Here is a 138,450-nt window from a genome sequence, read left to right as displayed (position 1 = left end):
TAAAATTAACCGGTTTAACTAATGGGTGCCAAAACTTGATAATTAAAGCTGAGCAAATAATTTGCAACAAATAATTTACCCAGTGGGTTTGGCAGGGTCCGTGGTGGGTCTGTGGCTGATGGTGAGGGGCTGGGAGCCACTGGTGATACCCAAACCCACACAGGGCACCCCGGGGAACCTCCTTTTCCTTACAATGATCATTATTAAAATGAAAATACTTCAATTTTTTTCTTTCTTTCTTTCTAAGGAAAGAGGTTCCCTCCACGGGGTTTCGCTCACACCTGGAGCACGAGGCAGGTGGTTCACCAGTGTAAGCTCACCTGTGGATGAAATCCCAAAGGAAACAGCAGCTGCTCTCAGGAAAATCCCAGCCAGGATGTGGAGGTGGCCAAAAAAAGGGCAATTCCTGGGGAGGAGAGGAATTAAAATAATGAGCCAACAAAAGAAGTTTGATCAGACACAATCTTCTAACAAGAATGGACTTTGAAATGATGGTTATTAGCCAGGTTTCATTCCGGCAGCAGCTAAAGAATCTTTCTAAGGTATGGCAATTAATTTGTAAGTTTATATTACACATTTTAACGTGAGGGGCCATTAGCGAGGCGGTGACATTAAATTTAATGTACTTGGTGAGTGGGACAGTTTGTCTCTCCCTCCTGGGCACATTCCCTGCATGTTTGGGGTCTGGCACTGCCAGATTTCTCCGTGGGAGCTGCTGGAGAGGCCGGGGAGCACCGGGGGTCGTCACTGTGGAGCCACACGGGGGACACTGGGGACACAAAGCTTTGTCCCCACCTCCCTGGCACAGCCAGCAAGGCTGGGAGGAACACGAGGAGAATATGGAGCGTCTCATACCTATAACTTTAAATTAAAAAAGCAATGTGCTGTTTATTGGCGCTGCTGAGTGTCTCCGGAGCGGGAGGCTCATAAAGATCATATTACAGTACAAGCCATTATGCAAAGAGTTTACTATATATACATTTCTAAATGCTTCAGCAAACAGCAGCCTCCTTATGAGCAGAGCAGGATAACTGGTTCGTTTGGGGTAACAAATGATCCTTGATTTGATTTTAAATGCAATGACAGCAAAATTTATTTCTTATTTAATCACTTGCCAGAGCTGTTGAGGATGGGATGGTATTAAACTGCACAATGCAGCATATGACTACTGAATCAGTTGAAATAGGCATAAGAATATATTATGTTTATAGGATAGAAGAAGATTGTACAGCAATGCATATAACTAGAATGGGTATTTTTGTCATTTATACAGTAGCTTATATCATTATTCCTTCTCGCTTCCAATTTTTCAGTAATAAAAATACAGGGGATGTGATTCTCCTTGCATAAACCAACTTGATTCTTTATTAAATATTTTTATTAATCTGAAGTACTACAAAGCATTTGAGCAGATAAATCAGGCTCCGAATAGTCATTTCCTCTCTGCTATGGCTCTATAAAGTGGATTCATTTATGAGCGTGCACTACCCGAAAAGAAGGTTTCCATATTCATTAACATTCTCCCTCATGGTTCTGGCTTTTTATCCCACTGGACCATGCGGAAGGGTGTCCAAGAGAGGCAGGTTTTGGAAATCTGCTCTGTGATCCCTGCCTGGTTTTGTGTCCAATTTAATGAGGAATCACCGCTTGGGTATCTCAGGATGCTCAGGGTCTCTTTGGCTCTGGCCCCCCTCGCACCCAGTTTGGAGACATCAGCACTTTTGGGATGGATCCAGCCCTAGAACTGCCCCACATCACCCCAGCCTCTCTCCCACAGGATTTGGGGATCCCATTAAGCAGGAGAGTGGGATCTGTGAACCAGCCCCTCTTAGGAGGACACCCAACACCCCGGGACCCCACCGGCTGCTTTTTGACCCTCTGAAGTGTCCCTGTCCCCCTGCTGCCTCTCCACTCCCATCACCCCATCCTCTGACACCCCCCAGAACGCAGCATTTTGGGTGCAGCACCTCCGTGCCCGGCCAGCTCCCGATTTTCCCCGGGGATGCTCCCGGTGGGAGCGGCTGCGGGAGCAGCTCGGAGCCGGCACGTTCAGCTCCAGCTGACGAATCCTTGAGTCACCGAGGGCAGCTTCGGCGAGGCACAAAGGAATTAAACCCATTTAAAACCCAGCCGGGTGTTCAAACAAGTTTATCCTCTTTGTGACGGCTCGAGGGGAATGCGGAGGGCTCCGCAAAGGTTCCGGCAGCCAGGCGGGTGTTCGGGGCTCCTGGGCAGAGGTGACATTCAGTGCCTGCATTTGGGACCCCAGGAGCTGCTGCCTTCAGCCAGCCCAGCCCAAGGCTGCAATTCCCTGCCCTGTGCCGGGATCAGCCTCATCCCGCCCTTCTCCCCTCCCGCCTGCTGCACCTCGGGGCTTTGGCTGGGATTTCTGATTTTCCTGCAGCAGCTGTCGAACATTTGGTCGCTGTTTGGGAACAGGAATGAAGGCACTCCGCAAAAAGCAGGGACCCTCCGGAGCTGCTGCTGGCACAGCCCCACAGCCTGGCATCCCAAAATATTCCTGCTGCTCCAGGTGCCGTCTTCAGGGGGATTCAGCCATCCATCTGCTGCTTGTGCCTGCCCTGGAGCATTTCTGTATCCCAGCAGGGCTGTGGATGCCCGACGGCTCCAGGAATGAGCCCAGCAGCAGCACCAGGACATGGATTTGCCTTTCCTCACTCCTTGTCCCACTGACCGCGCTGGAATAAGGTGAAGCAGGGGTTTGTCCCCACAGGAACAGCTGATTTCACGACTGGAGTCAATCCAGGGGTGTTTCGCCTCTCTGTGTGCGCCGGGGTGTTTTCCTTGCTGGGAGCTGCTGGGACTGCCCATAAATCCACCCTCAGCAGCAACTGTGTCACAGATGTCCCAGGACATGAATTTTTTCTCCGGTTTTAGTGCTGGTGTAAAGCTAAATTATGGTCGTTGTCAGCATTAGCAAAAACCACCATCCCCATCCTGCCTGTAAAGCACAGCAGCGGTGCCTGGGGGCTGGCAGAGATGGAGGAGAGCTGAGGCAGCTCCTGTTTTCTGGGAATTGCAGGTTTTTGTGGAGCTGGGACTGCTGCTGGTGATTTTGCCGTGGTCAAAGCCACTCCAGAATGATGGCAGGAGTGGCAGTGCAGGCACCCCAAACTCTTCCCCATCCCTCCACCTCCCTCTGGAATGAGGGCTGCACACTCAGATCCCGCTCAGGGCCCATGGAGAGGAAGGTGAGGATGCCTTTGAGCTCAATGCAACCCAAAAAACCACCTGGCACTGCCCAGGTTTTCCAGGGACACCTTGGGAGGCACCAGAACTTGGCACCTGAGTGGATGCAGAGCTCCAGCCCTTCCCAGGACACCGCTCAGCACCGACTCTGGAGAAGCAGGAAAGTTTCACACCTTTGTAAAACGCCATTCAAAAAGGAAATGAGCAGCCAGCAGCTGTAATTGAGATGGATGAAAGGGTGGCTGCATCCCCCAAAGCGTTCCAGGCACCAGACTCGAGAGGAATATGAAGTGCTGCTGCTCTCCAAAGATCGCCACGCTGCCGCTGAATTATTAATGAGCAGGGATGATTTCATATTTAATCTAAAGACTATTAATTACACTGCGGAAGAGCAACACACCATCCTGAGAGCCCCTCTCGCCAACTGAATAATTTAGTGGTGCCCCATATTTTACCTCAATGTCAGGGCGAGCGAGGAGACCCCTCCTGCCTGAGCAGACAGTGGTGGCCCAAGGGATGGTGTTGGGGGCCCACCCCAACCTGTGAGCCCCCCCAGCTTGGGCACAGAGGGATTATTTAGGGTCCCTTGGGGCTCGGGGCACTGCTGCCCCTCTGTCCCAGCCTCACTCAGAGCCCAGCAGCAGCCCCAGCTGTGGGAACACTGAAGACAGATGTTTATTTGTCCAGGATTATTTGCTGATCACTGCTACAGTGATCCAAGATGATCATTAAAAAGTGAAATGGGCTGTTTAATAATGATGCTGGGAGAACGCAGTGTGCCTCGCATTACGAGGGTGTTTAAGCATGAGCCCAATTAAGTCCCTCACATCCCTGCAGAATTACCCCAGTTGTGCAAACTATTAGGCAAACTCCAGGCTCCTCGTACTCACAGGCAATCCTGGAGCCTGGCACCCTGCTAGAGACCCATTTCTGTCCTGAAGCTAAATTAAAATCCTATTGTGCCAGCACTGCTAATATTTCCTGCTCTTGTTTCCAACAATTAAATTGTGACATTCTGCCAAAACATACAAGGGAACGAGAAAATGCTCTTGATCAGCTGGAAAGAGAAGGAAATTCCTCCCAGCTGCCTCCTGCCACCCAGATGCCACGGTGACAGTCTCAGGTTAAGCAGCACCTGATGGATGAGGGAGTGGCTGGTGGAGGTGGGGATCCATCGTTCTCTGTGGGAAGTGGGGCTTTGGGATTTCAGATACGAAACTAAAAGGTTTTTCCTCTCATTTCAAGGGAGAAATGTGGGAACTGTATCAACGCAGCGCCAAAAAGGAGAACGCTGATGTACTGGGTTTGTGTGGCAAGGGTTTGGGGAGGGAGAGTTACAAGGGTGGCAGTGATGGAGCAGCTTTGGTGGCACCTGGAGCCCAGCTGGGGTCACCCCACCACAGCTGCTGCTGAGGAAGGACTTGAGGGACAATTCCCAGCCCTGCTGTGTCCCCAGCACCACCAGTGGCCTGATCCTGCCACCCTTCTCGCACAGACACCGCACATCCTTTTAAATATCCTCCTGAATTCTAATCCTCTTTTCCCCCTTGATCTGCTCTCCCCAGGGCTCCTCGGGGAGGGCACAGCTTTTTCCCTGCCCCACAGCACCTGCAGACCCCTCGAGTGACCCCACAGTGCCCTCAGAGTGATGTCCCTCTGCTTGGGGTGGGCAGGAAAGAGCTGGTGGGGACCCCAAGGGTGTTGGGGACGCTACTTTGGGACAAGGAGGGACTGCAGAGCTGTGGCGAGATCAAGTTAACTGGCAGAGGAGAAAGAGGAGGAGAAAAAAGAAAAGCTGTTTAAGAAAGAAATGACTGTTTGGTCATGGCTTACGAGTTGATACTTAGAAATTCCATGAATTTTAAAATAAAGACATCGTGAGATTTGAACTTTCTTTTGAATACTCACAAACTGCAGTGCCTAATACCTTCCCTGGCCATTAAGGAGCTGTGCTGGGAAGCAGAGAGAGCTAAGTACTACACTGATAGAGCAGTTAAACACCGTAATGGAATTGTGTTTGGAGAGGCTGCAAAGCCAGGTAGAGAGCCCATACATAAACAAGGCCATTACCAGCCAGGGTAAGTGGTGATAGAATTTCATGAATATCCCCACAAAAAGCTTTGTATATTTATAACAACCTGCAGAGTCGTTTTGAACACAGTCGGGGGCCTTTCAGAGTGACTCTGGAGTTAAATTGTACAATAGATCTGTGTCCCTGCTTGGGGATAGCAGCTCCAGGAAAAGCTGGATGGGCAGAGGGATCCCTGACCCTGACTGGGAACCCTCCTGGGGTGCTGCAGTTCCTGAAGCAGTGCTGGTAATTTGGTAGTTTCCACCCACAAAATCCTCCAGTTTCCAGCTTGAAACACCCTTTTCACAAGGGTTTTTAGGATGATTTTCTGTTTGCAGGGCAAGGGAAAGAGAAGGGTGCTGCTTTCTCAGCAGCAGGGATGGAAAAGGGAGCAGGAGGAGTGGCTGCTTCTCTGCTGGATGATTGGAGAAGTCGCCAAAGGGCAAGAGACAGAAGTTTCCACGTCTCAGGAAAAGGAGAAATAAATGTGGGAGCCATCAGACCCAAAAGATCAGGACAGGGCTCTGAAAGAGCTGCACAGAGAAGACTCAGAGCTCAGTGGGGAGCAGGGGCACAGCTGAGACCCCAAACTGGGGCTGTGGGGCACAGACTGGTCCTGCTGCTGCTTTGCTGATGATCCTACATCAATCCCACAACATCCCTGGAACAGCCTGTCCAACACAAGCAGATGACATGTGTGCTGCCAGAGCCCCAAAACCTCTCCACAGGAAACCCACACTCTCTGCAGCTGGAGAACAGCAAAGCAAACTCGTGAGCGTGCTCATTACTTTAATTCAAATAAATAGGTGCTTTCAACTCCGGAAAAAAACTTTGCTCTGCAACTCTTGCAAAACCTGAACCCAAGTGATAGGCACAGCTCGGGCACGAGCAGTAATAAAATGCTAATTGCGATTCATAAATTACTTTGGGATGCCTGGGAATGTTGAAGCTCCTGGATGAAGTGTAGCGTTCAATTTATCCTGTGCACGCTGCCGACAGTGCTGCCAGCCTCCTTCTTGTCCCCCTGTGTTGTTTTGTCATCTCTGTACTATCACCAATTCATCACAAAGGCAACTGAACTCGCCGATGTCCACCCACCGGGTGACTTTGTCTTCGCTACTCTATGACTTCTAAATTAAATTGTCAAAACACATTACTGAGAAAAATATCGTGAAGGGGAAGTTCTTCACCCTTTTCTCCCAGCTGAAGAGAGAATGGGTTTGATTTGGAGAAAACATGTCTGCTTCATTATCCCTCCCGTTATCATATTTCTTCCCTCGGCAGCAGCAGAAGAGTCGATACACAAGTCTTGGATGACATGATGGAGCATCCCACAGGAGTTGTCTTGATAAATTCTGAGATTGCCCAGGAAAAGCTGGGGTGGGTGTGTGTGTGTGTGGGGGGGGGGGGGGGTGTGCGTGTGATTTTCACTCTCTTTTATTCCTCCCACTCTCAGACAATTTAAAAGAGATTACGGGGTTTGCTGGTGTGGATTCCCCTGAGCTGGATGTTCCCACTCTGCCAGCACTGGTTGGTTTGGAATCAGCTCCTTGGAGTCTTTGCAAGAGAAGAAATGAACCCAGGAATGGGACTGGGGAGGCACAGGGCTCCCACACCTCTGCTCCTTCAATCCCAGAATGGGTTGGGTAGGGAGGGACCTTAAAACTCACCCCATCCCACCCCTGCCGTGGGCAGAGACACCTCCCACTGCCCCAGGGTGCTCCAAGCCCCATCCAACCTGGCCTTGGACACTTCCAGGGGTTGGACAACTTGTGCCAGGGTCTCCCCACCCTCACAGAGAAGGATTCCTTCCTCAAATCCCATCTAACCCTGGTCTGTCTGAAGCCATTCCCCCTTGTCCTGGCACTCCACCCCAGTGAAAAGTCTCTTTTTGTGTTCCTTGTCCCCTGGTATTTTGTTTACTGCAGGAATCAACACTAGTATTGAGATGCTCCCTACTATTTCCCTGCACTGCAGGGGGTGTTTGAGTGCTGTGGGTTCTGTCCCTTCTCCCCTGGCTCTGCTGTCCCCCCAAAACTGGAGTAGAACCCAGGCCAAGGTTGGGTAGCAGGGATGGATCCTGCTGCTGGATGCAGCCACAGGAAATCATTGCCCTGGGGATGTGAAACAGCAGGAGCCTTTCCTCGAAGGGCTGCTCCTCAATTCCCCTGTTCTCATTCCCACGTTGGTCTCTGGGCATAATGGATCAGCCATAAAAATCAAGTTACACATTGTGCACTCATTCTTTTGGCTTTGGACAATATCAACCTAATAGACACATATTGTTTATTTATTCTTCTGTAGAGCAAGGCAAGGAGGCAGTGCCCAATGTTTAGATGGGGTATTTTTAAATGCTCCCATTCCCTGGGCCCTTATGATGTATTAGCCATCAGTAGTCAAATTGCCTCGTATTTGCAATTTTATGGGTTCATTTTATCAAGCACACAGGAGCTGCATTCAAAGCACGGAAATAAAGTATTCCACTTTTGTTAGGCAAGCGCTGCTTCAATGCAAGAGATGGCCAGAAAGCAGAAATCTCTTTTTATTTCCTTGCCTCTGCTCCAGATTCATCTCCAGATATTGCTTCTCCTTTGCAGCAGCAACTGCTGAGAGTCCCTTTATGGCTGTGGGAGGTCCTGTGCACACCAAGAGCTCCACACCACTGGATTTATCCTGCTGGGAGATCACTCCCTGCTCCCTGGCTGGTTTAAAATAATTCCCAGCAAAGCCTTATCCTGGTTGTCCCCAACTCCAGTGGCACCTTCCTGAGCCAGTCCCAGACTTCAGCTCCCTTTGTGGAGCAGGGAAAAGTTGCAGGGAACAAAACCACCGGGGATCAGAAGGAAAGAGAAGATTTCAGAGTGGATTTGGTGGATAGGATGTGCTCAGCCTATCACAAGGACTTGGGGTCACCCCATTGCCACCCTGGGGACCTGCACTGTCCCCTCCTGCCAGCCCAGGAGCTCCAGGACTGAGTTTTTGGCAGGGAGACTGGCGTGGTTATTCCCAAAGGGAGCTGCTGCTGGAGGAAGAGAGTTTGCAGAGCAGGAATTTGCTCCCTCTCGTGGGCTCTGGGGCTGGAGGCTGAGCTCGGCACAGCAGAAAGGGATGGGATTGCTTGGCACGTTGGAAAATGGGATGGGGAATGTCCTGTTTGAGCTCTGGGAGCTCCTGGTCCAGCACTGCCCTGGCTTGAGGCTTCATGCAACAGCACTTGACAGCACCAAATTAACTCTGCTTTTTAATAGGGTCGAGTTTTGGCTCTGCAGAGCTCTCAGCTCCTCCTCACACAACACTTTATTGCCTTTATTGTCTCCGGGCCTGATTCCATCAGGATTTATTTCTGCTTTCAGCTGCTGTTTAAGCAGCTCCATACCCCGTGTGCAGCACGGGCGTTGCAGGGCTCAGTCTCAGGGATGAATATACCACAGATTCCTCTTCTTTTCAGAACAAGAACAGCTCCATTTCATAAAACCATAAAACCCCAGCAGCTGCAGCGCCCTTTTTCTTGCATTTCAAGGTGCATTTAACACTTAAAAAAAAACCCCTACAGCATGTCAGGCTGCAGGGAAGAGTGGGAAAACAGTCAGAGCATGTGTGGTGTGCAAAGGGAGCACGGCCAGCTCTTTCCAGTGGGCTTTACTGGGATTTTTGTTGTTGCTGGGCACAGACAGATCCTGGTGCTCCCTGTAGATGCTTTGCAGAATTCCCAGTGCAGCACAACTGGGACAGATGTGACACAACTGGGACAGATGTGTTTTGGGGCTCTCAGAACCCCAAAATGCCTCCACCAGAAGAGCCACTTCTGGAGGGGATTTATGGTTTTTAATTTAAATAAACAGGTACTTTAAACTCGCGAAAATTTTGTTCTGCAACGCTTGCTAAACCCGAACCCAAGAGATCGGCGCAGCTCGGGCACGAGCCGTAGGAAATAACACGGCGAAAGTTTTAATAATTAAAAAAAAAAAAAAAAAAAAAAGAAAGAAATCACTGTCCCTCCCGCTGGCCGGGAATCGAACCCCACTGGGAAGGACGGGAGCGGGCGGGGAAGCGGCGGCCCGCGGGCTCCCTCTAAAGGCCCGCGGGGGAACGCCCGCTGTCCCCGGCCTCTCCATCCCGGCCCGCTGGGGACAGCAGCGCCGCCCCGGTGTCTCCCGGTGTCCCCGGAGTGTCCGCGACCCCTCAGCCCTGCCCGGGCCGCCACAGGGACCCCCCGAGCCCCCCCCCCCCCGGGACGGAACTACAACTCCCGGCATGCACCGGGCAGCGCCGCAGTCCCGGCGCGCACCGAGAGCCCGCGATCCCACAATGCATCGGTGCAATTCCTTGTTAACTGCGGCGCAGAGGAGCCGTTGGTAAACTGTCTTAAACGTCGTTAAACGTCACTAAGTGTCATTAATCGTTTATTGAAGGTTTATTAAAGATTCATTAAAGATTGAAAGCCTCAACTGCCCGCCTAGGGGCGCGAAGGGGGGGGGGTGTTCTACGCCTTCACTTCCGGAGGAACCCACGGTGGTAAGAACTACATCTCCCACCATGCACCCGCCAATGCTCAGCACTTCCGTTTCCGGCCGCGGCGGGAGCGCCGCCGTGTCCCCAGAGGGACGGCGGGGCCGGGCTGGTGACACCGGCGGTGACATCGGGCAGGGCCGGGCCGGGTACAGCCAGCGCCGCGCTCCCCGCGCCGCCCGGGCCGGCCCGCCGCTCCCCCGGGCCGGGCGGGGTCACCTTCATGGGCGGGCGGGAGCGCGCGGCGCTGCCCGCGGCCTGGTGAGGCGGAGGCGGAGCGGCGGCACCGGCACCGGGGGCGATGTTCGTGCAGGAGGAGAAGATCTTTGCGGGGAAGGTGCTGAGGCTCCATGTGTGCACCATGGAGGGCGCCGAGTGGCTGGAGGAGGTGCCCGAGGACACCACGGTGGAGAAGCTCAAAGAGCGGTGCCTGAAGCACGTAAGGAGCGGGGACCGGGCTGAGCCCAAAACTCTGCGGGGCTGGGGCTGGAAATCAACAGGGACCGAGGGAACGACTGGAATTAACAGTCCGGGAGAAAGGAAAGCTGTCCCGTGAGGAAAAACTGGTTTTCCAACGCCCTGTAGATGGCTTTAAGTAGAGGGAGAAAAAAATCAGCTCGGGTGAACAGGTGGCTTTGTGTCCTGGTTTGCTTCCCCCCCCGAATGACGTGACACTGTTCCATATGGAAATAAAACCCCCTTTTGGAGATTTTTTTGTACGTTGATCAAGGAGGATTTGGGCAGACATCACTTGGTAATGTTTTGGTTCTGGAGTTTGGCGTGTGTTTTGCGGCGGTGTCAGAGATCCCCAGCTCCTGCCCGTGCTGTGTGAAGTGCTGGGTGTGAGCTGGATTCTAGCATGGCTTGTTTCTGTGTCTGAGCAAAGAAGGAACGTGGGAACTGAGGAGGAGAAATTACCTGTTACGTTAAAATCTTACTGCAGCCTCACCCTGCGCTGGCACTGGAACCACCGAGGTATTTTTTGGGGGGAGGGAGATCAAAGCCTTTCTAACGCTTTCCCTGTGCTATAAGCAACAAGATCTTGATGGAGGTGGCCAAGGAATCATTCACTTGTCCCTGTGTGGAAGGGAGAAGGTGCCTAGGCTGTGGGGGCAGAGCAGAGGCTCTCTGGTGTGGCAGAGCTGGTTCTTTCAGAGCCCCTGGGCTGAGTTTGGAAGCTCAGCCACAGCTGGGTTTTGCTGTCGTGATTGACAACAGCAGCGTGTGACATGGTGACCCGTGGCCAGGAGCCTGGGGCCAGCACAGCCTGGCCTGGCAGCTGCACTCCTGACCTGCTGCATTTCTTCCTGAGGGACGTGGAACTCTGGAGCTGGGAAAAGCTGGAGCCTCAGCTCCTCTCTCTGGGAGCACAATTCACTAAATCGCATTTAATGTGTCGGGGTTTGTCTTTAAAGTCTTGCAAAGACTTTTACATAAAACCTCTGCAACAGGAGAGCCCTGTAATTTGTAACTGCTTAACTCACGTTTGAAGGGTTAAAGGTTTTATTTCCTGGTTGAAATAAAATTGCCCAGGAACCATTCCAGTACCTGAAGGGAGCTGATAGGAAACAGATAAAGAGATGGAGTTTTACAGGACGAGGGGGAGTGGCTTCACACTGACAGACAGCAGGTTTGGAGACAATTTGATAAATCAGGATGATATTTGATTTCAATCTCTGCTGCTTTGTACAAAAGTCCATCCTGGGGTGGATTTCCACAACCACATGGACAATAAATAGTTTTGTGGAGGGGGAAACTAGACTGGAAAAATCGTGGCTCCTCCTCGTGGACTAAATCTTGATAAGACCTTGAGATAATTTTTGCAGCCACCACTTCCAAGAGACTGATGATTACATTCTTGAATGTCTCTGAAATCATTCTTTTGGGAAGCAGAGGGAGATGTTTGTAACAGGTTGCATCTGGGGAAGTGGCCACTTTTCCTCCACAACCTTCTTGTTGTCTTTATTTCCTCCAAATTTGATGTTTTGGGGTCTTTTGTTAGGCAGAGAAATAAACCTCTCCCACTGTTTTTTCCCCTTACTGTAACATTTGTTTAATGGTCAGATAGTTTAAGCCACCCAAGTTCAATAGGAGGGAGTGTCAGGACTATTTTCAAATGTTTCTGTTATTAAAAGCAAACAAAAAAAAAGTTTTTGTATTTTAAAACAAACAAAGCCTTGTGGTTTACCAGGATTCAGAGCTTTGCAAGAGGTGTTTGGCTTAGGATTTCAGCAGTTGCTCAGGTACCTGTGACCAATGTTTGTCCCTTGCCAGGCAGAGCAGCCTTCTGGGAACTCCAGAATTAAAAAGAAAAGGTGAGAATGAGTAAAGGCATTGCTGATCAGGTGCTTTTTCTATTTCCAGGGCATTTAAAATGTGAAGATAAGCCAAGTGTTTCACTCAGCAGCCTCTTTGGTGTCTGTAGTGCCCCTGTCTGCCCTGTTATTCTCTGCAGTTGTTACTAAAGTGGTTGGAAGAACAAGAAATAAGAATTGGTGTCCATATAACTTTAATTTTTATTTTTTGCTTAAGCTTTTAACCAATCAGTTTCATGATTAATTACTGCTCACGTTAATTATGTGATTATAATTGCATACTCTGGGGGAGATGGAAATAGGTCTGTGTGTCCACCCCAAACACAGCTCCCAGCTGCCCTTTTCAGCTTCTCTTACCCTCAGGATCTGTAACAGGAATATTGTGAGCTTGTTTGCAGAGATGTTCCCCTGATGTACCCAGGCATTTTGGACACTTTATCAGATCCATTACAGGAGGTGCTCCCAGCTGTTAATGTGTTCTTTGGCCTTGGTTCAGCACTTCATGAGCTGCAGGCTCCCTGAGAAGCTCCTGTTAGACAAAGCAGGACTCAGATATTCTCACCTCAATCTCAGTGAGGCATCAGAACCAAGCCCAGGTTCAGCTGAGGGGCTGGAATCAGTGTTGGGAACAAGAGTGTTTTGTTTGGAGGAACAGCAGAGAGCTGAGCTTTCCATCAGCTGCAGGAAAGGTGATGATGGATTCAAAAGGCTCCTTTGCAGGAGGCTGGTGTTGAACAGCACTAAATGCTTCACTAAAATCAGGGAAATCACTGGGATTTCTGGGAATGGCTCTTGCACAAAAGGTGAACACTCTCTTCTGCAGACATGGTGGAAGTGGCTTGGTAGAAACATTTAGAAGTGCCATTGAAAGCTGTTTGCTGTGAGCAGAGCAGGCAAGGTCAGCATGAAGTGTCCTGTTTTGTGGTGAGAAGAGCAGCAGCAATTTCAGGTTGTTATTTCTAATCTTGCCTTTCTGGAATTGCAAGCACTTTGCTTTCTTTTTTGCACTCAAACAAATTGGAAGCCTCTAGATGCACTGATGGAATAATATCCCTGAAATCTCTCACTGTGCATCAGAAGCCACTCTGGTGTAAGGAGGAGGCAGCTCAAGGCCTGTGTGAGCACTCTTTTTAAGGATTTGAGCTGATTTCCAGGTGAATTTACTGACATGCAATTTAGAATTGCAATAAGGGAATGAGCACCAAAAAAAAAATCCATTGTATTCTGATTATTTATGGTTGGGAGGAAGAGCTGTGAATGGAACTTTAGTTCAGCCCTTTTAGCAGGGGAGCCCTTACCCAGGTTAGGGCTCCAGCAGCCAAATCTGGTGGTTTCAGCTTGAAACAAGGTGCAGAAACTGCCCAGTTTAAGGTCAGATAAACCAGAATCACTGCTGGCAGTGCCTTGTTTACTCTGAGAGTAAATAATAGTTATGAGGTGAGGCAGGGAGTCTGTCCTGTTTGGACACTCCAAATGAGAACGTGCAGCATTCCAGCCTTCCCTCCTGTAAAACACTGCTGCTCTTGGTGGATTTGCATTTTTATTTTGTGAAACCAGTTTCTGAGGGACCTCACTGATTGGATTTAACACAGCAGAGCGCCCTGGAGCATCCTTGCTTTGCTCCACATCTCCAACACTTCCAGAATTTAGTGTGAGAGAGATGTCCTGAGAAAATCCACTCACACAGGCACGAATCCAGCTTCATTTTCTTTAATAAAATGCTTTATGTGCACTAACCTCTGGCTTAAGCTCTTGAGAAGCCAGGAAATGATGCACAGTTTGTATGTGGAGAGCCCTGAGTGCCAAGTGGTTCACGAGGAGCCTCATTTCTGTGTTCTGATCTGCAGTATTTATTGTGTCCTGCAGTGTGTTCCTGGGAGCCTGGAGGATCCCAAAACTGTGACACATCATAAGCTGATCCATGCTACTTCTGAGAAGGTGCTGACAGACACAAAAACAGTGTTGGAGGAGAACATTCAGGACAGAGGTGAGATTGTCTGGGTTTGAATCCTGTCAGTCTGGAAGGAGAAGCTTGGGTTTATCTGGCAAATTCTGAACATTTTTAGGATGTTCTCTCTGCTTCGACATAGGAAGCTAAATAAATGGAACTAATCCAAAATCCATCCCCAGGAACAGTTGAATTTGAGGGGTGTCTTGCAGGAGCTGCTCTCCCAGACTCTCTAACCTGTGGCAGTGTCCTTCTCTCACAGATGTGTTGCTGCTGGTCAAGAAGCGTGCACCAGCTCTGCTCCCCAAGATGGCAGATGTGGTTGCAGAGGAGAAGGTGAGCCTGAAACACTTTGGATTAACTGCTCCACTGATGATGTGTGGAAGGGTGATGTACTCTCCTTGGAGAGGCAGATGCTGCCAGTTAAATTCTACAGGAATTGCTTCCTATTTCTTCCAAACTTAGAGGAAGCTGATTTTGCATTTTTTAACTGTCATTCTGAGAACATCTGCCTTAAAATAAAGCACACGGATACGCTCTGTGGAAATGTTATAGATTTCATCTTTGAACAAATGTCTAATAGCTAAAATAAAGTTCAGCAAGTGCCTTAGTTTGTTTGAAAACCCAAAAAAATATGTTGGCTTGCTGTCAGGTTGTCTTCTTCCTTTAGCTCTGTGTGGCTATCACCCTCTAACCAGCCTCAAGAGCTGGAATGTTGCCCCTCACTGTTTTATTTTATTTTATTGGAGTTGTTCCTGAGGGTCAGGATGGTGCTTATGTACATTGATGTATCACATAAACTCAGAGGCCTCCCAAGTTCTCTGGGATACATCGCTGTCCCTCTTTATGCTGGAATTTCCCTGCATGTTTAGGTGTAAGGACTGAGAGTGGGGCAGCCCAACAGGCCCAGTTGAGCTCCAGGACAACCCTGGAGCTGTCAATCCATGGCAGTGACAGAGCCCTGCTTGGTGTCTCGGGGAGGAATATGAAACTCTGTGCTGTGTTCTCTGTTCTGTGGCTCATGGGTTATGAAAGCTGCTCCTGTTGCCTTCCCTGCAGAGGAAGCAGGAGCAGAAAGCTCCTGACAAGGATGCCATCCTCAAAGCCACTGCCAACCTGCCTGCCCGCAGCGTGGACCGCACCGTGAGCCACCACAACATGAGGGATGTAAGTGCTGCATTTGTTTTAGCTCACACACCTATATCCAAACTGCCTGGTTTGTATTTATGCATTAATTGTTCTTTATGCAGTTCTCTTTTCTCTGTAGAGAAATTCGGGTGTCTGTAATGTGTATTAAATAGGTTAAGGTTTAGACACAGCTCATGGTAGTTAGTGAGAATAAAATACCATCTTAAATGACGATTTAAAATGTTTTGTTTGTGCTTAGAAAAAGCCTCAGAGCTTATTCAAGATCTGGCAAATGTGAAGTTATGGGGTTTTATTTCTTCAGTCTTAAATACTTCAGGGGCTTCCTGTGGTTTACTTCCTTTCCTTGACCACTGCCCATGGGGTGTGGTAGAAATGAAAGGACCTTTCTGCTCAGGAGCTTTTGCTTCCATGTAACACTTCACAGGAAGGTCCCAGGCCTCCTGAGAGACTAAACAATGAAAATAAAGCCCTAATAAAGCAACTTTGTGAACAGAGGGCCAGGCTGCTGCTGTGTTACTAACAATAGATACATTAAGATTCTCTGATGACTGGTAACTTCCTGTCTAAATGCTTTGACAGTTTCCTTTCTTGCAGTTCCAGACAGAACTCCGGAAGATTTTGGTGTCTCTCATAGAAGTTGCACAAAAATTGCTAGCACTGAACCCTGATGCAGTTGAACTATTTAAGAAGGCGAATGGTATGAACATATCTTTAGAGCTGCTAGTTCAATCTGGGAATTTGTTTTTGGAGCATAAGAATGGGCTCAGAGTGAAGTTCAGATACGGATGTGGCAGCAAAGCTGCTGAAAACTTTGTGGCAAAAAAAAAAAAGTGGATAAAAGTCATGGATATGGAAGGTCCCTTTGTGATGGGTGAGAAGTTCCATTTAAAAATTGTTAGTAGGGATGGTAAAGAATAGTTGAAAATTCACAAGGATGTAGTAAAATGAGGAGAAATGGTGGCTCTTGATCGGGTTGGTGGGAAATGTTCATCCCTGAGATCTGCTGTGGCCAGATCCAACTTAATTTCTAGAGAAACGCTTAATAGATCTTCAATGAGTCTCATATATTTAACTGTGTGGAAGTCCCATGGTCATGTGAGAGTTAGTGGCCTTTTGTTTGAGATCTTGAACACATCTGGACAAAGTCTTTGTCCTGGAAGAATCAATCTGAGCCAGAGCAAGCTGAGTGCAGCAAATTACATGATGAGGTGGCAAACTGGGGGGGGGCAGAAACAAAAGAAAGGATGGGAGAGAGAATGGGGGTTGAACTTAACACATGCCATTCCATTGACACAGGGGTTTATGTGAGCCTAGGGTGAGTCTGAGCTCTGTTTTGTTTGTGTGTGTGCAGCCATGCTGGATGAGGATGAGGAGGACAGGGTGGACGAGATCGCGCTGCGCCAGCTCACCGAGATGGGCTTCCCAGAGAGCAGAGCTGTCAAAGCCCTCAGGCTGAACCAGTGAGTGTTCCAGCCCCTTACTGCTCGTGCTTTAACACACATTTGCATCTTTTTTGTCTCCTTATATGGGTCAGTTCAGTCGAGGTTGGAGAAGGCATTGACTCCAAGAAGTGCTGCCAGTGGCACAGGCAAGGGTGATCAGGGCTTACAGAGGAAAGGGTAAACTTAGCCCATCCACATTAGCCTTTCAGCTGTAGAAATATACTTTGTGCTGATCTTTAAAAAATTCCAAGAATATTGTGAAGTCCAGAGAGCAACTGCAGTAAAATAGGAGGTTATGTAGTTCTTCTCATGCCCCAGGAAAAGCCAGCTGTACTACCTCACTCCTCAGAGGGCTTTGTTAAGCCATTCTTGAAAAATTTTGGTGATAGAGTCCACAACATAGTCCAGTCACAACTTTTCCAGTACCTCAGGAAGACTGTCCCCTGCTGTCCTGCAACTTCCATGTTGTAACAGAAAAGCCAAATAGGCAAAGGCTTTCCCTTCCATGAATATGCAATAATTCCTGTGTGTCAAATGGAATTACACATTCCTTGCACTAGCGTTATCTTTGCTTTTTCCTTTCTGTTGGGAGAGGTGACTGGGAGCTCTGAGGATCCCTTAGCTGGAGCAGTTGCACTGCACAGCAAGTGATGGTGTCACACCAGGGTGTTGCACTCCCTCTCCCTGAGGAACAGAGCTGTTGGCACCTGAGATGTGGCTCCAGTGCAAATTTAGATTGTGCTTTGTTGGCAGTTCTGTCCACAGTTGCAAACAGCCACAAAGCAGGTGCTGCAGAGAGTGAGGCGACTCCCTCAGAAATCCCTTTCAAAATCTTGAGTTACAGGTCCAAACTGGACTTGGAGCCTCTCTTTTCCCACATTCAGAGACGATTGTGAATGCTCAGAGAACTGAGGTGCTCTTGAGATCTGCTCCAACACTTTATTTATGAGTTTTCAGGTACTAATTAAGCTGCAGGTGCACCCACCATGGGAATTAATGAGTGCAGGTGTGGAGCACTGCTCTCCCATCTCACCGTGCTGTTCCCCTGTCTTTTCCAGCATGTCAGTGACCCAGGCCATGGAGTGGTTGATAGAACATGCTGATGACCCTGCTGTGGATGCTCCTCTGCCAGGTCAGGCTCCTGCAGAAGCCCCAGCTGAAGGTGCTGCCTCCTCTGCTGAGGCAGCTGCAGGTCCCAGCTCGGAGGAGGGCAGGGAAGAGGCCAAGGATGAGCTGACAGAAATCTTCAAGAAGATCCGGAGGAAAAGAGAGTTTCGTCCAGACCCAAGGGTGGGTGCTGCTTATCCCCTGTGGAATTGATGGGATTGGGAGGGATTTCATGGGAACCATGACATCCAAATAAATGTTTAGTTAGTAAATGAGATGGGACCTCTGGGTAGTTGGGTGTTGTGCTGGCTTGGCAGTATTTCAGTGGAGGTGTTGAGAGAGTGTTTAAATTCAGGGATTTTACTTCAGGAGTGTGTTAATGTCTGGAATAGCAGGATCTGTATGAAAGGCATTGTTACTTCTGCACCTGGAAACTCTCTGAGGGGACTGAAGGGAGCTCCAGAGCCCTGGCATTGCTGTTTTCTCTGCAGCCTGGGAAGGAAGGGTGGCAGGACAGGAGTAGATCCTTTGGCTGTAGAAAAGGCTGGATGGGGCTCAGAAAACCCTGGGCTAGTGCAAAGTGTCCCTGCTCCTGACAGGGAGTTGGAACTGGATGATATCTAAGGTCCCTTCCAACCCAAACCATTCCATGATTCTGTGGAAAGGACAGAAGAACATTGGTTTAGGGAGCAAGGAAAAGTACCACCAGCAGATTGAAGTCTTGCAGCAAGGACAGAAGTTGCCCCTTTTTCAGAACATAGCATTACCTGCAGTGGGAATGTGTTGCTCTCCCACTGGGGACACACCAGGAGGGGCTCTGTGACATCTGGCGCCTTGGGTTTACAACTGGCTGTTCTGAGATTTGGGTTGAGAGCTGCAAATGGATTTGGTGCATTTTCGAACCAGTGGAACATTTTTGTACCATTATCTGGGTGTGTTTAAGTACATCACACTCACCAGCAGTGTCGTGAATCTGGGAAGTGAAATTAAATGGGTTGAGTAGAGCCACAAATGCTCATGAAGGCTGATCCATCAGTGAGATGTGAGCAAGAGCTTTGTGACAGGAGAGGAGTTCCAAAATGAGGGTTTTATCCTCATTTTCCTTCTCTTTTCTACCCCAGGTACACTTGTTCTTTGCCTTGCATTCAGCTTCCAGTGTTGAGAGTTCACTCCTAAGATTTTTTTTCTTCTTCCATGATAAAGACACTTCTGATAGAGAATATTTGATAACTTTGCTGATAAAATTACTGAGTGCTCTGCCTAAGGAAATAATGAGAGGGTTTTATTTCACATAAAGCTGCACACAGAAGGTGAAGGGATATGATTACTTTCATTTCTGTTCTAAATGTGACATTAATTAAGCTGTGGGGCTCTGCTCTAGGCTGTCATTGCCCTGATGGAGATGGGATTTGATGAAAAGGAAGTGGTGGATGCACTCAGAGTGAACAACAACCAGCAAAACGCAGCCGTGAGTACAAAGTCCTTGCTGCTCCAAGGGTCTGTCCCACTGATGCTTCTCATCCTTCAGCTGGATCATGTTTTGATCTGTCATAAAGTCAACTCCTCCTGAAGATTCAGGAGCACAAATTCTGTGAATTCCAGTTCCTTGAAATTGGATACACAGCTGGAGTGACTACAAAGGGCTTGGACTCCTCAGAGGAGCTCGGGGTCTGTGAGGCTGAGGCTGGGTTTTCAAAAAGCTTTTGAGAAACTCCCTCACCACAGTCTGCAAAAGAGATTGTGCTGTCATGAGAAAGGAGAAGGTATTCCCAAGAATAACTGGAATAAATGATCAGGATAGATTCAAGCCATGCGTGGTGTAAATTAACATTCAACAGCAATGCTTCCACAGTTTCTGGAATCAGAAAACAGGATTTTTTCCCAAGATTGATTAGTCCCCTGCTATATGTTAAGGAAAATTTTGTGGACATACATATTAAGGAAAATTTCATGGACACAGCTGACAGGGAATTCTCTCTTCAGTGTCCAGTGCTGGCTACTGTTGGAGAGAGGATGTTGGGTTGGATGGTACAAATGGATGTGCGAAAAGAAATGTTCAGCTCAGGCTTTAACTGGGAGAGAGAAATTTTTAAAATGCCACATTAGCAAAACTTTTGAGTGGAGACACTTTGGTTCTAATGAAATCTGATGTGCCTGCTGATTTCTTTCAGTGTGAGTGGCTGCTGGGAGACAGAAAACCTTCTCCAGAGGACTTAGATAAGGGCATTGATACCAACAGCCCTCTCTTCCAAGCCATCTTAGAAAACCCAGTGGTACAATTAGGGCTCACCAACCCTAAAACTCTACTAGGTAAGTCCTGTGTGGGTTCCTGCTGGATTTGCCAGGAAATCAAAGCAGAGGTGATGATGACAGCCCCCCTTGGGGGATAGGGACAGCTCTGGAGCCTTTTCCTGCTGTTTGTTTGCTTCATCCTGCAGCTCAGCTGAGCCCAGAGCAGGCCTTGAAATTATTATCATTCCCCAGGATTGCACTTGGTGAACTCAGAGTTTTAATAGCTGCTGGCTGCAATGCTTTTGTGGATTTAGGAGACCTTTTGTGTCCTCCCTTTGGCCACGAGGAGAAAAATCAGGAATGTCTGTCTAGAACTCTGATTATTTCACAGAAAAAACAAGGCTGTCTCCTGCTGTGCAGCTCCCTGTGTGTGAGGGCTGATCACTGAGACAGAAGGGAACTTGTGGAAAAATACCCAAACAAGAATATTGAGCTAAGGCTTTGCCTATCAAAATGGAGATAAAATAGGAAAACACCCTTCCCCTTGCTTGGATTTGAGCTCTGTGGTAAAGTCTGTGTGCTCAGGGTCAGAAAGGCTGTGGGCACAGTGTGTGCCCAGCTGAGGAGCCTGACAGAGCCTCAAATCCCTGAGGAATTGCTCTTTTGGACAACACAGAACAATGGCTGGCTCTGTCATGAAGATATAAAAAGTTTTGCATTTAATCTTTGGCTTTGAAACTTATTTGAAGCAATGCTTTTTAAATAAAGGCTGTGTGCACAGCTCATTCAAGAGAGCCTTTAAAAATACTACTTTAAATGTAATTAGGAGAGTTTGCAAGCCTTTAAATAATTCAAGAGCAGAACCTTCCCACTCTTGATTTCTGAACAAATGGTCTCTTCATTTCCAACAGGGGTTCCACACTGCAGCTCAGAATATAAATAGAAAATGAAATGCCATTACAGGGGCTTGTGGAGCTCGGGTGAACATCAGAGAATGTATTCCTAATGATACATCTGCAAATTGCTTATGTAACGGGTTTTAATAATGAGGGATTGCTTTTAATGAGTTCCTTACAGAATATCAATAAATCTTTAGTTTTGAGCTTATGAATCTGTGTAAAAGAAAATAGTTCAAGTGCTGAAAGGGGAGATCTGGGTTTTATTTTGGGCTTTCCTGGAGGCAAGTTGCATGACCTTGAGCAAGGTATTAATGAGGAGCTTTTTAGAGGTGCTGGGCACTTCCAGCTCCCACTAATGGCACTTGAGCTTTGTGCACTGACACTCCTGGGAAAATTAACCCTGACCTTGGGCCAGGCTGTTACAACACTGACATTTTGGTGACTGTGCAGCTGCTTTTTTTGTCCCATTCTGTGATGACTGGCTCCAAATGTCCAGGAGCCCAGCTCAGTGCCTGTCAAAGGGCTTAAATCAGTGCCTGGCCCAGATCTGCAGCTCAGCTCTTGCAGTGGCTCTGTGGTTCCTTCACCACGAGTAGAAGAGTCAAAACTAGAAGCAGTAAAAGAAAACAACAAAAAGGCAAACAAGCAGCAAAGCTTATTGTAAAGACAGAATATTCATTAAATATTTGTACCACTGTCCCTGTTCAGAAATTGAGGTAATTTTTCTGCACACCCAACCTTTCCCCTTCTGCCTCCCTGACATCCCTGACTCTCCAGACACCAGGAAGGAGGAACAAGATGCTGCTTCCCTGGTGGCTTCAGGAGCCTCTATTAGAATACAAAGTGCTGAGATTTGGAGGCTTAAGGGGCTGCACTTGTGCTGGCTCTGTGCAGCCTTTGGCACATCTGCTGCTGCTTCTGCTGGCTTGATTTCCTCTCCAGAGGATCCCTGGGGCAGCCAAAGGACAGCACAGGGAACAGGCAAGGGGTGACTGTGCTTTCCATGAGCTGTCTTGGTTAAGTACCAGGGAGGAAAAGGATATTGGTGCAAGAAATCCAGTCTGGGATGTGGAAAAAGCTTTGATCAGAGGAGTGGAGCTGCAGGAGAGTGTTCAGGAATGGATAAATTTCATGGCACCATGCTGGAGACTGAGGCCTGGATACATTTGTTAAGGTTTTACCTTTTCAGCCTCATGTCCTTGAGGTTTTGTGGGCTGGCCTGTAATCCAGGCTGAGTATTTAATCACTGTCTGCAGTGAATTCAGTGCTGAGAAGGGAGGAAAGCACAAAGCCTGCAGCACCATCCAAGGCTGTGGACCCTTGGGAATGCACAGCTTGTATCCCCACCATTTCTGGGCACTGCCTTTGACCTGTAGCTATTTCTCATTGTCCTGCTGTTGAAACCTCCCAAACACTGAAGGACTAACTGTTGCAATCCCTATTTCTTGGCAGCCTTCGAGGACATGCTTGAAAACCCCTTGAACAGCACTCAGTGGATGAACGATCCCGAAACGGGGCCGGTGATGTTACAGATCTCCCGAATCTTCCAGACACTGAATCGCACGTAGAGGGAGCTGCCAGTGCACTGTGCCACTTCCCCCTGGCCCTCACCCCCCCTCCACCACCTCGGGAGGGTGCCTGGATGGTTGGGAAGGAGTGGATGGAAGGGAGGGAGGGAGGGAAGGGAGGAGATCCTGGCTGGAGGGGTCTCTCGCACGAGAGCTTTCATAGTTACGGCCAACAGGAGTGAGCTGCCTTGTGGATTTAGTGTTAGTGGAAGAGGTTTGAGGATTTCTTTATGTTTTCAGGTATTAGATTTAAAATAAAGTATATATATTAAAAAAAAAATAGGAAAAAGGTTTTGTGAAAACACTTCAGAATCTGGTTGTTGGAAAGAAATACTGCTCGTTCAAAAGGCCTGTGACAGTTTTCTGGCCAGTTTTGCTAGGATCTGGCTGGTGTTTACAAAAGGTCACTGACCACTAGCATAGGATATTAATCATCTCCATACAGTATTAATTTATGGCTCTTATCAAATTGCAAAACTGCTTTTTAAAAAATAAATAAATTGATTCTTACAAAATGTTTTTTGAAAAGCCCAGATCTTGGGAGAGCAAGCACATTTCTATCCAAGCTTGTTTATCTGGCATTCTAATTTAAGCAGAATCATTCAGAGGTGAAATTCTAATAAATAGCATTACTTTTTCCTATTTATTTGCTGCGTTAGTGTTGTTGCAGTCCCACTGGGGTTGTACTTGCAGGGTGTTCTCTGTCAGGTACCATAAAGGTGCAGGATCTCTTTAACCACAGAATTCACCACATCAAGACTTGGATTCCCAAGTGGCTGCAATTCCTAAGCTCACACTGCCATATCCCATTGCAAGGAGGGATATGTTCACACAGTGTTGTTTTTGGGGTTTTTTTCCCATTTTTATGTGCACAGTTTTGGCAAGGGGCTTGTGGGGTGGGGGTTTATTCTGTTTACAAAAAAAAAAAAGCTGAATTGCATGGATTGCTGGTGTTCTGTGAAGCAGCAGAACCACACAGTTTTTTATCTTGTTTAAGGTATTTAAAGCACGCTTGAAAATTGCTATTTTTTGAGTTAGAAGTGGGTTTTCTTTATACTTATTTTTACCATGGTCATACCAAGAATGTCAGGCTGGGTCTTTCCTATTTTGCCAGAAGACTGACTTGAGATTTCAGAGAGGAATTCTGAGCTATTAAGAATAGAACTCACTGTGAATATCCAGCTGGTGTTTATGACTGGGCTCTGCAGGTGTTGCTTTTTTAGCAGTCTGCTGAAAAAAAAAAAAATTTGGGGGGGGGGGGTTATTTTCAACTTAATGAAACATGATTGACATCTGTCATCATCCCTGCCATGCCTTGTGCTTCACAGCCCTGCAGGAAAGGCAGAAGAGGTAAATCTTGCAGAGAAACCAGGTGGACACCCTGTCCTTAAAGAGCACAAAGGTGTCCTGTCCAACAGGGAGATCCTGAGCAGCTCTGCAAGTCACCTCTGAGGTGTGGGAGGGATTTATGTGCACGTGGAGATTTTTTTGAACAAAAATGCAGCAAGATGCAACCCGAAACCCTACAACAAGTTTTGGCCTGAACTTGGCATCTGCTCTGTGCTGTTATGCAGCTGAGGCACTGAAGTTGCCAATTTCTCATAATTAATATGAAGGGTGGAGAAATCAAAACAGCCTGAGATTTTATCTTGTCTTACTATCCCAGGATTCTTTTATTATTTTTTTTTAATTTTGTAATTTCATATTAAGCTTTACAGTTGACGACTGCTGAAATATTTACTTCTACGTTTAGAAATTCCAAGCTTTATAGAGATGCTTCTTCTGTTCAAATTGGACAGTAAAACCATTTTTGTGGACTCTTGCTAAGAATAAACTGACAACATGACATGAAATTATAACCTTGTCCTGTAACTGAAGCCAGGAGTTTGATCCTGCACCCCAGTGAGCTCAGCACAGCTACTCATGAGTAGCTGTGACTGAATATTGTGGTCTTATGAAAAGTTTTGATTATTTAATCCATTTTTTTTTGCTTACTCCTGGAGCTTTTTGCCTATAATGATACCAGAAGACTCTTTTACTTGAAGCTCTTAATGTTAGAGAGAAATGTCCTACTCTACAGTCAGGATTCTGGTTAATATTCCTTTTAATGAGTGTTTTTAGAGAACAAAGTTGGGAAAAACTGCCCTGTAGTTTGGTGAGAGTTTTTTTGGCTTCAGAATGGATAAGGAGAGGTTCAGACTTAGCAAACAGATCCTTTGGTGCATTTCTGGGCCTTAAAGAATGTAAAGGCTTGGGAAATGCTGGGTTTGGTTTCAGGAGTCCTTGGTTGGACTGTGGAGCTCAGAGCTGCCTCCCTTGGAATGCCAGCACCCCTCAGTGCCACTGAACTGGTTATAAAGTGTGGGGAAAAGCATCTGTGAAACAAATTATCCTTATGTGAGTGAAGGTGAGAGTGCCAGGTTCAGCAGCAGCAGCTGGGAGACCGCAGGGATAAAGGAATTCTGCATTTTAGGATGCTGGGAGGCTTGAGAAGATGTGGCTGTTTCTGGATTTTGTTATTCCAGAGCTCAGCACTTCCACAGCTGAGGTGTTGTTTGGGATGGCTTTAACAAAGCCCTACTTGGCTTGTGAGAACTGAAGTTTGCAGTGGCCAAAAGTTGAAGGAGACCAGAATTTAGGAGGTGTGTTTGCAGCAAGGCACAGGAGTTGATTTAAACCCACCACAACCTCCTCTGAGGAATTGGAATTGATCAGGACATCAGTGGTGCTGGGCTGTGAATTACACCAGGGGCTGTGTCCCATCACCCCAGGGGTGGGATTGCTGCTTCATCCCAGAAGATGCAGTGGGGAGTTGAGTCCACTGTGCTTGAAAAGGCACAGATTGGCCCAGTTTTTAGAAAACCTGCAAAAACTGGGATGTCACCACTCTAGAGCCAGACCATGCAGCCATGGGGCACAAGGAATGTGTGTGGCTTTGCCTGGGGAGGAGCTGTCCTGTCCCTGCGTGCAGGACTGGGGGATCTGTGAGACATCCCTGAACACATGGGATAGATTTTTGTTAACTAAAACCAGCAGGTTTTGTGAGGAAGAACTGCTCCCAGCAGTGAGGATTTACAGGCTCAGGTCCTGTGCTTGCACCTCGGTTGTTCAAGTTCAAACTAGCACAGACATGTCAGAGTTAATTTTCTCTTAACGTGGTCAAGGGAATATTTGGAAGCCTGTGAGATGGAGCAGGGAGGAGATGGGGTGGTAGGTGACTAATTGTGTGATTCTTACAGTTCCTGCTTTTTGCCCCATTGGTAGCCAGACAATCTTGTACCTTTTGATGTTGCAGGTCTCTTGCAAGTAGCCAGCTATTTATTTAAATATATCTAGCTTATAATTGTATCATCAAAACACTGACATTTTTAATGGCAATGTATTATATGGAAGTTTGTTCTCAGGGCAGTATTTATACTCTCTTTTTAGGGAGATGCATTTAAAGGGATGTATTTGGGAAAAAAAAAAAAAAAAGGCCAGTGGCTACTTTACAGCTTGGTTGTTGTGACCTGTGAACCTGAGCTAGTGTAACTCTCCTGCTGAGCCTCTCTCCCTGGTCCAGTCCAAAGAATCTGCCATTCCTTCTCTCCTGGTGAGCAGGAACACAAGTCTTCCTTTAGGATTGCTGCATCCCTCCGTGGGAATGATCACACGGGATGACCCCGCTGAGTTTTGCACCATTTCAAGGACATTTGTGTTCTCCATGCAGCTGGAAAATTGACTTGCACAGTTCCCAAAGCAGCTATCAGGGCATTCCTCCTCTGGGAAGGTGTGAGGTTCTCTCCTGCACGAGTTCCAACACCTCCAGCTCGTGGCTGCTTCTTGGCAGCCCCTGTCGCAGACCTGACCCAAACCTTGACCCCCCCCACCTTTTCCTTCCTCCTCTCCTGGAACCAAACTTGCATTTCAGAGATTGATTTTCATATCCAAGCAGTTCTTTAGTGGTTTTTGAAATCCTTTTTTAGTTAGGACTGTTACAATTACATTATTTTTAGGTGTTCACACCAAAATGAGCATTGCACCAAACGAATGTATGGCAACGCTGTCAGCAAACATTGCCTGTGGGAGAGGCACAGGTTGCTGTGATCTCTGCTCCAGTGGCAAATTTCCCAAAGGCACAGGACAGCCAGTGTTTCATCCAAAGTAACCACCCCGGTTTTCTACTTTTAATAATAAATACCATTTTTATTAAAGAACAGAACAGCGGCGCTTTCAGCTGATGTTTCCATCCAGCTGAGAGTCCTGGAGCTTTGGGGCTGGAGATCCTTCCTGGATCCCCCTCTCTGGGACAGCTCCTGCTCAGAAGGATTTGTGCTGGCTGTGGCAGGGCAGTGGGAGGCAATCCCCACCTCCCTGCACGGGGTGTTAACGTCCACGTGAATGTTCTCATGGTGGTTTTCACCTCCATCCCAACATCCAGGTGTAGCAAAAGGGGTTTTTTTAAGGACTTCTTGCCCTAGATTTGAAGATTTTCAATGCAGATCCCGTTTGCAGCATGTGAACTTCAGTAAATGTAAATGCATTAAATTCTTACTGAATTTGGGTATAGTTTTATATCGTGCTCTGGGGAGAGGGAGGAAATTGGATCACGTTTTAAACGAAGCCCCACAAACCTAAGTTTCTCTGTTGCAGCAGGTAACAGAGGCCTGTAGAGATTTTTAATTTGCATATTTTTATCATGGCTTAATGAACTGTACACGAATGTGATTTGCTACCCAGCACTTCCCACGAGGCAGCACCAGTCAAATTACATTGCAAGGTACTGACTTCCCATTTTTTTCATTTCACCTGTGTATACAACAATTAGGTACCGCATAGATAACTTTGATCTGGCTCTGATGCCAGTGTGTGGCATGCACAGCTCTTCCTAAGGTGTAACATTACTTTTTCTGAAGCTTAAACTAGGGCAGACATCCCTGAGCCTGTGGAATTCAGGATTCATTCTGGCCATGCTCGTGTGGGTCACCGACCTCTCCCTGAGCAGGAAAACCAGCAGGATTTGCTCCCTGTAGAAATCCTCCAGGCCAAAAGCAAGGAATGCTGATAATTTGTGATCATTTTAAGCAGTTGCTGTTGTGTTCTGAAATATATTCCTGGAAGTCAGGGAGATGTTGGCAAAGCCAGACCTGTTCAGGCTGGAATTGTTTTGTGTGGAGATGTGGAACCCACAGCCAGGGCTGGAATGAATGCTGAGGCTTTAAACCTGCTCACACATAACCCCAGACACTGATGTTGTGTGTGCTGTACATTTATAATATATCTTCAAAATAAAGTTTTTTGATTTATTACAATGTGTTTGGAACCATCATTTGCAGGAGCAGCAAAGGTTTATGGATCCACGTTGTTCAGTGTTCCTTGTACCTGCAGGTTGCTGGAATTGTTTCTCAGAAATTGGGGTATGAGTGCTGGTCATACAGAGTTTGTGCAGGAAATCCTGCTTCAGCAGCTCGTTTTGCACCTGAAAGTAATTTGTCTGTTTTTCAGGAAAAGTTGCACTTGGGGAGATTCATTGCAAGGGCTTTGTGAAACACAATCTGGTGATCCCCTGGGATGTTCTGATGCTATTGAAGATGGATTTATCTTGACAGCTGTTGACTGACAAATGGAAGTCTTTTCTTTGCCAACAAGGGAACCCTCATTAAGGAAAACAGTTCCAGCAAGCAGCAGCTGGTGGGATGCAGCAACTTGCACCTGACGTAACCAAAATTCCCATCTGGCTGCCGTGGGAGACCTGGGAAGCACTTCCAAGCCTTGGCCCCCTCTGTGGATGCCTTGGAGGTGTAAATCTGGTTATCTTGATGGTGTAAATGTGTCAGATTATTTTTGTAAAGGAGAGGGAATCTCTGGAGTTCATTTGGGGTTTTTTGGCGGTTGGTTTTTTTAATTAATTAGCATTTTCTTCCATGTTCAGGGCAAGAAACCTGCCAGCAGCCTGTTTATTTAGCAGTTACAGCGACTGCTGAGGAGTTCAGAGGGATTTTCACTGTGTCCCATGAGAGATGGAGGATTAGAATGTGAGACATCAAAATGCTGCTTGCTCAGATCACACTGGTAAATGTGGTGGTGTTAAATGCAGGTGGTTTCGGTGTCAGGCCCTAACTCAGATTTGCTGTAATGCACAGCTCAGCAGCAGGACAATTCAAAGGTCCAGCTCTCCACTAATTTGAAATTAAAACAACAAAAAAATTACCTTTAAGCAGCTTGGGATGTATCATTAGATAATGACACTTCTGAACCTAGACTGGTACAGCAGGTCTGGGCAGAAATCCACACCTTAAAAATGAAGAAGTGCTGCTGTGTGAGTGACAGGAGGGGCAGTAATTGGTGTGTGTTTGGCAGCTCCTGGTGTGCCCTCGGCACAGCAACGTGTGCTGGGGTGCTCCAGCAGGGATGAGCAGCAGCTCTGGCCCTGGGGCCGCCTCCAGCAGGGCCCAGATCCATCACAAAGGGCAGGGAAGGGAAGCACAGGTTGCACTTGGCTGTGGAAAAGCAGCCTGGCAATGCTGCCAGTGCTGACAGCACAGTGGTGTGGCAAGAGGCTTTCCCACCTCCACCATGGGTGCCATCCCAGGGGTTTCTCCTTCCCTGTGTTTGCTCTTTCCCATGAATTGGTGGTCATGGTCACGCTGCCCCTCAGAAAGAAGCAGGATATTGTCCAATTACCCATCAGCTCCTCAGGATCTCCTCCTGGAGAGGGTTTCAAAAAAGCTGTGGCTGCCCCATCCCTGGAAGTGTTCAAGGCTAGATTGGAAAGGTTTTGGAGCACTCTGGTCTGGTGGCAGGGAGTGAAAGAAGATGGTCTGTAAGGTCCCTTCTAATCCAAAGCGTTCTGTGATTCTGTGAAACAGATGGAAGCAGCAGATGCTTCCCCGGGGAACTCCTGTGCCCTGACAGCCCAGTGAGCTCAGACCAGGCTGCTGTCCCCCTGGTGACAATCCTGTCATGTGCTCTCTGCTTGATCATGCCTTTTTTTTTTTTTTCCATTGATTTTATTAGAAGAGGAATTGGCCAAAGGAAGCAGCACCTCTGGAAGCTGCTGGGGATGGTTTGGTAGAAGGAAATGGAGTTTGGAGCAGAATTAAGGGAGAAATTACTTTCTCTTGTAATTCAAAAGCTTTCACTTCAACTACAGGACTTGTGAGCTGGATGTTGGTCCTGGAAAGAGGGCAGGGCTGCAGTGTACGTGTGTGAGCTTGGTCTGAGTGCCAGTGAGTGTGACCTGAGCTGGGACACAGCCTGAGCCCTGCAGATCCAGTGTCACCAGGAATCCGAGCACTGGTGGAGCTGGGGGAGGGACTCCAGTAACTCGAGATGTTCTGGACCAGACCACCACACTGGACTGAAATAAACCTGGAGAGGTGACCTGCTCTGTAAGCCAGGGCTGTGATTCAGATGCCTGGCAGAGGAGCTGGTGCTCAAATAAAAGGCCTGAGCTCAGAGCTGTGATGCCAAGGGGTCACTGGTGGCTCTGGGTGCTGGACTCCAGCAGCACATCCAGCTGTGAGCTGCAGGTGGGATGCAAACCTTGCATGGAGGGGTCCTGCACTGACCCTGCACCCCAGGATGCAGCAGTGCAGCTCCCTCAGTGTCACAGGGAGAGTCCCAGCTCTCCCAACAGGTTTTGTTACCCATCCATCAGCAGTTGCATAATGAGCTCTCCCACTCTGGGAAGCAGCATGTGGAGCAGGAGCTGGTTCCAGCCAGGGCTCTGGGTGCAGGATGGGAGCAGTGACCCTGGAGGCCTCACTCCAAATCCCTGGTGAGGGCTGCCAGAGCCTCTTGGGGCTGTGTAGGTTTGTGGCTGCTGCTGCACCCCAAGACTGAATTATTCATGGTAGACTTGCTGTGCTTATGCCTGATGTGGTTTCTTGGATTTATGAGTTGTAGCTTGAACATAAACCACATTTATGTAGCTGTGAACCTCTGTTTGTCCTTTGATGAGGGCTGCTCCCCAGGGAATCTGTGCCTGGGAGTCCTGTACCCACAGAAGCTCCCACGTGTCCCACGTTTGGCTGAATTTTTTATTGAGCTCCTCCTCGATCTGGCTGTGCAGGACAACCCCAGGCCTGTGCTGACCCTGCTGCTTCAGCCATGCACAACCTCAGCCCCTTCCCACTGGGCAAGGGCTGGAGAGGAGTTTTGAACAACTCTCTGGATTTCATGGCACATGGGATTAGATTTTTCCCTCTGTCCCCATGGCCTCAGTTGGGGTGAGGTCCTGCGAGCTGCAGGACCCCCAGGAGCCCCACACAGCTCCTCCATGAAGTGTGCAAGGGAAGGGAATAGCTCAGACATCCAGAATCATCCTTCAGAGGACACCAGCTGGCTGTTGCCAAGCTGTTGGATCGGTGTTGCAGCATCTCTGTTCTGTCTGTGTTTTCCCCTACACAGGAGCTGGTTGCCAGGCTGCCTGGGATGAATCACAGGGTGCTCTCTGCCTGTACCCCCTACTCCTGGTTTCCTCACAGACAGGCACTTTCCTCTTCTGCTCCCACATGGGAACATTCACCAAAAAAAGAAAAAAATGCACAATCCCCCCTGCAATCTGTGCTTTGGCCTCCAGTGAACCTTCCCCCTCCCTCCTGTCCCCTTTCCTGTCAGCGACAAGGAGCAGCCCACTCCTCCTGCCAGCCTCCTCTCTCCACTGCTGCAGCAGCCCCGTGCCTGGTGCAGCCCAATCCGTGAGTGATTTGAAGTTTTTCCACCCAGCCCAGGCATCTGGAAGTAGGACAGAGCCTTTCCCCTTGGAGCCCTGGTGGTGCAGCTCTGGCAGCCTGGGCTTTCCTGGGCTGAGCAGTCACTCAGATTCCCGTGGGTTACCATGGGCTGTATTTTTAGTTTGCTGGGCTAAAAATAAAAGCCCCAAGTGTTTGGTTCCCTGATCCTAGCCTCATGGAAGGTGGGATGCCCAGGAGCCCTAGGGAGGGGTATGGTAGGGGGTGTTGCCTGGGGCTGTGATACCTTGTGGGTTGCTCCCTTGGAGAGTTGATAAAAGTTTATTTTTTGGAGATGGTGTAGCTGCTGCATCACTGGCTGCTCTCGCTCAGCACAGAGCCTCGTGCAGGACTCTCATCCTACTAAAAATACTTCATCTGTCTCATCAGGCTCAGTCTAAGGAGCCTGTGAGTGGAGGGGATGGAGCCACCGGTGCTCCTGGCTGTGGCTACCAGATGGCTCGTGAGGAAGCCACTCACGGCCCAGCTCTGAGAAAATGTGCTGCCAAATCCCTCTGAAAAATGTCTGTATGTGGAGCATTCGTTTGTGCTGGTCCTGAACCCCCTGTATGTGTGCCCAGCAAACATTCCTGCCTGCTCCTGACTGGTTTCCAAGCAAGGTCCCTTTTCATGCCAGACACAAGCACTGGACACTGCAGGGCATTGTTCCAGAGGGAGGATGTGCACGAGAAATGTGCCTGAACGTGAGGGACCCAGTGCAGCCCCCTAAGGAGACCTTCACCCATTCCTGGTACCAAGGGAAGCCAAAGTAAGTGATTTCTCAACTGGTTTCCTTAATCTGGAAATTAATTTGAACATAACTGAAGTCCAAGGGCAGTATGGGGGAGTGAGATCCCATCTGTCCCTCTGGCTCTGTCCCAGTCCCACCGTGCCACCAGCCAGCACTGGGCAGCTTTCAGAGCCGATGGGCTCCAGCATCTTCTCCCCTCTGACTCCGTGGCTCTCCTGAAAACAAAAGGGAAAAAAAAAAAAAAAAAGAAAGAAAGAAAAAGGAAAACCAAGATCCCGACGTGGCACTGCGTCTGTAAGCTTTCCCTACACAAAACCTGCCATCTTTAACCAAAATCAAAGCGGGAATATCCGCTCTCCCGGCATCGCCTCGCAGCCCCCGGCCCCCTCCTCCGCATCTCTGATGTCACCCGGGAGGAGCGTGATTCAGCCGGCAGTTGCCGTGGTGATGCCAGGGATGCCGGGGAGCGCAGCTCTGCCCCGCTGCCCCCAGCCCTTCCCGGGGAGCACAGGGCACCGAGCCCCCCGGCGCTGAGCCCCGGGACGTGCCATGGGCTCTCATGCCACGGGGAGCTGCCCAGAGCCCCCGGCGACCACCGAGACTGAGAGGATGTCGACGGCGGCCAGCGGTGAGTCGGTGTTGTCGGGGATTCACGCGGTCAGGGGCGTCTTTGAGGGATTTAGGGGCTCAGAGCAGCCGTGTGTCTGCCCAGCAGGACAGACGGACGGCGGCACCCAGCGCCCCGGCCCCACGGATATGGGCGTCCCCTTCTCCGAGTGCTCCGCAGGAGCATCACCCCAGGTCCCAGGGCTAGAGGAGGGGTTCGGGCAGCTCTGAGCCGGTTCTGAGCCGCAGGGAGGGAACGGAGCCCGAGGCAGGATGGTGCTGGGCAGGCAGCGGCTTTGGCACGCGTGGGGAGCGGGCTGGGACGGCACAGCACGGGGGCAACCAGGGCCGCACAGCTCCACACCCCATGGCCCAAGCGAGCAGCACCGCGAGCGGGGACAGCGGGGTCCCGGCTGTCACAGCGGGGCGGGACCATCACGAGCCGTGTTGTTGTGTGTCATCCCCGGCTGTCACGGTCGCTCTCCTCGCTCTCAGCCCCGTCCTGCGGTGGGGCTGTGCCCTGCCCGCATCTCTGCCCCCCTCGGCAGGTGACAGTGCACTGGAAGGGTTTTGGGGGGTACCTGTCCTGGTGATGGGCACCCCGGGGCGTGCAGGACCCGCTCTGTGCCCAGCTCTGCAGCAGGGATGGACACACCCTGTGCCCCCGGGCTTTGGCATCCCTGCCAGGAGTGTGGGGACCAGGCTGGCCACTGCCCACCCCTTGTCCCGGGACTCTGCTCTGAGGTCCGTCAGCCAGAGCTCGCTGCTGGTGGATCTGAGGCTCTGGCATGGTTTGATTTCCTGCTCCGTGTCTCAGTTTTACAGCCGACAAGTTCTTGCTGTAAATAAGACCCGGATGAGCAGGACGGAGATGTTTCAATTCCTGTGACTAATTTGTGCATTCCCATATTTCTCTGGCTGCAGGTTTAAGAGGGTTGGAGCATGTGCAAGCTGGCTGGGGCCCAAGCGGGTGAGGAGGGCAGTGTTTGCTTTGGCACCTCTCTGCAGGCAGGGCAGGACAGGACAGGGCTGCCAGGTGAAGGCTTTGCCTGTGGCACAGAGCTGGCAGCAAGGGGAACCGGGAGCTGCATCCCACCTGAAGAGCAGGAGCTAAAAATACTGAATGGGAATGAGGCAAAATGCAGTGGGAAGCCACTGCCCACTCCCACCAGACCCTGCTCTGGGGGAATTAGAGGATCTTTAATTTGCTTTTGAGGCAGTTTTTGCTGGACTGAAGCACATCAAAATCACCCAGAGCAAGTTTCTGTGCTGGCCCCTCAGCCCAGCACTGAAGGTTTATATTAATGGAGGAAAAGCCTTAAAATCCAGCAACGACAGTCCTGTCCTCAAAATATCCCCTGAATTACAAGCCCATAGCTCAAATTTTCTGCAGGGAATGAGAAACACTGGGTCAGGTACATCCCTCCTGTGGCTGGCGTGGATTTTCCAGGACCTGGCAGGCAGCATTTGCCTTTGTGCATCCCCTGGGGGGCCTGGAACAAGGCGGTCCCAGATCTGTTCCCTTGTGCACACCCCCTCTGTGTGATGGATGTAGAACAATTTGGTGAAATCACCATGTTGTAACAGCTTTTTGGAAAGGGTTGGCTGAGTTGGCTGTGAATTCCCAAAGGTTAGCAGGGGATCAGGATGTTGTTTTTGAGGATAACCACGTGCCAGCTCATGGCAAGTGGAGGGCTCTGTGCCATGCTGATGGATGCCAGGCTGTTCCTGTGCCAGGGGTTTGTACTGTTCCACAATCCCAACAGCATTTATTGGGATGATGATGCTGAGTGTGCTCCATCTTGCTCTGGGCTCTTGCACCTTGCACAGCCAGAAGCAGAGGGAAGCTGTTGCGTTTTGGAATCCAATTAGATTTTTTTTTCTTGTTTGTTTCTCCTGTTTTTCACTTATTCATTGATTTTCTGCAATGTTTAAGTGGTGAAAAAGTTGGGAGTATGTCATTCTGTCTTTACATAGTTGCACAATTGTGGTAAATATAGTTATACTCAAAGTGTCCTTAGGGAAAAAAAGCATTTTAGAAAGAAATCATCAGGGAAAAAAAATCAACAGTCCCCACTGAACTGATTTGTTTGAGCACTACCCAGTTGTGGTTGCTAAAAATGGTTTAATGCATAAAAAGATACATGGAAAGATAGAAACATCTCATTTGCTCATTAATTTTGACAACATTCAAAACCCTTTGAGCTCTCACCCAGCTCGTCCCTGGGGTCTGTCTGCTTGGGGTTGCCTGAGGAATGACAAGGCATGGTGGGATGAGACTCCCGGGAAAACCTGCTGGGCTGTAAATGCTATTGACCTGTTATCCTCCTAAACATAGTCCAGGGACTTTAAAAATGAATAAACTTATGGATAAAAATATCTTACAGGCCAAAGCCCCTCCTATTATTGATGCAGGCACTTAGAACCCACCAGCAGCACTTCCAGAGCTGTAATTGCTGGAGATAACCAGAGCTTGGGGATGGAGCATCCTGCTCCTCGCAGTAGGGAAGGAAGCTCTGGCTCCCAGCAAGGAAGGCAGGCAGGGTGAGCTGTCCCCCCTCCCTCTGCCAGCTCTTCCCCCCGGCAGTAACAGAGTCATTAATTAATGTTTGCACAGCACTTTGAAGATAAGAGTATCCTTTTAAATGGGGCTTGTCCTTGGCTGGGGGGGAAGCCCCTCTCTGTGAGGAGCAGAGCTGTCAGTGCTCCCTGCCCATCCCATTTCTTGGGTTTGGTACACATCAAACCCTCCAAGCAACGGAAAAAGAAATAAATCTGAATAACTTGTTGCACTCATCAGCATAACAGCTGAGTTGCATATGCATTACCTTTGAAATAACACAAAAGCATGAATGAAATAGAGTCCTACTGCCTGCACTTCATTTGTTTTCTTTATTTACATGAAAAATGCTGCTCGCTGCCTGTGGTTCCCTGATGCACAAGGCCTTGCCACTGCATATTCTTGCCGAGCCACAGACCTGGAGATAAGGAATTGCTGACAGCGGCGCTGTGCCTTAGAAACTGTTCCTGTGCTGTTGGGAATGGCACCGAAGTGATGGTTCCATTACCAAGAATTATATCCTGCTCTCTCCTCCTTGAGGCTGGCTCTGTGACGGACTGTCACAGGAAACTATTTTGTGCAAGCAAGGAAAAGACATTTGGAGCTGTCAGAGCAGCAAGAGCATGAGGAGGCTGCCAGCTCCCCCATTCCCCCTCGTGTGATGGGGACCCAGGCTCCAGTCAGTCAGGAGATTTTTAAAGTGTCTTCTTGACCACATCCCCTTTTCCTTATGGAGTTTCTAGTAGGATGCAACTTTTCTTTTGATCTCTGTAGTATGGGCATATGTTTAGGATGCCAAATCTGATGGGCACAGAGGGGACAGACCCCCTCTGTCCCCCAGAGGGCCAGCACTGGCCCCACGCTGTGACCTCGGGGTGTGCCCAGGCTTTAAGTCAATCCTGGCTCGGGATATTAAGTGCTCAGCACCAGGGCAAACGAGGCCCTGCAGAACTAAGCACAGGGAAGCAGCTACAGCAGGGTTCAAAATTAGTCCAGGGCTGAAAATAGAGCCCTAAGGAGAGAGCTGCAAGCAGCCAGGACTCTGAGTGTGCATGAGCTGCTCGCTGCTCTGCTGGGGCCGTCTCCAGCACTCATGGCTGTCTTGGAAATTTTGCAAGGATGAGAGATAAAAATGTTCATTCATTTGAATGTTTTCTCCCACTGCTCCGCAGAGCACAGGCAGCAGCTGTTGGGCAAGACTGAAAGCAAAAAATCTCTTCCCAGAGAGAGCCACCTGCCTTTATTGGCTGCTGTGGCTGCCCATCCTTGGAAATGTTCCAGGCCAGGTTGGATGGGGCGTGGAGAAACCTGGGATAGTGGAAAGTGTCCCTGCCCGCTGCCGGGGGTTGGAACAAAATGATCTTTAAGGTCCTTTCCAACCCAAACCATTCTGGGAATGGAAGCTCTTCCTCTACGTACCCAAGAGCTATCTTCACCCCGTAAGTGCCAGGCCACAGCACATTTATATTTTTACAGAAGTTACATTTTTTTTACAACAATAATTTAGATCTGCCGGCCTTGGGGACATCAGGTGTTCTGGGAAGTGATGCTCTTATTCTATTCCTAGTCTCCCAATATTGATAGCTGAAACACAGTGGAATAAACCAAAATCCCAGGCTTTTATCCAGTATGGCAGAAAACAAGCACGAGGATCCAACTTTGCTACCTGCAAGGGGTGTGAATATGGTGATTTCTCAAAGGAATTGCCTGCTAGGAATTAACCTCAGAGCTCTGCTGGAAGACAAGTTGTGTCAGTTCACGTGTACACCCACTCTCAGTGCGTGAGGAATCCAGGAAACTAATAGGAAAATTATTTCATGTAGAAAAGCAATGTATTACCATTTTCCAGAAGAAAAGCTTTGGAGTGTGTTTAGTAGTGGAGCACAGAAAGAAATAAACAGCACGCGAATTACAGATGAATTTGTTGCTGCTGAACACGGGAGAGTCATTTATTTTCTCCTGGAAAAAGCAAACACACTTAGCAATCCGCTGGTGACCCTCCCACTTTAAATGCAGGCTTTTTATCTCCAGGACAAGTTTGAGGGCGCTGGTGTGGGATGATGCCGAGTTCTTGACAAACCACTTCATCATCACCTACAAAGTTTCCCAAAACATCAATTTCAGCTTCCACTTAAGGACATGCAAATGCCCTCAATAGCAGAGTTTCAGGGAATTACCACAGAGGAAGAAGTGGCAGCACATTCCACACCAGACTGGAAGAGGTGCAGAGAGGAGAAAAGGGGAAGAGCAAGAGGTAATTCCAAGGATCCCGCGTGCAGCAGAGGCCTGGGAAAGGAGAGTGCTCCCCTTTCTGCTTTTTCCATATTTTTATTCCAAGAGTTTCAGGAGTAGAGGTGATACTGGCTTGGTTTTGTGGGGGTTGTCTGCCACCTTTTTAGGGCATTTTTGCTCCTGATGAGTTTAACAACTGGATCCATTCCTTACCTCAAGGTAAAATATGTCAGAGGAAGAAGTAGGCCAGTTTTCTCCCAGTTACACCTTCACCCTCAACACAGGCCACCTGCTCCAGGAGTCCAGGGGCTGTTCTGTTCCTGCCGTGGGTCAATCCACCATGAAAATGAAAACATTCTTCTCAAATATTAGGGGATTTGGATTGGGCCTTAATGCTTAATCTAAAAACAAGAGCAGCTTGTTCTGGTGATAACGCCACAAATCGACAGCCTGTAACCACTGTGTTGAAAACTGAACCTTTCAAACAGAGATTATAAAACAAACCAGCAAGTTGTTTGCAGAGACACTTTAATTGCACACAGTCCTGCAATATGGAGGAGTGATGGAGGCTGGAATAACCTTTGGACACTAGGTCATATTTCCTGGTGACACAAACAAAGAATGCCCTCCCCTTGCACTTTGAGAAGACACAGTGAAATAAACGTTGAATCTTAAGGCAGACCCAAATGAATCTTTAATGATTCTGAAATATTCATATAATCTACCAGTTACATGCAGCAGGAAAATAATTCATGAGAATCATAACAAAATTAAGTAGAATAAGGTCAGTCTGCTCTTGCCGTTGTGCAGCTAAACTTTGAAATCATGGTGTCAGGAGATGGATATGAAGATAAATTCATCTGGCCAGCACAGGCATTAAAGGCTCCAAGCTCAATCATGCAGCTTCACTTTTCAGACGAGCCCTAAAACTCACTTGTCAAGTGAGCTAATCTGCAGGATCCGGTTTTGATCACGAGCCTGGTACGCAGTGGTGGCCAAAACTGCACAAAGTTTTGGGCACCACAGGATAATCGAGATCTAGAGCTGTTAGAGAGCATCCAAAGGAGGCTATGAAGAGGGTTGGGGTGTCTGTGGAGGGACACGGGTTGCACTCAGTGATGCCTGTGGGTTCCTTCCAGCTCAGGATATGCCATGATTCTACTCCAGGACTCTGTGACCCCTGCTTGCCCTGTGGACTAGCAGGACAGCGGCCTCTAGGCAGGGCTGGGATTCAAGAGTGTGTCTAACAGCAAAAAAACCCCCACATCTTGAATCTGTCACACATTTCTTGCTGTTGTTACAGATCATGACATAAAGCAGGGAAAGAAATTCTCTTTTTGCCAGGAAACATAAGATGCTTCAGCCTGAAAACCGTCTTTGACATCCTTTGATGGTGAGCAGGGAGCAACTCAGCAAATCTTAAAGGACATTATTTGTAATACCTTGAAGAAAAGTATTGCTGATACTTTTTGATACAAACCTAATGTTTCATTGAGCTCTGCTGACAGCAGAGAGAAATTTCAATCCTTCCCGCACTTAAGAAAACAGCGTTTTGGTACAGAGGAAATCTATGGTGAACCTAAAGGTTCCCACAGCTGGTGATTTTTGTGGAGACACAGTTTCTCTGGCATTTCTGTGCTTCCCTGCATCCAAAGGGAAGGCTGTGTGAAGATGCCAAGGGGCGAGGAAGGGGTCGGGATGGGATGGGAGCTCAGCAGCCCCAATTCCACCTCCTGTCCAGGAGCTGATTCCCCAAACCCCTACAGACCCCACACTTCCCCCAGGCTGTGGGTTAGGAGGGCCAGACCTGCCTGACAGGTCACTGGAGTGGGACACAGCTCAAGTCATTCTCGTTCACCCCATTTTTAACCAAAGACGCTCTTTTCTCCATCATGACTCCCACAGGCTGGACCCCGCTGCTGCCCCAGTCACCACCTGTCCCTCAAGATGGGCTAGGGGGTGCGGGTGGCAGGGCTGTAAGGTCGGGAGGACCGTGAGGGCTGTGGGTCCATGAGGGGCCGTGCGGTGTGTCCGAGCCCTGGGTCCGTGAGGGGCCGTGCGGTGTGTCCGAGCCCTGGGTCCGTGAGGGGCCGTGCGGTGTGTCCGAGCCCTGGGTCCGTGAGGGGCCGTGCGGTGTGTCCGAGCCCTGTGTCCGTGAGGGGCCGTGCGGTGTGTCCGAGCCCTGTGTCCGTGAGGGGCCGTGCGGTGTGTCCGAGCCCTGGGTCCGTGCGGTGTGTCCGAGCCCTGTGTCCGTGAGGGGCCGTGCGGTGTGTCCGAGCCCTGTGTCCGTGCGGGGCCGTGCGGTGTGTCCGAGCGCTGTGTCCGTGATGGCTGTGGGTCCATGAGGGGCGGGTCCGCCCTCCCCGCCCGCGCGCGCGCGGGGCCGTGGAGCGGTCGCCATGGCAACGGTTGCCCGGCGCGCGCGGGCGGCGGGAGGCCGCGCGCCGAGGGCGCGCACGCGCTCCCGCCTCCCCCTCCCCGCTCCCTCCCGCCTCTCCCTTTTCCCGCCGAGAGCGCGCGCGCCCCGGGCCGGGCGAGGCGGGAAGGGCGGGAGGGGGCGGGGTGGGGGGGGGGCAGGGGAGAGGGCGCGGGCGCGCGCGGGGCGGGAGGCGGGCGCATGCGCGCGCGCGCGCGCGCGCGGCCCCGAGCGCTGTGGCAGCCGCGGCCCCTCGGCGGCGGCGGCTCCGTCCGTGCCTCTCGCACCGGCACCGCCACCGGGCCAGCCGAGCCTCCCCATCCCCATCCCCGCCAGGGCTCACCGGCACCGCCGTGCCCACTTTCCGCGCCGGGGATGAGACGGCGGTAGCGCGGCAAGGTGAGGCGGCGGGGCCTGCAGGCCGCGGCGGGCGGGGGGGAGCGGCGGCGGTGGCGGCGGGGGCTCCGCGGGGGCCTGCGCGGAGCCGGCGCCGGGTGGGCTGCGCCCCCCGCCTCCCCCGCCTTCGCCACCGCCGCCTCCTCCTCCTCCTCCTCCTCTTCTTCTTCCTCCGCCCGGGTGGGGCGGGGATGCGAGGAGGGGGCACCGCCGGCCCCCGGCGCTGCTCGGCCCGGCCCGGCCCGGCCCGGCCATGGGCGTGCGGGCGCGGAGCCTCTGCTGCTTCTCGGGCGCGAGGCGGGGCAAGGAGCCGCAGGTGCTGCCCCGGCTCTGCCCCTGCCCCGGCGCGGCCCCGCGGGCGGCGAGGGGGCGGCGGCGGTACCTGCCCGCATTGTTCGGGAGAGCCCCATCCTTCCTTTATCCCATCGGCAGGTGACGGGGCTGCGCCTTTCTCCGCTGCCTTGGCCGAGGGCTCGCCGAGCCGGGCCCTGCCCTTGACAAAAAGGGATGCTCGCCCCGGGCTCCGATGCTTTATTATTTCCCTGTGGGTTTGGAATCGCTACATCAGCCCTCCCGATGGAAATCCCGAAGGATGTCGGGCCTGTTGTGTGCCGCCTGGCCAGCCCCTCTCCTGTGTGGCTTTAGAATCGTCGGCTCGTGTAAAAGTCTCTGCCTTTTGTTTTGTTTTAGATGGTGGATGTTGATGTTTGTGCGGGTGGAGATAGTACCAGAAGAAAAATGGATGCTCTGACAGATAGTGCAGTTGAGATTGTCCCTTTGGAGCTCTATGATTCAGCCAGAGCAAAAATAGCTGCTAATCTACAATGGATCTGTGCTAAAGCCTACGGAATAGGTAAGATCACCTCTATCGAGAAGTCATTCTTGATTTTGTTCTTGCTTTTTCTGTCTCCCCTGCTGTTTCAGGAGTAATTAAATTTGGCTTTGTTTTAAATATCAACGATATGGCAGCCTGTTCTCTCGTAGCACTGTATCTTTGCTGGTACCTTAAACAGGAATAACGGGACTGTATGAGATGCCCTGAATCAGCAAACCTAATGGTGAACGCTCCCAGATGGTGCTTGGCAAGAACTGCCTGCCTCAAAATGTTTAAATCCTTGCTTTAGCTAAGCAGACTTTGTTCCACAGAGCTTTATGTCACTGCTTGCAGGCCCCAAGTCCCTTCAGGCTTTAGGTTCTTCCTTGTCCAACAGATGCTGGGACCTTGACACCCTTTGTATGTTCAGTTAGGACTTGTTTTGTTTGTTTTTTTTTTTTTTTCTTTCACATTGTGGTCTTACATTCAAAATGTTCTGAAAAATAATCCGTTTATGTTCAGCAGCATTTTTCTTTTATGGAAAGAAACGTTGAATGAGCAGATGTCATTTGGGCACTGTGACATTAAAGAGCAGGTTGTAGGGGATGGAAGAGTTCTTCCTAACCTCACATTATCATAAACTTTTACTGTCAAACGTGGCAAAATAAATATTCTCGGAATATATTTGTACAGTGTTTTCCTGATGCTTTTTTGTTTTGAGCTAGATCTGTCTCAATTTACAAGATACATCTCGAGTTTAAGTAGCTTCATTATGAAGAAATAGGATGCAATACTAGCAGGTCTGTTTTATCTAGAACAAAAGATATCATAAAAACATGTATAGAGTCTTGTTTTGGAAAATGAGGTGGCCCTGTTAATCTAAGTCTAATTCTCCAAACTCATAATATGCTTAATGGATTAGCACTGGCTTACTTGGTGGCAAGGCTGAAGAAAAGTGGTCCATTCCTGCCATTAAATATTAATCCTTGCTGGAATATTTTTTTATAAATTATTTTTTTTCTTAAAAATTTCCAGCCTTGCCAGTGTCCCCCTCATCTTGGTGACTGTGGGGAAAATAAAAAAAAAGTCGTGGGGTTTGCAGTGTTTAATGTATTCTGTTACAAGCAACAAGAGACAGAAAAACCCCACGGATCAGATGATGTCTGAAAATGTGGGAATTTGGGGAGGGCGTCAGTGGAACATTGATAACTTCAAAGAACAGAACAGGCACTTCCTGAGGTAAATATTTCTCAGTTACTGGAATTGTTTGGAACGTTTCCTGAAACTTTTTAGCAATCCATGATAAAACAGCTATTCCAGACCTGGGGATGCACTATTTATGTTGTGACTTGGTTTGGAAGGAAAGCTGATCCTGAATGGGAAGGGACTGGCACGGATCCTACGCTGCAGAGAGAGCTCGGTGGCCTCGTGCTGCTGGGTGGTGTCTGCTCCAGCACTCAGGGTTGTGTCTGAACCTCTTGGACCAGTTAATTGCTTAATGGCAAGTCTGTTTATGCTCCTGACAGCACAAGTTGGAAAAGTATTTGGCTTTCCTGTGACTGAAAGCTAAAAAGAAAACAGCTTTTTCCCGTGGCAGAGCTGGGATCTCTGGCTGCAGCAGTCTCTGCCAGTTGTTCTCCTTGCATTTAGGCTTGTTCAGATTACAAATACCAACATTTAAATGCCACAAACAATAGGAAAAGGTATTTTTTTTCTCCAGCGAGTGAGGATTGTTGTCCATGTGTGTCTTTGTGGCCTGTGGAAATGTAGTTTGATTTTTGAAATGGCTCCTGCAAGTTGCTGTCACATGTTAGCCATTACTGCTGGAATAGCATTGCACAATCCCTGGAAATTTATAAGCCTCTTTAATTCATAGAGAGATGGGTTTAAGAAGGTTTCCTGTGTAATTATAATTTTTAATAATACTTGAATTTAATACATTACTTGTCATCCCTCAGGGTTGTGTTTTAGTTTTAAGACATTGGATGTTGTTCAGTGAGTCTTGGGCAGCTACAATCAATTGTGATTTTATTATTGAAAATCTCACTATGCAGATTAAAGGGTTTGAGGACTTTTTATTATTTTAGACTTATTTCTGGTTAATTTGGTAATAAAAAAAAAAAACTTATCTGTTTGTAACATTAAAACACTTCTGTTCTGAAGTAAATCTTACCAGGTTTCCATAACTGCCTTCAAATGAATGAATATTTTTCTGAAATGTTAGATTTGGATTTGATTTCTGAATTGACATAATTTTGTGCCTTAATCCTTCAAATTCTGGTGCATTTCATTTTCATCTGGGTAAGGCTGAGCTCGTGGTGAAGAGTGGAAGGGGTCAAGAACAGGAATTTGATGCTGGTGTAGACTGTTACTGAAAGTCATTCATCACTGCAGGTTCTACCTGCAACTGTATTTTCTCTCTGCTGTTAAAGGATATTTGAATTCTCAACTTCTAAGATGTCATTTTAATAGGAAAACTCTTCATCCTTTGTTTTTTTTTTTTTTTTCCTCAAGGACAAATCACTGGGAGCATTCATGACAAATAATTTGAATTCCTAGTTTGGGCTTTGTTTTATTTGATGATGCAAGATGATGCAGTCCTCTTTTTATTTTTTTTTCCTACCTTCTGGCCGTGAAAGGAGAATTTTGGTAGCCAAACAACTGAGCAGCTACACAAACACTGCAAAACAAGTCCTCTTCTTGCACAGGAGTTGGGCTGGAGGGTTTGTTCCTGGAAACCTGCAGCTCCTGGCTGTGGTGGATGCCTGGCTGGCACAGATGGGCTCCAGAGGGAGGTCCTGCAACTGTTTGTCTGAATTCCAGGAAGCAGGGGGGAAGGATGGCATGAAGGAAGGTGTCATCCATCTCCCCAAATAAATCTGGGAGTACTGACATGGATCACGATCACTCTGAGCACATCTGGAAATCTTCTGTACCCTGGAAAGATTCTAAGTCCCATTAGCTCTAGTGGTTGGAGGAAATGGAGTTTAATTAGACCAGAATTAGCTGTTTCATCCTCAAACTTTGATGAGAACCAAACAGCCACTTCAGGGAATTCTAATTCCTAAGGTTTAAAGGGTTGAGGAGCAAAGCTGCCACTGGGTGTGGGGAACTTCAGCTCACAGAGAGTGAGCCTGGGAGGGCTGGGGAGGCTTGGCAAGCCCTCCATGGGGAGATCCCTTTTCCACAGTGGTGGCAATGATCCTGATTGCCAAGCAGGAATGAGGCCATGCAGAGCAGTGGGAAGTGGACCTGGCCCTTCAGCTCCTCAAGCTCTGAGCAGCAGCAGTTGGAAAGAACAAACTCAGGATGGATTTATTTGGTACCACTTGGGGAACTAGTCAAGGACGAGGAAAAATCCTGATTTCTCAGCAGATTTAATGTGGCACTGATTTATGTTTCATCATTTCCATCATCATGGCTATAATATTAACCTTTAGGTATTGAAGGATATGGAAGTGTCTCAGTGTTGCAGCTTGCTGTGAGCAGTGGGTTCTTTCCAACCCTTTCCATAGCAAATATTGTTGGTTCTGTGAAACACTGTGCAAAATTCAGATTTTTCAAAAGGGACCTGAAGGGCTTTATTTATTTATCAGGGCTGGGAGCTTTACATAGTTTCCAGACTTAATGCTGAGAGTGGCCTGAAACCTTTGGCAAGATGCAGGCAGGAAAGCCAAGGATTAATGGAATGTATTGGAGGGGAAATGCAAGTTTGAGGTTTTTTTGGTCTTTAAATACTTAGAGCTCAGTTGCTAAATAAGGTTTTACAGTGCTGTAATAGCTCCCCACAGTTACCAGTTGGTAGAGGCAGTGTGAGGATGTTTCCTGGGCTAAATTCCCTAAATCCCTGGATTCCCTGCTTGTCTTTGTCAGCTTCCTTCTCAGGTTAACAGTAAAAATCCTTTTAAGAAAGCTGTTGTGTTTAGCAAATATTAACAGTTAGACATTGGTTTCTTTAATAGCACCTGTTTCATAAACAGAGTATTATTGTGTGAAGTTTACAGTGGTGAAGGATTCCATAATTATTATTTTGTCTCTTCTGCTTTATCCAGGATTGTGGCTTTATCCTTGATCAAAAGATATGGTAATAAGTGCAGTCACTCTCCCAGCAGTTTGCAAAGCCTTTAGCTTGGGGTTTTCCTGCCTGTTGTATGTAAATTTTTATGTGTCCTATTACAGATCACTTACAGGTTTTAGGATACAGTGCTGTTAGGAGAACCAACACAAAATGTTTATATTTTGGTGGTCTTAATGCTGAGAAGGTGGAGTTTGTGCTCAGCTTGAGGGACATTCACTCAGTGCTGAATAATTCTGGGAGCAGATACTGATACTAAAGAAATCCTACTCAGAATCTGAATAAGCTTGGTGCTGTTTACCAGGGCACCTTGGCTCCCTTTCCATGTGAAACCAGTTCTTCATGCTTCTGGGAGATAAAATAACATCTGGGGTGGATCCACCCCATCAGTTCAAGGGATAAGTCAAATTTGTTCAGATTGCTGTATTTTTTTCTTTATCGAGTCATAATCAGGTGCTTGTCTTTGAACAGGTTTTTGTGAGTGAGATGATAAAGAAATGCTCCCTCCCCCTAAAGCAAGGGGAGTCTGGCAATAATTGTCTCTCTGACAGTTGTTGCAAGTTAAGTTATTTTTGTAATCCTGTGTAAGGATTTTGTACTTGATGATTTGTACTCAGTACTGACAGCTTTTGAGATATTAGAACTCATTGATACCGTGGAACAGACCAAAAGAATGGCTGAATGAAAAGATTGAATTGGAGGCTCTTTGTAAGCAAAAAAATAAGGACATGATTTAATTTGGTTTCCTTTGTTAAAACTGCTGGAGCAGAATTTTTTGTAGCTACAGCTTAGGTGTTAATTTCTCAGAAGTTAATTTTTCACGTTGATTTTTTCCAAAATCCAAGGCATAAAGGTGTAAAGACTCAAGTTTTAATGAACAGAACTTTTCTAACCTCCAAGTTCAGTTATAGGTCATGGAAAGAAGGTGTTAGAAAAGATGCTGATAGAAACTGGGGCTTGGAAAGCCTGGGACATTTTCTTCAAAAAGATCATTGGCACATTCTGTGGTGAGGCAAGCACAAAGCCTGTGACACCTTTGGTTTGTCTGATCCATAAAAACTGGGGAGAAAAGGTGTCCATGAAATCAGGGGCTGCTTCTGTGTCCATGGTGTGTGATTGAGATTAGCTTTGGGTTAACTCTGGGGTATAATTGTTCTAAAAGTGACAAAGTATTCCTGACATTTCTGGCAGTGTGGGAATTTAGTCATTTTTAAGGGGGGATGGAGAATGAGCAGCCCTGGGTGCTGCAGGTGTTTTCTGTGGCATTGTCCTCCAGGTAAGGATAATTAACAGGTGTGAAAGGTAAGATCACTGTCTTCAGTTGCACTTTCAGATGCAGATTTCAAATATTGAAGACACCTCTCAATTAAAGCCCTTTTTTTTTGTCTGTGTTGCCCCATTTGAGACAACTGCATTTAGTACACCACATCAATTCTATTTGGAAGTTTCCATCTCAGAATTATACACTTATTTAGCATCCTGTTTGCATTGCTAGTTTTCCTGCCATTTATTTGTGCCTGTTGTTCTGTCCAGCATGAAATAAATTTGAATGAATTAGTAAAGTTAGTGTTGTCACTCTTGAGCTTTGATGTGGTATTTATATCTCATTTTTTTTTTGTAGATCTTTAGTCAGGACATAAATCAGCTACAGGACTGTTCCTTTGTGTGACAGACAAAAGTGTTCTATGTACTGATGTAAAAAAAATAAACCTGGGCAAGTGTTCCCAGTGAAATAAATAGCAATTATGGGAGGATTAATGTTGATTAATAACTTCCTGTGATAGTAGGAAGTCAAATTATTAATCCTGGTGCTAAAAGTTATTCCCACTCAGTCCTACCCTTAATCCTGATCAATCCAAATCCAATCATTAAGCAGTTATATGGAGATCAGAAACACAGAATTAGAGGATTCTTCAGTATAAAAGAAAAAGATTTCAGGTTTCTTGACTGAACTTTCAGTTTGAATGACACCATACAAGCTGGGGTTTTTGTTTCTTGGTTTTTATTTGTATGTTTTGGGTTGTTTGTTTTTTTTTTAAACCATATTGATTTCTGTGACATGGAATCTCCTCACTAAGAACTAGATCCATTTAGTGCTAGAAAAGGCTTTTAAAAATCATTGGGATGGAGCTGGTTTAATCAGAAATAGATGTGGGAGGTGTGCCTGTCCCTGTCACCACGCTCCCACAGCCTCTCCTGTGTTAATAATGTGTGTAAAGACCCCAATCCCATGGATTGGCTTCCTCCTGGGCATGTTAGCATTGCAGATAAACCTTTTCCCTTGCTGTGCTTGCAGTCTATAAAATAATCACAGTCTCTCTACCTTGTGGAGAAGGGAGAATCCCCAGGAGAATCAGGACTGTGGGGCAGGAGGTGTCTGGGAGAGAATTCAGGGCTCTTTTTCCACCATTCCAGCCTAATTCCAGCTCAGTGCCCCAGCAGGGCCTGGGAGCTGGTGGAGAACAGTGTTGGAACTAAACCCCTCATCCAAGTGCTTCAGATGTCAGACTTTTGGAATTTGGGTGGGTTTTTTTGTTTGTTTGGGGTTTTTTTTGTTTTTTTGTTTTTTGGGTTTTTTTTGGCATTGTTTTAATGAAAGCCTTTAAAATTTGGAGTGGTGCTAATGCTCTGCCAGAGATGTATGACTTCATGGATATTTTATGAGCTTGTATTATTTCCTTTCACAAATAATTCTAGTACAGAGCAACGTGTCTTTGGTTGTTAAAGGTGTAGCTGCTTGTAATGAACCAAAATGTTGAATTGTACAAGCTGCTTTGCATTTGGAATTTTGGATCTTTCTTCAGTCTTCAGAAATGGAAGCTCAGGTTCTCTATCTGGAAATGGTCATTGATTGGAATGAGCTTGCAGCAGCCTTTGATTTTAGGTCAGGTTGACTAATGTTAGGAAGATTAAAAATATCTGAATTTATTATGTGTTTCACTAAAAATGGACAGCCATGTAAATGCTACTTAGGTTGTGGCAGGGAGTTTTATTGTGTCTCTTCCAACCATCTTCAGTAGAAAGTCACTTTCAGTGTCGCAGAAAGGAAAAAAAAAATTATCTTTATTTTAAAAAACTTCTGAAAGCTTTTTAAACTTGCTTCCCATTTTGGAAAAGAGGGCCAGCACTGTCTGACTCACAGGAGCTGTTGGACAGCACTGGTTTGCTGCATAATTTATCTAAGTGAGATGTAATGTACTTGTGGCTCCTGCCATAACACTGTCTCCATTTCTTTTCTTTATGAACATCAAGTGCTCTGCACTATACAAATATTGTGTGGTTTATTTTGCAGCTCAAAGATATGGGTAGGAGTTTCTTGGAATGGGAAAATTTGATTATTCTGGAAATGAGCTGAATGAAAAGTAAATATGGTGCCAAATTAATAATTCTTTTAAGTGTAGGTGTATATATTTAAAATGAACTGTGTAAGTGAATTTGGGGAGAGATGTACAGAGTGACTGGATAGCATTAGATAGAATTTCATGTTTGAAATTCAGGAAATGTCAGGCTTCTATTAAGACAATACACTTGAGGCTAGAAAATATTTTTCTTTGAATTGCAGACCCTCATTATTCCTGCTCAGTTGTTGCAAAGATCAATAGCTTCCAGACTGATTACCCAATATGAGGAGAAGGATTTATTCTGGGATGGATTTGAGATGTCCTGGACATATTTAGAGTGATTGGAATATTAGTTCTTGTTAGTGCCTTTCTCCCCTGCCAGCTCTGAGCTGTGCTGGGGAGTAGTAAAAATGTGTTTATGTTAAATGTGTTTATGGTGGTGTGCAATGGTGAGGCTTCTGCCTTGCTAATTTTAACTTTTTCTAAATTTCTACACTCAGGGTCTAGACTCAGTTTGATAAAATCCTAACACAAGTTGTGGAAATTGGGCCAAGGCAGAAGAAGTTCAGTTCTAGACTGGGTTTAAAGTTCCTGCTTAATCCAAATGGAGTGGTTTTGCTTCCTAGGCTTGAATTATTTAAAGGCTGAAAGCTGCAATAGTTTCACACTCTTGACAAGAAAAATAGATAATCAGCTCACCTGTTGGTTTGTAAAAAATATTCAAGATTTCAGTCAGATATTTTGGTCTTTTCATTCTGAATTGCCAAAACCCAAAGAACACGTGGCTTGGTTTTGAGACTGGCCGGCCCCTCTTGATGACAGAGCCTCGCAGTTGTTGAGTTGCTGTGCACGGATGCTTTGGGATTTTGCTTTGAAGACAGGGACAAACCTCACCCATCTGACACCCCCTTTAACCGGTGATCTAAACAACGCCTATCCCAAACAAAACACCCAGTCCCAAACAAAACACCCAATCCCAAACAAAACAGGAGTCACTAACCCTCGCCCATCACTTTTGGGTGTGTCTGTTCTCTGTCGTGCTGCAGACAACGTCCCGGAGGAGCTGAAGGACCCGTTCTACATCGATCAGTACGAGCAGGAGCACATCAAACCCCCTGTGATCAAACTGCTGCTCTCCAGTGAGCTCTACTGCCGGGTCTGCAGCCTCATCCTCAAGGGGGATCAGGTGGCAGCTCTGCAGGGACACCAGTCCGTGATGCAGGCGCTGGCTCGGAAGGGGATTTACGTCATGGAGAGCGATGATACACCTGTGGCTGACTCTGATCTGGGCTCTGCACCAATCAAAATGGTTTGCTTAATTAAATCCACCTAATCGCCTCCTTTTATTTAACGCTATTTAAAATAGCTCTTAATTTCTAGGTCGTTAACCTTAGGAATGTTTTGTTTTAAGTACAGTTAGAACGTAGGATTTTTTTTATTTTTTTTTAAAGGGATTTTGTTTTCCAATCCTCTGTGTTATCTTCTTTCAGAGTTCTCACATGGCAATGATTGATGCTCTTATGATGGCCTACACTGTAGAAATGATCAGCATTGAGAAGGTGGTTGCCAGTGTCAAGCGTTTTTCTACATTCAGTGCCTCAAAAGAACTGCCCTATGATTTGGAGGATGCCATGGTTTTCTGGATTAACAAGGTAAAATTTACTTTGGGAAATCCTGCCTGCCTTTTCTTGTCACTTTTCAGATTTTTTAAATGGATTCTGACGCGTGTCTTGCTTTCTTACTTGTGCATTTCTATAGTCTCTTTTTGCAACTTGTTTTTCTTAGGGAAGAATAAAGCTGGTAAACTTAAAAATAAACAAGATAATCAGGAGCTGACTTAAAGAATCCAATTTTTACAGTATTTTTTATTTTCAGACAAGTTGTTATGGGGTGTTTTTTTGTTAGTGGGGATTTTAGGTGAAGCACTGTTTCATACTAAACAAGAGGATGGACTTAACTCTGACTAGATGGAACATTTAACAGAAATGCTGAAATTTTTCCAAGGGCTGCAGTTAAATTAATTCTTTTGCGAGACAAGAGTCACCTTCCAAAGAGAATGTGTCCTTGCAAACTCAGGATTGTGATTTCAGCTACTGATAATAGAGAGTTGGTCTAGAAAACTGCTGTACCATGTTTTTCTATGAACTTTTTATGTTTGTAGCATGAATTGACCATTAAGTAACAGGAGTAAGAAGGACACTTGTGGAAAAATATCCAGGTGTATTTTAATTAATTTTCCATGCTATGCCCTTTTAGGTGAACCTTAAAATGAGAGAGATAACAGAGAAAGAGATTAAATTAAAACAACAACTAATGGAAAGTCCAGGGCATCAAAAGGTAAAACAAATTTGTCTTCAGTTGTGATATTGTGTGTTGATGATCAATGCATTTAAATAGCAATATTTTCTTTGTCAGAGAAGTGTGAGGGCTCCAATCCTCAAAAGTGAGATTTTCTGCATGCAGTTAATTTTGTCTCTGTCATCAATGACCCTCCTTGCCTTTGAAGCCCAGTTGTATCTTCTGACTTTCCTTTAAGTTTCAGTAGGATGGAAACAACTTGTTTCAACTAAAATAACCTGTATCAACTGTATGTGGGTAAATATGACTCAGCTTTCACAGCCCAAAAATATATGTTATATATTTTGAAAGCTCTTGGGGCATATTCTTTTTGCATGGGTTGTCTAATGTGTATTTAGGGACTTCTTCAGGTTCTGTCCAGGAAGGATACTCTTGGCATTCAAATGTTATATGTGTGTGTTTGTACTTTTTTCCAGCTTTTTTCCCCTGAAATTATATCACAATGCACTAATATTGCAAAACATAGCACACTTTCATTTCTGGAGAATGTCAAATACGTCTTTCCCCAACATAATGTCTATCTGAATTCCCAATTTGTGATTTTATAAAACCTTAAGAGAAATTATAAATAACATATTCTTTCCTCAAATTGGCACTTTTAGGCATAAGGCTCAAAGTGTGACCTATGAACAAGGCACAGTTGTTTAATTTTCATGTTAGTGGCAAAGTTTTTTATGTGCCTTTTATGGAAAATAATATCCTTCAGCAAAAAAGAGCTGCTTAATTTACAAGTTGATCTGTGCTCTGAAGGATCTCTTGAAGTATTTGACCCTGTTGGCTTTTGAGTCTCATTTTAGTATCTAAATCTAAATTTCTGGGCTACAAGCCCTCTGAAATATGAAAGTGTTTATTGCTGAAGTGCATTTAAATATTACTGCTTTTAACTTGCATTGCTGATGTTCCTTTCCTATTCCTACATTCCTTTCCTTGCTTCCTGAGCAGTCTCCTTCCAAATGGTATTGGAAATTAGTACCTGTAAGTGAACTACTTTTACACCAGTTGTCATCCACAAAATCATGGCTTTTTAAACTTCCTCAGAGTGTTTGCTTCCATTCCAATGCTTCTCAGCTGCTTTTTGAAAAACACCTGTGTGAGCTTTTGGGGTCATCAGGCTTTGTTTTCATGCTTTTTGCATACTGTACAGCACACAGCATACTCACTTTGCAGCATCTCCAAATTGTTTCCACACTGCAGGAGTGAGGGAGGTGGAGTAGAAATAAAAACCAAAAAAAAAAAAAAAAAACAACAACCAACTAGAAAATTACCAGTTGAAATGGTTGCATTTGCTGGGTTTGGTTGTAAGTAGGAACTGATGACAGCACTGAGGTGAGAGAAAAGCTGGGTGGCTTAAATGGCTGCCTAATCTTGGAATCCATAGTTAAGATACTCAGATGTTTGTGCTTAAATAATGCTCTTACACTGCTCCTGCACCTGCTCTGGTGCAGATTTGTAAATCTGTCAGAGCCAGAGCACTGCTGCTCACTGAGGTGGGGCAGGAGATTGGCCACACCAGTTTGGTGGGACAGTCTGGGGTTGTGTGCTCAGTTGAGGAGCCTGGAGCTGGCACAGGGGGAGGGAAGACAGTTTGGACATTGGAACAAACTACTGATTTTAATTTGTGCTGAAGTGAGAAATTGGAATATCAATTCCACTATATGTTAAAAAAACCCCAAACAAAACATCAAAACTGCTTCTAGAAATCCTGACTTCTTTTGTCAGAGTTTTCTGGGTTTATTTCAACTTGCAAAGATTTTCCTTTGTTCCTTTGCTTTCCTTAGCTTTGTTGCCCTTTCTCCTGCCCTTGCAGGAGCTGGTGTTACTCATTTTCTCTCTGGGAAGATGAGCTGTTGTCTCAGTTGTTAATTCCTAAGGGCAGAGCACTTGGAAAAGGCAGGTGTGATCAGGCAGTCTTCCCACAGAGAGCTCAGTCCCACTGCAGCCTCCTAATCCTTTGTTTGTTTGAACCAAATCTGTGGGCTGGAGTAAAAACTTTAAACATCTGAAATTAAAAGAAGGAATAAACAAAGGTTATTTCACTTCTAGTCCACTTAGATTTTAATGGTTTACTGGTGGGTTTTGCAGTTCTCAAAGTTGTCAGATCCTGTTAATTCTGTGCTTTTTTTATTTTGTGATTTTTGTTTGGTTGGGCTTTTTTTTTTAATACAGAATTACCTCTATTCCAGTAGCACCATTTTTGCAATTATTGCATGCAAATGTCATTCACTGTGTGCATGGGCAGGAGCGTTACAAACCACAACACTCAGCTTAGAAAATAAAGAAGAATTCAGAATTTTGAGTATAAAAGACTAGAAGGTTAAGAGAATAACAGCTGAGCAAAAAATAAGGAATTACATTAAGTCCATAAAAACTCTCTTTGATAAATTTGTGGGGTTTTTCACCAAAGCCAAAAGAAACAAGGAATCTTTACAGATTTTAGTTCTTGGTATTGACTGTCATTGATTTGAATTCCATTTAAACTTATTGGAAAACAAATATTTGTATCTACTTTAACTACAAGAGGAATTAAAGTTGAAAAAGTATTTCTGAAGGGTTTTTTTTTAAAATATGCTTACTTGGAGTGGATAAATGCTGAACCTTTCAAGCTAACCAGTTTACCTTGGTGTGCACACTTATTCTACCAGACTTAACAACCACATTTCTAGTGCATAATGGATGTTGCTGATGCCTTTGATTTGTTTCTTGTTTGAATAATCATCATCCTATATCTCACTGTTTCTCTCTGTGTAAGCCTGATCTGATGCATGCCCTATTGCACTGCATGCTGGAACCAGTGGAATATGCTCGTGTGGTACAGTATGATTCCCATTCCATTACATCTTCGTGGAGTGCTCCAGGCTGGGGAAAAACCCAATTTGCACCTGGGAAAAGGAGAGGAAAAATAGCATTAGCATGCAGAGATAGCTTTGAGTTCCTTGGGAAACTTAGCTTAGCATTTGCAAAATAAAGAGAAGAAACTGGTTCTCGTTGCTCCAAGTGATCTTCATTGCTCTGAACAGATTTTTTCACAGCCTGTGCCATCCTAAATTGACACCTAGGAGTGTGTATGTGTGTAGAGCTTTCCCAGGCTGGCCTGGGAAGTGTAGGATGCCTTTGGTAAAACCCAGCTTTCCTCTGATGATTCAGTGTGTGACTGGTGTGTCTGCAGAGCAGACAAGAGATTCTGTTCAGTCCCAGTGCTGTCAGTGCCCTGAAGTGTCCAAGGGATGTTTTCCCAGCACTGCCAGGTGTTTCTGCCAGGCCCTGCAGTGCATTCTGCTTTTGCTTTCCCACCTGCTTTGCTGCTCAGTTTAGACACAGCCTCCCATAGTGTGTGAATGCTCAGCAAACAGCAACCCTGGAACTTGCAACACTTGCAAGAAGCAATGCCAAGATCTGTTCTTCAGCTGACTGGCTTTGGCAGCTCCAAATTCCCTGAGGGCTGCAGGGTGGTTTGCACCAGAGCTCGATTTTCATCTCTAGTAAATCAAGGAGAGTTTTGCTGGGGATGTCAAAGCTTCCTCCTCTCTGACTGTTGGAAAAGGCTGTGTTTTTTATTTTTGCACAACACTTGTGTTGCACACAGATGTGCCATGTTCTGGTTCTCTCTGAGAGAAGTTTGCTGTCTGTGGGCATGACAGCAAATCCATGGATGTGGGTAAGGTATGAGAGATCACCAGCCCATCAGAATTACTTTTGCTGTGTTTCATTTTTCCCAAGCTTTAAGTGTTTTTATGTAGCTCCACACTTCTCTTTCTTTGGATCTGCTGCATTCAAGCATCTGTATGGAAGGGTCTTGAGTTAAATTGATGACAAGAAGTTAAAATGTGTCAATGAAGCAGCATGGATTACTGCAGGGCATGAGGAGACTGAATGGCAGATGAGCAGCCTGCCCTAGTGGAATGTTCCCTGCCCGTGGCAGGAGGTTGGGTTAGATGATCCTTAAGGTCCCTTCCAACCCAAACCATTCCAGGATTAAAAGTGAAAAAACATTTCCTTCACAATTGGCTTCCATGGGGAGAAAAGCACAGCTCTGTCAGCTGGGTTTGACTTGGGGCAGAATGGCAGAAAGGATCCAGCGAAATGAGTTTTCAATGCTTAACACACATTCCTTTTTTTTTTTTTTTTTTTCTTTTTTTGGGGATTTTATGGCTTTTTTTGCCTCTTCAGCATGATGTGAACCCTTGTTTTCTCTCTGTAGGTGCGTTACAGAAGGGACCACCTCTCCAGCAGGCAGTTACCCTATTTCCCTGTGCTGGAAGATCTGATGAAGGATGGTAGTGATGGTGCTGCTCTTCTAGCTGTGATTCACTATTATTGTCCAGAGCAAATGAAACTGGATGGTATGTAATAAAGGTTTTGAGGGGAAAAAAAAAAAGAATAAAAGGCTTTCAGGCTTTGAAAGCTCAACTAGAAATACAAAAAAAATTAAAACTGCAGCACATTTAAAAGGTAGTGGACTATGGCAGGTTGGAGGCAGGTCACATATGGAATCTGCATCTGAAAAAATAACCTCTCTTGGATCTTGTTTGTTTTTACTTAACTATTTAGAAGAGTATATTCTGTATATTTTGAGCTACAAAAGAATCCTTTCTTTTCTAGTTTTAAATGATGTGGCTTTCTTTGCTCAAATAACTGAGCTTGGTTTCAATGCTATAAAAATGGAGTACATGTCCACCAGTGTTAGCTGATAATTCTCGTGTTTTTCTTGGCATAGCTTGGCATTTTAAAATCTAGATTTTGAAATGGTTGCTCTCAATCTGCAGAAATTGTCACTCTTGAGCATTGCAAAACTTGAGCTGTCTTCCTCAGGAAATGTTTTCCTTAATAAATCAATGTCCTTGTTGCACTAACTTCTGCAAATCAACATTTTGTATTGGTTTTTAAATTCTCAGATATGTTGTACCTTGCAGAGCTCCTGAGTGTTTTCAGAAGGAACCAGCACTGTGAATCCTAGGAGTAACCCTTTATTATGTGCAGATCAAGATGTCTGGTTTTAATTGCTTTTGTATTTTGTCATTCTGTGTGTTCTCTGTAGCCTGTTTACCTTTTCTGTGGCTGTGATAAACAGAATCCCCCGTGGATTCTAAAATGAATGCAGAGCTGATGCTGTTGTCTGTGGTTTTCTCCCTCCTTTTCCTGTCCCTCTGGTACTGAGCAGATAGAGAAATGTCACTGGTAGCCAGTAAATATCCAGTGCTGGTGCAGAGTCTGTGAGTTCCTGTATTTAGTGTTTCTGTGAGGTGGGGGTGGAAGGGTGATCCCTTGGGACACTGCCAGAACTTACTGACCCTCTCCCCTTCCCAGATATCTGTTTGAAGGAGGTGACATCAATTGCAGACAGCCTCTATAACATTCAGCTTTTGAGAGAATTCTCAAATGAGTACCTAAACAAATGCTTTTACCTCACCTTGGAGGACATGTTGTATGCTCCTTTGGTTTTAAAGGTAAGAAACACAACAAAAGATATCTTTTTCAATAAAATGTGGGTAAATCATGAGTGTTTTGCTAATGTGAGGTGTAATTTTCCTTTTTTTTCTGTTTCAGCCTAATGTCATGGTGTTCATTGCAGAACTCTTCTGGTGGTTTGAGAATGTCAAACCAGACTTTGTACAACCAAGAGATATCCAGGAAATAAAAGATGGTAAGTTTGTAACCACAGATAACTGCTAACATGTTATTTAGAAAATTCTTACATTGCAGTGAAACTGTTGCCTAGGGGTGTTTCCTTTGAAGCTTTATTTCTACCCAAGGTTTATTCTTGCTGGGAATCTTTGGAAAGCAGTAAAGTAGAAGGAAAATCATCCCTAGATCCACTTGAATTCTAACTTTTTTTTGCATGGATAATTTTTGAACAGGTAATTCCCCCCCTAAACCCACTAATTAATTATTAATTTGTAACTTTCATTGAGCTCACCAGAAGACAGATATTTTAAATAAAGACCTATAGTTCAGTTTACACTGTTGACAAGCTTTCCATTCTACCCTCTGCAATCTGAAATCTTCCTGTCCTCCTTCCCTGACCCCTGTGAGTTGTGTTGATGCTGTCCCTTTGTGCCCAGTCAAGGCAGTGATGCAGCAGAAGAGCAGCAGGCCCCCTGTCCCCATTTCCAACGCCACCAAACGCAGTTTCCTGACCACTCCTGCCAGCCCAAGCCCAGCAGAGCTGCAGCCCCCAGCCCAGGCAGCCCCTGAGGCCTGCAGCAGGTACTACCTGCACCCTGAGGAGCCTGACTACCTGTGAGTCTGTCTTCATGTTGTTGCACCTTCACTTGATGCTTCTGTTGGGATAACCTGGGGATTTGTGCTGCTAACTGTTGTCATTTTGTCACAAACTGAGTGACCTTAGGGTGCTTGGAGCAAGCTGCTCTTGTGGGAGGTGTCCATGTCCATGGCAGGGCCTGGAACTGGATGGGCTTTTAAGATCCCTTCCAACCCAACCCACTGTGGGCTTCTGTGAAAACAAACTTCAACGTGTTCCGTGCAGGAAGGTTAATGAAAAGGGTTTTCAGCTGCCATAAATTTCATGGTGACCTCTAAGTTATTTCAGCCTTTACTTTGTCTTGAATTTACTATTTACATCTTAAATCTACTGTGTTTAGAAACTTAGCTTAATTTCAAGTAATTAGTTTGCTTTTGTGTTGTTACACATGAAAAACATCTGTTTAAGGAACTTCTTTAAAACATGATATCATTAATTTTTAAGAGGGTAACTTACCAGTGTAACTTCACAATTGGATGTTTTTTCTGATTACAGAAAATAAAAATTATTTGTAGCAATTAATTTTTTTGCTTTTCTGAATTAGTGGCAAAGGAGGAAGCCCTGCCTTCAGCCCTTCCCATCCACTGCTGCCTTTGAGGCAAAAACAACAAAAATCTTTACAGGGAGAAGACAGCCCTGGTAAGTCTGCCTGGAATTTGCCTTTCAACAGGCAATGACTCTCAATGTCAATAAAAAATTAATTTAAATATAAGTTAATTTCTATAAAGTATTTAGAATTTAATTACTCTGCAGTAACACAAGTGGGTGAGCATGTTGATTGAGTAAATCTTAAAGATCTTTTAAGAAACTTAGTGAATTTTAATTTTTTTCAGGTTTTGACTGTGTCTGCTGGCAGCTGTAGCAAATCTGTTTTCTGCTGCCATCTGTTGGGGAAGGAGTTGATTCTGTTTCTATATTTGCTATTAAATGAGGTAAAAGTGCTGGTTTAAAGACTGTTTCTAAACTGTTATCAATTAAAAACCATTTCAGGCCATCGGCACCGTTCGAATTCTCTGACCCGTGTTGATGGGCAGCCACGAGGGGCAGTCCTGGCATGGCCGGAGAGGAAACCCAGGTAAGGGAGGCATTTATTTATTTATTTATTTATTACAGCATTGCTTGAGGAGATGATGCTGTGACAATTTGATTGTGATAATGTGGTGTCACTGCCCTAGAACTGCACTGACAGTCACTTAATTTTGTTTTCTCCTAATGTGCGCTTTCAGGGCTGACTGATTTCAGATTTGCAATTGAAAATACGTCAGATGTGACATTCAGGAAGTGCTCTTGAAAATGGAAGTGTCTGAAGTTGCTGCTTGGTCTTGCTGGTGTGATACAGGATGCATTTTTAAAATAATACAACAGTTTTAGGTGTCTGTATCATGGTCTTTATTTCAACAAATTGTACCTTGTCGTGCTTGAGTGTCAGTAGAATCTTCTTATCTTTTCTAGGCCTCTGTCTCAGCCACCACCATTTGCCCTTCATCATTCTGCCAGTACTGATGTGGACCCTGGCTCTGGTGACAGCATTAGCCTGGCCAGATCCATCAGCAAGGACAGTCTTGCTTCCAACATTGTCAATGTAACTCCCAAAAATCAGCCCCACCCTCCATCAGTGAAAGCTAACGGGAAGAGCTTGCTGAACAACGTAGAAATGGAGGATGAAGATGAAGAGCTCATTGCAATCATCAGATCTGAAGAAAGGCCAAACCGTGGTGACCCTGAGGTGCAGAGTGCAGCAGCCAGGGTGCCCAGCATAGTGGCCACAGCGTGGTCTCCAAAAACAAACAGCGACCCTTCGGACAGCAAACCCGAGAGCTTTTACCTGGAGCCTTTAATGCCTGCGGTGCTGAAGCCAGCCAAGGAGAAACAGGTCATCAATAAAGAGGATGAGTGTGGGGAGGGGAAACAGAGGAGTTTTGTAACAAAGAGGTTAAGTGAAGGACACTTGTCTTTGCTCCGGAAGAAAGCGACGAGCAGCCATGGTGAGCATGACCTCAATAGGACTTTTACTCCAATTTCTAGCTCTGATTTCACTCCAGTTGCAGATCCCAGTTCTGCAGATGCAGTGGCCATGGGGGAAGCTGGTGTAGAAGCTTCCAGACCTTTGGCTAGTAGCAGTTTAGATCCTTCCTCTCAGGAGCTGTCCACTGGAGGATTCTTTCTTCATGCTGCTAAACCTGATGATGAGGTAACAAGTAAAGGCAATGTGAGTTATGGGAAAGGTCTCAACCTGCACGTTCAGGACACAACCTGGACTATGGTGAGACAGGACTCAGAGCCTGATCTCTTGGACGTGGAAGATGCTGACCAGGATTTGGTGGTCATGGACAACCATCCCATAGTCACTAAGTACATCGGTGAGGAGGAATCTGCCAAGCTGCAGGAGGACATGAAGGTGAAAGAGCACGAGGACAAGGACGATGCCAGCGGTCGCTCCAGCCCCTGCCTGAGCACCATCTCCCAGGTGAGCAGCGTGTCCATGGCCAGCGGCAGTGTCCGCATGACCAGCTTTGCAGAGAGGAAACTGCAGAGGCTCAACAGCTACGAGACCAAGTCCAGCACGAGTAGCTCCCAAAAAACCACCCCAGATGGGTCAGAAAGCTGCCCAGCACCACTGACCACGTGGAAACAAAAGCGAGAGCAGAGCCCCAACAGGCAGAACAAAGACAATGTTAATCTTCTAGCTTCAGAGCTGGTGCAGCTCCATATGCAGCTGGAAGAGAAACGCAGGGCCATAGAGGCTCAGAAGAAGAAGATGGAAGCCTTATCAGCAAGGCAGAGACTAAAACTGGGCAAGGCAGCTTTCCTGCATGTTGTTAAGAAAGGGAAATCTCCTGACGGTCCACAACCTCTTAAACCAGAACATTTTGCAAAAGAATATTCTCAGCACAACGGGGAAGATTTGGATGAAGTTTCTTTGGGTTCCAAATCTGAGGAGTTTCTTGTGAAAGAGGACGAGAGAGAAGAAATGATCAACGATTCTCAAGAAGTAGCAAAAGTAAAAATGCAGGAGAGCCTGGCCTTTGCTGAGCAACACAAACCAAAAGACCCTGCTGCTATACATGATTTGGAAAAAAGTAAAATTATTTCTGTTGCTCTCCTAGAAGACAACGTAACTGAAGCAGATATAAATGAATGTGATCTTTCTATCGAGAAGCTGAATGAAACAATCAGCACCCTGCAGCAGGCCATCCTAAAGATTTCCCAGCAGCAGGAGCTGCTCATGAAATCTCCGACAGTGCCAACCCCAGGAACCAGAAGTAACTCTCAGGACCAAAAGGTGAAACCTTCGATTCATTTTGTTGAGCCCCTGTCTCCAACTGGAATGAACAGCCTGCGGAAACCGCCACGGCTCGGCCAAGGAAGGACTCCCAGACCAGGAAGGCCTTCAGAGCTGAAAGTCCCTAAGGACAGGCAGCAGAATTCAGCACGTGTTAAAACCCCAACACCCAGCCTAGAAAACCTTCCACACCTGAGACCTTTCCCACCCAATAGCTTGGCAAAGACACCCACGGAAGTGGGATTGGAAAGCAGTCCTGATCATGGAAGTGGTTCCCAAGAGAAGTGCTTCTTTGATACCTATAGACTTCATGATGAGAGCAATCAAAGGGCACTTGTTCTCTCCACCTCCAAAGATAAAAATATTCTGTCTGAAATGAGCAAAGAGGTGAATAACAGCTTCAAGGAAACAGGGTTGAATTCTTCTGATGGCTCAGGAAAAGAAAATGTCCCAGTGGATGAGCCCCTGAGAAGCAAGGCTAATCTCATTGAAGTAGATTTGTCTGATTTAAAAGCTCCAGATGAAGGAGAACTTGACAACCAGGATAGCTCCACGGATATGATTAGTGAAGGTGATCAGAAGTCTGGTGTGGGTTTTTTCTTCAAGGTAAATGTGTTACCTTTCTCTCTCTGGTCCCTGTTACACGTTAGAACTGGTGTTTCCCAGCCTCCTGATGGAGCACAGCCCTCATTGGTTGCAGTATTTGGATATAAAAAAGCTACGCTGGAAAACAATTTCTTTTGGAAAAACAGAGAGATCTCTCAAAACATTCAGTGTCTTAATTTGTGCTTAGACATGATTATTATCAATACCACAAATGTGCTGACATGATGATACTTTTCGTTTTTAATTTCTGTTTCAAGAAAGTCAAACTAGTCTCAATCTCAGGGAATTGAACTTCTGGGATCTTTGTAGTTTGGTTAATTTTCACTGATTGTCACTGCGTTAGGGTTGTTCGTGGTGTCCATCCTGGATCACATCATAGCTGCATTGTACTTTGCAGGTCTAGAAGGTTTTGTGATGATGAAAGATATTTAAAAACAAGTCAGAGTAAGATGAGCCCCTTTTTTTTTCTCCTCACAGGCTTAAGGGGACACTAAAACTGTCTCTTCATTTTTTCCTGAGCAATAAGAGGTTTTGATTTACACTCAACAATCCTAAAAATATAAAGATTTCCAAAAGTAATAGTTTTTCTTCAAATTTTCCTGGAATCGTCAGCAATCTTGTGATGTCCACCTTAATATATTGTCCACTATTCTTTAAAATTTCCATCCCTTTGGATTTTGCAGGATGAACAGAAGGCAGAGGATGAGCTGGCCAAAAAACGTGCGGCGTTCCTTCTGAAACAACAGCGCAAGGCCGAGGAGGCTCGGCTGAGGAAGCAGCAGCTGGAGGCTGAGGTGGAACAAAAAAGGGATGAAGCTCGGTAATGATGCCCAGAAAAGAATTTCTCTTTGTTTGTAAAGATAAGGAAGTTGTTCCATGCTGAATGCACCGTTCTCGTGTTCCCCTGGCAGCCGCAAAGCCGAGGAGGACCGGATACGGAAAGAAGAGGAGAAGGCTCGGCGAGAACTCATCAAGCAGGAGTATCTAAGGAAAAAACAGCAGCAAATTTTGGAGGAGCAAGGGCTTGGGAAGCCCAAATCCAAGCCCAAAAAACCCAGGCCAAAGTCTGTTCATCGTGAGGAATCTTACAGTGATTCAGGCACAAAGTGCTCTTCCACACGTAAGAATCTGCATTGAGTTGCTCTCCCTGAGTTTCAAATCTGCTGCCACCAAAAGTGTCTGACATTTTCTCTCCTGTTTTGTAGCTGATAATTTGAGCAGTGCTCAGTCTGGTTCCAGCCTGTCTTTGGCCTCAGCAGCAACAACTGAGCCTGAAAGTGTTCACTCTGGTGGCACTCCCTCACAGAGGTACAGCCAGCTTCTCTTGGGTTTCTCTGCTCCTGGGGCTTGAAACAGTTTTGGGTTTCAGTGCTGCTTGTTTCACCTCACTGGCAGAGGAGCACAATCAGCATTGCTGAATTCATCTGCTTTATGTGGCTGCCAACTGCAGTGTTCTGTACAAACTTGCAATTTTGTTTTATTTTCTCCCAGAGGAGTCAGAGTTTTGCTTTGATTTGTGGCAAGAAGAATCTGACTGTTCTGAGGAGGATAAGGGAGAATAATCTGTTCCATTCAGGGACAGCAGCATTTATGTGAGATTGCAGGGACAAAACCCAAAACCTTAGCATATAATTTTTTTCTTTATTTCCCTCCCAGAGTTGAATCAATGGAGTCCTTACCCATTCTGAGCAGAAATCCCAGCAGAAACACAGAGAGAGACTGGGAGAACGCTTCCACAGCATCTTCTATTGCTTCAGTGGCAGAATACACAGGTGCCTGCTTTGTTTCAGCTTCCTTTGCTTTTTTTTAGTTTGTTTCATTCATTTATTATGAATACCAGGTCAGGAGAACCTGTGATGTGTTTCATGTTATTTTTGAGAAGTTGTCAGGTGTGTTTTGTTGTGTTTAATATCTCTAGAAGTAAGTCATCCTAGTAAAATGAGGGTGTTTTTCTTTTTTTTTCCACTTTAAATGAAAATCTTCATAAATGTCAGGCAGATAATTTTTACTTATTTCTCTTCCTTAGGTCCAAAATTATTTAAGGAACCCAGCAGCAAATCCAACAAACCTATTATCCACAATGCTATATCTCACTGCTGTCTTGCTGGAAAAGTGAATGAACCACATAAGAATTCAATATTAGAGGTAAACATTAAAATTATTAATGCACTCTCAATCAAGTGGGTCTGTAATGCTGATTTCATAATACCACTGCTGTGTAGTGTGAATTCCATTTCCTAAAATGTGGCTGTCAGAGCATTTTTTACTTTCCACGCGGAAAACACGATCCTGTATTTAGAGTTCCGCTTTTAGGTTTATAAACCTGGAAAATTACATTAAGAGGAACAGCTATTGAGCTTAAAGCTTGGCATGATTCTCCCTGTGAACAAGCCCTGTACCTGGTTGTTTTTGCTGCAGGAACTGGAGAAGTGTGATGCCAACCACTACATCATCTTGTTCCGCGACGCCGGCTGCCAGTTCCGAGCACTTTACTGCTACTACCCCGACACCGAGGAGATCTACAAGCTCACTGGGACAGGGCCAAAAAGCATCACCAAGAAAATGATTGATAAACTCTATAAGTACAGCTCGGACAGAAAACAGTTTAATGTGATCCCAGCCAAAACCATGTCTGTGAGCGTGGATGCTCTCACCATCCACAACCACTTGTGGCAAGCCAAGCGACCCGCGGTGCCAAAGAAGAGCCAGACTCGGAAATGACACCCAGCTCCTGGGGAGAAGGTTGGCTCACTGGGATTGCATTGAGACAAGACACGTTTACCATTTTCCTCCAGTTTGGTATGAAATGTGCAGAACCATAGACCACCATTTTGTAAGAGGTTTCGGGACGGAGAACCGTGGATGCAAGTTCTTGAGGATGAAGGAACGTTGCCAGTGGGTTTTTTTTTTATGAATGATCAATCTGCTGTTACACCCAATGCTAACTACTGTGGCTTTCAGCTGATGAGGGACTGTGCATGTAGCAAGATCTTGAACAAATGGATTTTCCTTTTACTTGAAGCTTTTCATCGGTACAAATTGGGAATAATTTAATTCTCTTTCCTCTCCACCTCATTCCTTCCTTTTTCCTGGCATTCTTAAAAGTTGGCAAGCTCTGAACTTGGGTAGAAGGATTGAACAGATCTTGGGTGAAGTGCTTTGGGTTTGGTTTGGTTTTTTAAACAGTCTTTAGGGAAATCTTCCTTTCAGACCTTTTTGAGGAACTGTTGAATACATCCAGTTGTTGTACTGTACCTACTGCCAACGTAAGTCCAGCTCTCAGATTTCTGAAAAAAGCCCCAACTTGTGCTGCTCAGAACAGTTTACTTGCAGGATCTGTGTAGGATAAGCATTGCAAGGATTGCAAAAGCCAGTCTTTTTCTAAAAAAAATATATAAAAATTTGCTCACAGATGTAAAGATCTCTGGAATACAATCATGAAGAGGCATTAACAGGTGCTACTAGCTGGAATGTGCCTGACTGAAACTTAAGGCAAGCTGAATGGAGCCCAGTGATTACTGATTTCAGTTTCAGGTAGTGTCCTAAAGATTTGTTTGCTTTAATAAAGGTGGATGCTGGTAGGTATAGAACATTTCCACTCTGAGCACGCTACTCCTGTACAATGGTGCACTTAATGATCACAGATTTTAATGTTTTTATTACATCATGAAATGTAATTCTACTTTCTTGGTCCTGTCGTTATTCTGAATGAGCAGCATGCTCTACAATGAAGAGTGTGTTATGTTTTTTATTTTGGGTGATATATTAATATATATTGATTTGTTTTTCTCATTTGAAAGCAATTTTTAAACAGAGACATTTGCATTTGTTTCAAAAGCCCAAATAAGTCGAATGGCTTGGATTTCTTTTCATGTTGAAATATTAAATCTTGAGTTATGACCTTAAAAGTCTTTGTGTTTCAGCAGATTAAATTTTTGTCTGTGGTAACAGGGGTATATTTGCAGTTCCTTTTTTTTTTATTATTTTTTTTTTTATTTTTAACCACTCCCATATCTCATTCTTGGCCCCAAATAGTCCCCGAGTAGGTTTCTGTAACTATTCCCTAATTAATTTAATCTGCTAACGAGCTGCTGCTCCATGGGTTTGATTTGACACTTCCTACCTGCAGCTCCTGTAGGTTCTGACTTGGGTTTGCACATGTTTACTTTTCTTTGAAGTGTTACTTGAATTTGTATCTCTCGAGTGCAGAAGGTCCTGCCCCGTCCTCGAGAGGAACTGAGCTCTGAATCCAGTAATTATTGACCTTGGAGATGATGGAAGGTGCAGAGAGTTATTGTACATAGGGGAATTAGGGCATGGGATGAAGTTCTGGGTAGGTAGAGCAAAGTGAAGGTCTTCCAGTGCAGTCTCTCCGTGTTTTTTCCCCTTCCAGGACTCCCTGACTAGGCTGCTGCAACTTTGTAAATTATGTTAGATAGTTTGCTGCTTGTAAATAATTAAAGGCTTTATGGTTTCTAAAAGTGCTAAGTATTAAACACGTCATGAGTGTAACTTTTGTTACCATGCTTTTCATGCTTGTGCTTTATTTCTCACTGTTTGATATTATAAACCATATTTATTTTATGAAACACTGAAATTTAATAAAAATCATTAACTGATTTCCTTTTTATTTCATGTGTACTTTTGTTGGTGTGACACTTCATCCCCTCCAAGAACTAATACACTTTAAAGATGTGCTGTTCTGTTTGGTAAAGCTTCACCTGCAAAGAACTGCAATAGTTTTGTGACAAGAGCTTATTTCTCCTGACTGCAGTCAAAGGCAAGAATGGGACCAGAAAGCTCTCAGAAAACTGGGAAATAGTTTCAGGATTTATTTAATCAGATTCTTGAATGTGTCTGCTGGGGCTCCTGTGATCTGTGTAGTCCCTCAATGACAGAATTTGGGGAATTTTCTAATCAGTGTTGAGGTTTGGGTTAAATTTATGGAATTCTGAATACAGAGAAATTTCTGACTGTGGTTTTAGTGACCTCATGTTTAAGCTTTTTCCTCCCAAGGACAGAAAATCCTGACATGTAGCACTAATAAAGTGACCTGGACCCTGATAACTGTGCTTGGTGTCACTTCTAAAAATCCCTGCTTAGAAAATGGAATTTTGTCCTTCCAGAGCACAGTGTGAATAGCTGAAATCAGGGAAATGTTTGGGAATCTCTGTTCCCTTAGCCCCAGGGACTGTGATCCCTGCAGGTAAATGGAATTAATTCAACAACCTGCAGCTTAAGCTCTTGTTTGGGTTGGTTTTCCCCAGGATTATTGGAGCCAGGGTTGTTCCCTCTTAGCTCTGTCCAAACAAGCAGACCTGGATAAAAACTCTCCCAGATGTTCTGGGAGGAGGAGGAGGAGAAGGAGAAATTGGGAGCTCTGTCTGTGACCTCTCTCTGTTTCTTACTAACAAATCCAAGAATGTGCATCTTTAAAGTGCTTTCAAGTGCAATTTCTTTCTCTCCAGCTCTGTCCATCAGTCTCTGTGTTCCATGTGCTGTTTGCATCTGTCCTTGGTGTGGTTTTGTCCCATTTTCATCCTGCTCTCAGGTGGGGGAAGAGTTCAAGCCAAAATAATCTGAATTTGGAAAATATTAACTTACTTTGGAAGCCTTCACCTACACTGGAAGGGCTGAGTGTGCCAAGAAAATAAAGCTGATTTTTGTCCTCACTGCTCTGGGGAGTTGAGTGTAGAAACCTCTGGAGTTTCTGTTCCTGCAGCCAGGGGTTTGGGGCTGTAGTTTGAAGTAAGAATGACAGGAATGAGTTCTCAGAACTTGAATTTTCCATTGCTTTTTCTTTTCCTCCCCACAAATCCCCAGAACTGATGACTGGAGCAGTATCAACCCCCCACACTTTCTATTTTATTGAATTTATTGTTTAAATATAGCAAGAAGGAGGTGTCTCCTGTTCACTCTGAGCTGACTGTCCTGGGAATTTGGGCACTGCTGCTCCCACCCCTGGAATGGAGCAGTCCTTGTGCATGTGGACTAAGCTGCTATCCATGCTGTGCTTATCCAATTAAGTGGCTTGCAGTTAATTAGGGGGTTAAATGTAATTAATTTTCAGCAGTTGAAGGAGAGGCAGGTGGCTGAGGGTGGGGTGGGATGAGGCTGTGCAGGGATTCTCCAAGGACATTGCTCCAAAAAGAAGATTTTGGAGTATTTTGGTACCATTTTACTGCTGTTTATATGCAGAACTGAAGAAATCTGGGGAGTATTTGGTGTTGTATGCTTCAGATAAGTGAAACTTTATTATATAAAGTTCTTCAGACCAGTTAAAAATCAGAATATTTGTATGGTCCAGCACAGTTCAGTGTATTTTCCACATTGCATGGAAAGTTTTACAATGAATTCCAGGTTACTACTCAGACATTGGACTTCTCTTACCGTGTAGTAAGTAAAAAATAATTATAGTTTTTTAATTTTTCTTTTCTAAAAAGAAAATATTTCCCTGAGCTTTCTGTTGCAGGTTTATTAAGGCTTGGTTTGGTTTTAGAGGATTTGAAGTTTTTCAAGCTTCCTGTGGACCTGTGAAAAAGTGCATTTTTACTCTTCTGCTCCAAGTGGTAAGTTCAGCTCTACTTTGAAAAAATTAACCCAAATTTTTAAGGAAAATGCCATTCCAGAACTGGAATTTTATGTGCCTGCTGAGCACAGGCACATTCCTGTTGTAAAAATTACAGGGTGGATTTCATTTCCTTGTCTGTGCTAAATATAAATTCACTTTTATCTTGGTGCTGAAATCCTGTCACAGTTTTCTGATCCATCCCTGTGAACTTATTCAGAAATAACACATTTATTGTAATGGAAAAAAAAAAACAAAAACAACAACAAACCTCTGGGGAAGTGTGTGCAGCAGGGATCATGAAATATTCAATATCCAGCATTTGTTAAAATTCAAATGAGGCACTTGAAAGAATGGTTTGAAGCCCATAAACCTCCCCAAATTATTATGGCATTACCTGGAAATCTTAGCAAAGGAAAACCTTTTTCTTTTGACTCTGTTTTCCAGAGAATAACCATAAAAACTGAATTTACAGCAAAATAAAAAATCCTTCCCAGATTCAGTTTCCTTTTTGCTTCCCAGCTACACCAACCTCATTATTTTTAACATTTTGGTGCTCTAGATTTTTTTTTTCCTTTGCTACAAGGAATTTGAGGTGGCAGAAGCTGATTTTCCTCAAATGGGGCAAATATTTAAATGAATTTTGGTTCATTTTGCAGAGTTAATTTCCTCCTTTCTTTGTCTGCTGCTGTGGAACTTGGAACAAGTGGAAAAAGTGAAGAATCCACTGCTGGGAAGTGCTGAAATCCTGATGTGCAGCCTTGGATGGGTTTTCATCCAGTGAGAGCTGCTCTTGCTTAAAATTACCTTCTTTTGGGTGTATCATTGCAATTCAGCTGTCCTGGAAAATCAAGAGGATTTTGTTCTCCATGTACAGATTTGTCTGGTTTAAAGCAAATAATTAAAAAGTAATTTAGCAGGGACCTGGCTTCCTGCTGTCCTTTTACTTCCAGTTTCCTCACGTGTATGTTCAGCCCAGAATTATCTTCCCTGTTTAAGGGACATTGTTTGTGTCCTTCTGTGATTTTAAATAAATAGATTTTTACAGTATTTACCTAAAATGCTGAATAAAAACAATCTCTGCTTACCTGCATTTGATGTGCAAGTTAAATCTTTGTGTATGAGTGTAGCAAGCTCTAGAAATGTTGGGACCTTTCCTGAAAATCTTGGAAACTTTGGAGCCAGTGACAAATTTAGAATTGTTGGGAGGTAGAAGAGCATGTACTGAATCTAACATCAGTTAAAAAAACCCCAAAACCTTAAGCACCTTCAAAGTTTAATGTATTTAGTAAATGATAGAAATTAGGATTAAATAAATTAAAGAATGTTTAAAAGCTCCTCTACCACACCAGGCCCTTTGAATGGAGAAAGAGTTTGAAAAGTAAAAAAACAAAAAATAAAGTTGGGAAGAGCTGCCTTAAAGCCTCATCTTAAACTTTATCCCATTGATTTGAAAACATACTCCCGGGGGGGAAAAAAAAAAAAAAAAGAAAAATCAGACAGCAATGTCTCCTGTTGCTGCATGCAGCTCTTTTATTTTCATTTATCTTTACAGAAATGTGAAGCATCTTCACAAGAATTGTACAAAACCCTCTCCCCTTGGTTGGCTGCATCCCAGCAGAGCAGCTCCCGGAATTCAGCGTCCGAGAGGAAAGATGGGAGTTGTTGTTGCTGATAAAAATCCATGCAGGCGCTGAGCTTGGAATTAAAAATGTCCTGTTCTATAGAGATTAAATAAAAAGGGGGGATAAGAGGAAATAAATATACTCATAACATTGGTTTGAGTAGTTGAGTTTAATGCAGGATATATGGATTTAGTCCATAGGGAACGTATCAAACCGTTAGTGGACACGGAACATGCGCCGGAGCTGCTGCTGAAAAAAAACCCCAAAAAAATCCCAGCTGTCCTCAATTCTGCATCCCCCAGGGCCTGCCAGGTCTCTGCATTGGAACACAACTCTTTCCTCCAGAAAATAGGATTTTTTTTTTTCTTTTCCGTGGTTGGAAATAATAGCCATTCTCCTCTTCCCAAGGAAGCTCCTTGTGCCCCTCTCCCCACAGGAACGACTCAACATTTCCAGGACCATTAGAAAAATAAACTGCTTTTGTTTTTACATTAGTATTGTAACTGAGGCTAAGGAATTAGAAAAATGAACCCTTGGTTCTCAGACTTGCACTGCCCACAGGTGAGTATTTACAGGGTTTTCCCCATCCCTTGGGAAGGTCAGCTGGAAATTTACACCGGAGCAGGAACGCCGAGGGTTTGTACCCGGAGCTTCTGCCTCAAATCCAGGGATTTTGCACACTGAACAAACAGAAGCATCGTCAAAATACAGAAAGATCGAGGGCATTGTGATAATATCACAAAGCACATTGAGGCTTCAGTCTTTTTTGGCATGTGGTTTCCTCTTGGGATCGTTTTCTCCTTGGATTTAGGGGCAGGAAGGAGCTGATGCCTGCTGGGGAAGGAGGGACCCAACACCACGGCCAGTGGAGCCTCTGGAACACAGAGCCTGGATTTGGCCACATGGTTGACCTGGCTGCTCAAGGCTGGGGAGTCAAATGTTAAGTAAATGAAGGGTTTTAAAAAGAAATTTAATTTTCTTGCCACGTGAGGGTTGAGATGAGGAGCTGTACTCGATTTCCTACGCTCCCAACCAAACAAAAAAATGATAAAAATTGTATGTTCTCAGTAAATGTATGCAAATAATCGCACCTTTGGTTTATTTGGGGTCTGAGCTTTTCTTTGTTTGTCGATTTGCTGGTTTTGATTTTTTTTTAACGTGTAATACTGCTTTGTTCCACTCTCCCTTGAAAGCAAAGTGGGGTTTGGAAAATGATCCATATTAAATGCAGACTCTTAAATACGTTAACACTCCATGATCTGAACATCCTGAGGTTTCAAGATAACACAGAGCCCATTTTTCCTTTAGTACTTCACCCACACCCACTTTTTAACCTACAACTTCTTTTTGCCATTTTTAAATGACAGGTTTGGCATGTGAAGCTACAAACAGAAATAAGTAATGCCTGCCTTAACCAAACAAATACAAAACTAACCATTAAAATTCCACCACAACAACCCCAAAAAGCTTTAAGGACAGTTCTGTTTGTGCCCACAGCTCAGCAGGGTGGGAGGGGTGCACTCATTGCTTTTACCTGTGGTACCTCACTGAGCCTGGGATGTGCCACCACTCGAGGGCTCCTGCCTGGCACTTCAGGAAAAAAAAACAACAATAAAAAAAATTAAAGATGGACCCCAAACCTCGTCCAGGCACAGCAGGTCTCTCTCAACACCCTCTCGTGGTGATACCAGCCTTGGCACTGGTCCTACCCTGGGCATCTCTGTTCTCCCTCAGGGCCACTGGCAGGATGGGCAGCACATCCCCATAGGCTGGGGCATCTCCCCAGCTCTTGAAAACTCATTTAAAACAGATTTTGGCTTGTTTTCTTTTTTGTTTTCTTTGTAAACATTGATTGGGGGTGTACTGGGGAGCAAACGGTGAATGTTAATGGCAATAAACCATTCAGCTGGCAGCAAGTGCAGGAAGCTGATGGGGTTTCATGGCCATGTTGTGCTTTACAAGCTCCTTGCTAAAAAAAAAAAAAAAAAAAAAAAAATCACATTGGAATTGTAAGAGATGAAGAGCATGACAAACAGAAAAGCATAGAGTTAACAACTCAGTTGTTCACTTGGCAGTCAAATAAACCCTTTCCACATCGATGTTGCAGAATGTTCAACAGGAGATGAAGAACATCTGGTGTTTGTGGTGGTGCCAGGTCCCTGCTGGCCAGGGGGACGTTCATGCACCTCTGCTGCAGGGGAAGCCAGGGGGGACAGAGTGGAGCAGGGGGGGGCTGGAGCTGCCAGGTGGATGAGGGGACAGGCAGAACCTGCTGCCTCAACGGTGTCACTGAGCTGTGACCACGGGGAGGGGAAGGACAGCAGCCACAGCCAGGACAGACAGAGGGGTCGGACCCCAGACTGGCCTGGCCAGAGGGGAAAGGGCCAAGTGGAGACCCCAAACCACCACACCCTGGCCAGCCCAGCCCACCCACCCCAGGACAAGCACCCCTGAATCCCCCAGGCAGCTCAGCTCCAGCAGCAGCCCAGGGGACACAAACCCAGGGGCTCAGAGGCACTGCCACACAGCTGGCCCAGCTTTTGGTCCCCTGGGCTTGGCGTGTTTTGGTTTGTGAGATGCCACGAGGCGCTGGGGGCAGAGCAGCCCCTGCCATGGCACCACTCTGTCCCCTCCATCCCACTGTCCCACGGCCACCAGAGTCCTTCCCCAACATCCAGAACAGAAACCCAGCAGAGGATGAAGGACAAGAGTTGGCTGAAAGAGCAGAACTTTGGGTACCCTGGGGGACACCTGGTGAAGGAGGAGGAGGAGGAGGAAGAAGGGGAGCAGGGTTTCCGTGCAGTTTTACTCTCGTCTTCAGCAGCCCCATAAATGCAACCCAACCTGCAGCATCCGGGGGCGATACCAACCACAGCCCTGCTCCCCCAGGGTCATCAGCGTCTGGGCTCAGCCGCGTCCCACCAGCACCAGCGAAGACTTTCTCACTAGTTGCGGTATTGGTATAAAAAGTTAAAATCCCCGGGGCGCACATCCCCGGCCGCGGGTGTTTGCGGCTGTGCCGCCCCTCCCGGCGCTCCGGGCATCCCTCCGGCGGCGCAGAGCCGGGCTGGCATCGCCTTTCTCCGGGGCACCGCGGGCAGCACCGCCTTCCCCCGGGGCCGGGCCATCCTCTCCTCGCTTGCCCGCGTGTCCCGGAGCCCTCGGCCCGCAGGGACGCGGGGCTCGGCCGCTGCTCACAGCTGGGTCTCGTCGCGTGTTTCGGGGTTGCCGGAGCCCAGCTTGTTGCTGCAGCTGCTCTTGCGGCTGTGGCCGTCGTTGGCTACGTGGGCCAGCGGGTCGGAGCGGATCAGGTACCTGCAGGACACGGATTTGGTTACGCTGATGGAATCTTTCAGCTCCCCTCTGGGATTGATGGATGCCCCATAGAGATGTGCTGCTTGCAGAGCACGGCTGTTGTTTGAGTAAGAGGTGTTAAATATTAGGAGGCGTTCGTGTAAATGCCATAAAATACTATAATAAATAATCAGGAGTTGTTCCTCAGATGCTCAGTGGCAAAAGCCAAAGGAGAATTCCACGCTGCCCATGGGAGCTGAGATGGGGCTGGGGTGGTTTGGGCATTGCTCAGGAACACAGGAAGGGGGAATGGCCTGGGAAAGAGGCACAACCTGAGGTTATTTATGAGAAATCATGGGAAGCAATGGGATGGGGGCAGCTCATGGCTCTGGGGGAGGTGACACCCACACAATGTCATTGAGCTCCAGCCGCGTGTCCGGGGGGGGATTGATCAGGACGTAGGACAAGGTGTTCTGGTGGTCGTTCATCTCATCTGCAAGAAGAGGCACAGGGCTGGTGAGGGAGGGACACCCCACAGACACCCCAACAGGTAAGGTGACAGATGCCATCGTGGCTCTCAGTCCCACTGGCAAATGGGTCCCTTCATCAGGAGAAGCCGCAGGCAATGTCACTGCCACCGGGACGGCACCAAGAACGTCGCTGCCACCTCCCTTCCTCACCTCCCCAGGCTCTCCCCCACCACAGCACGGCCCAGGGGACTGGCAGAGGTAACTCTTCAAAGTCCCCACTCCCCCCCAAAATAAAGTGAGAAGTCTTACCTTGGTTCAGTGCAAAAGAGGGAACAGGTTAGTCCTGCTGTGGCAGCTACAGCACAACTCCAACCACTGGCTCAGGGCACCTGAACCCCCCCCCCCCCGCCCCCCGGGGCCGCCCCAACGCTCTGCCCACCTCTCCCCTTCAATTCCTCAATTTAGCATCATCCAGACATAGGATTAGTCCACGGATTGCTTCTCTCCCCTGCCCAGGGGAAATCTCCACCATGGAGTTTCAGAGCCATCGATGCCATTTTGGGGATGGTTCTAAACCACAGTGACCTCCCAGGGAGGGGCTCAGGGCCACCAAAAGCAGTACCCACGGGGGCAAACGGAGGGTCTCGATGATGGGGGGCCCCTGTGCTTCCCGAAATAGCCAAGAACAAGATCATGGTGAAATGGATGGGGGTGCGAGGCTGCGGGCGCCGGGGTGGGGTGGAAGCTGCGACAGGTGACACAGTTTCCAGACGGGCTGATGAGGTGTGGATGGACAGGTTGGAGAGGGGACGGACAGACGGACGCGGGGGCAGCATGAGGAGCACGGCGGGACACCAGCTCACTGCAAGGCTTGTCACTGGGACACCTCTCCAGGCTTTTGGAAAGGCCCCTCTGAGATGCAAATGGAGCTGCTTTGGGGGGCAGCAGGACCAGGACCCGGCCCCTGGGATGGGCATTAACTCCAGGCTGGGGGCTCACAGCTCCCTGGGGCCTGTCCTGCTGCTCCCACCACCCCACCCCTGCTGTCCCCCTGCCCGGCGTGGGGGATCCCCCGGCCAGAGGCTGCCCTGCCCCACGGTGGGCACAGCCAGGGTCTCCTGCCACAGCAATGACAACGGATCAATGATCGCCCTGGCACGGGGGTGAAACTGCTTTTCTCCAGCCCTCAGATGCAGCTCCAGCCACCACAGCCACCCAGCACAGGAATGCAGTTTCCTCCCGAGGTGCCTTTGCCAGGGTACATCCAGATGAGCCCCGGGGCATCCCCGGGCTGAGCTGTGCCGGTACCGTGTCCAGCGGTGCTTCCAGGGGCACACCAGACCTTTGTTCTGCTGCTCAGACACGTCCCTGGCACCCCTGAGACCACAGAAGGTGCTGCAGCCAGGGGGACCTGGGACCACCCTCGGGGAGATGCTGCCTGGAACCCCCAACCTGTGCCAGGGTGTCCTGTCCTGGAGCCACCAGAGAATTTTGGCCATCCAGTGCTCAGCCTTACAGGGAGACAGGGATGGGGGTGGTAAGGGGCAAGGGTGGCACACAGACCCTGGGACCCGACGGGACACACGGGGTTTGACATGACAGGATGGCAGGGACGGGCTCTGGCTCTGGGCAGGTTTTCCTGCCCCATGGAAGTTTCCTGACCCCATGCAGCCAAGCCGGGCCCTGCTGAGCACACCGAGTATATTGCTGCATCTCCACTGCCCCCGGGCAATATACTCTGCTGGCCTGAGGCTTCCATGAGCCCCAGCTGGGGCTGCCTGTCTGATGAAGGACACACTTCGTAGGACAATGCCAACATTTCACCTTAAGCCTGGGCTAGCGAAGCCAAAAATTAAGCTGGGATGGGCTGCTGCTAATCTTGGGGCTGCTGCAGTACAAAGAAGCCTCTCCAGGCCATGTTCCACCGTGGTGTAAAGGTTAAAAAAAAGAAGATGGGAAAACCTGACAGGACCCACAGAGCCCCACAAGGTGCCCGGGGTGGCTGCAGCACCAGTGGCCCCTGTGGCTACTGCTGCTGCCTCGGGCTGAGCCCAGCACCCCTGGTCAGAAGATGGAGTCTTCTAATGCTGGAGAGCAGTCCAGGAAGGCAAACCAAGGGGTGCAAAGGGATTTTTAAAGCACTGCCTTGCCCTGGACTGTGGTTGACCCAGAAGGAGCTCCAGCATCTCATCACAACATGCACAGGCAGCTCTGGAGCACTTGTCCCCCTCCTTGACCCCTCCTCAAGTTGCCACTGGCTGTGACAGCCCAAAGCCACCTCGTGGAGCCATGGAGGGAGGGTTTTGTTAATTAAAGCCAAGGGCTGTGATTTCCCTGTAGGAATTCAGCTAAAAAAGGGTCCCTGATGTTTCTATCTCCCTGCTTAGGCAGAGCCCTGTGTTTGCATCACCACCACAGGACACTGATTGGTTTTCCAATGCCACCCAACAAATCAGTGCTGAAAGCTTGGGGATCTAAGGTGAAAACTGGCAAGGGTGAGGTTTGGGCTTAGCTGGCATGATCTTGTTGTACACTGCACGCCATGAGTCACGCGGGACTCCCAGGGAAAGGGAATTACCTTGCAAATATCCCAGGTTTACCCGATTCATCACATCACTGGCTGTTAAATTTGCTACATCCTCTACAGAACATACAGGGAAAGGCACAGACATAAACAGAGAGAGAGAGAGAGGTCAGCAAGCCATGGCTCGGCAAATATCAGAGACAAGCTCCTGCGCTGCAGCGATAACGTGAGCAAAAGAAAAAGGAAAGGGGCAGAAGGCAGAGCAACGTTGTTCCGTGGGTGTCCAGACACTGACGGTGACACATGGTGACAACACACAGTCCCAGCACCGCTGGGTGCCCAAGGAGCTGCTGGTCCCCACACGGAGCCCAGTGTTCCTGTCCTGTACCTCCCACTGTCCCCTCTCCTGCCAGAGCTCACCCAGTTTGCTTCAACCAGAATTTGCCAGATGGGCCCCAGGATAAGGATGCCGGCTCTGACCTGACCTCAAGACTCACTGAGGCCAGACAGTCCCTCTGAAACTACAACAGGAAATTTTGGGACTGGGAATGCAGGGAAAAAAGGAGAGGGGGGGATACAACATTGCAAGGCCTTGCCTGGCAGTCCCTGTCCTCGCTCCATCCCACCACAAGCCTTCTCTCCTGCCTCTCTCCCTGGGGACACTGGCAGTGCCCACAGCCACCCCCTGGGCCCCCACTCCAAACCACTCCGAACCCCTCCTGCACTGCACTTCTGGACATTTTCTCCTCCTCTTTCCCGTGCCTAAAGCCAAGATGGGAAAGGAGGAACCCCACCCCCCAAAACCAGCTCCCATCCCGGCTAGGGCTCACTGCCAGCCTGAGTGTGGGCAGGGGCCAGCACGGGGTGGACGGACACTCTTGGAGGATGGAGCAAACAAGCAGCAGCACAGGATGGCTTCAAAGAAAGAAAGAAAGAAAAAAAAAAAAACAAACAAAAAAATCCAAAAAAACTAAAACAAAACCAACCAAACAAAGGGAGCTGTGGGCTACAGACTTTGTCATAACCAAGGGGTGGGAGCTGTCCAGGGGGACACAGATGCCAGCACCGACGGGCAGCTCAGAAGCTTCACGAGAGATGGGGCTGCACAGAGGGACCCTGAGCGCTGCGGCTGTCACAGCCACACACCGGTGTCACACGCAATGAAGCAACTCGGCCCTGCGGCCACCGAAAGGTTTTCCACGGAAGAGTTTATGACGGATTAAAGTCCATAACAAAAGGGGGCTGCGCCAGCTGACGGGGTTTGGCCTCTCCCTGCCACACTACGGGGGATCTCGGGCACAAGGGTTGTGCTGACCTGGGGTCGGGTTGTCCTGAACCACCATCTCTGCATGGCTGGAAAGCGGGGGGACAAAACGGGGCCAACGTGGGGACACCAGAGGCACAAGGGCCGGAGTCACTCTGCCACTGCCAACTCCTGCCTGGAGCCATCCCTGAGCCCAGAAATGGGGGGGGGGGGGGCTGCCCGCAGCCGGCCGGGGGTGGCAGGGAAGGGGGGGGGGGGGGGGTCTGCGTGGCGGGACCCCAGCCTGGAGCCGGGGGTCTGCACAAGCACAAGCAAGCCAGGGAATGAGGCACCGCTCGGAGCGGCGCCCGCGGGGACAGGCGCTAAGCTCGGCATGGGGTTAGGCTGGCTCGGGGGTTCGGGCTTGGCGCGGGGTTCGGCTCGGCTTGGGGGGGTTACCTGAGGAGCACCGCAGAGCAGCTGGGGCGAGCGGCACTTACCGTACCCGGTGGTGGGCAAGCCCAGGTGCTTCATGCGGTTCTTGACGAGCTCGGACAGCTCCTGGCGCTCGGAGCGCCGGTACAGGCTGAGGCGCTGCTGGCTGATCCACTCGGCCGTTTTGCTGGAGTGCTTGTTGCCCTTCCTGCTGAGCCGCCGTGCCCACTGCATGCTCTTGCGCCGCAGCAGAGGATGCTCCGACTGGTCGCTGGAACACGAGTTGCGGTGGTGGCTCGTCTTGATGCCCCAGTGCTCCTTGACGTCCTTGGTGTCCTCGCAGTCCTCAACATTGATTGAGATCTGTGACTGGAAGCCCAGCAGGTCACGCGGGATGGGGGGTGGTCAAGAAGGGTTTGGCCTGGGACTGGCAGGGTGGGATGTCTCCCACGGGGTGGGGTCCCAAATGGGCTCTCCCAGGACTTGATCACTGCAAAAATCACCTGGCTGGCAGATTCCACAGAATCCCAGAATGGTTTGGATTGGAAGGACAATAAAGCTTGCCTCATTCCACTCCTTGCCATGGGCAGGGACGCTTCCCACCAGACCAGGTTGCTCCAACTCCAACCTGGCCTTGAGCTTCCAGGGATGGGGCCGTCACAGCTTCCCTTGGGTAAGCAGTGCTCAGGGGAGTCCCGTGGGCACCTGGCACCTCACACAGGATCACCTCTGGGATATCTGCCCATGCCCTCCTCTCCCTCTCTTCCCTCTTACAGCATCTGTACTGCCACATGTCTGATCCAGCAATCCCCACTGGAGAGCAGGAATTTATTACAAAGCCTTTTAAAGCATCTCAAGGAGCGGGGTTGCATTTAATTAAATGTCAACTTTCAGCTCCCTGTCGCTGCTTCCTTACAAAGTTGAAAACTGAACGTATTTAAAAGGGATTCTGGCTCCCTCCCTTGCTCCTTATCCCAGTTAATTACATCAGGGCACTGAGGACTTTTCCCAGAGCGCTGAGGCTCATCCAACATCTCCCTTCCATGGGGACAGGCAGCCTTGTGCTGGCACTGGGGTGAGAGCTGGCACAAAACCCAGGGGGGCTCTCGGTGGCCAGAGCCAGCCCAGGGATCAGCCACAGGGTGGAGGGTGTGGACGGGGAGGCAGCACACGAGCGGCACTCACCTGCGCTCTGATGTCGTGAGGCTGCAGCAAAGCAGAAGGAAGGGAAAACCAAAGGTCAGTCCAGCAAAGGGACAGCCCTGCTGTGCCCACCCTGCTCCCCAAGGTGCCCAGTGGTGTGGCAGAGCCGTGCCAGAAACATCCAGCACTGCCCGGAGAGACGGGCACTGACCCTGACCCAGCGTATCCAGCTGGGGAAGCGGGACACCACCACCTAGTGCAGCCACACTAACAAAGGAAACGCTCAAACTCCCCTTCCCTCGGTCTCCTCTGCCCACGGCTGCTGCAACCAGGCACCAACACCATCCCAGCTCCCACCCTGGCTGGGACCACCAGCAGCCCCTTCCCAGCACACGCTGCCACCGTGCCCCTACCTCGGAGGTTGCGAACATGTGCGACTCCGTCCTGTAAATCCCGATGGGAATCTCGGCACTGGAGGAACAGAGCTTCTGGAAGAGGCGCCCGTACGTCCGGATCCACAGGTCATCCTCAGTGATCTTCATCTGAGGAGCGGAGGACAAATGTGAACCCCCCTGTGCACCTCGGGCTGCTCCTGAGCTTCACCCCGGCTCATCCGTGACAATCCCAAAAGTGAGCTGGACTCCACAGGAAAAACCAGGGACAATTTCTGACCTCAGCCTTCAAAACAGAGTGTTTGGTCCTTGGCAGCTCTTGGGCTTTTGGGAGCACTGAGGTTCCCCAAAATGGAGGGGAACAATGACCTGGCAGTGCTGCTCCCCCCACCAGCTCTGCAGAAGTGCACAGGGTGACAGATGCCACCAGGTCCAGGTGACAGATGCCACCAGATCCAGGACAGCTTGGCCTGATGGTCTCACCTCAGGGGCACTTGGCACGTACCGCACAGAGGTACCCGGAGCCCGGCGTGGTGTCGAGGCCCAGCAGCAGCCGAGTGATGGTGATCATGTAATCCTTCACGAACGACTGGGGAGACATTTGGGCACGAAACCAGGGAAAGGTTTGCTCAGATGCTCCCTTGGGGGATGCAAAGGGGAGGCCACTGGTGCAGGGCTCTGTCTCACCTGGTAGAGCAGCGTGTCCAACATGCTGATGCTGAAGACTCTCCCAGCTGCAAAGGGCAGCCGGAACATGAAGGCCAGGTTGGAGCCATTCTCTCGCTCTCTCTGCAAGAAGAAGGGCAAGTTTGAGCTCAGACTGCACAGAAACTTAGAGGACTCATGGCAATGGGAGGGCACAGTTGTAATGTTTCTGTTGGGTGTGGCAGGAGGAAACAAGGGTAGCATCTTTGAACTGTAGAAAAAGAGGATTTTTTTTTTTTTGTCTCCATGGAAATGTGTGAGACGTGGTTGGGTTTTCTGGACATGGGAAAAGCACAGGACTTTGAGGAGCTCAAACACAGTCAGTCATTGTCAGCGTTGATTTCCCAGGCCCCCATGCAGGGAACGACCTCCTCTTACCTTTTCTAGCTTGGAAAGGGCCAGAGAGTAACTGTCCTTGGCTCTGAACTGCATGAATCTCATGTTGGAGGGGTGGGTCAGCTCCGTGATAATGCTGAGGCTGGGGAAGAGCCTGCAATGGAAAGGGATCTGTTGTCCTGCAGCTTCTCAGAGGATTTAAAGGCTGAGGAAGACCACAGCCATCCCTGCCCTGTCTGAGGTCAGAAATAGCTGACTACATGCTGCTTCCTGCAGCAAACCTAGTGCCAGATGTGTCCCACTGTCCACAGCCACCACCCCAGGTACTGGCACCCTTCCTGCTCTTGTCCCCCTCACCTGAACATGGTCTGGACATTGACAATGGTCTTGGCATCTGCCATGTAGTCCTCCTCAGCACTCATGGTGCTCTCCTTGTCCACCACCACCAAGTTGTCAGCATAGATGATGCCACACTGCAGCAAACTGTCCAAGCTGGGCAATTCCCAAAGAGAAGAGCACAGGGTCAGCCCTTGGAAGTGACGCAGGAAAGCAGCACAGGGGTTCCACAGAGAGCCCAGGCTGCTTCTGACCTGCTCTTCACCTGCTCCCATCCCCCAGGGAGGAGTTGACAACCCGAGAAGCCCAAGGTGGGTTCAGCTCTATGCTACCAACCCTGGGGCTTCTCCGAAAAGTCTGGGCTGGGCTGAACACAACAAGTCACACGTAGAAACACCTACTTGTCAATGGTGCCCTCCATGTAGTAAACCATGGGGAAACAGCAGATGGCCTCCAGAAAGTGGTGCTCAGGCCTGGAGGGGAAGAGCCACAGAGAGCGAGGTGGTTCAGCACATCCACGCAGCGAAGAGGGACACAAAACCCCAGGGCAAGGCAGCAATGCCACCACTCAGCAGTGCCACCACTCAGCAGTGCCACCACTGCTCCCTCACGCTCCCACCCCACAGATGCCCACGGAGAGGCAGGGAGGGCTCTGCGTGAGGCAGAACAGCCGTGTAAAAGTACTTGCTTGTTGTCCAGCAGCAGCACGATGGGGTTGAGCTCCTTGCGGGAGCGGTAGTACGCCCGCAGCGGCACGATGAAGTTGTAGAGCCCGTTCCCTGCTGTCTCTGCAGAAACGATGATCAGCTTGTTCTTGAAGCCGTAGGCTTTGGCATCCTCAAAGCTGTTGTGTTTGCAGCCCTGGGCGTGGGACAGAGCCAGAGCAGGGGCTCAGTGGACACGTCCTGGGGGGGGGTTCAGCCCCAGGCAGCCCCCACATCCCCTCCACACCTTGTCCAGCCTCAGGCAGCAGAACGGGGCTTTCTCAGGCAGGAGGTGGCACAGGGTCGGGGAGCTCCCGATGTAGGGTGAGTTTGGGGGGTAGCCCTTCACGTACCTGCAGCAGAGAGAAATCCGTGTGAGGAGACAGGGAGAGCTTTCCATTTATCCAGCGCTCAGGTGCTGGGGAAAACATTTAACAGCAACACTGGCAAATACCTCACAAAACTCTCCTGCAGCAAGTGGGAATTCCCTGAATATCCGTATTTAGGAGTACTTTTTGCTATGCAAAGGGCCATGAGATTGTAAAGATGCAGGGACAGAGTGCTTGTGGAAAAGCAAAGAGGGCCCGAGCCTGAGCATCCCCAGACACCACTGAGTTCCCCCCAATTCTTCCTAATATCCAGCAGGGGATACAAGAGAGACTTCCTCATCCTGTCCTCCAGCAGCTTCCAAAAACCAAACACGTTGATGTCACGTGGCCCCAGTGCCTCTGAAACTGGACCCAACTGGGCGCAACCACAATGAACCAGACGCAGCTGAATCAAACTGGATCCATCTGGAATGAACCCGACCAAGAACAGAGAATATCAACAGAGAGCAACTCACTCCACAACCGCCGAGCCCTCCTCGTCCGACTGCGTCATCTCGTCCTCGGACTGGTCACTGAGGAGGTCACAGGGCAGCAGGGAGGAGGTGTCAGCCAGCTCCAGGACAGGGGCGATGCTGGGCCGGCGCGTGCCCGAGCCGTTCTCGGCTGGCAGTGCCAGTTTGCTGCTGTTGGCAGGGCGGCACTCGGTGTTCTGCAGGTCCATGGCCACTGTACCTGGACACGGCGGGGAGGGAGCACAGCAAACACGCTCTAAGGGAGGGGGGAAATGTCAGAAAAGCCTCCTGCACGGGGATGAGACAGCCCAGCTGATGCTCGACCATTTGTGGGCACAGGGGGTGCGGGTAAAACCCCCAGCGGTGACTGTGTGCAGCATCTCCCCAGGGCTCAGCTGTCCCTGGGGTCTGTCCCTCTCTCCGTTCCCCTCAGCTGAACCATTCACCCACCTGCGGCTCCCTGAGGGCTCTGCAGGAGTTTTTATCATGCTGATGTATCTCTGAGATTACAGCCCTGCAGCCCAAGGAGACACCAGCCAGGTTAGGAACCACATCTGCCCTGGCACTGCCACTCCTGTGGATGTCCCTTTGCCCCACGGAGAGGCAGGCAGGCAGCAATGCCCCCATCCACCTCTCACATCCCTCCTGATCAGCTCCAGCTCTCAGAATCCTAGGGGCCGCAAAAGTCCTCTAAGATCATTGAATCCAACTTTTCCCCCAGCACTCTCAACCTGCCACTAAATCACGTTCCCAAAATGCCACACATCATTTAAATCCCTCCAGGGATGGCGATTCCACCACTGCCCCGGGCAGCCTGTGCCAATGCTTCACAACCTTTTCTGTGAAGGAATTTTTCCTCATATCCAATAGGGGACAAGAGAGACTTCCTCATCCTGTCCTCCAGCAGCTTCCAAAAATCAAACACATTGATGGAGTGTCCCAAGAAGCAGAGCCCAGGCGTTGGCCTTGCCAAACATCACTGCCCTGCTGGCACTCACTTCATTTCTGTCCCTCTCATCACCTCTGCCAAAGGTCCCCTGTGTAGGAGCCTGTGAGGAGAGCTGTGACAAACACTGCTCAGCAAAGTGCTCCGTGGTTTGCTGGGGGATAATCTATGCAAATTGCTGCTCAGGAGTACAAACACATAAATTATTTGCCTGAAATATAATGTGCTCGTGTGGCTCAGCTCCTCCAAAACTTGTTCTCCCCAGATACGAGAGGGAAGTAATGACTCATAGCATTTTTCACTTGCACAAATGCACCGCTTGACGCAGAGAAAACTACACTCTTCCTCGGTTTGGGAATCATAAATGTGATTTAGGATGTGCCCCACGGCATTTCTACTTCCAGCCTTGGAAGTAACTGAGGGCTAAATCCAGGCTTGGGGCATTTATGCAAATACCCTTAATGGCAATGGACATCACGAGGTTTAATAACGATATTTGAGCTTGCTGAGAGCACCCGGGGTGCAAGGAAATGTGTATTTTACTGGTGAGATGACTGGGGGAGAGAGAGGATGCAACGGGATTTTCAGTGGTGGTGCTGGGGAGTAGTCAAGGAGTGCACAAAACACAGAACGAACCCAAAGGAGGGGAAGGTGACGGAGTGGGGTGTGCAGGCTCCTGCTGCCCCCCGACTCACCCATGCTGGCGATGATGCTGTGCACGGGCAGGCGGGAGGGGCCGCCGTAGCTGCCCGCAAATCCCTTCTTCTTCTGCTTCTCCTCCTGCTTGAAGATGAAGGCAGAGTTCTCCTCCTTGGTGATGTTGATGTAGAAGCAGGTGTCCGACGCTGCCATGATGTGCCGCGGGCCGGGGTTCAGCAGGATGCTTTTGTTCTCCTCCCTCCGGATGCCGATCAGGCAGACGCCGTACCTGCGCCGGGAGCGAGGGCTGGGCATTCCCAGCTGGGAAAAAACCCCTCCGGGACATTGTCCCTGCACTAAGGAGCTCGCAGAGCCTCCAGTCCCAGCCCTGAGCCCCTGGCATTCAGATCCCCCCTGCCCATCTCCCCCTGCCCATCTCCCCCTACTCATCTCTCCCCCCTGCCCATCTCCCCCTACCCATCTCTCCTCCCTGCCCATCTCTCTCCCCCTACCCATCTCTCCTCCCTGCCCATCTCTCTCCCCCTACCCATCTCTCCCCCCTGCCCATCTCCCCCTACCCATCTCCCCCTACCCATCTCTCCTCCCTGCCCATCTCTCTCCCCCTACCCATCTCTCCCCCCTGCCCATCTCCCCCTACCCATCTCCCCCTACCCATCTCCCCCTACCCATCTCTCCCCCCCTGCCCATCTCCCCCTGCCCATCTCTCCCCCCCTGCCCATCTCTCTCCCCCTACCCATCTCTCCCCCCCTGCCCATCTCCCCCTACCCATCTCTCCTCCCTGCCCATCTCTCCCCCCCTGCCCATCTCTCCCCCCCTGCCCATCTCTCCCCCCCTGCCCATCTCTCCTCCCTGCCCTCACTTCTTGTGCGCGTGGAAGGCGGCGTAGGTGAAGCTCTTCCCCTCGTACTCCATGAAGAATTTGCTGTCCCCCATGCGGATGTGATAGACCTCATTGCCCGAGCAGCGCCCGTACATCCTCTGCCACTGCTCCGGGGACTCCTGGCCCTCCCTGCAACCACAGCAGCAGCATCAGGAGGGACCCACCAGGGCTGGCATGGGAATTCTGAGGCTGGAATGGGACCCCCAAAGATGGGATGGGACTCTCTGAGCTGGGGTGGGACCCCCCCCCCCCCCAGTTCTGGCACAGATCCCAGAACTCCAGCCAGATCCCAGGGCAGAGCACCAATAATCTCTGGATCTGCCCTGGAGCCTGATGGCAGGGAGGTGACAGTGACACATCGCCACTGCTGGTGAGATGAGCTCGTTTTCATTTTGGGTTTTAAGTGCCTTTTTATTTAACGAGGGCTCCTGCAGAGTGCAGAGGGAGGGTCATGAGCCCGTGTTGGCAAACAGCTCGGAGCATGGGGCGAGAGGCATCTGGCAAGGATGTTTCATAACTGTTTTGATGGCACTTTAGCCAAAATTCAGACATTTCTGACTGGCCAAGGAGTGCAGGGCACACACCACTGCTCTCCTGTGCTGGCAGAGCTCCTTCCAGCCATGCTGGATATACACCCACCCGAAAAACTCTGCAGGGTCTGGGGCTGCTTGTGCTGTGAATTCACCTCCCTGCCAGCAGGACCGTGCCAAAACAAAGATATTTTTATCTCTTTATTTTATTCCTATCTGGAAAGTTGGCATTGCCCAGCCCAACTGCACTGGTATGGTCCCCTTACAATATGAGCTTTTGCTTTTGACCTGGATGGGGGCCCCTGACCCCACTGTGCTCCTCAGACCCATCCCAGACCCCCACCCTCTCTCCCTGAGCTTAGAGACCTCCGTTCTGCCATCTCTCCAGGCTCAGGGATGGGCAGGGATGGGCAGAGACAGCACTCACTGGCCACGGGAGGTGTGCACCAGCAGCGTGATGAGGGTGGAGGTGGCAGGGCAGACACAGTTCAGGGCCAGCATGGCGTATTTGCACTCCTCTTCACACACAACGTGATCTGAAAGGCACAGGGGACCATCACGGAGGAGAGGGGGACAGGTGGGTGGCAGTGCCTGGAAATGTGGTCACTCTGGGATGGTGTTGGGCACTGGGTGTTTCCTCCTCCTGCCAGTCCAGGAGGGCTCTCAGCTGACCAAGAGCTGCTGTGCAGCTGCTCCAACTCACCAGCAAACTTGACATGAAATTTGTTCTCTGGCTTTAAGATCTGAACGTAGAGAGGACAGTTTGGAGCAAAGTCTTTGACAGCCCAGGCCCTCAGGATGGTCTGGTGGTCCTGGACAGGGACAAGAGCCACAAGAGCTACTTGGCTGATGGTTTATTTTCCCCAAGGCTTCTACACCTGGGATGAACTGCCAAGCACCCAGGCACCCAGGAGATGTACAGCAAGGGCTCCTCCTGCCCCTGCTGCTCCCTGAAACCCAGCACGGATGGGAAACCACCAGAAGAAAGGTGAGCTCACAGGGGCTCAGCCACCAGTGTGCTGCTGCACGTCTCTGTGCCATCCCCAGGGTTCTCCATGGCACTCAGCCCCCTCCCAGCACCCTCCTTTGCTGGGCACAGGTGAGATCAACATCACCCCAGTCCCTTCTACCTGAAAAATGCCCCATCCCCACACTCTGGCTGGACTCACCGCTGCCGTCCTGTCCACCTCATTTCGGCTGCTGAGAATGAAGCAAGCTTCTCCATTGTCCATCCTGCCAAGAGAGAGCAGTGACCCCATGAATTGCACGGGGCCACGACGCTGGGCACTGCCCAGCCCAGCCAGGCCACTGCCAGCCCCTCCCAGACCCAGCAGAGACACACTGGGGTGACATTCCTGGCCGAGGACCTGCAGTGCGTCCCTCTGCTCACTTGGCTCTCATGAGGTCCTGGTCCTTGAGCGCAGAGCCCTGGAGGTAAATCACCCTCTGGGACCACAGGGGGATCTGCAGCACGCGCCGCACCTGGATGTCCATCTCTGTTGGGCAAAGGATCACCACGTAGTAATCCTGCAAGAGAAAAACCACGTGGGTCGGGGTCCAGCGGGGCTGTGAGCCCAGCAAGTGACCCAGCAGCGTGTGACAGCAGCCTGGAGCTCACCTGCAGGCGTGGGTGGGCATAGAACTCGTTGAGGAAGTCCATGAGGAGGTCGATCTTGAGGGAGCTGACACAGAGCACCACGTGCTTCTCCGTCTGCGCGCGGTGCCGGCTGTAATTCCCTCCCGACTTCTGCCGCTCCATCCACAGGTAGACGAGCTCCTCGAACTGCAGAGGGCACGGAGCTGATGTCCCCATCGGCAGGGCTGCCCTGGGAAGGGCTCCGAGTCCCTCCCCACCCTAACCTGCAGCGGCAGCACCACCAGGGCCACGCAGATCATGATAACCACGAGGAGCTGGGAAGGCCAAATCTTTGGTGTCACATCTCCGTAGCCCACGGTGGAAAAGGTGACGATGCAGAAATAGAAGGACTTGAAGAGGGAGAGCTTCTCACCTGCTCTTTCTAAATGCTGGATGCCGCAGGTCCTGGAAGGGGAAAGCCCCATCACAGCAGGGGCCGGCCTGCCCAGGACACAGGGCACCAACCTGCAGCTCAAAGCCATCCCGCCAAACAAAAATGTTACCCAAACCTTCCTGGGCACAAATTTCCCCCCGCCCCAAATTCACCCAGCAGCAGGGCTGGGAGCACCACTGAGCTCTGCAACAGCATTAGTCATCCACATCAGAGCATCCTCTTTATTGCCAAAAACTCATGAGCCTAAAAGCCTCATTTCCTCTCCATTCAGAAACTTAATGGTATAATATGCCTCAAACCCAGACCAAGGGAGCCAGAGGAGAATTCAAAGCCTAATTCAGAGCTAAATAGCCAGTGATGAGCTCTGCTCCCCCTGCCCAGAGGAACACCCTTGATGCCTGAAATGGGCAGGGTAAAGGGCCCAGTTAATTAGCAGGAGCCCCGGTGGGCAATTACACAAATGAGCTCAGGAGCTGTGACTTGTAAGGATGGAAGAGCTCGGCTGGACCCTGGGAGTGTGATGGGCTCTGGTGAATGAGCCATCCCACAGCTGCTCCTGGGGGAAGCTGCTGTCCCTGCTCCAACACTCACATTCCCCAGCTCCCTCTGACAGCACTCTCATCCTCACTAACAACTCCCTGTTAAAATCCCACAATAAGGGAGGATCATTAGTTTGACTTAGAAACCCCCTCGCAGTGTTCAGTGTGCTGGGGGATGAAGCAAAGCAGGGGAAGGTGTGAGCCCAGCTCTGCCAGCCACCCCAGATGGGCACAGCTGGATTCCCAGGGTGGGCACAGCTGGATTCCCAGGATCAGGAAGGGGGTTTTAGAGAAATGGAGAACAACACTCACCCCGTGAAAACGAGACACAGGAGGGTGCAGATGAGGATGAGCACCTGGTTAAACATTGCTGACTGTGTCCTTTGGATGGCTCGGTGCAGATCGTTCTGGGGAGAGAGGGGAGAGCTCCCACCACTCACAGAGCCTGAAGGAAAAGTCCCCTCCAAGCACCAGCTGCTGCCTTGCTGGCTCCAGCAATGCCCTCCCTTCCCAGTGAAGGTCAAGGCTGGATTTAGTCCCTGGGAAGGGATGTGCATTCCCATCAGCAGGTCTGGGATCCAGTGGGAACTGGGGAATGGCTGCAACACCTCACCCCTGACCCCAGCCCTGTCACCGTGGTTCAGACACTGAGGGATTCCTGGTCACAGCCTGGCATTCCCAGGCGTGGCTGCACACACCAAGCTCCAAATCCTGCCCCAGAGCTGGGGGCAGCCAAGGATCCCCTCCCAGTCCTGCTGTCCTCCACATCCCCGAGGTGCTGGACAAAAGAAATCACTCACAATCATGTTCTCCAGGGCGTACTTGGCCAGCCAGCAGTTCAGAAACACTGGAATGAACAGATTCCGCAAAGGAGGCCAGAATATCTACAAAAGCAAGGGTTATTCACAGAAAAATCCATGCTCTTTTAAAAAACAGAGCTATAAACAGCCAACCCCCCCTGTGTGGAAGGATTCAAATCCAAGTTGAGCAGAAGCTGCCACCAAACACAGCCCTGCTTCCCTGGCTGCAGCAGAGCAGCTGGAAAGGGAGGATGGATTTTGGGATAACACTCCAAAAAAAGTAATTTTATTGTCAAATATTGAAGGAAAGATTTCCTGCCAGCCTTAAATACCACCTGGCAAGACACCCAATTTTTCTTTATTTCACCACCAAAAGTACAGCACTTACTAGACTTAGAGCTGCTTTCAAAGGTCACAGGGACACACTCACCGTGATGATGAATGGCACTGTGTTGATCATCTCCAGGATGAATGAAATGCGAAAAATCTGTTCCCAGATGTTCCCCTGAGCAATTAAAACCAAAAAAGAATTAAATAAGCTTAAAAACTTGCCAAAGGACAATTAATACCATCACACTCTGCCACAGACCCTGCAGGATGAGGGAAATACAATGCGGGAACCAGGAGAGGCAGATTGGTGGTGGCAGACACTCTGGGGGCAGGAAATATTCCAAAACTCCTCAGTCCTCTCCACAGCCACTACATCCCTCTGTCTGTCACTGCTGCCACCCAGAACTGGGGGACGACAGCACTTCATGCAAGGATGGAGAGTGACAGTGACAGCTACAGACTGCTGGCACTCAGAGCAGGGGGTGACACAGGGTCTGAGGCTCTGCTGCCAGCCCTCCCTTGGTTCCTGAGAAGATGCCATTTGTTAAAATCACTTTTTCTGGCCATTTTAAAGGGCTTTGGTCCAAAGAAGTCAGCTTGTGCCTCTCCTTGTCTGGCTTGGAGCAGTGCCTCTCCCTCCAGAGGCAGCAGAGCTGGGCATGAGCGGAGTCACCCTGCCGAGCTCAGGAAACTTGGGATGTGTCAGCTTGACACTAAAAACCTGCGTTAAACAGGTCTGGATTTCTGAGAAAGCACAAAAAGAGGAGATTCTGCACTGCACAACGCTTATCCAGCAGCCCGGGGGGTGCGATTATAAAGGAAAACATCCAGAGCTGGCTGAGACACCGCCGAGACAAACAACCTCCCGGGATGCTGCGGGCTCCAGACAGCTCCGAGCTGGAGAAATCAATTCCTGCTGAAGGGCAGAGGCAGGCTGAGCCCTCCCGAGCCGGGCTCTCACCTTGTAGCTGAGATAGATGAGCAGCATGGTCTCCAGGAAGCTGATGAGAGCGATGCTGACCTGCAGGGACACACAGGGGAGGCTCCCAGGGCTCTCTCCAGGTGATGGCAGTGGATCAGAGCTCACCGAGCCCCCCTGCCCTGGGGAGCCCCTGGGGGTATCACAGCTGGGGCAGAGCTCCCAGCCCAGCTCTTCTGGGCTCCTGCACACCCACCAAGGGCTGCTCACCTGCACGGCCCACAGAGGGGTTTTCCTGTCCACCCAAAAGATGTGTGACCTGCAGAGAGAACCCAGAGGGGATCTGAGCTGTGGCCCTGCTCTCAGGGTCTTTTGCCCCCACTGAATGCAGACCCAAGGCCATCACTGATTGAGGAGCAGCCCCAGCACTGGAAAGAAACCATTCCCAAGGGCACAGCCACTGAATTGCCAATGGATTTTGATTCTGGGATGCTGCTCCACATCCCTCAAGCAGCCCCACGACCAAGAAATGGTGATACCAGCAGCAGCCACATCCATCCCTTTGCTCCCACACCCTGGCAGAGCTGACCCAGAGCTCTGGAGCAGCTCTCCACTCACCAGTTTATGTTCGTGGACTGGTTGAATGCTGTGTAATTCTGCTTTTCGCATTCCCAGCTGGGAGAGAAAGAGCAGGGAAAAGCAGTCAGTGGGGAACAGGGATATTGGGATTGACTCCCCGGGATGTCCTCATGGCTGCGGGGAGCACTGCACAGCATTTCCATGGATCCTGATTCCTCTAGCCAGGGCTTTGCACAGGAAAATTGTCACCCAGGCAGCCTTGAACATCTCATTACTGGAGGATAAAACCCCTCAGGTTATATCAGCCCCTACCAGAGATGCTGTGGAATGCTGATTCTCCCTGGCACACTGAGAGCACAGGGCTGCAGGGAGTTGGGAACTGGGAATTACCAGGTTACAGTTAGCAAAAAATTGCTGAGCTGCAGCTTCTGGGACAAGGCTGGCTGGGCCCCCAGCATCCTGCCAGGCAGGCAGCACCGAGCCAAGCTCTCCCTGCCTTGCTGGGAGGGATGTGTTCCTGCTGGCCAGCCTGGCTGCTGCCACACGCCCTCAGGAAAATGGAATTCCCTGAGCTGCAGCTGTGCTAAACATCTCAAGGATGAGCATCCGTGTCCTGCTTCACCCTCACAGGTCTGAAAGCACTTTCAGAATGTGCAGATGTACTTGGTAGTCTGCAGCCTTTACCAGGAGAAAATCAAATCGCCAATTCTCCAAGCTCTTGGGAAAAAAAGACAGCACATTGCACATGAGCTAAACGAAGCAAGGACACATTAAAAATAGGCTTATACTGAAACCCAGCACAAAGCTGATGTGGGGAATCATCCATCATCTCAAGGATCCACACAGCACAACATATTCCCTTCTCAAATGCTTAAATGGGATTTAGTGTTAATGTCTTCAATGGCATCAGCCTTCAGAAAATATTTGCATGGTGATGCCCTGGAGCCACTGAGCTCTCACCTGTGTCTGAAGGCCTCGATGAGCCCCTGACAGAGTCAGACAGAATTTGGAAAAATGAACACGACCATGCCACCGGATACCCCCACACCCACCCACGGGGTTTGAGCAGGGGTCTCCAGCCTGGAGAAAACCCATCCTCACACCTGCTGCATCCACACTGAGCCCTGCCTGGGCTGGGCTGGGCCACCTGGGGGCTCTGGGGGCACTCACCAGCCGATGCCCTCCTCGGGGTTGTCGAGCAGCACACGGACGATGTACAGCAGGCACGTGAGCAGCTTCAGGGAGAAGTTGAAGAGTCGGATCCTCAGGCCTGTGGCGAAGGGGAGCAGGGATGGGGCAGCGCTCCCGAGCACCCCACGGACCCCAGAGAGCCCTGTGCGTGCTGGGCACACCCACAGCACAGCCCCACAGGTTTTGCACAGCACAGGAGCCCTCTGATCCCACGGGGAGCTGCAGCAGCCCCGGGTCAGCAGCACTGGCCACGCTTGGCCCAGGGCTCCACGTGTCCTGCCCAGTGCCACAGACACAGGAGGCCAGCACAGAAATAAATATTGGTGAGTCAGCCCCTTGCTGACCCCAATAGATGTGAGGGACAAACGAGGAGCTGCCGGAGTGTATCCTCCTCATTAGCAGGCATCCAGACCAGCACTGACCGCATTACAACCAGCTTGCAGGAGCAGGGATGGTGAGGAAAAGCTGCTGCTTTATCCACTCTGCCTCCCCAGCCAGTTCATGGGGTTATTATTCAAATTACAAGTGAGAAATTCATCACATTTTCATTAAAAACTTCCCCGTGGGCACCCTGTTGTGCTGCGCTCCAGTTTTTTAACCAGACAACAGGATGCAGGCAGGAAAAGAAAAGGCGAATTAATAAATGAACGAGCAGGCCCCCTCCAGACAGCTAATGACATCTCATAGAAAGAAAATAAAAACACCATTAGTCAAGTGGAGACTAATCCCAATGGCTGGAGCAGGAGTGGGTAACTCACAGCCTGCCCTGGCTGTCCCCACAGCCTCGGGGCAGCACAGCTTCGTGATGGGGACATTGGCTCCCTGACACCCACCCTGCTCCCAGCCAGATGTTTTTGTGGCTGTCCCCAAGGAGCAGAGGTGGCAGGAGGCATCCTCTCCTCCCCGTGCAAAGCATCCCCCAAACCAAGCTGGGCAACACCCCCCCCCCAAAAAAAATAAAAATAAAAATAAAAAGGGAGCAAGAGGCGGCAGCAGCCCCGGGCTGGGGACACGCGGGAACAAGGCCACCAGCAGATGGCAATGGCTTCTCATCCCACGGGACAGAGCGAGGCTCGGGCAGGGCTCGGCTCTCGGCACTCACTCGATCGCTGGTTTTTGATGAAGAAGAGCTTCAGCCGCTCCTTGAAGGTGTTTTCATTCACGTAGAACTCGACCTGCACCCTGCGGGGAAAGTCCCCAGAGGGGCCCGTCAGGGGGTGGCAGGGCAGAGCAGGGGCCCCCCTGTCCCCCCATGGCCCCTCTGACTGTTCCCGCAGCCCCAAACCAGCAGCAGCAGCAGCCGGGAGCCCCAGGGACCACCAAAGCAGCAGATGTGACCCCCGGGGCCAGCTCTGCCAGGATTTGGCTTTGGTTGACACACACTCAGCTCTCAGCAGAGTTGCAAACTTCTCCTTCCACACACACTTCACAACGCCCGAAACCTCCCAGAGAAGCAGCGGCTTTGGAGCATCCTCCCCCCGTTTTATCTGCTCCAGCCACCCAGCTGCAGCAGAGCAGGAGCCGGCCAGGACAATGTCCCCAGTGTCCCCAGCGTGTCCTGGCTCTGGCCCTGCCCTGGCTCCCCCTGGGGAGGAGAAACACTCAGTCAGCATCGAAGCTCTTAAAAAAACAATTCCTCTCTCAAAGGAGAATATTTCCCTTTGTTGCTAAGATACCACACTTGGTCATTCCAGCAAAACCCAGGAGCTGACAACCAACTCCAAACATCGCCTGGCATCCAGGGCCACCGGCGGTGACTCGTGGGCAAGGGGACGGTGCCAGGGCAGAGAGTCGCCTGCCGGGGCACTTCACAGAATCCAGCAGAGAGGAGCAGCGGGTGAATCTGCGAATGTCCCATCCGCTCCTTCCTTGGCTTCTCCTGCCTCCCCACCGAGCCCACCCGCAGCCAGCCCCACATCCCGGCTGGATGCCCGCGGCCGTGAGGATGGCACAAAACCTCCAGGGATGTCAGCAAGGGGCTGGGATTCTGGATGAAGGGAATGCGGGCAAAACGGGTCCCAGCTCAGCTCATCCGCCACCGCTTCTCTTGGCACTTATAAACGCCCGTAGCCCTTTGCAAACTCATTATTCATCACCCTAAATCGCGCTGCTCCTGCTGAGAGCCCTGAAACGCGAGCGGCTCCTCCTGCCTCGGTTTTGGGCTGAGCAAAACGAAGCGCGCACGTTACTGTCCGGCCCACAAAGGAGTTAATTAGCGAGCGCTTCCCCTATTCGCTGTTTTCAGCAAGTCCTAAGGAAGTGCTCAGGTAATTACTCTTTTTTTAACTGCTTGCAAGAGGTTATCGAGACCTCATTAATCAGGCGTGCTCCCCAGTTCAGGCATAGATGAGGGTGAGCGAATTCCCGGTGACAATCGCTGCCACCACACTCCATCCCGTCGGTGCCAGGTCCGGCAGAGCGCTGCCACCGGATCCTGATTTATTGGGAAGCAGCTGCTCCTCGCTCTGACACGGAGGGATAAATATTTACCGAGCGTTCATGCCCAGTTGATCAGGCAGCAAATCGGGAAAGGGTTTTATGAGACCCTCATTCCTCGGGGGTGCCTCATTTCAGCCAGCCTAAGGGGTGGGGAGGTAGCCAGAGGGGCTTTGCCCCACACCTGGTTCGTGGTCACGGTGAGAAGGGAGCAGGGTGGACAACCCCAGACCCCACTGCAGGGACAGAGCAGGAGAATTTACAAGCCCTGGCTCACCAGCACCGTGCTTGAGGAGCAAACAGCATTGATGCAGAGCCTCAAAGCCCAACCTTTACACGTGTTAGAATTAATCGTTTCCAGAGCCAGACTCGGCAAATCATTCTTCTGTGCCAGGGCATAAATCAGCTGTCACAACTGCTCACAACGCTGCACACAAGATAATTGCTCCTTCTGCTTATTAAAAATGCCCAGGAAGTGCTGGGAGCTGGCTTTCAGCAGCGCTGAGCACCCCATTCATCAGAGTCCCTGAGGATTAAGTGCCTCGAGGAGCCGGAGACTTCAGGGAGCACGATTCCTCTGCCAGACATTTGTCTCGTATCAAAGCAACAAACAGCAAAATAAATCTCTGTCACCAGACAGATGGTTCACTGATCTGTAGAGCTGTGGCCCACCTCGAGACAATGACTGTAATTGCTGATGAATAAAAGGACTAAATTATTAGATCTAACTTTTTATGATGAAGTAGCCCACTTATTCATCCATCCTGATGGCTGCAGGAGGAACGCTGGGAAAACAACAAAGCAACAAAAAGCCATGTCTTGACTGTGGGGAACAGGGTTTTTAAGACTGCAAAGAGATGAAGAAATGAAAGAATGCAGAAGGAACATGTTCCTGTGCAGACGACCTGCCAAGGCTGAGCCCCAGATCCCGGTGGGGTCCCACTCTGCAGGTGAATCCAACACCCCACAGCTGACTGAAGGATGGCTCTTCCCAGGCAGCAGCACCATCCCAAAGTATCAAAGCTCCTGCTCCATTTCTAGCCGAGGGAAGGAGATGATATCATGCAAAATGAACCCTTTAATTTCATTGTCAGGAAGTTAACTGGAAATAAAAATCTAGCAAAACTCTGACTGCATTATTACCACCCCAAAACACACCGTGACAGCTCTGCCTTCACAGCAGCTCAGCCAGGATGGGGAGTTCAAAATGTCCCCTCCCTGCTGCCATGGCTGGGCATCCTTCTGACCTGGAGCATCATCCCACCTGGAGCATCCTCCCCACCTGGAGCATCCTCCCCACCTGGAGCATCATCCCCACTGTCCCAGCATCCTGGTGCCAGCCCATCCCAGGCCACTCCAAGGGTCACCAGCTCCACAGGCAACCACAGCTCCCATCCCTCACCCCCACTGAACCCCCCGGGCCATGCAAACAAGGATCCTGGTGCGAGTTCAGTTACAATCCCTCTGCTTGGAAATGTAATTACTGCTATTATGCACTTCATAATGCCTGAGCGACTTCGTTTTCTTCGCTCGGTTATTTATTGTACTTTATTAATCTAAGATTAGAGGCAATTTGTTGCAAGATGATGAGTTCCCAAAAAAAGACACAATAGTTTGTTCGGAAAAGTGCAGGATGAAAGGTCGGGATGAGCACATTGCAGCTCACTGGCATTAAAATAGACACTGAGGAGCACAGCCCCTGCTCCAGACTTGCAATTTCCCCAGAGAGTTGGGACGTTTCTCTCAAAAAGGAGGAAAACACAAAATATATGAACCCATACAGGGATGAGGAGATGGAGATATCCCTCAAATTCTGCATCCATGGGATGCTTACATGGGCAGTGGGAGCAGGCAGCTCCCTCTGAGCCCCACAGCCTGTGACAGTCCCTGGGCTTGGCCTGAAAGCAGAGACAGCCCCAAATTCCAGTGGCCAGCCAAGGGAGGGAGCTGCCAGCCCTGCTCCAGGACCTGCCCAGAGCCCCCTTGCTCCTTTCTTGGCTCTCCAGGGTGGTTTTGCTGTATTTTATATCAGACATTTCATGCCATGAGAAGTGTGTTTTCAAATAAATGAGGCTCTTGATAGGGAAAAAGCACCTCAGCCTCTCCCCACAGCTCCACTCCTTTCCCTCATACTTCAGCTGGGTGGGAAATGCTGGTGTAGACAGAATTCCAGAATGGGTTGGGTTGGAAGGGACCTTAAAGCTCATCTTATTCCAATCTCCTTCCACTAGACCAGGTTGCTCCCATGCCTATCCAACCTGGGACAAGAAATTGTCCCAGGAATGTTCGCAAGAAATTTCTCCCATCATGGAGCAGGATGCAAACAAGACCCTTCTGGGGTTTTTTTGTTGTTTTTTTTTTTTGGGGGGGGGGGTGGGTTGGGGTTTTTTGGGGTTTGTTTGTTTTTTGTTTTTTTTTTTTTTTTTGCAGGGGTATACTCAACAACCCAGCAAAACCCCAGAAATCTCTGCAATCTCTGCCAAGGCAGCTCAAGAGAGACCCCATTTCACCCCTCCACTCCAGCTCAGCCCAGAGAACAGCTCTACACCCTCCATGCAAACCCACCTGGACCAAACACATAAGAAATGCGGCTGCTGCTACGTTGGAACTACAGAAATGTGCTGCTGGTCCAGATGGGCTCCCTGGGGATGGGCTGTGGCTACCAGACACAGCTCGGAGGAAGGTGAGGAGCAGGGCTGGCATTGCAGATCTGCAGCATTTCCTCTCCCAGCAGCCCGAGGAGCAGCAGGGGAGGCTGTGCAGGATTCTCTGGAGGCACCGTGCCATGGCCAGGCTGCCTCCAGCCCTCACCCAGCCAGCTGGAACCTGAGCAGAACCAAAAATCTTTCCCAAATAAACCACGAAACCTGCCAGGCTGGGGCTCAGGTACCTGCAGATGGCAGCTACCTTAAATACCCAGACAGCTCCAGCCTTCCTGATTCCCTTTGGGATGTTTTTCCTTATTTTTCCCCACCATTTTCGTGATCTTAAACGAGCATTTGGGCACAGCAGCTCCAGCCAGAGGGATGACACGGGCCGAGCTCTGTGCCCTGCGCTTGTCATGCTGCATCCATCCGGGGTGAGCAGAGGACGGGGACAGCTCCAGCCCTGCCCAGCCGAGCTCCCGGCGCTCGGATCCGCTCCCAGAGCAGGGTTTGGGAATGGGAATGGGAATGGGAACGGGAACGGGAATAGCTGCACAGCTGTGTGCACACAGACAGCCTGGGCGCCTGCCAAAGGCAGGGACAGGGAACGAGCTGCCCCCGCGCTCAATAAGCAGTAATTGAACAATTACTCAAAGCTGTGGTTTCGGCAGCGCTGAACGACTTCAAACTAGAAGGGGATCGGTTCTAGGGGCTTCTCCTGCCTCGCCGGGTCCCTCATGGGCCGGGGGATGCTTGGATTCACGGCTCCTGGCAGGATTGATGCTGTCCCACAGGTCCAGGACGGCTGGACACGCTGCCCTTGGCCGGAGCTGCAGCCGGGAGCGTCTCCCGGGAATGTCTCGGCTTCTCCAGAGCATCACCGAGACCCGCGGAGCTCTGCCACTGCAGCAGCTCCTCCGGCAAACCCCGGGCACGTTTGTAAACAGGAAAGCACAAAACAGCCAGGGAGGGACGGGGAGCTGGGGCTGGCTGTCCAGATTTTGGGGGCAGAGCCCCCCATGCCAACGCTGCTGATCCACGAAGGGGAGGGGAGAGGGGAGGGTCTCTCTCAGGGGGGATTTCAGGTCCTGAGAGAGGTACAGGGGAGCACTGGGGGCACCACTGGCAGGGCCAGCGTGGTCCAAAAAGGCCAAGTATTGCAAACAGGGCAAATCTGCCCACTTTTAGTGAGTTTTCTCATCCCACGTCCCTTAGTAGGTGCCACACTGAAGCTGCTCCCCCCCTCATCCCAGAATCCCAGACGATCCTCACGGATCACAGCAGCACCCAGCCCCGAGGTGCTCAGCAGGTCCCACATCAGTCTGTGACAGCCACGGTCACAGCCACCATGACACTGTCACCATCACAGCCACCATGACACAACCACCATGGCACTGTCACCATCACAGCCACCATGGTCACAGCCACCATGGCATTGTCACCATCACAGCCACCGTGGCACTGTCACCATCACAGCCACCATGGCACAACCACCATGGCACTGTCACCATCACAGCCACCATGGCATTGTCACCGTGTCACCATCACAGCCACCATGACACTGTCACCATCACAGCCACCATGGCATTGTCACTGTGTCACCATCACAGCCACCGTGGCACTGTCACCATCACAGCCACCATGGCACAACCACCATGGCACTGTCACCATCACAGCCACCATGGCATTGTCACCGTGTCACCATCACAGCCACCGTGGCACTGTCACCATCACAGCCACCATGGCATTGTCACTGTGTCACCATCACAGCCACCATGGTCACAGCCACCATGGCATTGTCACCATCACAGCCACCATGGCATTGTCACCGTGTCACCATCACAGCCACCGTGGCACTGTCACCATCACAGCCACCATGGCACAACCACCATGGCACTGTCACCATCACAGCCACCATGGCATTGTCACTGTGTCACCATCACAGCCACCATGGCACTGTCACCATCACAGCCACCATGGCATTGTCACTGCGTCACCATCACAGCCACCATGGCACTGTCACCATCACAGCCACCATGGCATTGTCACTGTGTCACCATCACAGCCACCATGGCACAACCACCATGGCACTGTCACCATCACAGCCACCATGGCATTGTCACCGTGTCACCATCACAGCCACCGTGGCACTGTCACCATCACAGCCACCATGGCATTGTCACTGCGTCACCATCACAGCCACCATGACACTGTCACCATCACAGCCACCATGGTCACAGCCACCATGGCATTGTCACCATCACAGCCACCATGGCATTGTCACCGTGTCACCATCACAGCCACCATGGCACAGCCACAGCCCTGTGGAAAGGCAGCTGCCCCTCCTGGCCCCTGCAGCACCAGGAATGAGTTTCCCTGGCTCAGCACAAGCTCCTCACACATCACCACCAGCACAATCGAGTCCCACATCAATAAACTCTGCCCAGGGAGCCAGGAGGCTGTGGCACATCTTGCCCCTCAAGCCCAAAGACTCATTTCTTCAAGGTTTCATGCATTTACCATGGGAATCAATCAGAAAAAAAAAAAATCTCCTGTTTTATTATGGAGTGTGATTTTTTTTGCCCAGAGAAAGAATTGATATTGCCAAGCACTCTGCAGCAAATTAAACCCAGCTGGGTGCAGGTAATATCATCTTGGCTCCAGCAGTAATGCTGCAGTTTTATTTGGGGGGATGAAAAGCAAACTCCAAGCAGACACTACAGGAAAAGCCCTGCCCAAGAGTAGGTTTGGCCTCCAGGGCCATTTATTTTGCACCATGCCCTGAACTCATCCCCCAGACCCTCGTGGGCCAGTGGGACAAGGGCTGACACAGACTGCAGGAAGAGCTTCATGGGCCTGAAGAGATGTAGAAGAAATCTCCTGCTTGACTTTACATTCATTCATTCATATATATATATATGTATATATAAAATTTTTATTAGGGAGGACATTGCGATGGAAATGGGATTTTTATTGATTCCTCATTCCCTGAAGGCAGCTGTAATCCCTCTCCAACTGTGCTCAGCACTTGCAGAGCTCATTTCCAGGCACCAAACCAGACGCTGGAGGGAACAGGGACACATTCAAGGGGTTCAAGTTGTAGATAATAGAATACTTTGGGCTGGAAGAACCTTAAAGTTCATCCTGTTCCACTCCTGCTGTGAGCAGGGACACCCTACACCACCCCAGGGTGCTCCAAACCCTGTCCAACCTGCCTGGGACACTTCCAGGATGGGGCAGCATCTCCCATCCAAGGTTTGGATGGCTGGGCAGTGACAACACTTGCTCCTTAATAAAATAATTATACTTCTACTAAAGGTTAAAACCCCAAAAGGGAAGCAGCAATGGGATGACAGGCTGTGTTTCCTTTGGCCTATTTGTTTTGCAACACTGGAGACTGACACTCAGGAGTCTGCTCCTGTAATTGCTTGTGCTGATGAATCTGCATTGTTTAATTAGGGCTGTGCATGGAGCTCATCGTTAATGGATAATTGCCAATTTGCTGCTATCAATTCTTCCTCAAGAAACTTGTCTGTCCCTGGGAGTGGAGAATCCTCCCCATGGTGGGAATTGTTGAAGGATTTGCTGCTCCCATAAACAATCCCTTGGTGCCCAGAGCAGTGAAGGACAAATCTTGTTCTTACTGGCTCCCTTAAAAGCAGGAAAATCATGGAATCACAGACTGGTTTGGGTTGGAAGGGACCTTTAAAGATCATCTGGTTCCAACCATGGGCAGGACAATTCCACTAGACCAGGTTGTTCCAAACCCCGTCCATCCTAGGCTGGAACACCTCCATGGATGGACCATCCACTTTAATCCACCCAATTCATTTAGAGCCAAGGTTAACCACCATTCTCAGCAGCAGGTACTGCCCAAAAAAACTCAGCTCACCATGTGTACCAAACACCCCAAATTCCAAGGGGTTTTTGCCCTCTGGAGAGCAGGGTAAGCCATGGTCCCTTGTCCCTCCCCACAGCACCGGGACACGCAGGAGGAAAACTTACTGTGAGAAGGAGGAATCCACGCTGAAATCCTCGGCGTGAGGCCTAAGAGTGAGAGCAGCACAGAGGGTGAGGGAATGCACAAATTTTGGAGCCTGGCTCCAAAGCAGGGCTGTCCCCCTGGGAATGACAGTGCCAAAGGGACAAGAAGCCACCCAAGTGCTCAGCCGAGGTCACACCATGCCTGGGACATGTCCCTGCTCAGCTCCCAGTGATGCTCTGGTGGCTCTGCCAGTTACAGACCCTTCAAGGACTCAGCTTCATGGATAAAAACAGGGTTTATGCCTGTTTTATGCCTTTTTTTTTTTTTTTTGAGTCTCACTAAATTTGTTGCTGCTCTGCCTCTAACTGGTGCCACACTTGGTGCAGAGAAATGGGACTTTGAAGGATTGGTGTTTTCATTGTGCTTCTCCTGGCTTGGTTTTACAGACACTAGTGATGAGCAGAGAAGGGAAAAGAAAACAGAATCAAAAATAAGCCAAAAATCAAATCAAATAACAGAGAGGAACAATGAGGGTGATGAGGAGCTCAAAGCAAGGGGAGGAAGAATACAGAGGAAAACAAGAGTGGGTGAGAGGCAAAGGGCCTGTGCTCATGTACTGTACATCCCACAGACAGACAGACAGACAGCACAGGGATATCAAACACAGCAGTCACAGCTGCAAAGCAAAAACATCCCCTTGTGAAAATGATGCTGTCATCGAGACACCCCAGGAATGGCCCGGAGTCCCCATTTTTAACTGAGCCTGCCTGAGCCTGAGCCCTTCCCTGTTCCAGCAGTGCCCTCTCTCCTTTCCTTATAGACTGTGAGCCAGGAGCACTGAGAAATATCATCAAAGCCAAGGGGGCTGCTGCAGACCATAAAGGTTTTTCTTGCATTTTGCTTTTGCTTTACGAGTCTGCAGCACTCCAGCACAGTTTGAATTAAATAAAAGCAATAAATTCACATTTCAGCAGAAATGTGAGCCCAAAGGAAGCTGATCCATCCCTCAGCTACAGGGAGCAGCCTCCCTGGGACAGGATTTATTTTGCTCCTACTCCTGGGCTCTGGTCTGTGCAGAGGCTGGGGAGGAGCTCATTGCTCCTTGCTCTATCCCAGGTTGCTCCAAGCCCTGTCCAAGCTGGCCTTGGACATTCCCAGGGATGGGGTACCCTGTGCCAGGGCCTCCCCACCCTCACAGGGAAGGATTTCTCCCCAATATTTAATCTAGCCCTGCTTTCTGTCAGTGTGAAGCCATTCCCCCTTGTCCTGTCACTCCAGGCCCTTATCCAAAATCCTTCTCCAGCTCTTTTGGAGCCCCTTTAGATACTGGAGGGTGCTGTAGGATCTCCCCAGAGCCTTTTCTTCCCTGGGTTCAGCTCCTGCCCTGCTCCCTCCCACCATCTTCCCCCTCTTCCCTCCTCATTTTCCAGCTTTCTCCTGGATCATTAAATTAATTCACACCAAAGTGGTCTCTTGTGCCACCTCACACAGCAAGAACAAGCCCTGGGGTGGCTCTACAGCTGTGCTGTGCTTTGGAGCAGCCCTGGCATTTATTCCTGCCCAGCATCCCAGATTTTCTCCAGCTGCAGAGCAGAGCCTCAGGAAGGAGCCTGCCAGCTCAGGCTCCCTCCAGAAAAATTGGATTATCCCACGTTAGCAGCAGGGGCTGCTCGGGTCCCTCTGCCTGTGTTTGGTTTTGAACCGTGGCCTTTTATGCCTCACAGAGATCTTTACGGGGAAAGAATCAGCAAATGATTTGGTTTTCTCCCAGTCTGGTGCCAGCTGGCAGCCGGGAGGAGTGGATGAACAGGAGCTAATTCCAGCTGCAGAACAACCCTCCTGAAAGCCAAACAGCAAAGGCACAAAACCACACAGATCAGTGGGGTCCTGCAGAACCTGGAGGACCTGGGATGAGCCAGGGAGATTCCCAGGATTCCTTCCCCCAAAGCCACGGGCTCAGGAGGAGAATAAACAGCTCGTTCACATGGAGGCACCACGAACAAAAGGGATTCCAAAGTTATGGACAGACATAAAATCCTCCACTCTGCCACTCTGCACTGTGGTTAAAGCCCGTTTAAAGCCCATGCAACAAAATGAACTTTTTTGTTTTTGTTGTTAAAAAAATTTGCTTTTGGCTCCCAAATGAGTGAATTTTGTTGTGCTGGTCACAGAGGGAGGAAGTGATTTGAGGTATCCCACTGAAACCTCTCTTTCTTCCCACCAGGCACCCAAATTCTCACCAGCAGTCCATTTGCTGAGAAAATATGGAGATTTCTCTAAGAAAACTAAAAATCATTCCAAATCTCATCTGGAAAACAGCCGTTTTCCAGACCCCAAAATCACTTTAACAGTGATTTACAATATACAGAACTAAAGCCACTTAATGGAGTCAGAAAGGTTACACTGGCTTTTAATGTATTTTGGATAATCTACTTCAAATTGACCTTTTTATTTCCTCCAGATCTGGCTCCGTGAGAACAGACAAACCTCGGCTCATCCCATTCCCATGGAAAACAACAATGGCACAGGCAGGGAATGACCTTCGCTCCCCTCCAGGATCCAGGGCTGGGAAAGCAGAGCTGTCCCCAGGCAGGGGAAGCTGAGGCCCCTTGTCCTGGGGATGCCAAGCATGAACCACGATGCCAAGCTGCTGGCTGGCACAAGAAGCATCTCCCAGACAGAAGAGCAGAGCAGGGAAGGGAGGGAGAAAGGAGAGAAGCAGAGGGGGAAGGAACTTCTTAGCTGCTTCAGAGACAGGTCTGCCCCCACCTTAAAAGCTACAGCCCCTGACAAAAGGGGAAGGTTTTGTTAGAAGGTGAGGAGACAAAGGCACATTTATTATTAGAACAAAGCCATAATAAAGCTTGCTTATGTAAAAGTGAGAGCAATCACCTGCCCACCCATGCTGGAGGCAGCTCCTCGCCTGAGCAGCACCTTCCACCTCATCCTGCCTCCTCAGCTCTGGCTCCAGCACCTCCCAGCAAAGGCAGGACCGCCCTGAGCTGGGCAGGGATGTGACAGCACCCCTGGGCTCCAGTACCTCAAGAACTGGGGCAGCAGAACCAGCTCCCTTCTCTCCAGGGGGAGCAGCCAGCCCCAAGCCCCAGCTCTGCCAGGGGTGGCATTTAGCTCGTGTGCCTCATGCAGATATTTTGAGGATAAAAGCTGTCCCTGTGTTTCAAGTGCTCCAGGGTGCTCAGGGGGACACAGCAGCAAAGCACAGCAGCAGCTCAGCCCAGCTCACCCAGGGACCTGCTCCCTCCCAGCAAACTCTGCCTTCACCACTGTCTACTGAAGTTTTGGTAAATGAAGAGCATTAAAAATTCACTGCTGGTGGTGCATTTCCTATTCAATTTACAGCCATCATTTCCAAACAAACAAACAAAAAAATTCATGCCTTGACTTGAAGCCCCTGGAAGTTACAGCCACAAGTAATGACCTGCCAACACCACTCTTGGCTTCAGGCTGCTTTAATAACCACTTGCAAGGCTCAGAGGCATTTCAAGACCGAGGTATTAAATCTGACTTTCTCCCCTGGCTCTGAGAAGGATTCAATGCCTTTTCACCCTGATCTCGAAATGCCTTCAAGCCAGGGTCAAGGCAGGGGGGTGAAGATGAGCCAAGCAAGGTGAGTGCCTGGGGAGGCTTCCCAGAGCAGAGCTCATCCTCTAGAGACAGGAGCTGCACCACGGTTCCCACCATATTGACAGTGAGAAACTCAGCCCAAAATAGCCTGATGTGAGAAGGACAGATGGGAGGAGATGAAAAAAGAAAGAAAAGAGGGGGAGAAGGAATGAGCAAGAGGAAGGGAAAAGCGAGAGGAAGAGTCTGCTCCCAAACCCTGCGAGAGGGGAGGGAAGGGCAGCTCCCCTTCCTGGCTGCAGGATGGAGCAGGCATGACCCCAAGGAAGGGGATTGAGCCTCTGGCACCCCTGGTGTGGAGGAACTCAGCCAGCTGTGCTGGTGGGCACCTGGCAAAGCCAGCAGCAGCTCCGGGCACTTGCAGAGGTGCCCCAGGGCCAGGGAAGGAGGCAGTTCACCAGCTCAGCTGCCTCCCCAGGGAGCTGCTTTAATCACAGGAGCACTTTCCCTTGGCATTCCTTCGCAGAAGCCATACCACAACTCAAACACATGAAGTTTGGGAAGAAGCAGGCGCGGTGCCAGAGCTGCAGCAGCCGGACACGCTGTTCCCAGCCCAGCGTCCAGCCTGGCCCGTAGTTACCTGCCAGGAAGTTGTGCCTCAACCAGAATCAGCCACAGATTCACTGAGGTTGGAAAGGACCTCTAAGGTTCATCAAATCCACCATCAAACCATACCCCCAGCACTGCCAAGCCCTCCACAAAGCCACGTCCCCAAACGCCACGACCACACATCATTCAGATCCCTCCAGGGATGGGGCCTCCACCTATGCCAGGGCTGGACAATCCTTTTGGTAAAGAATTTTTGCCCCAGATCCAACCTAAATCTCCTCTGGAACAACTTGAGGCCATGTCTTCTTGTCCCAGTGATCATTTCTTCGAAGAAGAGACTGACCCCACCTGCCTACAAGCTCCTTTCAGGTAGATGGAGAGGGCAGGCACTGCCAAGCCTGGACAAAAAAAGCCCTGCAGATGCTCAGGCTGCTCTGACACCCAGCTTCTTGCCTTTGCTAATGAGCCAAATGAGTCCCTGCAGTCCTGACTAGTGACTGATCCTTGTGGGGGAAGGACTGTGGGTGAGTTTGGAGGTGGGATGTGAGACCCTGGTGTGCCACGCACCCTCATGGCCCACTCCTCTGAGTGCCATTCTTCCAGCAAGCAGGAAAGCCTCCCCTGGGGGAAGGACATGCTGATCCCTGCGCCCTGATGGGACCTGATGGCAACGAGGATCCTAAAATAAACAGAGCAGAAGCCCAAGTGCGAGTGTCGAGCGTGTCATCCTTAGGTGAGGATCGTGTCTGCCTGTCAGGGCTATGTAGGGCACCGAGATCCTCACGGTGCTGGCAGCTCCCCAGGAGCCGTGGGAGGAGAGCTCAGCACTCCCAAACCTCATCCTGCTCCCCTCTAGCACCCAGCTCGGGGGGTGGCATCACCCCGCGCCCACAGGGCAAACACTTTCTGCCACAGAGACCCCGGGGTTTGAGAGATGGGGAGCACAGGAGCCACAAACACATCGGGAAGATGGAAGGAGCTCCGGGCTGAGCCCTGGGTGGGACACGGTGATGTCAGTGCTGGCCCTGCAGAGGAGCGGTTCCAAAACTGGGAGATGAGCAGAGCTCGGGGCCTTTCCAGCAGTTTGGGGCAGTTCCAGCAGTTCTGGGGCAAGGAAAAGAAGCAGCAGGGCTGAAGCCCCGACCCTGCAGGCCGTGGTGGAATCGCTGCTGTGTTGATGAACGGCTCTGCTCAATGTGAAGGACGGCAGCTCCTGATCTGGGAAGGTGTCCCGATCATCAGGATCCCTGCATTTGCATAATGCCCTGACAGCCGAGCCCAGCACCTGAGCTCCCTGCAGTGGTCCTGCCCTGAGAACACCCTCAGCATCCCCCAGAGGAATGCCCAGAAGCCCGAGCAGAGCCACCTCCCTGGCCTGACAGGGAACAGCCCAAGGAAGCGCATCCTTGGCTGGCAGGAGAGGTGATGCTCAGCCCTCCAGGGGGACAGTGGGCACAGGCCATGGGAGGGCTGGGTGGATGGACCCAGGGCAAGGCTGGGAGATGCTCCAGTGTGGGCAGAGATCAGCACACTGCCAGCAAACCCCAGCGCCCTCCACCCAGAGATACCCCCAAAACCACATCCCAGCCAGGGCTGCCCGGCCCAGCAGAGCAGAGCACATCAAAGCCGGAATGTTTCATAAGTGAAACGTGTTGGATCCCCCGGATTCTCCTTCAGAGCTTCTCCATAAAGGTTCCCCCAGGGATGCTGGTCCTGCCCTCCCTCTCAGCGTCACTGATGGCCCCAGCTCAGAGAGGGCAGTGCCGGGGCCAGGTCTGGCACAGACCATCCTGACACCTCCAGTCTCAGCCCTGCTCCGATTTCTGGCACAAACCCTCATCCCCAGCCAGGAGAGAAGCAGCAGAACCCAAGGCTGGAGCAGGGCAGGGGTGAGCAAACCCTACACAGGGGATGTCCCTGGCACAGCATTTCTCCAGCACAAAACCTCACCCTGAGCTGAGGCAGCAAACCAGCACATGGCATTTGCTGAGGGCAGAAAGAGGGCTCTGAAAGGTCTTTGCTGAGAAAAGCTTTTGTTAAAGAAATGTTAAAAATAAATAAATTGACTTCTTGTCCCCGCAGGAGGGAATTCCGCAGTACAGCAATGGTTCAGCAGGGAATTGTGTCCTAGAGAGAGCATCGCCTGGAGAGCTCCTGCAAGGACTGAGTGTCTGGAGTGGTTTCATTGGCCAGACTGGACCTCTCTGTGGTTCATTTGTGTCAGGCGAAAAAAAAAACAAACATATTTATCAAGTCCTGTTTGTTAATACCATGCTGCCCCTGGGGAAACAAACATCCATCGGTCAGAAATTCTATTTTCAGACACATTTGGGTGAATTCCTCACTCTTTGGAGTGCTTTACCTCCAAGAACCCTGCATTAAACTCAGCCTAGCAGAGTGCTGCTCTTTCCCACTGAGGAGACTCCAGCCACCTTGTTGACTGTAACAGGGCTGAAGCAGAGTCCCATTTATTCCTGCCAAAAATATCTCAAAGTGAGAGACGAGGGAAGGCTGCAGGGGGTGGGAGTGTGCAGGAAAGAAAGGGAGGGAAGGATCCAGCTGCTGCCTTGGGCTGCCCAACAGGAAAGGAGCAGCCAGGCTCCTCTGGGACACACAGAAAAAGGACAAGAGGGAACAGGTACAAGATGCAGCACGGGAAAAATTATTCACCCTGAGAATGATCAAACCCTGCACCCAGAACACAAAGAAGCTGAGAAATGTCCAGTGAGATGTTCAAAACTCAGCAGGACTGGTCCTGAGCCAGCTGGGATAACTTTAAAGCCAGTCCAGCTTTGGAGCAGAGCCCTGCAGATCCTCTCCAAGCCCGGCTCTTCTGCAATGCTAATCTTCCTCCCAAACCTCAGCAGTTCACAATTCTGTTATCAGCAGCTCGACAAACACAACTGAAGGAGCTGAGGGGGACAGGGAGGGGACACAGAGCCCTGCCAAGGCCTGGGCCACAGCATCCACACCAGACACCAAACAGGAATGTTTGCAATCCCTCCAGAGCCCCAAAGTGGCCAGGACAGGCAGTGCTCAGAGCTTCCCCTGCTTCCAGCAGAGCTGCACAAACAGGACGTGGTTATCTTGTAAAAACCTTGCTTTGTGTTCTTAAACCCACATCTTGGGTGCTACAGGGAGATCACCATGAAATGGGATCCAAACAGATGTTTGCATGCCCTGCCTCCTGCCAGCAGCTCCTTCCCAAGCACACAGTGCTCCGTGGAGCTCTGCTTCCCTTCACACCTTTCCCTTTCAGATCCCCCCCAGCACAAGGGACAAATCTGCCTCAGGAAAGACCTGGCTTGCAGGGAAGAGACTCAGCCTCTCCTGGCTGGTTCTGGATCTGGTGCCAGTGGAGTCTCAGTGCCCAGGCAGCTGCTCTGCAGCTGAGCCTGCCCTCTCTGGCATGGCCAGGAGGCTGCCAGTTCCATCCCCATCTCACAGCAATCCCAGCAACACTGAAAGAACTCCAAGCCTCTTTGGTGGAGGATACTTCCAGCCTGAGCTGGTCCCACCCCACCTGCAGGTCACCAGACACAGGAAAATATCCCTGTCCTGGATGCCCAGGTGCAGTCATGCATTCCCCTTTTTACTCCCAAGCTCTGGAGTGATTTTTCCTCAGACGAATTCAAATCCTCCCCTCCTGTTTTGACTGGGAACCCCTAAAAGCTTTGAGATGCTGCAATGACTCAGAGACAGAGTAAGGAGGTAAATAAAGTAGGTGAGAATAAATTTCCCTGGCTTCAGTCACCAGGAGGAATCATTTGCATCCTGAGAACACCCTGTAACACACATCTCCTTCCACCATCACCTGGAAATTCACTCCCAGCTCCCAGGGACCACTGTCACTGCTAACTTGGGAACGCAGCTTGAGTCTGGCTTTGGGAGACACGAAGCATCTCAAACTCGCTGTTCATCACTTCCAAACCAATCTCCCTGCCTTTGTCATAGCAGTGGAAGAGAAGTGCAGAAATCTCAATCTTAATTGCCAACTCATTGTTGGGGAGCAGTGCCCAGGGAAGGAGGAGATCTGGCAGTCGGGAATCCAGACACGGAGAGCTGTGGCTTGCAGGGCTCTGCCCGCTGCCACAGAGGTGTCAAAGTGTTCCACCAACTTCTCTACCTCACAGCAGCACTCTCTCTCAACGAGATTGCAGCAAATCACTTAAAATCCCAGTGAAACCCGGGGAGCTGGATCTTTATACAGCCCTGGGGCACTTTATCTCGAGTTATCTTTATCCACCAAAACACCGTAGTGATGCAATTTTTGGAATTACTGCCCTCCAGATCCAATAGTGCCTTGCAGCATCCCTACTTTATACTGTGCTCTCCCAAAAAAACAAGGAGGATCAATCCTGGGATGAAGGTTTGGCTGCCTGGACTTGGGCAGAAGTCCACCAAGCCCCTGGGTGCCAGAGAGGAGAAGCCCCTCTCACATGTTTGATCACTGCTGATCAGTGCAATGAGTTTGTAGCAGTCTCCCAGCTGCATTTTTCTCGCCCCTACACATCAGGTTTGACCACTGATCCTGTCCTGAGGGGGACACCACCAGAACTTGGAAGAGCACAGAGAGGAAGCAGCCTTGCTCCAAAGGCTCTGCCCACAGTGGTGCTCAGGATGTGCCCTCAGAGATTCAGGTACCCCCCAGGACAGGTCCAGCTTTGGTGCCTTTTTTGCAGCAATGAAAGCAAGGCACAAAACCAGACCACAAACAGCCTGACCAGCACTCGGAGCAGACCCAGACCGTCAAAACATTCTGAGAGCACATCACCTCCAGGGATTTAAGCCCACTGCACCCCCACGATGCCCATTCGCAGCCTTCACACACGTAAGCCTCGCCTGGCACAGTCAGAGGCAGCGCCCCACCAGCTCCCAGTGTTTGCTCACCAGAGCCCTGGCACCGGTGCCATCTGGAGCGCTGGCACACCACGCCAGGGACATGCCCCGTGTGCCAGGGCTCTGCCTCCCACACCTGGAGATCGAAGCATGTGCCCGGCACGGCTCGGCACCGGCAGCAGCCACGCTGGTGCTCCCCAGCACACACCTCCCTCCTCGGCTTCCCCGGAGGGAACCACAGCTGCTGGCCCTGGCTCGGTGCCACATTCCCCCCAGATATGCCAAGAGGCAGAAGATGAGGCATTAATTCATTGCAGTCTAAAGCCAAACAAGTGAAATTCCCCCTGAGCGGGAGCTTTCCTACCGTGCCCATTTGCACCAAATTTACATCCTAGAAGACATACAGTACACAGACACAGGTGAGGCAGCGTGGATGGGCTGCAAGGCTGGGTAGATGGCGGAAAAGGATGAAACAGAAAATGGAACGAACAGAGCAAGAACTGAATTAGTGACATTGGCATCCTCATCGTAACTAGGGGACCCGGCTCCTTCTGAATCACTGAAATCCCAGTGCAGCGCAGAGCGTTCTCATCCTCCTGAAAAACAGCTCCAAAACAGCTCCTTCCTCACCCTACACTCAGCTGTGTGCTTGCAGGAAGGCTGCAGCATTTCCTATGGCAGCTTTTTTTTTTTTATTGCAGTTCCAAATAAATTATTGCTCAGATGGGGGGACCGAGCATCTCTCCTGCCACGCAAACATGGTGCTTATGTACAGTGCGTTAGCAGTGTAAATAATCCTGGGGTTTATACTGCACAGGGAAGGGGCAGTGCAGGTTAACAGTGGTGTGTGGCAGCCCCACGGTCTCAGGCTGCCATTCAGACGTGCTTTAGGCATATAAGAAAGAATCAAGAAGCACCCATAAAAAATTTAAAGGAACTGGTTTCCTTCTGCTCCAGCTCCCTATTTCATAACCCAACTTTGGAGCTGGCGTGGCTCTTTAACATAGCTCTCCGAAGGATTTGATCCACCACCCCTCCAGCCCGTGGAGGCACTAATCCTTTTCCCTCTCATTTAAAAGATAAAAGGTGCTGCCTCCCCCACCCAGCCTCCCCACGCACCACTGCAGTCCTGCAATACCTTTGTCCGACATCACTCCCCATGGATCCCATCCTCCGAGACGGTAAGAGGGGGCTCACCCCGTGGACATCTTCTGTCGTTGCTGGTGGGACAGTTTTGACATGGGAATTGCTCTCTGAAGGGGAATTCTTCAGCTTGGCTCTTGCCATCCTGCGAGCCTTGGCTGCCTCTGTGACTTCCTCCTCTTTCCCCCCTGAACTCTCTCATACATAGCAATCCTCACCGCAATCAGTTTAGAGCTGTCGGCACGTACCATCTCCTTCCTTCTTCTCTCTCCCCAGTCACGGCTGCTCAGTGGAACAATCCTGCCCTGTTCATTTATTTTGGTAGTGAGGGGAGTCAAGGCAAACTCTCCGGCCTTGCTGCTGCAACAAATTTGGTGCAAAACCACCGAGAAAACGTCCACAATGCAGAAATCTCTGAAAGGGCTTTGTTTGCTAAATAATGAAATTGCCTTGCCTGACTCTGTCAAAAGAAGGATTGCACTGCTCTTATCACCACAGGCAGGGCAGGGGCTGAAGGATTATTCTGTTTCCCCATCGCTGTTTTTCGGTAGCAACGTGAGGAGGAGGAAGCTATTTTATCTTATTCCTCTGTGTACAGAGCAGCATGAGGACTGCGTGCCAGGGAACAGACTCAGCAGGTTTGGCTCTCTCAGACATAAAGCAGCAGAGCTCGGTCCCCTCCTAAACGAGCAGGGAGGAACTCACTGCTGCTCCCTCCGAGTGCCAGCAGGGCTCAGCTCCTGCTCACCTGGCCAGGCAGGTGCACCTCACCTGTCCCAGAGTGACCCACGTTTCTGTCTTCGGGAGACAGCAAAAGCTGCTGCTCCTTGCACTCTTGGCATTGATTTCTCAAGATATCGAACAGAAAAGGGAATTCACCGAGGCCAGGGGAGAGCTGAGCTGGAGATAACACCTGAGTGCACAGGTGGGATTGGAAAGGAGTGGGGGGAAAGGATCGTGTATCCCTCCCTATTTTGGTAATGCCACCAGTCCAGAGCTGCTCCTGCTTGTGCTCGATGGCAGCCAGGAACAAAAACATCTCGAAGGTGCCACAGCCGGGGTGGGGAGCAGGGCTCAGCACCACGGACAGCAGTGTCACCACAGCCCAGCACCGCGGTGCCAGCGTCACCCAGCTCCTGCCGTGTCACCCCCAGCGTGCCAACCCCACCCCGAGTGGTGCCAACACATCCCACCAGTGCTGCCCCATGGCCCAGCCCCACTGCAGACCGCTGCTGCCCCTCTGCAGGCTGGAAATAAAGAATAAATTCACTGATGGTCACCACGCCATGACCTAAAAAATGCGAATAATCAGGCTCCACCACAGGATTTCTTTAAATGCCGAAGGGTCTCCCCAGAGCCTGGGATCTGCAGCTGGCTGGGAGAGCAGGGCAGGAGCTGCCCTGGAATGGGAATTCTGGAATCCAAAGTATTTTCCTTTCAGAGTGAAAAGCTGACAATTCCCTTTGGCTCAGCTCCATGCCCTAACCACACCTTCCACCCCCCTGCCAGGCTGTCAGAGCACCCAGAATCTCCATCCTGTGCCAATTCTGGGCAGAAAAGGTCGGTCCTTCCCCTCCTCTCCCCTGCCAGGAGCTGTCAGGCACGCTGAGCTCTGCCCTCTGCTCTTCCCCCAGAGATCAGTACTCAACCATCATTTGCCCCATGGCACAAAGGCAGTCCCCAGCTGTTCCGAGAGGAGAAGCAAAGTCCCCATTTCCTCTTAACCAAATCCTGGTTTTCCTGCTCACAGCATTATTTCTTAATGGGATTTCACCATCCGACGTACTTAGTTTCAGCATTTTGAAATGCAAAATGGATAAAAACCCACAGCCCTTTTCTTAATGTGCCAGCTTTCAGCGTACATTTAATTTCTTGTTGTGCCTCAAAATGATTCATTAGCTCAATACATTCATTTTCCACCCAAGTCATTCCTTTCTGCTTCATGGATTGATTCAGACTCTTCAATTTATTGCTCCACATGTCATTACTTCAGGGTGCTGTCCTCAAACACCAAATATAATCTGTCAGCCCTCTGGGTTGGAGTGTGCCCTGATAAATCCTCCTGAACCACAGAGCCACTGGGATGGGGCAATCAGGTGCCTCTTTTTGGATGAATTCTATGTTCTGTCGTATTCCTCATTACAGAATAACATTAATTTTAGGCTTGAGATTAGATGTGAAAAGGGGCTCAGGCTTAAGTTATTCATCTCAGCACTAATGCCCTCACACAGCAGCGGGAACAGAAGAGGGATTAGGGAAAGACCTGGGGAATTTTAAAAGAAAATATAAACTTTCCTGTCATCCTTGTGCTGTGCAGAAGGTGACAAAAAACACATCAAAGAGCCCCTTGAGGAACTCAGATCCTGCCCACTGAAGCCTCTCCATGAAGTCGCCTTTTCTGTCAAGAGCTTGAACACAAACCAAGACAGGAAAACCATGGAGAGGGGACTGATCTGACACCAGGTCACCAGAAACTCTAACCAGGGCTGCGGGTCGGAGCAAGCACTGCCCTGCTGGGGGAGAAAAGAGGTCACAGAACGTCTGTGAGCCCAGCTCAGAGTGACTCAGGGCGCTCAGCCCTGCCCCGAGCTGCCAGAGCAGCTCCTGTGCTCCGCTTCTGTCAGGAAAATATTCCTCTCTCAGCGATGTGATGTGTTCCCCACTTCACCTAAAGACCCAGAGCCCAGCAGCCTCTCCCTTCCCAGTCCTGACATCCCCAGACTTCTGCTGTGTCAAAAAGGGCAGTGGGAGGAGGAGTGAAGCAGGAACTCAGAGCAAAGGCAGCCCAGTACTCCCAGTACAGCCAGAACGCTCCCTCTGGCAGGGAAACAGCCTGTTCCTAGAAAGAGCCGTGGCTGTGTCACCTGAGCCAGCTCTGCAGGGACACATCCTCTGTGCTTCTGCCCAGGGGACACGGCAGCGAGCTCCACATCGAGCACCTTGTTTGTCCAGCACGTCCTCCGAGGGAATCCGGGGGGGAACAACCAACAAAACACAACCTCGGGAACATCAAAGCCCAACTAAGAATTCCTCTGGTCCAGAAACACTTCCCGGGCCAGCTGAATGCCAACCATCTGACTGCAAGCCAGGAAATGGATGTTTAATTTTAGTTTGAGAGCCCATTACAAAGTGCTGATTTCTCATTTCAGCATCTACATTATGCAGAGACCACTGCTGTGCCGGGGGCTGGGGAGATGGCTGGGAATCGCTGAGCAGCAGTTGCAGGGGTAATAATATATCAGAAAATAAGATTAAGAAAGAAGCAGATTCCTCATTGCTCTTAATTGAATCCACAGCAACTGCACTGTTAAATATTCTCCCTTTCATCCAGGCTGCTTTCAGTCCTGACTGCCAAAACTCCCTTTACTCACATATCCAACTTATTAATAATAAAGCATCACCCTGTCCATTAGAAGTAGTTGATGATACAGGAAGGGGTTGAGTTTTTCCCATTTTCTGGCAAACAAACCTGCTCAGTTGAAACACAACCCAAGGGTGTAAGATGGCAAAACCTCCTTCAGGAAAGCCAGGTAAATGTACTTAAAAATCTCAAAATGCATCAGCTCAGCAAAGATCATCCCCGACCCACAAAGAGTAACCCGGGTGGGAAAACACACTTTGGAAGAAGAGCTTGTGTTCATGAGCAGTCAGAAGCTCACAGGAGACATTATCAGAGCTGCTGCTCTAAGGAGGGGCCGTGCTCACACAAATAAAGTGTTAACTCCAGGGACCCCAGCTGAAAATCCATTAATGTTCATTATTATCCCTCCAGGAACACACTTGGCAAGCAGCTCTAGGAAAATCACCTTTTTCTGCATGGCCCCTCTGTGTTTCTGTGCCTTTGCAGAATAACCCTGACCTGCCTTTATTTAATAACACCAAAGAAAAACAAGATCCCACGTAATTTATTACTGCCACAAACACCTCCTGTATTTCAGGACCCCAACAAATATCACAGCGTGGCATTATCAGCTCCATAAACTTCAGAGAGCCACTAATACTCCAATAAATGCACGAAGCTGCCTGGCACAGCCTCTTGCTGAAGAGTTTTTCACAAAGTGCACATGCACCAGTTCTGCCCCAGAGCCGCCAGGGAATGCCCAACATTGTCACCAGGCACTCTGCAAAATTGCTTTTCAAAAGCTGCCAGTGTTTGGAGGTTGCCAAGGCTTGGGCAGAGCCCTGCAAAAACCACCCCCCATCCCACTGAGGATCCTGCAGCCAAGCCACAAAAAAACACCAGCTGAAATATCCCTCTGCAGCAGAACTGCCTGGAAATGTCCATGTCTCTGAGGAAATCTGAATATTTTTTTTTCTCTATTTACTAATCGTTCTCTACCCCAACTGGAAGTTAAAATCACAGAAAATGGAGCTTCTGCTTCCTCACCAGAATGTTTTTTTCTTCTGACATTTGCCTCAGTGAAAATAATAAATTTGCCAAAAAGAAAAGAAAATAAAAAATGGTGCTTCATCCTCTTTGCCTGTGTAGGACTTGGCCTTTCCAAGGCTGTGCAGTGCCAGAGCTGCTCCCACACACAGGGATGTGGTGCACAGACACCCTCAGAGCCCTCTGAGACAGCCAGGATCCCCTCACCTGCTCCCCTAACAGCACACCCTGCTCTAGAGTGCCCCAAGGAACTTCTTCTTGACTATCCATCAGCTTCTGGAATCACAGGTAGTGAGAGAGTTGAGCTCCAGCTCCTTTTACAGTCAAACATACACCAGCAATACATTGATTAACTCAGACTGTAGATATTAGAATATACAGCAGATGCCTGGGCAGCGAGGATGAAGGTATTTATTAATAAAAGTGCTTAGGAAATACTTTTACCTATTGATCCCGAGTCAATGAAAAAAACTTCTCTCCATTTTCTTTCCATTAGCTGGAGAGGAAGGTCCTCCCTGGCCCACAGCCCCTGGCATGGGAGCAGGAGCTCAGCACTGCTGGGAGAGCCAGCAGGGCTCTGTCAAAGATGAAATTTAAAACACACAGAGAATCAAATCCTTCCTGAGGGGCTGCAGAAAGCCGGGGTGGAGGATGACTCCTACCTGCCAGCCCCAGAGAGGTGATTCCAGGTGAACTGGGGCTATCCTGGGGCTGGTCCTGGTGGGAGAGACACGGATCCCGGGGGGCTGGAGCAGCTCAGGGTGCACTTTGCAATTTAAAGCACTTGTAAACGTGTCCTGCCTCGAAGCTCCTGTGCCCTCTGTCCCCGGGGGAGGTGGATCCTGCCTTCCCCACTCCCTGCGAGCAGAGCCCCTCAGCAGCCGAGTGCTCGAGATAACGGGAGGATTTCCCAGGATTTCGGCTTTCCTGGAGGTGAATCCATCGGGTAATGGGCTGTGAGCAGCAGGGCAGCACACAGAAAGCATCTCAGGGACTCTCCCACCTGCACTCACAGGGCTTGGTTACTCACTGCCCATTACTGCCACACCAAGAGGCCCCAGCCAAAACAAGCTTCCACTTCCCTGGGCTCAGCACAAGGACCTGCAGGCTGGAGAGGGCCAGGATGCACCAGGGGGATGTAGAGCAGGACAGAGAGGAGGAGAAAAAAGCCCAAAACTCAGTGACTTCACAGGAGGAGGTTCTGGCCTCTTTGAGTCCTCCCTCTAAGAAACAAATCAATGACTAAAGCAATTATTTCAATGGAATTTCTCAATGCACTACACGGAGTGCACTAAGAATCAGAGGACACTCAGGAGCTGGGAAAATATTCCCAGGCTTTGAGCAGCTGGAGGGGAGAAGGGCAGAGGGAATAACGCACCACAGGGTTGGGGAACAGCAGCAGCTTTCAGAAACACCCACTCAGCAGGACTCAGGGCAGCACTAAAACCACACTGTGCCCTGTCTTGCCTCGACTTTCTGTTCCCTCTTCACTCTGCCTGGGCAGGGTTAATGCCTCTGCACCACAGGCTCTGACGAGTTCCCTGAGAAGCCATCAGATGGATCTGCACCACCTCGAGCTCTCTAGGACTCCTTTCTGACATTTGTCTTTAAAAAGCAACACCATTCATATGAAAAGTTGATTAATTCCACTTGTTATAATTAGGCTCACAAATAAAAGCAGCTATTCCCCCCTGCCAGCACGGGGGATAATGGTCCTTACCCTTCTCACAAAAGCATTTCGGTTCCAGGGGTGAGAAGCTCTGTACCGAGCACTAAGTGTTATTATTAAACTGTCATTAAAAGCATTTCAGGAAAAGTTCACAAACTGCAGGGATTTCTGTCATCACAGCAACTGGCTGGGACAGAAGTTGGACTGAGTGTTCCTGCCAAAATCACAACGGTACCAAATTCCCTCTCTCCATTCCGGAGTCTCAGCCACAGCCACATCCACCCTTGGAGGGGACTCACCCCCAAGGATCTCTGTGGGATTCCCACCACGGTGAGCCTGGGGGGCTGCTCCATCCCCACAGCACTTCTGGGGGCTCCTTGGCATCCTGGCAAACCAAACAAGCCCACCAGGAGAGAGCCTGGAGTTGGGGGAAGACCAATATTCACTGACACCATCACACATCCACAGAAACCTTTGGCCAAGTGAAGCCACAGCAGACACCAGGACGATTTGCATGACACAGGCAGAAATTCGCTGCCTGCGTTTTTATTGCCTCACTTTCCCGATTTAGCTTTGGCAGCTGAACCAGGCAGCACAACCAAACAGCACCGGGCAGCAGCTCCTGCATCACCCAGCAACTCCTCGGCAGAGTTTGGGAGCCTTCTCCTGTGAACTGGAGCAGTGGAGTTTTGGGAAGGAGGAACACTTTGGAAAGCACTAAGAAGAGCAGATTTAACAACTGCAAGAGAGCTGGAAATAGAAGGAAGCCTTTGAAGAGCTGGGCTGATGGAGAGAAATGGCAAAATTATGTAAAGTAAGAAAACACATCCAGAGCTTGCAGGCAGGCTGTGAGCCTGGAGGGGGACGAGCTGATACCAGAAGAGATGTCGATTTCTCTCCTCTTCCCAGTGTCCTCTGCATTAACATTTCAGATGTTAACAACTTCCAAATGTTAGGGTTTAGAAGAGAGGACCCAGTACTCCAGAAATTGCCCGGTAATAGGAGCAGTGCCCTGAAATCTTCCTCCCACCCAGAGCCACGAGGCTGCTCCCGCTGCTGGGAGCTCAGCTGGCACCCAACAGCCGTGTCCTGCTCCCTGAAGAAGGATGGAGGGGATTCCCAAGCAAAACCCCTCTTTTTGGCTGGCGGGGAGCAGGGAGGGCAGGTCCCCTTCCCCAGGTGACTCCGCAGGTCCCCGGGAGCCGGAGCAGCCCTTATGTAACCGCGGCGCAGGAGCCTGGAACTGAATCCCAGAACTGTCATCGCAGCCTTTGCAAAGCCATTTTTACCTCTCTAAGTGTGGCTCATCAGCGACGAACGCGAAAGCTGCAAACCCAGTGTGGCAACTCGGGACTGCTTAGCAGGGAGAAGGAGAAATAGAGCACGCCCGAGCAGCTGCTGAACAAACATCCCCAAAAAGCCACGGTGCTGCCGACACGGTTCCCACTCCTGGGTGCATTTGACAGGCTCACAAGCAGAGCAATGAGACCCTGAGGCTTTTCAGTGACTCCCAATCCCTTCCTGCTCCTTGACAAAGCCGATGGCAGGTTAAAATGGCCGGAGGAAAAAGGGAAGGTAAGCGTGTACCTGTCTCAGCTGCTCAAGCCAGCGAGGAAATTAAAAGCCCTCGGGTAAAATCTAAATATATATCTGCAAGGGAAGCATGAAAAGTCTCCAGGCAGAGCACAGTAATGAGGCACGGCCAAGTCACTTTTCCAGGTGAGTACATAACGGGGTCACTCTCTGCTTCCCAAGATTTAATGAGAGCGGCGCCGGGTCCTCACCCAGGCGGAGCTGGCAGCCGGGACCGGGCAGCGCTCCCCGAGCATGAGTCAGCCCCGGCTGCGCAGAGAGGAGCAATGCGGGCACAGCGGGGAGGGGAGGCAGCGATGCGCAGAGGAGATGGCAGGGCAGCACCCAAACCCAGCCAGGAGGGGATGGAGGTGGCAGGGCAGCACCCAAACCCTGCCAGGAGGGGATGGAGGTGGCAGGGCATCACCCAAACCCTGCCAGGAGGGGATGGAGGTGGCAGGGCAGCACCCAAACCCTGCCAGGAGGGGATGGAGGTGGCAGGGCAGCACCCAAACCCTGCCAGGAGGGGATGGAGGTGGCAGGGCAGCACCCAAACCCTGCCAGGAGGGGATGGAGGTGGCAGGGCAGCACCCAAACCCTGCCAGGAGGGGATGGAGGTGGCAGGGCAGCACCCAAACCCTGCCAGGAGGGGATGGAGGTGGCAGAGCAAACACCCAAACCCAGCCAGGAGGGGATGGAGGTGGCAGGACATTACCCAAACCCAGTCAAAAGGAGCTGGGGGTCTCCAGGCTCCCCCAGACCCAAAGCACCACCCTCCCCTGCCAGCAGCTGCTGTTTGCTGCCTCCCAGCAGGAACGATCTTTGCACCGTGAATGTTTATGGCTTTCAGCATTTGTGCAGCGCTTTCCCAGCAGGAGTCTGGAAACACCTTGGAAATGGCCCTGGGTACCGCAGGAGGAGAGGGCAGGAGAGGCCCCGTGCCCGAGCTGTGGGACAGGAGCAGCAGTAAATCCACCTCGGGTGGCAGAATTAAGGCAATTCCTTAATGACCCTCCAGCCTCTCCCATGGCCTGGTCCATCCAGGCCAGGATTCCCCCCTTGGTGTCCTTCTGCAGAGGGCTGAGCCAGAACCTGGAGAAAGGACAGGGATGCCCTGGGCATCCCCAGCGACCAAGGGCAGGCCAGGCAGCAGGCACAGCCCCTGTGGCACCTTTCCATCCCACCCTGTTCCCCCGGGATTCACCCCAGCTTCTCCCAGGGGATGTGACAGGCAGCAAGAGCTGGAGAGGAGCCTCATGCTCTCCACGCACCTCTCAGGAACTCTTCTGGAATTTGGTTTCGTGCCCGGCAGCAAAGTGCCTGGAGGAGCCAGGGATGCTCCGGATGGAGATGGCACCGCTCAAACACCTCTGAGCCGCCCGGCAGAGCTCACCAGGAAGCAATTTCACAGGGACAATCAAAATGCCAGAGTGATTCCCACTCCGCAGCTTTAAAGGGCTCCAAGCCTCTCTCTTTGCATGATGTTCTTGCAGCAGCTTTGCTTTTAAAGTATTGAAATTGTAATGTGATGCAGAGCGGTGTCTGCTTATTAAATGGTGCTAAGGACTTCTGCTGAAAAATGTGAAGAATTTTAGCATCTAAAAAATTCCATAAAACTTCTAAAAAATATCCAAGAAAAATGATTGGCATTCAAAGAAGAAATTTTAGCTCTGGGGCTCTCCATCAGCACTTATGTCTCAGTAGTAATTACAATTTCTCCCCTCCCCAGGGTTGCTGGATGATGCCAGGTACCATTTCCCATACATTTTTTTCATTTCTCTCAGCATTCTTTTTGCAATACATTATATAAGACAGAGAAAATGGCAAGTCCCCATAAAGAGGAATTCACAGCAGGCTGCAGAAATGAGGCATGAACTCCATGGAGTCTGTGACAGCCTCATCAGGCTGTGTGGGAAGGACTAGAACAGGGGGCTGTGCCAGACCATTGATCTCCAAGAACGTTTCTTATTTTAACTTCAATGAGGAAAAATTTGCTTACCCATCAACATCCTGCTGTAGCTGCGGGTTCTGCTGTGAGCCAGGAGGGGCTGCAGCCAGGTGATGTGCTCAGAGTTACCTGCAGCCAGGTGATGTGCTCAGTTACCTGCAGCCAGGTGATGTGCTCAGAATCACCTGCAGCCAGGTGATGTGCTCAGAGTTACCTGCAGCCAGGTGATGTGCTCAGTTACCTGCAGCCAAGTGATGTGCTCAGAATCACCTGCAGCCAGGTGATGTGCCCAGAATCACCTGCAGCCAGGTGATGTGCCCAGAGTCACCTGCAGCCAGGTGATGTGCTCAGAGTCACCTACAACCAGGTGATGTGCTCAGAGTTACCTGCAGCCAGGTGATGTGCCCAGAGTCACCTGCAGCCAGGTGATGTGCTCAGAGTTACCTGCAGCCAGGTGATGTGGCAGAATCACACAGGTGCTGTCGTGGATGTGATAAAAACGTCTCTCTTTCCACATCCAGCCAAAAGCAGGCGTCAGCCCCGAAACATCAAAAGGAAAAGGCAAGGATGTGTGAAACTGTGCCCCTGAGTGAAAAGGCTCCAGGAAGTTTTGAAGAAAAACCCCTGGAATTCTCCCCAGAGGTGCCTCACACCTGTCAGAGCTGCCTGCCCAGTCAGGACAGGAGCCAAAGGCGAATTAAAACCACAAAAGGATTTTAAATTATTATCCCCCATTGCCTTTATCTGCTCACCAGCTTTTGGTTCAACTGCCATGACCAAATGCTGGAAAGGGAACATCCCCTCCAGCAGCTGGTGCAACAGCAAATGCTGTTTCACAGATCTTGGCTGCCTTGAACATTTACAGTAAAAAGCACAGAAAAAAAAAAAAAGCCTTTGCCTGTTCTCATCTCACACATAAAGACACAAAAAAAAAAAAAAAAGAGAAGGCAGCAATTTTTTACACAGCGTCTTCTTAAAGACTGAACTGCAAACATCATCCTCTCCATTTATATCCATCCTGGCCAGGCAAAGGCTTTTAGGACAAAAGATGGTTTAATAAACAGACATTTATAACAAGTGCCAGATCTTGCAGCTTCATCATCTGGAAAAAGAGTCAATTAAACCAAGTGAGAAACTCGCTGTTCACTAAAGGTGTCTAAAGGAATTAAAATTGAATTATATCATGATTAATATATTCACCAACATGTTCGGCTGTATTCCATTCTCTCCCTAAAATCTGCCTGTGGGAAACAGCAAAAAAAAAGCTTAGGAGGGGAAAAAGGCCTTAAAAGTTGGGGTGATTGTTCCAGCTCTGCAAAGTTTCTCAGGAAAAGCAGCCATGAGGTCCCAGAGTGGATCCCAGTGCTCTCCTGTGCTCACGAAGCTGCTCTGGAACAGCAGCACTCGGTGTGTGTCTCCTGTGACTCATCCTCCTTTGAAAGGGAACAGGGGATTCCACCAGCACTTCCAAACACAGCGCTGGAAAAGGGCAAGGGGCTCATCCAGCCTCTCACAATTCCCTGCTACAGAGAGGAGCATCCCTTCCTTCCCTCCTGCTGAAACCCCAATCCTCACTCCACTCACTCACTCACTCACTCACTCACTCACTCACTCACTCACTCACTCCCCGGAGTCTGAGATCCAAGCTTTGCTCTTTGTCAGTTCTTTTTGTGTTGTTTTTTTTTTAAACTCTCACCGTTGGGAAGGAGTGCAGCCCTCATGCATGCGCAGTGAGGTCGGGACATGTCTGCAAGCAGAAACATTTGTGCTGCTGAACCCTGGAAGGCTGAACATTTCTGAGGCACAGAGCACAGCATCCGGCACTAAAACCACTTACAAGTTCTTAGAGCAAAATAAATAGTTCCCATTAGAGGCCGTAACAAGACCTGCCTAGAAATTGTTTTTCCTGTCAATTTTTGCACAATAGCTGCTGACAACAAATCTCCCCATCAGCACTGGGCAGTTCTAAGTGCAGTTACTGTGTGGGAAGAATCCAAACAAAGTGACAATACCGAGCTTTAAAAGCATTTTTGAGGGAGCTGAAAAGGGAAAAAATTGTGAAACTACAGCTCAGGAAGAGGCTGAGGAGATGTAATGGTTTTGTGTCACCATCTCACACTCTCAGTAACCCCAAGGAGCAGGAGCTCCTGCAGCAGAGCCTCCAGCTCATGGCAATCCCTGAACAACAGCTCTGAGATGACAGCTTGAGACATCTCCACGTTGAAAAGAGACTGTAAATTCTTTTTCCACGCAGAAAAACCTCATGGTGCCGATTTACTGACCTGGAACTGATGGATCTTGAGAGACTTCGGAGAAGCAGGGATGAAAGGCTGAGTAGAGAGCATGAACCTCCCCTTCCTTGTGTGCTGGCTCATGAGTGAGCACATTCCTGCACACGTGTGTGCAGGCACCTCAGGACAGCAATGTCCCCGTACCAAGGAGCTGGAGCTGCTCCAGATGAACAGGAAGAACAATCCCAAGTCATCTGAAGTGGGAATTGAAGTGTCAGAAAAGGCCTCGACTCTCAGCAGCGTGGGTGTGATTGCATCAAACTGTAATGAAGCAAATCCATCTCCAAAATCCAACTTCAAGAACAGTAACTAAACAGCTTCCTCTAATAAATGCCTTCCCAGAGCCCAGCTGCAACTTCTTGCTGAGAAATATGGGCACCACCTAATCCCCACTCCTGTCCTTGAGCAAACACCGTGACTGTGCATTAGAAACACCAAACTAAATTAACACACGAGTGTCCATGCCAATTATTCCAATTAAACTCTCTTCTAAGAGCCAATTACCACCCATTTCATTAAATGAGAAAATTTTCAAACAATACTCCCATACAGAACTCTCAGCCCAGATGCAATTATGCACTTCCACACACTGATACTGGACACTGGGCAAACGAGTTTCTCTCAGTCTCTGCAATGCCACCACAGGCAGAGTTTGTCTGAAAGGAGTTCTATCTTAAAAAGCTTTATTTGGTACCCATCTGCAGGACTCTATTCCATTTAAACTGCTTTTTGCTCACCTACAAACCAGCACCGTGCATCAGTGAAAAGGCCACTCTCAAATTCAATTGCTCTGGGGAGTGATTGAGGAGTTCAGAACTAAGGCAGAGGGGCTCAGCCTGCTGCTCGTCCTGCTGCTAAGAGTGATGTGAGCTGGAGCAGGATTCCCACTGCTCCGAGGAGCTCACGCTCCGTGAGGCTCCCTGGTGGAAAAACGCCCACTTTTGGCAAAGCCCTGCCTCGCTCGTAAACATTTCACCGGGGGATTTTTTTTGCTGCTTTCTGGCAGGATAACACATTTCTCAGCAATGTCACTCCTGCCCACAGGATGGCAAGGTCTCAAGCTGACATTTGCTAAACATCTTCACCACCTGCTCCTCAGAAATATTCCTCTCTCCTAGACAGAGGGGACCTTTTTCCTGACAGTTCCTGCCACCAGGGAGGTGCCACCGTGAGTTTCATATGCTCCAACCGTTCTGACACCCCAGCAGCGGCTGCTGGAGTCACAGGGACACCGAGGCATTTGGAAAGTCCAGTTCCCAACCAAATCCACGTAGCAGCAAAGCTCCAGGAAGGTAATGACTTTGCTAATAGTCACCCGCGGCACATCGGGAATGAGCCACGCAGAGCAGCTCGGTGGCTCTGCCCAGAAAACGAGAGCTCCCTGCCTGGAGGGAGCTGCTAAATTTGCAGAGCCACGCTCGGCTGCTCGAGAGCTGCGTGGGCTGCAGGAAGGATTAGGCGGTGTCTAATCCAAACACAGCCGCAGCCTCCCCGCACGGCTCCTCCAGAAGTGATCCGGGATGGGGAAACTCCAGCCCGACATTCCGGGAACGGGAATGGGAAAATGGGGATGAGCTGGGGAACTTCCCGCGGGTGGCAGAATGAGGAGCGGTGAGGATCACTGCCCAAAGAAATCCGCACCCAAGCCCAACAAACCCTGCAGATCCCAGCCACAGGTCAGTCACAGAGGGTGTGCTTGAGGTTGGAATCTCCTTAAAGTGAAGCTTTTTTCACAGTCCTGCTGTTGGAGCAGAGGCTGAGAGTGCACATTATCCGTGTCCATCCCCAGTGGTGCAGGAGAGGGACAAAGCCCATCCTGGAGAGAGGAACTCATCACAGCCCTCTGCAAACCAGGACCAGCTTCGAGTGAACCTGGGGGTTCCCTCAAATGGGAAGAGGAGCAAGTAGCACATGAGGAAGGGAAGATTCAGCCTGCAGATCCATGTTTAACTCCAAGAGTTTGGGACCTGCAGAGGGGAGGATGGCAGCACCTCGCTGGGTGGAGGATCCCAATTTCCAGCCTCGGCAGAGGGGCTGTGGGCAGCTGCCCGGACAGGAGACGTGGACAGACACACTCCTCACTGCTCTACACCCCTCAGACAGCGTATCCAGCAGCTCAGAGACAAACATTCCACAGCAGCCAGCCTTACGTAAAGCTACAACCAAAAGCTCAAAGACAGGCGATAACAGAGGGTCCTGGAGAGAATAAGAGAATGCCAGTTTGCCTGGATGTGTGGAGGAGTCGGACAGGAGCGCTGTGAGCGCTGGCCTCCAGAGGGCCCCTCCGCAGTGGGACGGCAGAGCTGCAAAAATCACCCGAGACAAAGGAACCGTGACAGCAGCAAGGCGAAACCCTGCTCAGCAAAGAGATGGCACCGGGCAGAGAGAGAGGGACCGACTGTGGCAGCCCCAGTGGGTCAGGGCAGAGATGTCCCAGTTTGTGAGATGGACACCCCAGCCACAGCAGGAGCAGCACAGGGAGCACCTTGGGCTCTTCTCCATGGCTTGTTGTGACACCCAGAACCCCGCGCAGGGGCACAAACCCCTCTTTGGGTGGGGGAAAGCTCCTGAGGGAAGAGTCCCAGCCCTGCCTCTCACCCTGCAGCAGCCCCAGTGCCAGGGAGCTCCAACTCCAGCCCACCAGAGCGTGCCACGCACACACAAGGGCACAGTGACATGGTGACACAGCACCACGGGGCAGCGGCACCTCACCAGAGCCCAGCTCCACTGAGCAAAATCAGGATCTTTCCGCACCAACGCAGGCAGGTACAAACCCAACCCTCGCTATTTCTTAGCTCACATCAGGAAAGATTTTAGTTCATCAAAACAGAGTGCCTCAAAGGAAAGATGTGATTGAAGCTTCACTGAGGGACACCTGGCTGTGTCCCCTCTCACCACACTTCAGTCAGTCACCTCCCTGCAGTTAATTCAAGGCTATTTCACTCTAGTTGACCCCTCTGACCTCAAGGGCTGCCCATCCCCGGCAGCGTGTGCTGTTCTCCCTGCCCACAAATCCTTCCTGCCTTCCTTCCTCCCTTCCCTCTGGCTCTGAACCCTGGCAGGCTGCGGCCGTGGCTACTTGTACATCATGTAACACATCTCTGCACACCCACACAACTGCTGCAGGGAGGCAGGCAGGCAAAACAACCAGGCCATGGGGATGGGGAGAACACGAGAAGGATGCACCCTCTCCATGGCTAGAGGGATGTGGTTCCATGGGGGAAAACACAAGAAAATGCACGGGGGGGGGGGAACACCTGCACGGCATGCAGAAAACACATCTGGCTGCAGAAGGTTTCATCCCTAAGCTGAGGGCTGGCACCCAGCACAATGGGACAGACCACAGAGGGATGGCCTTGGAGAGGTCCCAACCCTGAGGTGTTGTGCCCATCCACAAACTTTGCTCCCCGCCTTCCTCTCACAAAACACACTTCCATGTCCTGTTTGTCTGTCAGCAAACAGCTCCAGGCTGTCTCCTGAAGGAACATGAGCAGATGGTCTGTCTGGAGGAAGACAGAAGCAAGACCAAGCAATTGTGGCCCCAGTGCAAGGCCGAAGAGGCAAAGCCAACTCAAAGCTCCTGGAGTTCCTCCAGAAAGCCACGGATGGCCCTGGCAGAGCACGTCTGCCCCTGCACCACATGGCTGATGGAGCCTTAGAACACAAAATAACTCTTAAAAGTGCTTGCAAGAGTTGCTTCACCCACTACTCCAGGGCTCCTGCTTTAAAGGACAAGTTTTCTGAGTTTGAGAAGTTTGGAAAACACTGAATGTTGGAAAACATTCCTCTAATCTGCTGGTGACGTGCTAACATCCGTGGCATTCCTGTCTCACCAAGGCCTTGTATTTCAACTCTATCACCACAAATTTCTTCCTTATCAATTATTTATAACCTAGAATAATTAAAGGGGAAAATGCTGAACCTGCCAGGGGATTTGCAGCCCTGAAAAGCTCCTTCCAGCCCTCTGGCTGTGCAGGGCAGATCTTTTAAGACACGGCCAATGAGGTTGTGGGGACAGAACAGAGAGCAGAGTCTGCCACCTCCCCACAGACTGTCACCACAGGGACCTGCTGCTCCAGCAGGCTGGACTTTGATCATCTCCCTGCAGTAAAACAGCCAGCCATAAATTTGCTAAAACGGCAACAAAAAGCTTCACAATGAGAGGAAATGAGGTCACGGAGCTGATGAAATTCAATGCTATTAATTTGTACAAAGTGTGATGTAGCAACGGAATCTAAACTCTGAACTCTCTGAAAGACAATTATTATTTTAATTGCAGCAATGCAGCAAATTGATGGAGTGATAATAGAAGAAATCTCCAGATTTGGGGACTGGGAGGCTGCACTGCCAACCCTTGGTGGGTAACCTGAGAGCAGCTGGCAAGAGCCTTGCACAGAGCCTGTGTGACCCATCTGAGCTGTCAGCCAGGAGCAAGAGGAGGTATTTTATTTGCAAATGAACACCTTCATCTCTGCTATGGATCCAGACAAGTGCCAGTGGAGCAGAAGCAAATGCAGCATGGCAGGGAAATCTGTGCTCGCTGCAGGGCTTCACTGGCAACGTGCTCACATCTCTCTTCATAGGCAGTCCTGAAATAATACACAGTAAAGGGTTGGTCCTGTCTATTGGTGGGACTTTTCAGAACCAGAGGTGTTTGGATTCAAATTCCAGCCTTTTATTCCCGTCTAAGCCCCTCTGCTGCACAGACTACAATAAAGTGAGTGGGATGCCTCCCAGGAGCATGTACATGAGCATTTCCTAACCAAGATACTCAGGCTCTGCTGGTGATCTCTTTTCTCACACAGGGGTCTGGAGGAGAGCAGCTCACACCTGAGCAGGGCTGGCACCGGGACAGGGCTGGCTACAGAGGGAGTGGGACCTCTGTGTCCCCCAAGGCTGCGAGCGGGGGATGCCCGAGCTCTGACTCTCCCTGCACACAGTCAGGCACTGAACAGGTTGTGCAGAGGAAAAGCAATGAGCACCACCTTCAGAACAGCAATACATTATTTCCCTTGGGAACAAAGATGCAACTGTGATGAGAGAAAGCGGTGGGAAAACAGAGCAGTAAAATTTAATGCATTCTCTGCAATTACAGCTACAGCTGCCAAGTTGTTTCTCGTGCTGTCACTACAGCAGGGGTGACAGCTTTGGTCTCAGCCCGACCTCCCAGCCTCACCTAAAGCAGCACAACACTCCTGGGGATTCCTGCAGGCCTGACAGGGCTTTGCTGTGCTGACAAACATCAGCGTCACCTCCCCAGGCTGTGGACACGGACTCACACTTGTGGTACACCCCTGTGCTAAAGAGACCCTGGGAGACCTCTGCCAAGGTTTGACATCCAAACCCAGGCTTCTCCCCACGTGGGAGTTGCTCCCTGCCCTTTCCCAGCAGGTTGAAGTGGCACCAAGGAGCCCCTGGCAGAAAGAAGCACCAGGGGCACAACAGGAGCAGCCAGTGATGCCCCACCAGGATTCAGTCCCACACCAAGGACACGTGGAAGGAGCTTTGCCCCAGTTAACCACGGCAGGAGCCAAGACTCCAGCATTTCTCATGCCCCTCTGCACTCTTTTCCAGGAAACTTCTCAGCTGGGACTTTCGGGGTGTCCTGTACCACTGCTGAGTGGTATAAAACAATTAATTTTCCCAGCTGTTTAATTTGCCATGAGTAAGGTCAGCCCCAGGGGCTGCCCTGGGGACGTGCCCAGCTCACCTGCAGAGCCCTTGCTTGTGCTCTCCCCTTCACTCAGGTGTCTTCAATACCTTGAAACGCTGTTTTCTCTTTCAAACCCATTCCCCCAATAAACAGAAAAGAAACCAAAGGGAAAGTAAACAAGTGGGAGAAGAAAACCAGCCCAGAGAGGGATGGAGATTGGAGCCCACAGTGTTAAATTGCACTAAATAACTGAGAATCAATGTTGTTCTTCCTTTTCCTCAGGGCACAGCCGTACATGGCAGCACTCCAGGGACACCTCTGCTCATTCCACCAGCCTGCTACGTGCACTTAATTTTATTGCAAGAAAGGGCCCACTGCTGACAGTGAAAATAATAGCCCTGGAAAAAAAAAAAGAAATGGCCGGGTTTTTTAAAATAAAATAATAGTTTAAATTACAAGAGAACCACCATTTCTTTCTTGCTCTATTACTTTTGTAACTTTCCAAATGCTCCTGCTAATGTCCAGGGTTACCTGCCTTAAGATGAAGACACAAGAGCACACCAATAGCTGCAAGGAAACATCAATTAAAAAAACTCCAAGCAGCACCGTAATTAAGATACAGCATTGGGAATCATCCCTGCAGCCTTTCAGAACAACTGGAAAAACAAACCTCAATTAAGAATGCTATAATTTAAAAAAAAAAAAATCTGCAAACACAAGAAAACCCAAATTTTATAAAGCTGCCTCAGGTTTCCAATGATCTTCATCTCAGTGTATCCCACCTGGAGCTGGGCTGAGGAATCCAGTGGCAACATTTGTTGGTTTTGGCTCTGTTAAGGGTGAGGTCCCCACAGCACACAGGGCTGTGGAGGGTGGGTTTCATGGTTACTCCTCCGTGTCAGGGGGCAAATGGGGCTGGCAGCAGATTTAGGAACACCCACACACTGCCCTAGGAGACTTCCCTACTCTGCTCTAAGCTCTAGACACACCACACCACATTCCATGAGAGCCCTGGGGATGACTGGAGGCCTGGGATGCTCGTTCTGTTCAATCCAGGAGCTCATCCAGGGATGAGCCTCTCTGGAGGAGCACGGGGCATCCACCCTGCTGCTCCTGGCCAGCAGCTTCTCCAACAACTTAGATGGATCTGGGGACAGGATTCAGTCTTGTCCACAGCCTTGGCTGGCACAGCAGAGCTGTTGGCATCTGCTCTGGAAAGAGCTCCACCTGCACGTGCCACGTGCCTGCCTGGCTCTGCTCCCTGGCTCAGGAGCACACAGGAGCAGGGGTGGCCCCAACAGGAGCAGGGGTGGCCCCAACAGGAGCAGGGGTGGCTCCAACAGGAGCAGGGGTGGCCCCAACAGGAGCAGGGGTGGCTCCAGCAGGAGCAGGGGTGGCTCCAACAGGAGCAGGGGTGGCTCCAACAGGAGCAGGGGTGGCCCCAACAGGAGCAGGGGTGGCTCCAACAGGAGCAGGGGTGGCTCCAACAGGAGCAGGGGTGGCCCCAGCTCCAGCTCCTGCCACAGGCTGGCTGGGCTGGCAGGGGCAAATTCCTGCTTGTGCTGCCACACGGAGACTCCTTGACAAAGCCCTGGCTCAGGGAAGCTGCCTCATCCAATTAATAACTGTTCTGGTTTTCCTTTGCCAGGTGGCAAAAGCAGAGGAGAAGCAATTCAATTCCTCTGGCCACACAGGCCCTCCCGAGCTCCTGTTTGGGATCCCACCCCCTTCACCAGTGTCATTTGTCACTTGGTTTGTTCAGGTCTCGTCACTGAGTTGTCCCTTGAGAGATTCTGCACCCGGGGCTGGTAGAAATGGGGCTGAACCCATTAAAAATGGGTTCCCTCATTAATGAGGGAATGGATATTAGCAATAAAATCCATCCTGCTTTCCAAGCAAGGGGTCAGACTGCTGGGGGATGAAGAGCCTTCCTCAGGGGAATTTTGTGGCACACAGGAACCAGAGATGAATCTCCTAATTCCAGGTACAAATCTTCACTGGCACAGAGGCTACAGCCTGAGCACACTTTGCACTGACTTAAAATATTGGCCATTACCTCACCAGCATAGAAATAAATGTCTCTAACTTCTGGATACAAATTGGAATTTTCAAATTGGCATCTGCATCTTCTGAATAAAATGAGGAAAATTGCCCATTAAATCAAATAGCAATGAAGTGAGGATTCAGCCACAGACATATTCAAGGAACCTGCCTCAGGAGCACAAAACTACCCAGCTCCATTAATGTAATGATGCTTTTTGATGAGGAAGTCACTTGGGGCATGTTAGCATGAAAACTGCAGGGATAAGATCCTCCAAGGCTGAGATTGCAGCCCTTCACTTTGCTCGTGCCAAGCATAATCTGACCTAAGATTTAGAGCCACCACTTAGTGACAAATTAAAGAGACAAAGACCAGATGTCAGGTCACAGACAAAGAAGTTGTAAGACTCTAAAAGATCTGAAAGCAGAAACTTAAAAGAATTGGCCCTGGTTGTCAAAATCCTCTTTTTTTGGTTATGCAACATCCAAAATATCTTTGATATGAAAAAAGGAGATGCTAAAATTTTATACAGAAGTTGCTGAATTCTTCTGCACAAGCAGCTTTTCCAAACATTCTCATCCATCAAAACCATTTTTTGCTGATAATTATCCTCAGAAAAATGCACTTAATCAAAGTGACATCCATTACTTCTCTCTCCTGTAAATAGGACTGTGGCTTCTGATGATGATTTTCTGGAAAGTGTTCAGACTATTTAAATTAGGCAACAAATAAGCTCCTAATAACACTTTTCTGAGATACAGTTTAATTTTATATATGGGCTTTTTTTTTTTTTTTTTGATACGTGCCCCAACCCAACTGTCAGCACTGTCCAAGAAAAGAGAATGCAGGAGATCAAAAACTGCCATAGTCAGGACAGCAAACATCAAAGGGATGCCACAGCTTGGGGTATGAAACAATATTTATCCACCCAGCAGATGTGCTTTCTCAGCTGCCTTTAATCAGCACTTGCAGCATCACTTCAGAACAGGAGCACCCAGCCCCAGCTCCGGGGGGATGCTGTGCTCAGCTCCTCCTCCCTTCCCCCTGCACCCCCCAACCTTGCTCCCACAGCCCCGTGGCACAGAGGATTCCCATGCCCAGAGGAGTCAGGAATGTGAAAATGCAGCCAGGTCCCAGCAGGGTTTGTGCCCCTCAGTTCTTCACCTTGTCTTTGTTACGGGCTCAACGTTTTAAACTCAGCCTTTGCTGGTGTGTGCCAGAGGCTCCGGGTGCTTTCATGTCCACAAAGCATCCGTGAGATGAGAAATGCAGTACTGCCATAAGCAAGCAGAACAAATCCATTTTTCTCCCAGAATGGACATCGACAGCACTTTCCAAATGGGAAAGAAACTTCTGAATTAGGCAGGACTAATGCCAGACAACGGAGGTGACTGCAAGGCTCCCAAAGAGAACCTTCCCTCCCCGGAGGAGAAATCACCTCCCAGTCCCTATGAGCCAGATTCCTGCCCTGAGAGCAGTTTGTACCCTCTGGGAATTCAGAGCTGAATGACACCTAATCCTGTTTCTCCAACCCAAAGACCTGCCTGGCAGAAATGTCAAGCCCAGAATTTAAATGCAGCTAAGCCCAAAGCCTTCCACCATCTCGAGGTGGTGAGTTCCAAAGATGAGTAGGATGATCCTAGAAGGAGCACTTGGACTTGACAACTCTAGATTTGCTTGTCATTAGGCTTTTCTATCTGTGTTTCACAAATCCATTTTCCTCCCACATTCCCTTCCCAGTCAGCCGTTTCCTATTTGCTTCCTGGCCAATTTATTGCAACCACCACAGGACGTTCACAGTGTTATTTTAATTTTCCTGTCTATCACTCCACCTGCCAAACAAAAAGCAAGCCCTGTTTAGATCAACTCGGCTCATCTTTCTCATCCCAGAAACAAAAATAAATTAGGAGCAGGCTAATTTACCCATTCCACCTCAAGTTCAGCTCCTTCAGTTCCAGAGGTTATCTGGACCTATTCTCTCCTCCTGCTGTACCACAGCTCTCTAATTATCTGCTTCTTCCAACAAGCTCTCATCTCCTCAAGCTCCAGCATTACCTCATTCCCTTACCTCAGCCCAGGGCTGGTGTCTCTTCAGCATCCTCTGTGATGAGGATGCACTAATCCATCTCTAACAGGAATGATTTCAATTCTCCACAAGCAGCAAAACCCAGGCTCCCCTTTGGCCTCTGATCCTTTTAGTCTTTGCTGACCCCAGAAATCTCCTCCCTTCAGCAGCACGTTCATTCCAGGGTCATGTTCAAAACCAGACATTTGAAACACTAATGTTTTAAGCATTCCTTTAACAAATAAATGATATATTCAGCATTATGGGTGTTTTCCTTCAGTGTGACATCTCTGAGCCCAACGAGCTCTGTTTTACCACTCGTGGTTCCCTGCAGAGTTTACATGGGGGAATTTTCCTCAGCACATCCCTGTCAGGGCTGTAACAAAGCTCCTCACAGCACAACACTGAGCTGCTTATCATCCACAAGCACAGCAAAGCCAAAAAGTCTTTCTGCTTTTTTGGGTTTTTTTTTCTGATTCAGTGGGTTTGGAGCAGACTAATGAACTAGTCATAATTATTCCAGCGAGCTTGATTCAGCCACAAGGTCCCACTATCATTAATGACTTGGACTGGAATTTAGGCCTAACAGCAACATTTCCCAAAGCCCACAGCTCATCTCAGCTCCCAGTGAAGTCAAGTGGACTCCAGTGAGCAGCAAATGTGGGCTCAGAGACCAGCATTCCCAAACATAATGAAATTATCAGTATTTTCCTGATGACGGGGAAATCAAACAACTCAAGAAAACAGCACAAAGCCAGTGAAACTGAGATATCTTGAGAAACAAGACTAATGAATTCTTGAGTAACAGGGCTAATGAAATAACGTAACAACCCAGAGTAGCTCCACATTAAAATTAAAGAGAGATGCTGAATCAGAAAGACTCAAATCTAGAGGAAAAGGAAGGTTAGAGGGTGTAACCAGAGAAATACAGAAAGAGCACAGTCTGGAATTTCCATCTTCCATATGTCCGATGCTTTCAAATACTTAAATATGAAAAGTATTAGATCTTCAAACTTGACCAAATGAGCCTTATCACAGCCATTCTGAAACCCAGACATTTTCTGCAGCAGGAATTTCATATTAACTTCTCACTTGGTGTCATAAAACTATATTAATATTTAAGTGTCTGTTAAGGAAATCTGGGCTTTAAAACCGTCAGGATCACAGACTCATTTTTGAGCCAGACCAATTTTATGCAGCGATAAAAGTTAGAAACACTTATAGAGAACATTTGTAAAACCCACATTCACAGTCTCAAAGCCAAATTCACTTTTTTTTTTCCGCATGACACTTGTACACATAAAAAAAAGAAATTATCCTTTAAGAGAGATGCACAAAAGCCTTGATGCAGGTGTACCAAGCACACAGCAGCTAGTCAAGGACTAGCCAGGAATTGAAAGGGCTTTTCCCAACAAGAATTACATTTCTCTTTGTTTGCATCACACAATTAATTGGTGGGGAAAGATAAAAATCTGACTCCGTATTAGCACTGCAGCTCCTGGGTATTTATGACATGAACAGAATTGAAGGGAAGGTGCTTGTTCCTCTTGATTTAACTGCTCTGCCCATGGAATTCTCTTGCCACTCATGGCATTCCCTTTGTTGCTCACTCAACCTGGGGGATAAATCCCAGCCAGGCAGGAACACCAGGATCAGCACATTCCTCTGGTCAGCCCAAGGAAGGGAGAGTGGCACCACAACCCCAGCAGCTCTTCAGAGCCACCCTGCTGCCAAGACAACATCCAAGAACAGCCCGGAGGAGCCATCCCTCCAAAATAAATGGTTGTCAGCCCAAATTCCACACACGGTGCCACAGGGAGTTCCACCAGCCCCTCACTGTCCCACACATCGGCCCCTTCTCCTGTCTGCCAACTCCTGATGGGATCCCAGTGTGTAGCAAGCTGCCCACACAGCTCAGAGCCTGCTGGCCCAGTACCCCCACAGCTCCCAGCACATCCAGCATCCTGGAGCACCCAGATGTTCCCAGCGCACCCATGACCTCCACCCGCTGCACACCCGCACATCCCAGCGGTGCCACACGCCACCAGATCCCCCAGCACATCCCAGTGCCCGCAGACTCCAAACACCACCGGATCCCCCAGCACATCCCAGTGCCCGCAGGCTCCAAACACCACCGGATCCCCCAGCACATCCCAGTGCCCGCAGGCTCCAAACACCACCGGATCCCCCAGCACATCCCAGTGCCCGCAGGCTCCAAACACCACCGGATCCCCCAGCACATCCCAGTGCCCGCAGGCTCCAAACACCACCGGATCCCCCAGCACATCCCAGTGCCCGCAGGCTCCAAACACCACCGGATCCCCCAGCACATCCCAGTGCCCGCAGACTCCAAACACCGCCGCACATCTCAACATCCGTGCCCAGAGCCGCCGTCAGCACCGCGGAGAGCTCCGCACCGAGCGGGCTCCGGCTCCGCGCCCGCGGTACCGCGGAGAGCTCCGCGTCCACCCCGCGCCCGTTCCGGGGGTGTCTCAGGTGTGTCCCCCCAGCCCAGGTGTGTGTCCCCGTCCTCGGGCAGCGCCCCAGCTCCGTGTGTCCCTCCCGGCGGGTCGATGTCCCCGCGCCCTCCAGCCCGCTGTCCCCGCCGTGCGCCCCGAACCTGTCGTCGCTCTGGAAGGATTGGTCCCCCAGCAGCAGATCACGGAATCGGTACCGGGGCGGCAGGGGCAGCACCTCGGACTCCAGCTCCGTCATCTTCAGGGAGGCGATGTCCAGAATGACCCCGCTCTTGCGGCTCCCGCCGCCGTCCCCGCTGCCACAGCCGCCGGGCGACGAGAGCCTGCGGGAGAGAAGGGGACAGCGCTAATGGGGGGGCCAAGAGGGGGGCCCTACCCTGCCCTGCCCACCCCACCGCCCGCCCCAGCACCTCCTCCGGGGCCGGCCCCGCGCCACCCGCACCCCCGCACGCACCGCACCCCCCCGGCCGCGATTACATTGCGGGGCAGGCGGCCGTGCCCCCCCTGCAGAGCGCTCCCCCCGGGGGCATTGGGTGGCTCGGGGCTCCGCCGGCTCAGGAGAGCGGCCGGCGGGGCGGGCAGGGTCCCCCGGAGCGCCCCGCAGAGCGGCACCGGGCGCAGGACATTTGCTGCTCAGCAGGCGAGCGACGGAGAGAAAGAGGAGCCAATGGAAAAGCCCAATCGCCGGGAGGGAATAAAACTGCTCGCAAGATAATCGAGAGCTGACAGCCAAACCCAGATCCACCCCCAGCCTCCCCCCGCAACGAAAAGTAAGGATGGGAGGCAGGCAAGGCGATGGCTCCACAAGCGTGCTGGAAGCAGAAGCACAACCTCCTCTCTGGACTGCTGGCACTTAAATCATCCGAACAACCCCAGGATTAAATGAGAAACCGCGAAGGCTGATGACTCAGTCGCCTGTCCAGCTGCCAAGTGTCGTGGCCAGGAGGATACATCACCCATCCCTTGGCATGCCGGTGGCTCCGGTCGGGGGTGGGGGGTGGCAGTGCCTGGGAGAGACCCAAGGTGATGGCTCAAAGATAGCTGCGTGTGGCCACTAGGCACAGAGAGATCACACCCAAGCGGCTCCCGGGAGGTTATATCAGAGGGTTAAGGGCTTTCTTTGGTCTCTTTTCTCAAAGCACATTTATCAGCCAGAACGTGGGCACGCCCCTGCTGCCCACACCAGCTCGAGCTACCGATCTCAGCAGATTTGGGTTAAACTGAAACTTCACAAAGCAGCAAAGCCATTCGTTGCAGAGACCCCAAAAGGAAACACCCAAGTCCTGATCCTTTCTGGCTCTTCTTCATCAGTGAAACTCATCCATGCCATGACAGAATTTCAGACTCTTTGTGAGAAGAGGGGGAGGACAGGGAGGGCTTGGAAGAGAAGTGGTGCCTCTGAGCTGATTCTTTGTCCCTCACATGTAACTTCGGAGTGTGAGGCAGCAAATAGCTGAAAGACTCCAGCTCCTGTCTGATGCACTTCCAGGAGTCTCATCCAAAGCCTCTCCAACTCATTCCCAGCTTCTTCCCACAGCTTTGCCTCCAGTACAGCCTGCACAAGCTAAAGACAGGCAAAAGAGCTCCCAGCAGCTGGGTCCTGAGCTGGCTCTGTGCACATATCCAGGGATTTGTCGCAGGGATGGGAGCCGAGGCTCCTCTGATCATCTTCTATCTTTAACAACTCACGCCTCTGTAAATCAGCTCCCAGCTGACCAGATTCCAAAGTCCTGCTCAGCTGTTGTTCCCGAGTTTCCAGAAGAGCAATGGGCGTGCAGAATTTCTGCTGAACACAGCCCCACAAGACAACCCAGCCCGCTCTCAGCGCTTCAGATGGTTCTCACTGATGATATTTGTCACTTAATTCTATCCCCCCCAGAGCTTTTCAGCTCCTTTTAGCTGCCATATGCACAGTGCAGCCAAGGCTCTGCACCAACTAACGCATCTGTGCAGGGCCTCGGGCACCAGGGAGGTTATTCTATGCTACTCATTGATCCAAAACTTGGTCTTTAAGATAAATCAAGCCAAACTCTTGTCAACTCAAGCACTCCCTCTGGATCAAGCCATTTAAACACCGAAGTCTGCTGACCACCTCTAGCTCAGGTTGCAAAGGAGGATCTAACGTTAAGCACCAAAAAAAAAAAAAAAAAAAAGCTACAATTAAGTCTTTCCTCTTAGAGCTTAACTATGACAAATTAGGCCAAAAGCACGCTGTTTCTAGGCCATCAGGACAGCATTCTGGAACTCAAATTTCAGCACGAGGAAATGCAATTTTAAAGAATTATCCACTCTCTTATTATCACCGTGGTTCAAAGTGGGGAGCCAGGCGCCTGGCTCCAAATGGGGGTGATGATAATTGGGTTTGAAGGAGACTGTCACACCCAGTGCTCTCCAGTGATTATGAAGTGCCTGTTTAAAGGAGCACCTCGTTTCCTCTCCAAGAGGAAAGGCTGCACAGCCATGGACACACTGGCTGCCATGTGGAAAGGGCACCTTTACCCACAGCTGCCACCCTGCCTGACATTCCACAGCTCCTGTGGGTCAGGCCAGGCAGGGCTATGCTCATCCTGCACCCTCTGGGAGCTGTGGATGCCCACAGATATTCCCAGCCATTCTCTTGGATATCAAAAGCTCATTTTTGGGGTTTGGGTGCTGTTTTATTTTTAAATTCCACATGGTTCTTTTAAAACTCAGTTAATCCATCTCTCCTGGCCTCAGATCATGTGTCAGATCATGAAACAAAGAAATTATTTACCAGTGTACTCTATCAGCATTTAGAAACTGTAGTAAAATCCAATTATATCAGTAGCTCTGGAAACACAATTTCTGCTGTCTGCATCTGAATTTCTTCTCCCATTGGCAGTAGCAGCTACACTTTGAATGTATTTTCTCTTAATTCTTGCATACAAAATCATTCAGAATTTTAAAATTTTGGCACTTTTTTTTTTCTTATTCTGGATGAAGCTCCACTACAAGGAATACTGCATTCGCTTGTTGGTTAAAACGTCTTTATCAATTGCACAGTGACTTTGAGAGGTTGCACATCGATGTCTCAGACAAAAGTGGTCCTGCATTGCACACAGATCTCCTGACACTGGCACAGAGGATTTACAACCTCTCCTCCCAAACACAGGGATCCTGAGCTATGGAAATGCCACAGCGACCTGGCTGCTTCTTCAAAGCTGTAGTGGTATAAAATAAAAAATTCATGAACAAGCTCATTTATTGCATAGTCTTCAAATACTACCAAAAAAAAAAAAATCCTGGAGTGGTTTATAGCTAAATACAGACCTGCAGCTTTATTTTTATCATCCCTTTCCTTCCTTCCTTCCTTCCTCCAGAACCATGTACCACCAAAAAAGCTCGCTGCAATCACATATGGAAACCTCAACACTCTTCCCCTCTGTCGCTTCGGCAGCGTCTCTCCCGCAGCTTGGCCAGCTCCCCGCAGCCATCGGGAGGGGGCCACACCCTGCTCATCCTCCTGGGAACCCTGGGGCTGGGACCAAGCCCTGCGTGATCCAGGCCAGCCCCCCCTTAAACCACAGCCAGACCCAGCAGTGCCCAGTTCAGCAAACACAGGAGCTGCACCTGCCTTGGGCTCCTTCAATCCTCCCCTGGGCCCAGCCACGTTCTTCCCTTCCTGGATCCAGCTGGGACACTCAGGGGAGCCTCGCTGCTGCCAGCACCATGCCCTGGGGCTGGGAATGCCAGCACCAAACCAGAGAGGTGGTGACATGGTGTGGTTCAGTGTGGTTCTGAAGGGCCGTGTGCTCTCCGGAGCTCCTCAGAGCTCTCCAGATCCAAGAGGCAGCTTTGTCTCACAGGAAAACACACAGGCAGGGAGCTTCTTGTAATGAATATTAGGAGTTCCAGTATCATTTTTAGCTGTCTGTCAAAGAAGAGGAAGGGCACAAGCCGAGTTCCTCCTCTGCCTACTTGCACACCACAAAAACCACAGAGCATCTTCCTGCTTCCCACCACAAACCAGTCCCAAACTGCCCGGGGTCATCCCAGACCCACACTGGTGCTGGGTGATGGAACTGCCCAGACCTGCCAGACACCCTCAGGAGCTCCAAAGCTCTCGGTGACACCTCTGCTCTGTCAGCACCACAAGTTATCAGAGGCGACGCTCTCCCTCTCCTCCCTCTGAGGGCTGGGGTGTGCAAACAGAACAGGTGAACCTGCATTTGGGGCAAGCTCTTGTATAATCTCCAGTCTAAACCT

At 49.7% G+C, this 138,450-nt stretch overlaps 3 protein-coding genes across 6 annotated transcripts; 2 read left to right on the top strand and 1 right to left on the bottom strand.

Annotated features, from left to right (window-relative positions):
* The first annotated feature begins 9,925 nt into the window (after positions 1-9,925).
* UBAC1 (UBA domain containing 1) lies at positions 9,926-22,547 on the top strand. 2 transcript variants are annotated; one of them, XM_062505638.1, is made up of 10 exons: positions 9,926-10,229; positions 13,972-14,092; positions 14,316-14,389; positions 15,113-15,220; positions 15,797-15,899; positions 16,554-16,662; positions 17,703-17,934; positions 19,133-19,219; positions 19,923-20,061; positions 22,335-22,547. In XM_062505638.1, the coding sequence occupies exons 1-10, from the start codon at positions 10,092-10,094 to the stop codon at positions 22,448-22,450; spliced, it is 1,227 nt and encodes a 408-aa protein (XP_062361622.1). In that variant the 5' UTR covers positions 9,926-10,091; the 3' UTR covers positions 22,451-22,547. The 2 variants fall into 2 exon arrangements, with proteins under 2 accessions (XP_062361622.1, XP_062361621.1); XM_062505637.1 differs by having other exon boundaries at positions 15,782-15,899.
* Positions 22,548-31,674: 9,127 nt separating this feature from the next.
* On the top strand, positions 31,675-63,582 carry CAMSAP1 (calmodulin regulated spectrin associated protein 1). Its single transcript, XM_062505445.1, has 19 exons — positions 31,675-32,543; positions 40,816-40,978; positions 49,402-49,664; positions 49,846-50,007; positions 50,612-50,692; positions 51,656-51,688; positions 54,912-55,053; positions 56,018-56,157; positions 56,258-56,354; positions 56,773-56,950; positions 57,517-57,611; positions 57,963-58,047; positions 58,425-60,861; positions 61,545-61,681; positions 61,773-61,981; positions 62,067-62,169; positions 62,518-62,633; positions 62,888-63,006; positions 63,280-63,582. The coding sequence occupies exons 1-19, from the start codon at positions 32,475-32,477 to the stop codon at positions 63,580-63,582; spliced, it is 4,932 nt and encodes a 1,643-aa protein (XP_062361429.1). The 5' UTR covers positions 31,675-32,474.
* An 8,666-nt stretch (positions 63,583-72,248) lies between these two features.
* Positions 72,249-134,461, bottom strand: KCNT1 (potassium sodium-activated channel subfamily T member 1). Of its 3 annotated transcripts, XM_062505561.1 has the most exons (30): positions 134,367-134,461; positions 91,984-92,063; positions 90,861-90,960; positions 89,730-89,786; positions 89,382-89,430; positions 89,154-89,213; positions 88,293-88,367; positions 87,863-87,946; positions 87,375-87,469; positions 86,354-86,534; positions 86,112-86,276; positions 85,884-86,020; positions 85,663-85,726; positions 85,197-85,305; positions 84,921-85,029; positions 83,943-84,092; positions 83,119-83,351; positions 81,481-81,697; positions 80,884-80,989; positions 80,621-80,793; positions 80,334-80,405; positions 79,954-80,088; positions 79,639-79,750; positions 79,243-79,344; positions 79,061-79,144; positions 78,577-78,705; positions 78,206-78,226; positions 77,086-77,389; positions 72,757-72,841; positions 72,249-72,369 (listed from the first exon to the last, which is right to left on the bottom strand). In XM_062505561.1, the coding sequence occupies exons 1-30, from the start codon at positions 134,459-134,461 to the stop codon at positions 72,249-72,251; spliced, it is 3,504 nt and encodes a 1,167-aa protein (XP_062361545.1). The 3 variants fall into 3 exon arrangements, with proteins under 3 accessions (XP_062361545.1, XP_062361546.1, XP_062361547.1); XM_062505562.1 differs by lacking the exons at positions 78,206-78,226; positions 89,730-89,786; XM_062505563.1 differs by lacking the exons at positions 78,206-78,226; positions 80,334-80,405; positions 89,730-89,786.
* Between the last annotated feature and the right edge of the window lie 3,989 nt (positions 134,462-138,450).

The sequence above is a fragment of the Cinclus cinclus genome, chromosome 19 (assembly GCF_963662255.1).
Source record: "Cinclus cinclus chromosome 19, bCinCin1.1, whole genome shotgun sequence".
In the NCBI taxonomy this organism is placed as follows: Eukaryota; Metazoa; Chordata; class Aves; order Passeriformes; family Cinclidae; genus Cinclus; species Cinclus cinclus.
Note: the sequence above shows the minus strand (reverse complement) of the source record. Positions and strands in the feature narration are given on the sequence as shown.

What these genes read in the sequence shown, in the direction of transcription:
- UBAC1 (XM_062505637.1), top strand. Translation starts at nt 10,092, where the DNA reads ATGTTCGTGCAGGAGGAGAAGATCTTTGCGGGGAAGGTGCTGAGGCTC. An exon ending in GCCACCACAACATGAGGGAT is followed by an intron (nt 15,221 to 15,781) that starts GTAAGTGCTGCA and finishes ATGCTTTGACAG; the next exon opens with TTTCCTTTCTTGCAGTTCCA. An exon ending in ACTATTTAAGAAGGCGAATG is followed by an intron (nt 15,900 to 16,553) that starts GTATGAACATAT and finishes GTGTGTGTGCAG; the next exon opens with CCATGCTGGATGAGGATGAG.
- CAMSAP1 (XM_062505445.1), top strand. Translation starts at nt 32,475, where the DNA reads ATGCCACGGGGAGCTGCCCAGAGCCCCCGGCGACCACCGAGACTGAGA. An exon ending in AAAGTCCAGGGCATCAAAAG is followed by an intron (nt 50,693 to 51,655) that starts GTAAAACAAATT and finishes CTTCCTGAGCAG; the next exon opens with TCTCCTTCCAAATGGTATTG. An exon ending in ACAGGGAGAAGACAGCCCTG is followed by an intron (nt 57,612 to 57,962) that starts GTAAGTCTGCCT and finishes AAACCATTTCAG; the next exon opens with GCCATCGGCACCGTTCGAAT.
- KCNT1 (XM_062505561.1), bottom strand. Translation starts at nt 134,461, where the DNA reads ATGACGGAGCTGGAGTCCGAGGTGCTGCCCCTGCCGCCCCGGTACCGA. An exon ending in CAGTGCCATTCATCATCACG is followed by an intron (nt 87,947 to 88,292) that starts GTGAGTGTGTCC and finishes TTGCTTTTGTAG; the next exon opens with ATATTCTGGCCTCCTTTGCG. An exon ending in GCTCCGGGTACCTCTGTGCG is followed by an intron (nt 78,706 to 79,060) that starts GTACGTGCCAAG and finishes TCCGCTCCTCAG; the next exon opens with ATGAAGATCACTGAGGATGA.